This window comes from Anopheles moucheti, chromosome 3 (assembly GCF_943734755.1).
Source record: "Anopheles moucheti chromosome 3, idAnoMoucSN_F20_07, whole genome shotgun sequence".
Taxonomy (NCBI): domain Eukaryota; kingdom Metazoa; phylum Arthropoda; class Insecta; order Diptera; family Culicidae; genus Anopheles; species Anopheles moucheti.
This window is the reverse complement of record NC_069141.1, coordinates 73,517,818-73,661,996: the sequence shown is the minus strand read 5'-3', so window position 1 is coordinate 73,661,996 and position 144,179 is coordinate 73,517,818. Positions and strand designations below refer to the sequence as shown.

General features: G+C 44.6%; 1 protein-coding gene across 1 annotated transcript; it reads right to left on the bottom strand.

Annotated features, from left to right (window-relative positions):
* Nucleotides 1-36,813: 36,813 nt before the first annotated feature.
* Nucleotides 36,814-97,319, bottom strand: LOC128300368 (homeobox protein araucan). The gene is made up of 5 exons (XM_053036396.1): nt 97,052-97,319; nt 59,025-59,417; nt 50,555-50,661; nt 37,957-38,264; nt 36,814-37,847 (listed from the first exon to the last, which is right to left on the bottom strand). The coding sequence occupies exons 1-5, from the start codon at nt 97,154-97,156 to the stop codon at nt 37,033-37,035; spliced, it is 1,728 nt and encodes a 575-aa protein (XP_052892356.1). The 5' UTR covers nt 97,157-97,319; the 3' UTR covers nt 36,814-37,032.
* Between the last annotated feature and the right edge of the window lie 46,860 nt (nt 97,320-144,179).

Here is a 144,179-nt window from a genome sequence, read left to right as displayed (position 1 = left end):
CCAACCAAGGGAGGCTAAAAGGGATATGATGCCGGATGGTTCGGCTCTAGTGGCCGCTTGAAGTGGTTTCCGCACTGGAACGAAGGGAAAGAATAAAATACAAAAAATAAAAATGGCACAAAATCATAAACCGTTTTGATGTCAATGTGAAGTATTTGCACAAACATTTAATAATATCCCGGCGGCCCAGGGCTGGTATAATGTTCAGAAATATCTATTTAATTTGCTTCGTATGTGAGTTTCATTTCAGCTATATAAATGGATTTTTTCTTCTCCCTTTCTCTCTCTCCTTTTTTTCTCTCGATCAATACGGTTCTGCGAACCTTTTCGCCAAATTCAGCATGATGGAAAAGTGATCGGAAAATTCTCAACCCACGGACCCATACAGCCTGCTGCCAGTTGCTGCACATTGTAGTGGCGCTGTCCGTCTATGCGCCATAGTTTTACGGGCATCGGGTAGAAGAATGATTGAAATTTATGAGGTTTTGTTGTTCGGGCATGGACCGTGGCCGGCACTCGATAGGGTTAGGGGTTTTGTTTGGTTAGCAAATGGACACATGCTGGATGCCTATGGACAACCGTTCCCCGTACAGTGGGCTGGACTAGATTATCGCGGTTCGAAGCGATAAAGTTAATTATCGAAAATAATTAAGTACAATAAGCGGATCAGTACGGGGTTTGGTGGTAGCTAATGAACACGCGTCACAACATTCTCATCGATAGCCCGCAACTGACACCAGCGAGCGAGACCCGCTACATCAGGCAGGAAGCGAGGGGCGCGTAGGGTAGAAACTAAACACCACCCAATTCTCATCGCCCCACCGTTATGTCGGGTGATTCAAGTGCATTTTCCACTGTCGCAAACCATTTGCACGCGTTTCTCAATCGCTTTTCCAGCCAACTTTGTTCACGCTGGGTGTGCAACCGGAAACCGGGTAGGGTAGTTTTGCAAGCGATTCGTTCCAAAGAACGATCGGTCGCAGTAAGTGGGTTTAATCATCATCTACATCAATATTGATTGTAGAACGGATGGGTCGAAGACACCGTGTGGCGGATGTCATAAATATTGTTATGAAAAATTTGACCTCATCCATCGCATCCGGGCAGACAAGTCGAATACTGTAAACTGCTTTTGCGAAAGCTATTTCGGAAGCCGTTTTCGTCCCGGCGGGTGGCTCAATTTATTTCGGGTTTGGTTTCGAGAAACGTCTTGGGAGTAGACGGACGGACGAATGGGTAGGGTAGGTGGGGTATTTTTTCTAAAAATTTACGATTATTTATATTGTAAAACGGAAGTACCCCTATTTTTCAAATTCATAGTTTTGTATGTTGCGCCTGTTTTTCGGCTCCAAAGAATTGGTTGTACACTCATGACTTTGGCATTCACCATTTAATTCGTGTAGCATTCGATTTCGTTGCACCAAAGGATCGCAGGACCTTTGGAATAATGCTACATCTCTCGTTATTTATAAGATGTAGTTATGTATTTAATTTAGAAGATATGACATTTGCAATCCTTATATAACCTTACAAATTGTTTTGAAAATGGTAGGTACTTCGGCTTTAATAAGTAATCTTCTAATTTCCTGAAGTCTTTTTCTCGATTTTTTTGGTCCATAATTAAGAATTGTTCCATTTTATGGCGATTTATTGCATTATTTTTTTTTGGAAATTGTATGCAATTTGCAGTTTAAAAACTATTACTGAACTACTGAATGTTTGCATTACAAAGTCAGTAAATTAATAAAGCGGAATATCGAATTATAGACGCCTCCTTTTGCACCCACAGTAATTTGCGTAATTGTTTATTACTTTGCATTAAATCAAACCTGTCCAGAATATAATTATCATATTCGGGTAATGGCTTAGTAGCCAGTTTTGTAACCGCAACTAAGATGATTATGAGTTGAGATAAACAAAAAAAAAACGAGGGGGACAGTTAGGCCTACAATTAATCTAGGGAAGAATAAAGATGGAGGGTTTCCCAGCGAAAACCCCATCCGAAACGAGTTGAACATTGAATAATTTTTAACGTGTTAAATAGGATAATGCCCCGAAATAACTAAATAAACAAAACCCCTAAACCACCGATAAAAACAAATGTGCGGATGAATGGAAATGAGCGCGGTTGCAACGGGAGCAAAAGGCCCTCAGTGTTGCAAGGAACAAATAAAAAAAAAAAGGATGAAAGCAACAAATCGTGGGAAATTCGTACTAATGCTCAACGCCCTCCTCGCTTGCCAGCAATCCTTTCTGCCTAAATGGAATTAATTATTATGTATGCAAATAAATAGTAATGAGTGCCAAAACCTGCCTACCTGCAGCAACCTGAGGATGCGCAAAGAAAGTCGAAAAGTGCGAAAGGAGTGCGAAAAGAAACAGTGCGGAAAGAGATAATCCCGGCATATTTTCTCCGGAACTCTGGTCGCTCTGCCTACAACCGGAAATTCCGTTCACCTGTTTTTTTTTTGGTTCTTGTTTTCGTTTTCGTTCCTTTGCTCGGTTCGACATTCGTCGCACGCAGCAGAACGGGACGATCGAAGCAGCCCGTTGCAGCTTGAAAACGGATGACCCAAGGTGGAAATGGAAAGGTAAAAGAAAGTACCCCGGGTATCCCTAATGCCACACAAGTTCCCGATAATCCCGACGTGCCATTTCACGCCATCCACCGGTGCCACCAAAAAGGGCCACCTAATGAATGTTTGCCTTTTCCGTGGTTCGTCCTTTTTCGCATATTTTTGGGTTTTCCGCTTCACCACCTTTGTGAATTGACCCGGCTAATGCGCTGCGTATTTGTTTTCCACACCGCCATTTCGTTGGCATGGCAGCGCCTTTTGCAGGGGCCTTTCTTTTTTGAGGTAACGCGTAGGCCGATTGTTGGGTAAATAGCCAAAGTCATAAGTCTAAGCGTTGGTGGTGCTGTCGGTTCGGATTTGGTGTTGGCTACATCTGGATTGGATTAATGGTTAAAGTTTTTGCTTTACTTATTCGGTCGACCAGGTATTGAGGAGATAATTGTTTCCTTTTGTTGCTCATTATGGTAATAATTTGTTGTTTTTCGATTACCCGGGGCCAATACCGTCGGAAGGAAGTTGAAGAATCTATTTTTCGTTTTAAAAAGTGATAAATAATTGTGTTTACTTTACATTAACGGTTTACGAATTAACTTACGATTGTGGAAAAAAGATCATCGTTTGGAAAGGAAAATAGAATGTGAAATGAGTGTGTAAATAAGGAAAGAACTATAAAAGGAACTGCAATTGACAAAAAATTAATTGAAATATTTTTTATAATGATTTTTTTTTACAAAAATAATTAAATATGTCCAATGCATAGAAAAACAATATCAACTTAATTAAGAGTTTATTTTCCCATTTCTCCTAAAAGATGTGACATAGGTTTATGACACTGATAAATATTCGAAAAATCATACAATTATACATAATTTCCCGGAAAATAACTCTTAATTGTGTACGATTTTTTTTATAAAATCAGAGGTCCAAAACAGATTTGTTGCGAATTTTATTTAAATAAGAAAAAAGAGATAAGAATTTTATGTTAATTTATTTTAAAATAAATGGCATAAAAAAACAAAACGAACCGTGTAGTGTAAGACACGCGGTACAATCAACTTGATCCTCTGGGCTAAAAATAATGCATCGCAAGTGTGGAAACAAAAGACGGTCTCCATCGTACGGACCGCGTAGAAGCAGAAGCGAACAGAGCAGCATTGATCAACGAACCGGGAGATGGCCCGTACGGTGGCCATTTGGCGAGTGTGCCGTCGACGAGCCCTTTCAAAAAGGGGATTAGTGTCAACACGAAAACATAGGAAATTCTAATTAAAATTTGTGAAATATTAATCCTTTTCGCATACATCGCCAAGAACATAGAAATTCGTTTTATCCGGCTGCTTTGGCTGGTTGGCAGCAAATCCATCCATTATGAAGCATCAATCCTGCTTGTTTTAATGGTCCTCCTGGTCCGAGAAGGGAAAGCGAAAGAAAAAAAAACACAAACACACCAACTAGGAGCTTTTATGTGGAGCCCGTTGTATGCAACGGGGAAAATGCGGAAGTCGGACGATCGTGGTCCATCACCGTCCGTCCGTGGTGTGTGTGTGTGGTCAGTTGTGGATGGGCAGGTTTCTCTAATTTCATTCGAGTTGTGCCCCCTTTTTGCGCTACCCCCGTGCGGAAACGTGATACAGTGTGTGTTTCCCTTTGCGACGACGACGACGTTGGCAGATGATGGCGTTGATGACGGAACAAGTGGCTTGCATTCTGGAGATCATCCATAATGCTCGGGACGGTGATAGGAATCCGTCCGTTCGGACGTACGGTAAGCGACATGCAAACACATTTACCCCCGGGTTTTTCCCCGGGCACTGAGAGTGATGGTTCCCCATTATCCGGTGGGACCGGTCTGGGTCGAAGTTTGTGACCGCACGATGCAAGGGGCGGGAACGTGGCTGCAACTGCAACTGCTCCATATTGATGCGCTACTGCTCTGTTCGAGATAATGGTTCAATATTTTATTTGCATTCCACAAAGTGGTTTGCTGACGAGATCGAACCACAGGGACATGTTTCGAGATGTTGATGGAAGCTTAAATAAAATTCATTCCATTTGAATCAGTTTTAGATTTCGTTTTTTTTTTGGTTTAATTTGCTTTGTACTGGAAAGCATTACGTAGCATAAAAACGAGACTAATCTCACCGGGTATCGTATCGGAGGAAATATTGTGTAGAACACGAATAAACTGAGGTGAATACTGCGCCATACAATGGCAAACAAAAAAATTAAACCTTAAGTCCTGTTGTGTTCTCCCACCGATGAGGGAGAAGTGAATATAAACATCACATTAACATATTTATACGGCTTTGCCTATCCACGCTGCTGCCAGGACGGTTTCGTACCGACCGAAAAACCTTACAGCCATAGAAGTAAAACATAGCGCACCAGACCCGGGCGAAAAGACCAAACCGAACCGATCGGTTTCACCCATCCGCAGACCGGAGCCGTCATAATCAGTCATACAGAAAATGAAGATTATCCGACAGCCAGTCATATTGTCACGAAACGGAACATTTCTCCCGGCACTGGAAGGTTCCGCCCGTAGGATGGACCCTCTAGTGCCGCTTTATCGGCAACTTTCGGCACCCGGGCATTAGGAGTGTTGGAGATGAATTACATAAACAGGAACCGTTCCCGTTGGAAGCTATTCGTCGTCGTTCGTCGTCGTCGTCATCATCGTTTGCCCTTTAAGCTCTTGACGAGCCCAAAAACTGATGAATGTCAATTTTCATTAGAATGACATTTGCTTTGCTTCCCCTAAGGCACGTTTTTATCGGCACTCGGAGGGTGGTGGTGAATTCGCCCGGGGGATTGCGGACTCCGGGGTCAGGTGTAGTGTTCTGGCAGTAAGTGACTAATTTTTTGAACATTTCTCAACCAATCCGCCCCCCATTAGCCGTTTCCGGACGATAATAAATTCAGTGCCTTTGATAGGGGACGGGACATAGCATAGACGGTGGGTGTTAAAACCGTTTGGGAGGACAGAACAGCGGACAGCGGGGACCTAAACTTATGGGTGTTCTTGTGTGGTCACCAATTCGCAATGTGTTCACGCGTCTGCTGCGCTTGCGTCTTGAGATGATAGTTTGTTTTGAATGCTACCATTATTTCTCGGATCTTGTTATGTTTTCGCTCATGCAAGAGCAATAAATGCTGCACCAGGCAGGCAGGCAGGCAGGCAGGAAAAAAAGACCTGTGTATACAACAGCCCGGTAGGCCGCACGGATGGTGTCGGATCGCAATCGTGATCGCGTGTTAAATAACGAACAGCACAACTGTCTAAATGCGTGGAGCGTTGGAGTTTTTGTTAATTTCTGTTTTTGAAATATTCGTTATGAGAGTTTTTTTGGGGTTTATGTATTTTATTTGAATTTCAGATAAAGAATTTTTCTTTTACAATAAAAAATTACAATAAAAAAGAGCTCAATAATAGTAAAAATAGCAATAATAGGTTCAGGAGGTTCGATTTCATTGCCCGCTTTCGGTGGAACTGTTTTACAACCGGCACAATATGATACTGTTTCCTCCGCGGCAGACAGCGGCTTAAGTGCCACGGGTGTGTTGGGAAACTCATTGGGGGTTGGGTGACCGCATAGGAGACGGGCCAGCCGGTGGATGCAGTGGAGGCGAAAACGGGTTAGGAAAATTATTCACTCCGAACGTAAGTGGGCGTAAAATAATTGGCAGCGTTCGCTGGTGGCTATTTACAAGGCGGGATGATTTTTCCATTTGGTGTCATTGATGCTCTCTTTGGGTGGTACGAAAGGGCCAGCAGAAACGCGCGGCTATCTTGGGAAGCATGTAAGGGTTTTGTTAAATTTATCGCACGGAAGCCGTCTGGTGACAACATTGATGTTTATGTTAATTATGTGAAAGCATCAGCAAATGGTTTTTGATCTAAGAATAAAATAGTTTAGTTGTTATAATTACTTCCACTAAAAATAAAAATATGATGCTATTTAATAGTAAAAGTCATACATTCGAAATATGTTATTATTGAATTAAATACTGAATTGAGCACATGGAAATAGAAGAAGATCCTTAGTTATTTAGTTAATTAGTAGGATAGTTTTATAGTTTAGTGTAAGGTTTCTTCTCTAAGGTATTTGAAGTCTCCTCAGCCAAAATATGGTTGATAATACGGCAAAGAGCCGTCCAAAATGTAATAAAAAATATGTAAATAAAAGAATATAAATTCTCTCTCTTTTTGGCGTAACGACCTTCTAGGTCATGTCTGTTATTTCTGGCTTACTAGACTTAATTTTCCCTGGTATCCAAATAGTCAGTCCTTGCTACGGAGGATTGGTCCGGATAGGATTTTGAACCGTTCCTGTCGTGTGAAACCCATCGTCGTTAGCAATACACCACCGGCCGCCCCAATCTCTCTATATCTCAGACAGTTCTTGCTTATTACTAGTAAATTTTGTAAAGATCACCTGGTGATGTTTCGAGGATTTCGAGAAATTCTGAGTTTTAACGAACAAAACTTATTAGGAGGAACAAACACTTGAACATTTGGAGTTGAAGTTCTCCAATGAGAAAGAGCTAACTCTTCGAGCTGTAACATCGTTTTTTGATAAGAATTTAATACCACATATTTCTGAGACCTAGAGATCTTTGATGAAATATACTGACTTTAAAATAATTGCTTTTTTACTGTATTGATATAAAGTGTTTAAAATATATATTCAAGGCTAAGCGTTCCATGTACACATGTACGATAACTTGCAAAGTAAGAAACAGATCGTTCCATTTATTAACTTCCCACCGTATACACAGTTTCCTCTTATCGATCACCCACAATTCCCACCGCGTAGTATTTCAAGAACCGTTTCGTTTTCCTGCAATTTCATTCATAACTCCCCGTTCATTGATGATGTGCTGCGACATACACCAACACACATCGTGAAAATTGCCCCAACAACACTTTTTTAATTCTTGGCCGTTTCGCATTCACTGGCGACAAGCAATCGCAGCAACAACAGTAAACCCTGCGCAACATAAGAAATAAGCAAGAAGAGGTAGCAATAAGTCAAAAGCAGGCAACAGCAGCAGCAAAAAAAATCATGCCTCGATCGCTAAACGAACCCGAACGAACGATCATTCATTAAAACATCCGGTAACGTGAATTTAATTTACACCCAACACAGCAAAAGTAACGCGTTGCCCTGTTCCGTCGCCCTTGCTCGATGCGCTACATGCTGCCGATCGAAAACGGTTTTCTCGGATTGTATTGTCTCGTGTGATTGTTTGTTTCCAAGGTTGCTTACGCTAGCGGGCTACAGTGCGGGTTTAAGGCGCGCTGCTACTAAACTGCTGGTGACCGCATCATTGCTCGATCGCGCGCGCGCCTGCGATTTCACAGCTTTAAGTTGCGATTTGGTGGTGGAGACTCGGAAATCGGAGGAAAAGAATAAAAAAACAACACACCCGCTGGCGACACGAACCGGAATGGGTGGCGGGCGTTTTGCTGATCAGTTCGATTTGTCCTTATATTTTCCCATGTTCGATCAAACAACGTGCGTTGGGTGATTTTTAAACCTTATTGCCGCGCTGGAAGGATGCGTGGCGATGTGGGGGGTGTGAAGTAGTTTCGCAGAAATTCGATGCGAGTATTGCATTGCGAATGTCAGCGCGACAAACCGCGCGGACCAGTAGCGGACCTATTGGCCATAAACCGATTATTTATGATGCGTTTAAGATTGCAGATATGATTCCCGCGAATGTGGTATTTCAATGGATCAGCAAGCGAGTTGTTGATTGCAACAATTGCAGTCGAGAGTTGCTTTACATCATACCCGACTTCAAATGTCCAAAACCGTGTCAACCAACGCGTGAGCAATTCATTTGGTAATGACGGTTTCCGCAATGTGATCTTACGGTGCTGTACGGTGCACTTTGTTGCACTATTTTGTCAAGACCCTTCGATGCACTTAATTCTCGCTCGAATATTCGCCCCTATCCTCTATCATCATCTTTGCGGGCGTTGCGGTGCAGAAAAAAAAGAGGCCAATACCATCGGCGCACGATGCGCCACAACACAACACGATTTTTCTTCACCACCAACCACGGGGAGGTGCGATCAATCACTGTCGCATGAGATGGGAAGTTTGCTGCTTAGTGGCTTGCTTTTCCCAACACGCCGCTGCACCTCGCGCGGTTCTTGGGTAAATTGTACGATTTTTATTTGTTCCTCCATTTCTTGTTGGGGTTTGGTTGGTTGGTTTTTGTTGGTTTTTGTCTTCCTTCCGAACCGTGGAATGTCTGTCAACAGTATCGGTATATTTTCGCAACAATTTCGAGTGGAATGTTTTAACAAGGATGAGGTTTTGTGTCCCATTTAGCGATTCGCGCAACTGAAGTCCGGAAGTTGAAATGTATTTCTTTTTTTGTTGTTATGTTGATTTTTCGGTTTTCTGTGAATCAGAGGAGTAGACGTACAGAAGACGCTGTTTAGTATTACATTTTTATTGTTATTATGTGTTTAAGGTCGGTAATTGCTGAACTACACGCTAGGTATTGTGGAATTATTCTTACGGTTTGAAGTGGTTAAGGGGAAATTTTCAGTTAATTCGATAATTTAGGATAATTTTAATATATTTGTTTCAAGTTTAAAGTGTCAGCAATATCTGGTAAAAAAATACAAATTTAATCTAATACGAGTTCAAGTTGATTCGAATAGATTCTTGAAGTTAAATTGGTGATTGGTTATTTAGTTAAAGTTGATGTTGTCATAAATTGTCATAATTAAATTTATTACAATTAAAAAAATTTTTTTAAGAAATAATTAATTATTAATTTTTAATAACTTTTAACGTACCAATAGCACAAAAGGTTTTTAAAACATTTTTCGAGCTTTAGAAGACATATGTCGCATGAAATAGACTGAATTTAACATTATTTTTAGTAGTTTTGAAAGCTTTAGTAATTAAAAATATTTCTAGGTAGGAATTAGAGAGAAGTACGTATCTTTCTAACTGATTTACATGTTATTTTATTGTTATTGAATGTTAATAAAGAAACCTTCACCATATTGGATAACTTTTTGCGAATGTTTAGTGGTACACTGCGCGATCGCAATCGTGGGAACCCAGCTACTTTAATATCGAACATAAATGCAACCAGAAATTCATGAAAATCGAAAAAATCGACGAGAAAAAAAGAAGATACATTCTAAATTCACAATCAGCTAACAAAAGGTGTCGGTTGGCGTATCAGGACCTAAAAATCAATTGTTTTATTTCGCACCTTCGCGTTTGAGCCACAAATGCCACCACCGGGGGTAGGAAAAAAGGCAAAAGGCACCAGTAACGAAAAGGAAACAGAAAAAAACCTACTTTGAGCCGGTGAAACTCATCGACTCATTCGATAATCAGGACAATCGTTTGGCAATGTTTGTTTGTCACCAGAGTGTCGCAGACTAATTTATGATCGGCCACCATCGATTTGTTTCGCAATGTGCCACATCTTGCCACATTTTGCCACCTTTTGAAACGTGTGTGCACACCTCCCCCGGGGGTTGTGTATCAAATGAGGCTGGAATAATATTGTAAAATCCTCCCGAAATGGTAAGAAAACGGCGGGCCGTGCGTAAGGATGGGACGCGATCGATGTGGTTTATTTGAGGTATTTCTTTTCTGCTCTGCTCCCATACGGTAGACGTGAGCTGCGTTAGTTGGGATTTCCGGGAGTTTTGCAAGATCCGTCCCCAAATCCGTCCTTGCCGGCCCTGGTGGTGTTTAGGCAATGTCGAGGAAAACGGAAACAATCGCCCAAAAGGTATCGCGGATTGAGCGAGGCGTGTGATCGTGTGACACCAAATACGAAAACCGTGATCCATGTTCGATCCTTTGCCACTGCTCGGTAATTTTTCTCATGTGAGGTGGTGCCTATGCGAGAGATGGGAACTAAAAACCAAGAAATAAAAAAACCAGCTGCAGCTCAACAGAGGAGTCGGTTCCCAGCCACTTGGTCAAATGCAAGGCAGGCTTTTTTTGTTTGATTGTGGCTGTGTTTTATGTTGGTTTTTTTCTTCCTCCCCTGCACATATCAGTGCTTCATGGGGTCCGTTTTATGTCCACCGACACCTACCGAAAAAAAAGCTACATGACACGTTGCCAGGCGTGTGTAGAATCACTGCCGAACGGATGCGCAACGGTCTGGTAGTAGACGAGCCGCGGCCGAGCTTCTCGCCCACCAAATCGAGAATGGTCGAGGTATGTGCTACATGTTCCTTTGTGTGCTTTGGACGGTTTTTTTTTTGTGTGACCAGCCGGTGATGGTGGATATTTGGATACGCCAAAAAAAAAACCCCTGCGAACGCTGTTAGCATTCAAACCGCATACAAAATAGGAGGAAATCCTAAAACTTTAAATATTTCACACTTTTCAGCAGCGGCTGCGTCTTGGAAGCCGTCCTAAAGGGCGGCCCGTCCGACCGGCCCAAAATGTGTCCGGTGCATGAATCTAAGCTCCCAGGCATACATCGACTTTCGAGTCAATTTACAGCGCTGCCCAGTCGATCAGTTTTCGTCGGGGGCTTGGAGAACAAATGACTCGTTCCTAGCCGTGTGTTGCCATTCCGTTTGCCGTGGAATTTATTTCCTGCGCGAGCAGGAATTCTTCGCCGCTACCGTGGCGTGGTAATCGGAAATGTCATCAGGCACTTTGCCCTCCCGTGTGTGTGTGTTGTATAATTTTTGTTTTATTATTGTGCGGCGGTGAAGAGTGAAGATTCTTGGCCGATGTCTGGTCCGGTCGACACCCGGGATGGGGGTTAAATGATATGCAGCTGCTACTTGGGTTACTTGGGTGGTATTCAAATTAAATCTATTGCACGCCATGTCTGTCACACGTTGCGGCTCTCCCTAGCGGCTCTCGGGCGGCACCGGGCAGTTTGTTTCGTTGTTTATTGTTTTGTAAAAGTCTTAAAGTCCTCTATCCCGGGGGAGGGGACGATTAGTGAGGGTTCCGTTGGTGCCGTGCGGGAGAGGTGAAATTTAAAACAATTAATATAAAAGGCTTGAACATGTACGGTATCGTATCCGCGGATAGTTTTGAGTTACCGTGCGGAAACGGAGGAAAACAAACAAAGCAGATGGCTTTGGACGTCGTAATGAGCGATCGTATCAGTTTTGTCCGCTCTGCATACCAATGTCGTTGCTAAGGATGTTTAGAAAATTCTTTGCCACCCAAGAAGCGGTACGACTGCGATGGGTAGGACAGGACAGGAAGCATCAAACGATGGCATGATTTTATTATGTCACAATCATCAGTTTTGTCGTGATCCAAATATTTACTTCGAACAGCTTTTTCTTAGTAATAATTAATCACAAAATCGACTTTATTGTTACAAGGAATTGGGAATGTATGTAATTTTGGAAAATAACTTCCTATTTCAGGAGATCTTTGCTACAACTTTTCATATTCAGTGGCTTGTCATACTCTGAGCTTCTTTTTGACTACTTTCTGTCACTTAGGACTTTAGGTTCTCTTGTACACTTTGACAATTTACTTTGTATTTATTTCAAAGCTCTGACACTTCTTAAAACTTTGTTTTCTTAGTTTCTTTCTTGTTTTCTACTTACTTATTTGTTTTCTTTTCTGTTCTGTTACTTGTTTTCTTTTCTTACTTTGTTTTCTAACTTCTTTCCTTTTTCTTAAAACTTTTTTACAATTTTTATGATTCAAACAAAAAAGGTTCCCTTCCTACTGCTTTGGACGCTATGAAAAAACGTCCTTTGGCTCTGGTCAAATAATTGAGGTTATGAAACATTAAAATGAAAATAAATGAAGGTTGATGATTGATAATGATGACTTCGTGAGTGAGAGATTGCAAAACACTAGATGAATCAACTAATTTAACGGCTCAATCAAAGGCGTAACGGAAAGCTTTCATCTTATGGTAAATATGCTTAAATCTGGCACCTGAATCATTTCCGTGAAAAAAAAAACAACTTCATACTACAACAAAGCTTTGATAGCATTGAATTTCATCGTTCAGATTTAGGCAGCGGTTTAGATGGGAGCAGAAAATATTTACCATCCCATATTGACCCGCCCGGTTTGCCCGGTTGATCAATACCGCGCCCAACCGCTAAACCGGGGGTCGAACGTAACGATCAGCGGTGGTATTATTGCAACTTCCATTACCGAAGGTGTTTTCTGTTGGTTCACGTTGGTGCCGAAATTGTGAATTGTGTAAACAGTGGTGCGTCGAACGATTCCGCGCTCCGATTGTCAAACTTTTTGTTTTTCCCCCGTTCCCGTACCGAACGTGTTCGTTTGATGGGCGATTGATTGTCAAAGTTAAATATACTTCCTCTTTCCACAAACAGTAGGCTCAGTCTCGCACGGCCTACTAAGCTGCCGGTTGGTATTTTTAGATTGTTTCGAGAACGACAACCAAAAAAACAAAAAAAAAAAAATACACAATAGAAGCCCGTAATGTTGATGACATTAAACATGATGGCCTGTTGCTGGGAGGTCCACCGCGTACGTACCGGTGGTTGATGTTGTACCGCCCAGGGCGGGTGGACGATGACCACCCAGAAGGAGCATTGGTCACAATTAGCTAAATCGCATATAATAACTCCAGCCGAGTTCAGCATTGCGCGCGCGTGTGATCGAAAAACAATGCACTACCCAATTGATTATTCGCGATCGGGTCGGTTTTGTGCCGGCGGGTTGGGCTTGTTGCCCGTTTCCATTTTTTTTGTGTTCCTGTTTTGCAACCTCATTTCAGCGGCCCGAGAGCCCTTTTACGGGCGCTTACATGTGGCTGCAGCAGCCATGTGTGTAATGTTTCCTCTCTCCCCTGTTTTTTTTTGTTCGCTTGCAGTACATAACGACCAGGCGAACGGAACGATAAGCAACAGTTCGTGATTTGGAATCGGGATCGCGTTCCCATGCATCGATCCCGATCGGGAGCTAGTAATTTAGATGAGATACGACGATTACACTCCAACCTCCGCGGATCGGTGTCGCGATCTCCTTTGGCGCTTATCCGCCTGTCGCAAATGCTCGCAATGCAGGTCGGCGCATGGATACACTCACGGACAACATTGTGCTCTTTTGATCGTTTTTAAGCTAACATTTTATATCCATTTGGAAGGCCCTTAATAATATTCTAGAAATTCACAGGGAATTGAAATAAATTTTAAACGATGAATAATTTCGTTTATTTCGATTATTTTATATTTTGTTAAAATAATTCGATCAAAAACTTTTCTAAATTCAACATTAATGGAGAAAATCTTGCATTCCTTGCAAAATAAAAATAATTTCGAGCAACAGTGTTACGAACCGCATGTCCTACGCTAGTCGCCCGCCAGCCCGCGAAGGTGGTGAAGGGAATTAAAATGTATAGCACTGGAAATTGATTCCGGGCGGCATTGAAATATGTTCGTACAAAAACAATTGACATTGTATTCATGATTTCAGCGTACGTTTTAATGTGATGGCGCGAAAGCGCATTTATGCATTGCGATCGCAACACGGAACGTTGAAAAGGGGCACCGTGACCACCAGAAGCCGCCGGCCGGAAGGAACCAAGGACCAAAGGAAGCGGGAGTGAAAATCTCGCAGGAAAATGAAACATCCTGTGAATGCCCATACACATACAGACACAAGAAAAAAAAAATAAAACAATAAAAGAAAAATGCACACCAGCGACTTTGCCGCACGGTGAATTGTTGAGCGCCAACGTATCGGCCGTGTTTGGAGGATACCGATGTCTCGCCCGGGGTTTTTTTGTTTTGTTTTTGGGGTTCTGTTTTATCTCGCATTATACAGTGCGCTTGAAGCATCCTTTCGCTTTGGTGTTTGAGGTTTGAGCCAACCATGATGATCATGCGACCCGTACTTGGTGTCGTTTCGTTTTCACACTTTTCGGCTTCACATATTGTGAAGCGCGTCAGGTCCGAAGGGTCTGATAATCATATACCGTGGTACGATTAAAGTTTGTGTTTAAGGTCCGTTTTTTCCACCCGGTTTCACCGAGACTGCCGATTGGTTGCTTTCGTTTGGGGCGCCTGCTGAAGGATGAAGTGGGAAGAAACGTTTCGGCGAGGAAAGCCAGCCAGCTCTCGATCACGCTAACGATCGTCAGATTAACGCCGATTTGGCACTTGCGGTGGGGGAGGTGGGCTGTTTTTTTTCGTTGTTGTTGTTCCGAAACGTGAATTACGACAGCAATTATTACAATTTTCCAAGATTTATGTGAATATAATAAAACGGGTGGTCTGGCGCCATGCTATCATGGCGCCTTGATGGACGCGATCGGCAGGGTGGTTCCAGATTTTCGTACCCAACTCTCGTCCGGGGTGGACGACGGCATGCTCCAACGCGGTGTCCCGGCCCGTTACGGTGTACTGCAATGCACGCCATCGCTATGCTCTTCCGATCAATGTTAATGTACTGCTAGGGGTTGGCCGTAGAGAAAGTAGAAGCGAAATGCCTACATTGGTCGTTGGTCGTGAACAATCGTCGTCGCAAGATCGTGGCACGATCAAGACACGAACATTTGCCAAAAAGCGGGGGGGGGGGGGGGGGGGGGGGGAGGACAAGGTATGCAAATCGGTGCAATGCATTTAATCCTTAATTGCCATATGTGCCACGTTTTTATCCCCGAGATACGATTTCGATAGGAAAGACCCGGGGGGAAAGTGTTACCTGGGAGACACCCGGTTTGTGGACCGTTTCGTGCAACTCAATTCATTATTTTGCTGTGCCTCGTGTACTCGATCGCTTTAATTGGTGCGCTCATGCTTTTGCACCGTGAGCAGAGAGACAAATGTAAAAAGTATATATTATTAGTAGTGTCCTGTGATTCTGGGGGATTCCGGTGTACTAACATGCACGATGTCAACGTGATCTGGTGGGATCTATAGGAACATGCGGTTAACAACTTGGCGAAGAACTGCAACATGTAAGCACTTGACGGTGTTTTTTGTTAATTTGTTTAAAGTAAGTCTTAAGTAACTCTAGAATTTTATAATAAATTCAATAGACATAACAGGTGGGCTGATAATTGTTTGGCCTAACACATTTATCGCGCTAGAAGATTTTTATCCATATCATATTTCGTTTGTACCAACCTTCAAAGGAATTCTGTCCAAATTTGACAGCACTCGGGCCACAACCTAATGAGCTAGAGCATTTTGTGTGACGCAACTTTTGAGCTTTGAGTAATCATCGAAAAGAAGGAATTTCGCGTGATGATAAAATATTAGTTTTTGAAGGGGAAACATATAGTTAAAGTAAAAAATTGGCTTGATGAAGAGTCTTTGGACACTGCTCTACCAAAATCAACCATCAGATATTGGTATGCTAAATTTAAAAGTGATAAAATGAGCACTGAAGGTGGTGAACACAGTGGACGCCCAAATGAGGTGGTTACTGACGAAAACATTAAAAAAAATCACAAAATTATTAAGAACACCCATAATGTGAAGCTGATCGAGATAGCTGACACCCTGAAGATGTCTAAGGAACGTGTTGGACATATCGTTCACGAGTATTTGGATATGCGATAGCTCTGTACAAAATGGCTGCCGCGCGAGCTCACATTTGACCGAAAACAACAACGAGTTGATGATTCGGAGCAGAGTTTGGAGCTGTTTAAGCGAATTAAATCCGAGTTTTTGCGTCAGTATGTTACTGTGGATGAGTCTTGGCTTCTCCACTTTACTCCAAAGTCCAATAGACAGTCATTCGAGTGGACTGGACGCGATGAACCTGCTCCAAAGCGGGGAAAACGCAACAATCAGCTGGCAAGGTTATGGCGTCAATTTTTTTGGGATTTGCGAGGAATGATCTTCATCGACTATCTTGAGAAAGGAAAAACCATTAACAGCGACTATTACATCAAATTTTTGGAGCGATTGAAGGACGAAATCGCCAAAAAACGGCCGCATTTGAAGAAAAAAAAGTTTTGTTTCGTCAAGACAACGCACCGTGCCACAAATCAGTGAAAACAATGGCAAAAATTCATGAATTAGGCCACGAAATTCTTCGCCACCCACCGTACTTTGTAGATCTGGCTCCCAGTGACTAATTCCATTTCTCAGATCCCAAAACGATGTCCTCTGAGAAGAAATTTTCGTCGGATAAAGAGGTGATCGCTGAAACAAAGACGTTTTTTGAGGCAAGGTGCAAATATTACTATAAAAATGGTTTCGAAAAATTGAAAGACCGCTATGATTGGTGAATCACCCTTGAAGGGACGTATGATGAATACAAAAAAAAATTTGGCCAAAAAAAAGTGTTTTACTGTCATAGGCCAAACAATTATCAGCCCACCTGTTAATTTAACTTAATTTAATTTTATCGATTTATTTCATCACGTAGTCATTCCTTGCAACACGGGATCGGGTCCGGATGGGATTTTGTTCCAGGCCCGTTCGTGTGAAGATCAGCTCCGCTACCATCATGCCATCGGGCCACCCCGAGAGGTGACACTTAAAACCCGTATATATACGAAGGGAGAATTTTGGGTCCGGATGGGATTTTGGTCCAGGCCCGTTCGTGTGAAGACCCATCTCCGCTACCATCATGCCACCGGGACGCCCCAATTTTACGCACATTATTGAAGTACAGTTTACTATAGACCAAGCTGATCCTACTGATTCGTGGCGCGTTTTACTGTAATCATGCATCAACACACGCCACACCATGACTAGAAGCTTTACACCACACCAAAACTCACGCACAATATCACGTAAATGTAATGGCATTAAATTGTGTTATTCTTAATACTTCATCTCACTACCGACCAAAATGCTCTTTAAAGCGAAAACGTGGCCTGTCATTGTATCACTAGTGACTGCTGGCGGCACGGACGGATAAGTAAGTGGAGTGTGGCATTTCAGGCACATCTCCGTCCGTTCCGTCCGCAGTTTGTTGTCTTTTGTTCTGGTGCATTTTGGGATTGTAGCAAGTCAGCGTGGAAAATTAATCACAACGGCAACATTTACCTCACGTTCCTATGGATTTGTGGCTCGATAGGAGAGAGAGAGAGATAGTTTGTGTAACTGGGTGTCCTTAAGCGGAGTTGTTTATCTCACAGATATTGTTTACGTTAAAGAGATAAAGATGCTGTGTCTGGCTCAAAGAATTTTACTATAAAAACCAAAGCAAGTTGTTGAATGATTTTTAGAAGAAAAAAACGAACTAACAGGTGGGCTGATAATTGTTTGGCCTAACACATTTATCGCGCTAGAAGATTTTTATCCATATCATATTTCGTTTGTACCAACCTTCAAAGGAATTCTGTCCAAATTTGACAGCACTCGGGCCACAACCTAATGAGCTAGAGCATTTTGTGTGACGCAACTTTTGTGCTTTGAGTAATCATGGAAAAGAAGGAATTTCGCGTGATGATAAAATATTAGTTTTTGAAGGGGAAACATATAGTTAAAGCCAAAAATTGGTTTGATGAAGAGTCTTTGGACACTGCTCTACCAAAATCAACTATCAGATATTTGTATGCTAAATTTAAAAGTGATAAAATGAGCACTGAAGATGGTGAACACAGTGGATGCCCAAAAATGGTGTTTACTGACGAAAACATAAAAAAAAATCACAAAATTATTAAGAACACCCATAATGTGAAGCTGATCGAGAAAGCTGACACCCTAAAGATGTCTAAGGAACGTGTTGGACATATCGTTCACGAGTATTTGGATATGAGGTAGCTCTGTGCAAAATGGCTGCCGTGCGAACTCACATTTGACCGAAAACAACAACAAGTTGATGATTCGGAGCAGAGTTTGGAGCTGTTTAAGCGAAATAAATCCGAGTTTTTGCGTCAGTATGTTACTGTGGATGAGTCTTGGCTTCTCCACTTCACTCCAAAGTCCAATAGACAGTCATTCGAGTGGACTGGACGCGATGCACTTGCTCCAAAGCAGGGAAAACGCAACAATCAGCTGGCAAGGTTATGGCGTCAATTTTTTTGGGATTTGCGAGGAATAATCTTAATAATCTATCTCGAGAAAAGAAAAACCATTAACAGCGACTATTACATCAAATTTTTGGAACGATTGAAGGACGAAATCGCCAAAAAACGGCCACATTGGAAGAAAAAAAAGTTTTGTTTCGTCAAGACAACGCACCGTGCCACAAACCAGTGAAAACAATGGCAAAAATTAATGAATTAGGCTACGAATTGCTTCGCCACCCACCGTATTTCATAGATCTGGCTCTCAGTGACTAATTCCTATTCTTAGATCCCAAAAAGATGTCTTCTGAGAAGAAATTTTCGTCGGATAAAGAGCTGTTCGCCGAAACTGAGGCCTTTTTTGAGGCAAAGGACAAATACTACTACAAAAATGGTATCGAAAAATTGAAAGACCGCTATAATTGGTGTATCGCCCTTGAAGGGACGTATGTTGAATACAAAAATATAATTTGGCCAAAAAAAAGTGTTTTACTGTCATAGGCCAAACAATTATCAGCCCACCTGTTAAAGTTTGAATACTTGCAAGATATCTACCAAGATGATCTGTCCTGTTAGAACCGTGTTAAAGTCGGTGTTGAGGCCTTTTGAAATTGGAAGAAGTTTTAAGTTACATGCGTTTGTATGTACCGCTTCAAAGCGGTGTAATGCAGACGGTGTAACGAATCGTACCACTTCACACGTTACCGCTCCGTTCGCTGGCGATGGTCTGTACACGCGTCTGTCCACGGTTTTGAGGCAGATTATGAACCATACCATTATGACATAAAGACGTCGTGTTAAATGATGGATAAATGTGTGTACGTGTGGCTGCTTTGCTTTATTTGTCGGGTTTACGGGTTTTTTTTTTGAATTCCAAAATTCCTTTTCCACCGTGGAAATGTGTAGTGTAATTGTATATCGTTGTTCGTTTGATCGATGACAAGCCGGTTTCGCCTGTTATTCTACCGGTTAAAGGTAGCTCAGTGGATTTAATTTTCCAATGAAAGCGATAAGGAATACTCCAATTCCGGGGCATCGAGTTCCACGTTTATGGTACGGATATTAATGCTACTCTATGAAGATTATTCAAGCGAGACTCGGAGGAATTTTTATTGGGCGATATCACCAGACATTGAAGATTCACAGCTCGAAAGGCTTAATGTTCGAGTACTAAATTCTTCAATATATTATTGTTACCTCTTGCAATTTCTCCTTAACTAAAGAAAAAAACCCCCTGGATTACTGCCAAGCACCTTGTACAAATCGCTTGAGTGATGTTTTATAGCGATGTCCATCGCTGATACCGGGCTGGCCCCGCGGCATAATAGCTAAATTAAAACACTAAAGTGCCTCTTTTGCTCGCAACGGTACCCATAAAGATAGTGTTTGTTTTAATGCAAAATTAATGAATACCGATCGCGCAGCCAAAATGCCGTGCGTGCAGCAAAGTGTGCAGTGAAACAGGCGCTCGGTTGCAGTTTGCTGTTCTGATGTGGCCAGCGGGGCGATCTCACACCTTTTTTGGTGGTAGGTGAGGTCCGGGCAGCCCCGGGCAGCGACGCGATTCAGCGGTTTTTGTGTCGATTTGGGCTACAGCAGGCGACCACATTTCGTCACTCCGCTGACGTTTCGGACCGTGCACACCGGCGGGGGGGGCCAGCCGGAAAAAGGGGAGATGGTGTGGGGATGTTGCAACATGCAATTTTACACCGCACAACACGAGTGTAAACTTACAAAAAGGAATAAAACCACACATACTTACACGCTAGTGCACGCATTTCGCACTCCCCGCTGATGGCACACTAAGGTTCGGTGTACCGTGAGGTGTCCGCCGAAATGGACACCGAATTAAGCCAAGGAAAGGAAGAAAGAGAAAAACTGCGCCTCCTCCAAAATGCGCAACATTGACGTCTGTTATCGCGAACCTTGCTGACCTATGGGAACATTAAAATCTCATTAAATTTAAGGTGTTCTCTCTGTCCGAGGAGCCGGGAGTTCGGAGCGCGCTAAGCTTTTATTTGCGATTCAGCTTTTATTTGCGTGTGCGCAAAGTGCTGGCCGTCGGGCGTCGGAAAGCGCTAAAACAGACCGCTGACCGATCACCCTCTCCCCTCCCCCTCAAACGGAAGTGACCGAGGGAGTTATGTTGTTTATTTTTTCACTTAATTTTCATCGAGCTGTTCATCATCAGCTTTCGGGCGCTGGTGTTCAGTTGCGCCGTATGTGGGGTTTTGGATTTCATCACCATGCATGCAGCCCATAATTACAAACGAACAAACGATGTTCGTCGTCAGGTCGGCGATCTTGATAAGATTCGGTGTTAAGGTGCGTCTCGCTGCTCATGTTAACGTGTTTCCGTATTTCATGCACATTTACGCGAGTGTGTTTTTTTCTCTTCTATCTCCTGAGGGCAGCCCGGCAGACCACATTACCCGGGACTGCGGGACGCGATATGAAGCCGTCGATTTGTACGATTGCATTGCATGCGCCTCGTGAAAATTCTGCCCCCCCTGGGGGGTATGACAGATCCATTGCGTTTCAGACATTGATTACGTTTTCGGGAGCAGTTAAGTGAAGATGCGCTCGGAACTACCCTCCGGCTGGGTTCTTGTTTTCATTATAAATGAGAAACTAATGCGTGAAGAAAAACACGTTATCGTTAACGTGTGTATATCATCATTTGCGCTTCGTTTCCTTTTCATCGCGTTTCAAATAGTTCCCTTAAATCTGGGTGACATTAATTAGATACAGCCACCCGGCGCATCGCCCAATATTTAAATCCACTCCAATAAACGATGAATCCTATCGCAATCCAATTCCAAACGGCAAACACCCTCAAGTGCCTGCACTCGGTGAGGAATCACTGGGCTAAAGTATTTGCTAAAGGCAACCCCCCGGGTCGTTTCGTCGCCCATCGCGTTCGACAGTATGGTCGATATTGGGTTGGGATTGGGGAAATTTTCTAATAAAACCACTGCCAAGGAACTCCTGGATGTGTAGTAAATATTTAAATTGTAAACAGAAAATCCTTACGATCGTGTTCTCCTGGGTCACGGTTCCATCCAGCTTCCAGCCTTGCCCAGAACCTCAGCAGGATGCTCCACATGGTGGCAGTGGCAGGAATCCATCCGACTACTTACCACCATTAGTTCGCACCAGCAATACCGCAGGAGCAAACGTGACGACTCCGAGCAATTGTTCGTGGAGCCGAGCGGTGAATTACTTAAAAAGCAATTTTAATCTATTTCATTCATATAACAATCTCGTTATTATACTACTCCCCATTCCCCATCGTCCCGGAATGAAATTCCACGCCCCGGGAAGTGCTTTCACGTGCTGGCCCGAGAAAAGCGGGAAAACCCCGGGTACTGTACATCCGGGGTTTTGCATTCCAACCATCGATTTGTGCCGCCGCGGTTGTGACGATTCGTCGACAAACGATTATCATACAGCCAGTGTATATCCTGCCCGGCGTTTCAGCACATTATCAACGGTACCGATCAGCCAGCCAGCCGAGCCAGCCGAGCAGAGGAAGCACCAAAACCGGCATCGCGTCACAGTTACGCTCTCGCTCGCGGAACATCATTTATTTGCGAATTTTAACCAACAAAACTCACCTTACCAAGTCTATTTTGAAATTTAAATTTGAATAAATGAACATTCAAAAACCTGCAACCTTTCGCAGTTGCGGTCGTTCGGCTGTGTGTTGGGGTTCGTTTTTTTTCGTTCAGCTGGAATGTATTTTATTACGTCCTTGCTCTGTCCTGTGAGCCCTGCCGTTATAGCGCTTTCGTCGTTAATGTGCTAGTACACTGTGGTAATACTACTTTTACTTCACCCAATTCGCCGCGTACCTACAGCATGATGGTGATGGGGATGGGACCTCTCGACAACGGAACGGATTGGATTGGATCCGAGCAGTCGCTGCGAAGGCGCAGCGGAAGGTCCAGGACCAGGTGTGCGAAAACGGAAACTCGCGCGCGGTGGCTGTGGCACCGCCAGAACCAAACCCTGGCAGCGGCGAATTTGCATATTCCGCATTTTATCTTGAAATTTATTAGATTTTATATTGGGTTTAACATGGATGTACTGTGGTGGAAATATGGTAGACGAATGTCAAATTGCGGATCTTGCGAAGAATGTTCCAGCGTAATGGTGGCGCAAAAAAAAAAACCATCGTAGTAGTTGCAAGATGGTAAAGACATTTGGCATGATTAGTTTTAGAGAAGATGTTTTTTTTGTTGTTGTCGTGAATGTCAGTGTTCTTCCGGTGCTTTTTGAAACGGGGTAATTTGAATGTTTTTTGTTGTATTTTCTTGACAAGTTAATGCTTACAATTAGATGCGGTTAGTGTGAAAGTAAAGTATGTATTATTGAAAGTTTATTTAAACTTTTTTAGTTGTACAGTATTCAACTCTATTTTTCGTCCAATACAAATTATTATGTTTAAAAATGACATAAATATTAAGATAAGTTAATGAAAATTTATTATCATCATTAGAATTTATTGAGAAGTCAGTTTGTGATTTGGAACAAATTTGTTTCAATAGCTTAGTTCTAATACTTACCACAATGCCTATTCGCAGCCAGTTGCATCTCCTAAAATCTCAACCCACTTCGCCAGCATTCTGTCACCGTCAGCATAAGTAATGGGACCGGCGTGTACCATAAGACTCAAGTTTCGTCCCCGTCAACGCCTTGCGCTACTAATCGTGTCGAAAGGGCACTTATGCATGCTCGACGCAGTTCCCAACGAGTCGGAACCGGGGGAAAAGAAATTGTTTTTTCTCCGATCGGTTCTTTTTTTTCTCCCTCTATTCTCGGGGTCTGTTTTCACTGTTCAATCTTCATCCCTGCGTCCCACTCCCACCCGGCTTTTCCCCGGGCCGTGGACCATCGGGCAGCACTATCGCCATGGTAATCGGAGCCGATTTTCACATGTCGATCGTAATGTTTTCCCTGCTTGACACAACTCAATCCAAATATTGTACGCCCAACCCCGGTGGTGCGGTGGGCTGGACGGTGGTGGAAAAACTGGTGAAAATCTGCTCGAGCAAATGTTTACACTTTTCTCGCCACTTCTCGCCTACCATCGGGTAAGTTTTCAGGGTTTGTTTTCGGTTTTTCGGAACGTTTTCCGTTTTTTTTTGACTGTTACCGATTAGCTTTCTCGTGCGAGTGAAATTTATGAAAACGGTCATGCATAAGGATGCCCGCCACGAATATCGTCACGCGCGGGCTCTTACGGATGAAGGGGGGGGCCATGCTACAAGTGTCGCTTTTGAGACGGGTTGTTGGTTTTTTTCTTTTCTTTTATTGACGATGGCCATCCGGGGAATTTCGGGAACGCATACCGCCCCGCCGCCGCCGTTCGGCGACGGTGGGAAACATCACACGAGTGCGTATCAATTTCAATCGCCGCAAAACGCGTTGTAAGTTTATTTGTCTTTAATTGTTAACCACAATTGTGACCGGATTGTTTGGGCTGTTTAGGCGCCCAGCTTCCGCTCAAAACCGTGGCAAAAAATCATGTCAGCTTTGTAGTGAAGGCGCACGGTTCGGTTCGTATGAGTTTCGGTATTTTTAGAGCACAGTTGTGGAAAAAAACCGATACACGGTTAGTGGCATCTTGATGTAGTGAGGCAAAATTTCATGAAATATTTTACGCTTATTTTTAGAGCAAATAAATTTCACACTTCACTCCCATCGCAATGCCGAAAAGATTCCTTCTCTGTGCGTCTTGGAGAAATGTGTTCGTATTGTCGCATTTTGTATAGGAAGTGTCAATTTTGACGACTTTTTTTTGTATGATTTTAAGACTTATTTTTAGTTTAAAACAATTTAACAATTAAACCAAAGTAGTAAAACAATAAAAAAGATATTCAAAACTGTACATGTTTGGTTGCTTTATTCGAAGATATTTGTTAGCGTTGAGAGAATGCAAACCAATCAACATTGGCTGATTATTAACCCAGCAATAAAACAAAACGAAATACACAATCATTAGACGTGTTGGTACCACACAAGCTAAAGGCCAGACATTCCACCGAAAATAAAGTCCATAAAAGATGCGTTCATGCTAATGGTTTCAGACTCCCCAAGGACACCGGCACTGTCGTTCACAATTAAAAGCCCAAATCTCTTCTACGGTTCCAGAGGTTCCAGCGGAGGAAGACAGTTTTTTCGGTGTAAAGCTAAATGAGCATGCAATCCACTCAGTTCCAGCCAATGCAAATCCGTTGGAAAAGAAAGAAGTTCTGCATTTCGGCAACCTGGGCGGAAGATTTGCCACACAGCAATGAGTTGAGTTGAGCTTCCGCCCGCCAGCACACACAGCACATAGTCGGAGGAACGAGCAGAAAAACAAACTCGGAACCTCGGTCTTTGCCCGCCGGCACCCGAGGACCTATTAGGCAGCATAAAACAAGCGAAGTAATTTTATTACAACGGAATGAATTAATAAAGTTTAATAAAATGGGTTGTAAAACTCAAACATCAGGCAGAACCGGCAGTTCCGCCGGGTTTTATGTCCGTTGCACTAACGTCCGTTGGTTTGAACCGCTCCGGGGGCAAGCGTTCCTGCACGGCGCAGCGAGTGTTGCGCAGTAATAGGGACGATATCCTGATGCGGTTCCCAGCGGTCCTTCCCGGGCGGGCGGGCGGGCGGTGCTGGGTCCTTCTGGTGCGAACGATCATCACGAGCGCAACGCATAAAAGGTAATGAACGAGAAGAGAGAAGGGAACGCTTTGGAGAAACAAAACAAAAAAAAATTGGCAGAAAGAACTAACAATAACAACTACGCTGAAACGGCGGCTAAAAACGGCATCTTAAAATCGCGTTCCGAAGCTTTAAGCACTACGCAAGAAAAATAACACGATGGGTAAAGGAATTTATGGCCATGTTGTAGAATTGAAAAAAGAGCCATAAACTCCGAGGTTTGATTTAAAGTTTTCGTTAGAAATAATGATGCCTTTGTGATTGAATATTGAAGAGATTAGTTTTCACATGTGTTTCTGGTTGTTCGATTGTTTTTTTCTCTTTTCTAGTTAATAATTTATGCATTACACTGTTTCTATTAGCTAAATGTGAAATATTACACATTTTATATAAAACAAATTCATTTTATTAGCTCATTATTATTGACTTTTATATTTTTTCCCTCCCTGTATGTGCTAATTTTGTGAAGTTTGAATGTTCTTTAATTTACCACCAAGAACTACCCCATTGCACAAGAAATAAAACAAAAACCGGAAAATATATGGCAGGACTTTATTACCGCCCCAATGAAATGCTGTCAATCATTTACATTTTCGTGAGTCCACCAAATCAATTACCTCCTACACTTTCCTCCTTCCGACCGACCTCCCCTCCCTCTTTCCCTCTCACCCTTCATCAACCAAAAAAAAGCCAGTACTAATCGTGCCCAGTCTTTGTCGTTTTCGTTGCTTGGGAATGTGTTTATGTGGTGCGGTCTGGACGGTGAACACCGAAAGGCCAAAAGCCAACGGCAGAAAAATGTTTTATCGTCATCCAGGGACCTCGACATTCGAACGTGTGTGTGGTAGGTGTCCCCCCCGCTTCGCTTTATGTTGTGCGCCCGGTGCGTCGGTCCCTTTGAGTTGGTTCTAAACCTTTGCAGGAGGTTGTTTTTGATTTGTTCGGTCTGTCACTCGCTGTGTGTGCCAATAAAATTACCCGGCCGGACAATGGAAATCCCGTGGCCAATGAGCGATCCGTGGCATGGGTATTTTGGGCGCATGATTAGCGCCTCGTACCCACTACGCGAACCGGAAGAATTGTTCCCCGTTTTCCCTTGTCGCGCCCTGTTTAGCAAAGTGGTCCATGTTTTTGTTTTTTTTTTCGTTTACTTCTTTTGTTGCCTCCACCCGATGGTATTTAGTCAAACTGGGTTGCAACCCCCCCCTCCCCCCCCCCACCCACGGGGTGGTTACTAACTCAATGCGACAAAATCCCGAACGTCATCACCTTCACGCGCGGCTCGAAATCAAGATCGTTTCCGTGCGCGCGCTCGTACCGAGGGGGAAAATCGACATAAAATCTTTCGACCGTTTCCGAAGCGCGTCCCACCCGCTTGGGGACGTCCCCACCCGGGTTATGCCCAAATGGAAGGGGCTGCCCGGGGGTGGACGGGAGATGGACGGGACAAACGGGCAGGCAATAAAGTAAACAAATTTATTGCGGCAACTTTTTCGGTGTTGAATTATAGAGAAAATTTGTAATGTTCTATTGTTTTGCGTTTTGCGTGGCCGGCGGGTCGGGGTGTCGGGGTGGTGTGTTCCCGCAGCTTTTCTCCGGCAGCTTAATGAGTGATTGTATTTTATGGCTTCATTATGCTTGAGCGATTGGCCGGTTGTGTCGCGTACGGTTTAGTTTTGCGTACGGCATTAACCTTTACCGCGGTGCGCAAAGAATTCGCCAAAACCTTGTTTCGGGGGTGTTACTTTGCGTATCCAGCGTAATAGCCTGATTTGGTTCGATTTCGTTGACTTGCTGGTTGTACATAGCGGTTTGGTTCTCGGTTCTATGAAATAAAAATGTCTACATACATTTTGTATTAGTTTTGTCCGCGTTTTCAACATTGCTGAAAGGAACTGAAACAAAACGGTGTGTCGTTGATTCAAACCAACGACTTTTATAGTCTACTAGGTACACAAGCCGAATTTGCATACAAAATGGTACAAATCACATGGCCGGAAAGTGAGGTTAGGTGTGTATGCTGGACAGCGCTAACCGTTTTGTTACGGTTGTACCCGAAAAAGTTTTGGACCCCGGGGGCAGTTCGACAAATTCGTGCCACAGGAAAGGCCCTTTTTCGGGCGATCATACCTATATGCACTCTCGTGTATCGTGTGCATGATCGCACCGACATTACCGTAAGAATCGGGCTGCTTTGGACGTGCCAAGATGTTGGTGTTCGATTGCCGGTCCGGTCGCGGAATTGTGTGTCGATCACGTTCCACTGACGGAATCGTGCACATGTGCTTGGCAGACGTGTGCAATTGTGTGACAAGGTGGGGAGAGGTTTTTCGCCGAATGCTTAAGGGACCGTACGGTCCTAATGGGGTTCTGTATCGATGACAAAATCAAGCAATTTATTGACCCATAAATTTTGGGCCGTATCGGTATGTTTAAATATTCATCAGTGATGAAAGCATTGTCATACTTTCTGCAAGCGCGAACCATCAGTATAGTGTTGTACACGTTGCGTGTGCATATTTGAATGGTTCATTAGTTGTTGTCTGACTGACTGGTGCTAATCCTTAATTTCATGAAGATAACCTCACTATTGGGGTGGCTCGATAGCATGATGGTAGTGGCGTGGATCTTCACGAGACAGGACCAGTCCCAAATCCTATTCCGAACCAATCCTCTGTTCGCAGGACTCTTACTTTCCAGCTACAGGTAAATAAAGTCACAGAGAACCAGAAATGGCAGACCTCTAGACCTACTGAGGTGTTTCTTGAGGTGTAGAAGTACTACAAAACACTTGTCAGATAACAATATCTCTTGAGCAATCCTGTCCGCACACAAAAGTACCGGAAAGTAGAACGAATTACAACGGCGGATGTATTAATCATACTTAACAATTATAAAAAAGTATTTTAATACATTCCATAAATCTTTGTACGCTGATCTGATTTTCTCACCCAAATGGTCAATGTCCAAAAAGACCTCAACGAAGACCCACCGTAGTGTGTGTATTTTGTCCAACCAACCGGACATTGTTGTGGGTTAAATATTTTCCTTTCAAACCTTTTTTCAAAACACATCAATTGTTGGTCCTCCTTGTGGTCCTCTCTTTATGGGCGACAGACGCAGGATCGTTAGAACGTTTCCTTGGTTGCTTTTCCCTCCAAATCGTGTTGGGAGTGGCATTCACACGGAAGAATTGTTTGCATTCATGTTCACCAGCGTCGAACTTCAGGGTCTTCAAGGTGTTGCGGATGTCCGTTTCGATTGGATCTCCCGGGGGTCGAAACCGTTTTTCCATCCATTAGATGCTAGTGTTGTTTGAACAATGTTTCTAGGATATTCCCCCTGGCCAAAGGGGGAATGTTTACCTGTCTGCTTGCTGTTGTGGCACTTACTGAAGTGGAACGACGTGAGGTCTCACCTTTTGCTGCTGGAACGGCGAAGATTCCAACAAGACGCTGCATCATCACGGTGAGCGTGCAAGAACGGTGCGTATCCGTAAAGGACCACGAACTCCTGATGAATGCGTACCCATTTGAATGTCGTAATGTCTTGCTTAGCGCGGTCCCGTTTAACACTCCGGCCTCCCGATTCATATCATTAGGATGAATGGTTGTAAATAAGCGTAGCGTCCTAATTTACACTCTCAATGCCCAAACCCTGGGTCGTGGGCAATCGTGGCAACCCGGGGACGGAGAATCGGCGTTGAAAGGCAGGGGACGAAGTATTTTCTTGAAAGTAAACATTCATAATCGCCGCGATGATTTATTACTACGACCATTCATTCAGGTTCTCGGCGATTGCTGTTTGTTTTGATGCCCAAGTCCAAACCGATTCGGAAATGCTTCTTTAAATCTGACACCTTCTCCTATCAGCCGACTCGGAGTTCTGGAGGGTTTTTAATCAGAGTGTGGAAAGTTCGTTGAGATATTTAGCGTCTGGCGTCGTTTATTGCTATCGACCGTGCGATAGCATCCTTCGCCGATCAAGGATTGCCATGATGCCATGATTGATAACATTTAACTGGGAGCGGGCTATAAACTGTGATCAATTTCGATCGGAGCAGTTCCAAGCCGCCTTCTGATACCTAAACCTCGCTGCGGTGAAAGAGTGGCCGTAAAATGTGTCTTCCCCTTTGGCAGGGCGATGCTTAGGACCGCTTAAATACGTAATATTTTCTCATTTCCCAAAAAAAAACCAGCGACTTAATTCTCGTGTGAAACCAATCAAGCACAAATCTAGCGTACCGGTGCAAAGCGCACGGAATTGGATTGGTTTCATCAGGCGAACTTCGGCGGTTAAAAGCTCTCCAGCTTGCGAGTTCCAATTTCTCGTACCTCGTGGCCGATTGGAAAGGAAGTCGAACATAAATCAATAAAACATCAGGCTGGCATATGCGTTAAAGCATAGGCCAGCCCTATTAGGCGCCAGCTCCGGCTCCGCTTATCGAGCGGTGAGCTAAGTAGAGCCTCAGTAGACTAGAGTGGTCGCTCCCAAGATCCTGTCAAACAAATGTCCGCACGGGGATGTATCGATCCTGTTACGGTGCGATGGAAACAGACAGATGCCGTGCCCGCAGACGGCAGACGGAGCAGTATGCGGTGACCTCGGGCAAGTGATGCAGCTTCTGTTCTGGTAAATAGTTGTTGCCCCTTTTCTTCTGTTTTATTGCTCTATTGCACCTTTTCATTATCAATTTTCAGCCATTTTTTACGGTTCACTGTGTGTTTTTTTTTGCGTCTCCTTCCTGTTCATCTGTTTGCTTGTTTTTACGATCTCGCAGCTCGTCGTCGCCGAGACGCCACCCGACGGTCACTTAGCCCTCTATTGTGGCCGGTATTGTTTTTTTTTTCTTCTTTCTCTCCTTCATTGTTTAATAACGGACACAGTCGTTCATATCTTGTTCACCGTTTCGTTTGCGAGGTTTAAATGTTTGTTCGGAAACATCGAAACACCAGTGCACCAGTGCACTTCGTCCGCAAAGTGTGAATTAGCTGCCCCGGGTTCGAGTCGTGGCCGTAAAATTAGATCCACTTTTGACTGCTATTTAGCTGCTTTCTTGGGAGTTGCCTTTCGTTCGCCAGTGCCGGTAACAGCTACTTTAAAAAAGGGCTAGAGAACTGCAACCGTAAATGACCTTCCTTGCTCCAGCGGGTTCCTCGCCCTCCCCTACCAGCGTGAAGTCATTTATTTGTAGCGGAGGATCATAAAGTTAAAAGTTGCTATTTAAACTATTTATGCTTTATGACTACCTGAGGAGATAAACAATCCCATTGTTTGCTTTAATTACCGCCTAGCGAGGGGTTTTTTTTCTTTTGGGTGAAAGAACCCCCGATAGCCCGAGCAATTCCTGCTGGAAGTATCTGGTACGCGATGTACTGCACCGAAACCGAAACCCCTTCCGGCCAACCGGGCGCGTGAGAGTGTGTTTGCGAAGGGTTTTGCGAGGGCGTACGGCCGCTCTAACCGTGGGCACGATCCCTAACGGGTCAATCTATGTAATGGATTCCATTGAAAAAGGGTAACTTAGAGGAGCTGGCCGGGGCAGCCGCGAGTAACCGTGGGTATCATTTTTTTTTTCGGGAGTTATTCGGCGTTTATTTAAGAGGTTGTCCGATGGGTGCATTTCGTCTTGTCAGGTCGTAAGTTTGATGGCTTCTAACCTGTGGATGTGGTTTGGTCACTGGCTGCACTTAGTGGTCAGTGGTGTGGCATAAAACATGGTGTAACTTTTAAAGGTACTTTCTAATGCGGCCTACAGTAGCTGGTGGATGAGAATAGAAAAACATTCGTGAGCAACAACATTTTTCTACCGAAAGAAACGATGGCTGTGAGCAAATCGTAACGGTGTTCGGTAGGGTTTGGAAAAATGGACCAGGTGGGCGACGTCTTAAAAGTCGCTAACTGTCGCTTCATTCTTGAGGTTGATGGCAAAGACTGGGTGTAGATTTCATATGAAGGACAAAGTATCTGAAATTGAGCCTTTATATGTGTGTATAAAATAGAACATTCAATAAACCAGCGATCTGATACTCACGATCGATCACCCTGTCATAATTCCAGCTTAAAAAAGGTACGTAATGAAATCGCTCCAAATTAAACAATTTTCGGTACATTTGAGAGTCATTTCGCTGCCAGTTAGCAGGCAATTAAGATGTTTTATTTATTAACTAGCAGAACCATAAAAAATAATACACACAGCACACAGTGATCAACAAAGCGAAAATGCCGCCACGAGTGAGCGAAAAGCGATCATTATTAATAAGCGAACATCTCATTTTATTCGTCCCAAATCGTTACAAATGTTTGTTGTCGTGCAGGACTCACTTTCTCTCGCCGCATCGATCGCCCCCTGGGGCGGAGGGAAGCGTACATAAATCCCGGCATCCCAGCGCGGGCCCGTGGGGCCGTGCGATTGATGATGCCCCGTCCGTCATCCATTTGCCGTAGATGCCGGGATGCAATCGGGGAAAGAGAAATTAAGGGCTGTCTCCAATCATCGCGGGTAATGTATTCCGTCTCGCTGATGTTAGGCGACCGCCGTCGACCCACCGGCAGTCAGCACCGGAGATTCGCAGACATATCAATCTACGCGGACATCCCAACGAGTCACCGGATGCTGGTGCGCTTCGTGCACTGCAAGAGACTGGATACGCGGGGAAGACTCAATCTTTCAAATTCATAATCAAACGGCTCGCGTCATCGCGATCGATAACCGGTGGTGGGCCTGAAAGTCATATTTTGATGCTGTGTGGTTGTGTGGGTTTTTTTTGCATTTAAAGTATGACAAGCGTATCAAAAAAAAAGGATCCAGTAGGACTTGCAACAAAACAACAAAAAAAAAACAAAGCATCAGAACCTTTTGCAGAACCGCCAAACGGAGCACCCGAGCTGCATTCGAAGTTCGTGAAGCGGTAGTAGTAATCAATGCAAACATACATCCTACATAACATATGTCATGTTTTTTTTTTGTCCCATCCTGCAACTGGATGTCCTCGTACACGTTGCAGGGCGAGTTTTTCGTTCGCCTGTACCGGCTTCCCGTTTTTGCCTTCGCCATCTCCACCCGATTGTTGGCCACTGTCGGCCTTTTTCGGAGCTCGCGAGCGGGTTTTGTGTCTTTGGCAGTAGCGAAGCAATCAATTTTTATTATTGATTCTTGACATCCGCTGAGTTGTGTTCTTGCGAAGATGAGCCCAGCGGTGACCACGGAACGAACGGTCCCGAGCGAAGCAATTTATGTGCTTTATTTTTTTTTGTTCGATCATAGTTGCCATTGACGTCGGAAGCGGAAGCATTAGACAGCATGTTCTTGTTGGAGTGCATTATTGGTCAACTTCACAAAAGGTTTTAAGGCAACTGCTTGTTTAGACAGTTAAATAATTCTTCCACGATCGTGTCAATTGTTGAGAATTTCCCATGATCGTACTGAAGTTACTGAAGATCAGTGTTTATAACCAAGATCTTGTAGATCTTGTTGGAAAAGTTCCAAACTGCCTCCGACATGAAGCTCAACAACGATATCTTATACTTTATATTAAAACGAAACATAAACTCTTTCAGATATATTTTTATTATATAAAATTAAACAACAAATAATTTGTATTGCCATCAGCTCACGCTTTATACAGCATATCCATGTTGTAATCCAATAATAATCATCGTGGTACGGTGGAACTTACAGTCTGCCCAAAACTCCATACCAAAATTTGTCTAGACTAGATGGATTGGACGTTCGGCCATTTGGGACAAGCTTTGCAACTTTAGACAACTTGTTTCGCACAAAACCCACCAATACCAGGTTCTCGTCCTCATATTTCGTTCGCTCTACCAATTTCCCCGTGGGACAATCCAGACGCAAAGCTTGCAAGAACTCGCTACGCGGCAGGGCGATCGTCTACGGCGAAAAGGAACGCGGAAAACCGCAAACAAAAAGATTGACTGGATAAACAAGTGTTACAAGTCAATGGTACAGGCTCCAATCGCGACAAACGCGGCTCCAATCGCGCGGGTGAAGTGTGGAGGAACCCGTTGCGGGTGAGGTTGGGTAGATAAAGATTGAATTTCGTACCTTTTAGAATTTTCCATCTACTTCTACGATGATTGGAGGCTGGAAGTTTGCACTTATACCGGGTGCACCGGGAGAGTGGTGACCGTGGAAGTTGCTTCAGATTGACATTTCTTTTTTCAGACATTGGAATAAAGGGTGGGGGAGGGGGGTTGGAAAAAATATACATACACAAACACACGTACATGCGCAAGGTAGAACATGAAAGCAGCGAAACATCCGACCGACGTATGCGGACGTCAATCGGTTGACATACTCCTTGATTACTTCGATGCTCTCGTCGGCGTGCGTGTTTTGCGGTTGAAGGGTTGGTCGGATTCCTGATTCCACTGCCAAAACAAGGGGGGGGGGGGGGGGGGGGATCCGCGGCTCTGCGCCCTGTGTGCCCCCCTGCGGTGTTGTACGACTTGGTCGACTGATGGTCGAATGCACACGAGTACACAGCTTGTCATCATAAATCATCGCTTGAAGTCATAATTTTCGTCTCCACGTTTTAAAGTCGCAATGTCACCAGCGCACGGAACACGCTCTCGAGGGGCATCATCATCATCAGGGCTAGGTTTGCTACCGGTTTGCTGCAGTCTGCCGATAGGAGCCATACCGTTCACATACGGTTATCTGATCTTACTGATCTGATTCGTCCTATAAGTTGAATAATAATCAATTGTTTAAATACTTCTTCGCTCATTTCTACCATGTTGTGATATTTTCGATACGCTTTACACCACGCCATCGCCACGTTTTTAGTTTTATATCATTCAGTTTTATTTTCGGTTTTTTGTTTTTATTGCAACTAGTAACATTACGTTGGTTTCATTTTACCGCTTTACCCCCCGATTCCTATTCAATTTCGTGGTATTTACTTGCCTTTTGCTTTTTTTTTCCTTCTTCACTTTTTGCTTTATATCCTTCAATTCGGTTTGCATCATTATTAGCACTACTTATTACTTTCCTCCACTTTTTATTCCAGTGTGGGTGTTTTGCTGCGTTTTTTTGTGTTTTGTTTTGCTTGCACACCTCATTACGATAATAATTTACAGTACAATTACGACTATTGACCATTATTACAATGATATATTTATAGTATTTATAAACTTTCCTGCCACGTAGTCCCACGGTAGTATGTGCGGGGACTTTTTTTACCCACTAGTTGGGGATGACTTTCCAAAACCGCCATTCACAGACACACACTCCGTGCGCTTTGGGTTTTTTGGTGAAAGTGTGGTACGAAAATTCAGCAATTCAGCACGCCACCTTTCGGGATGTGTTTCGTGCTCGTGTTTTGCCTTCGCTCACACACACACACGCAAATGTTTCCTACCCGCACGCAGTTTCCGCTACTATTTAGCAGGCTGCTGACACATGTTACACCTGTCCTACAAACACCTCCTTACCTTAGCTGGCAACACTGTTTCTTGTTCGTCCCTGGGCGCCCGTGCCAAGAAAGTGTAGCAAAAATAAATAGCAAAAATTTAAATATTTAACTAACGTGGGAAGGATAGATGGGGGGGGGGGGGGGGGGAGGGGGGGGGGATAGCTAAGGGCGCGATTCCGGGACACTCACATCTACGACATCTTTTGTATTTTTTTACACATTTTTGCTGTTTTTTTTTTTACACTTACATGCATGCTATGCAACGTTGTTGCCTGTTTGTTTTTTTTTCTTTGTTTCCCTAGGAGTCGAATTTATAAATCTCGAACGCATGAACGTTTAACTTATATTTAACGAAAACGAAAAGAAGCGAAACGTAAATACTGAATACCACACTGATGGTGCGCTCTGATGGTTCTACACGACACGGTTTGTTTGGGGAAGCACAAATAATGAACGCATCTGATAATGAACAATGATATGTTTTCAGTCAATCTTTACTACCCCCCGTATTCCACACCCTTTGCGTGACGGTTTTTTTTTTGTTGCTCGCTAATCAAGGACGAAGGGCAAACGAACAAATAACCTAGTACAACAACTAGCTTTAGGGGTGCTTTCTGGATCTCTGGTCTGTCCCTAGCCCCAAAAACAGAGTTGCCAAACACAGATAACCGTAGTCCAGACGTGGGTTTTAGGGCAATTAATAAAGCCATTTGATCGAAGGGAATATTCGCTCACTTACCGCAACGTGGAATGATCCCCCTCCCTCCCCCGCCACCTTTGGGATGTCTCACCAAAAAAAAAAAAACAAAAAAAGAAAGCTCCACTCAACAAATCTACACAATTGCTGTCTATTCCAATATCGCTTATCAAATAATATTTAATACAATTTAATATCACATACACTAGTTACTGCTCGTTCTGCGCCCTTTCGTATTGGTGTGAGTGTGTGTGGAGGGGGGATGGGTTGTGTGGGTGTGTGTGTGTGTGTATGAATATACGGAAGAAGGTGGACACAAAAAAATGCAACGTGTGGTGCACTTTTTTTTGCTGAGCTTTGTATGTCTTCCATCGCTGCACTTTCACTATCAAATGTTATAAATCTACGCGCCAGCTATGTACACGATGGTGCAAGCACGAATCGGCCGCCTTGTTTCGCTAAGTAAGTGTTACCGTTTTGCCTGTTTGCTGTATTCATTTGGATCCTTGGTTTATGATTGTTTTGGTGGTAAAATGATCTTTCTATGGTCAATTACGCTTATGCATCGCTGCATACATTGGCGAAAAGCGAACAACTCAAAGGGAAATCAATCAGGGCTCCCCGAGATACACTATTCAAGTAGCGGATATGTACGGATATAACGGATGATGTATTCTTGTGTGAAATAGATCTCACAAAACTTGACGTAAGGTTAAAACAATTTTTATTTGTATAGAATTCGAGAAGACATCATCAATGTTTCCGAATTTGGTACAATAAATTCACTGAGCCGTTAAATGTCAAAATCCGCACATAGAAGATACCGTTGCATCTCGGGGACTAGTTGCACTGTTGGACTGTGCCATACAAATGCAGAAGAAAGGGAACAAATAGGTTGTTAATCAATTGAAGTTAAAGAATAATTCCAATTCCATTACGAAAGGTGAGATAGAGACGCGGAACGAAAACAACCGTCAATTCAAACGGCCTACTTGATTAATTTGTTTCAGCTGCGCTTGAAGGTTCAACTAATCTGCCTATTTAATGTCGTTTTGGTCAACGCAAGAGAGATGAGGCAGAAAAACAGCCTGTTCACTTACTTTGTATAGAATTCCCGATACGTTTGTTTTTTTTTCTTACTCCAAGATCGCTGTTTTTTTGTTGTTCCGCTACCTTCCCGTGTCAACTGTCACCCCGGAAAGGGGACGATTTTCCGCCCACCCCCATTTTCCTACAGGGTCCCCTGCTCACAGTTCATTTATCATGCCGAGCTTTCGCTTACTGCTTGAGACTATGGTTTTTCCTTCCGTGCTACCAGAATGGATCGAAGCTCAATCGCACTCAATTTATTGTCCAATTTCATTAAATTGTGTTTGTTTTTTTTGTTGTTGTGTGTTCTGTTTTCGCTAAGTAAACCCCATCTGAGCGGAATTCGGTTTCTGTTTCTGTTTCTGTTTTTTTGTTTCAAAGGCTGTTGTGTTTTCTGCTTCGTTTGCCGCATGTTCACCACCACGAAGGAAGTGGGTGCACACAACAACAGAAGGAAGCAAAAGAAACGACTTTGACTTGCTGGTTGGTAAACTCGCTGGTTTTGGTAAAAAAAAAGGGTTCGTCTTTTAACACTTGCACCGCACCCGCTTACACTTACTTGATCGCCATCGGTCAAGGTTTGGCGCTGTTCGCCAGCACGTTGATCAGCTTGACGTCGCCGGGCCCCGTACCGGACGGGTGCGACACGGACGTGGGCGTCAGATTTTCCGGCCCATTGCTGGAGGTGCTGGACGCGGGCGACGCACCGGGCGGTGGTGCCGTGTGCGGATGCTGCTGCTGCTGCTGCTGATGGAGGTGGTGGTTGGCGGTGGTGAGGCTGAGCGGTGCGAACGGTGGCCCGCTGCCGGATGCTTTCGATATTAGCGGGCTGATGCTGACCGGCAGCCCGTTGTGGGCACCGATCGTCGCCCCGAACGTGCGCTGGTACGATTCGAGCAGGGACACCTCGGGCGACCCCGGTGCCAGATGGTGGCCGTACAGATTCCGGTAGAACTCGGGCCGCATGTACGGGTGGTGGTGCAGCGGGTTGAGCCCTCGGCCGGCGAGCGGCGTGACGGGAATTTTGCCGGGCGACGGATAGCCACCGGCCGTCGGGGAGGAGGAATCCGAATCCTTGCTCTCCTTGCTCGCCATATCCGCCAGCGACCAGATGCGTGGCTTCGTGCTGGGGTTTGTGCTACCGCTGGGCGTGTGGGTCACATCGGGCGGGGTGGAAATGGCCGGCCGCAGGTGGGGCGGGAAGTTCGAGGGATGCAGCAGTGGATGGTGATGGTGGCCCGGGACGCCTCGGTCGTAGATGTCGGGTGAGTTGGGACCGCTGCCGTTGCGAGATCCATTCCACTCGCTGCCACCGGGCCGATCCAGCATGTCTAATCGCGACGGCCTGTCGCCATCTTCGCTCGAACCCGTGCCGGAATCTTTGGAATCTATGAAAGCCAAGCAAAAGGGGAAAACGCCCAAATATTTGTGATATTAATAACACTAAGATTCACGCCATGCTAGTTAGATGTCTACGTCACGATCACGATCACTCACCTAGTATTTCCTTATCGTCCTTTAAGCTCTTGTTGTCGTCATCATCATCGTCCAGGTTGACATCGTCGTCCTCCACCCGGTTGCGCGGCTCCCACGTCATCTTGTTCTCCTTCTTGAGCCGCCGCCGGGCGTTCGCGAACCAGGTGGACACCTGCGTCAGCGTCATCTTGGTGATGATCGCCAGCATTATCTTTTCGCCTTTGGTCGGGTAAGGGTTCTTTTTGTGCTCGTTCAGCCAGGCCTTCAGGGTGCTCGTCGTTTCTCGGGTGGCATTTTTTCGCCTAGCTCCATTCAAATCCATACCGTATCTGGAGTGAGAGGGAATAGAGACAGAAGGGAAAGTACTCATCAGTAAGATGTTCCTTGGTGGCGAACAAGGTTATGGAATTCGTTCAATAATGGAGTTCCAGAACTATGTCAGGAATTCTGGGTCTATAATATGAGTTGTCGAAGACGGTCCAGGTCCAGGACTTGCTATAGGGTCCTGTGATGTGAAGACCAACGACCTCTCCCGGTATATTAATACTCAAATTGCTTCTAGAGGTTTGATTACTTCTAACGCAAGGCATTGATGGGATGGGATGTCTACTACAATACCACCCTACTTCCGAAAGCACAATTAAATATTCACTGGTGGTCAAACTTTACTCAAATCCTTCGTAATACAATTTTGTTCTATTGTTTCTTAATATACCGTAAGCATCCACATGAAAGCCACATGCGGTAAGTTATAATTTCCGCAGCAGCTTCTCATCTCCTCAATAAATGAAGCTCAGTGACTCGGAACACATCCTTAACGAGGAAAAAAAAACGAAGCCATTATGGGACGACCGTAACCACACCGTTTGGAACACCCGGTGCTCATAATTCGAGACTGCCACCATTATGGACACTGGAGGTACCGAAACCCCAAAGCTGTGGTTTTGTTCCGGTATGATGAGAAGCGAGAAGCCGTAGCGACAGCCGTAGTGTTTGGGAAATTTTTCCGTCGAACGATCGTTAGGTGTTTCCCACCGACCACAAAACAAAAACTTCCTTCGGTCCTCGGCCCTTGCTCCTAGACCTGCGGACCACAACAGGTTTTGTCGAAAAAAAAGGGACATCAGTAGCCACCAAGCGCCCCGATGCGACACGGCGATGCGTTTGGCATTTGCAGGTTCGACAAAACCTTCTTCCGAATCTTCAAGCCATAAACTGCACCGCCTGAGCGGCAAGCAATTAAAACCGCCATGAATAGTCATCAGAAACGGTGCCATTTGTGTGTCTGTGGAGCTGTGGTCTGTGGCCGGCAAAACGATCCAGCATCCTTTCGGCGTACGGAGCGTGGGTTGTTCGCATATTGTGCAACGAGCGTTTAAACATGATGATTTTCGCCGATCTGTTCGGCGACGTTGCGTTGCGTTGCGCAAAACGATGCAAGCGCTATCATCCTTTTGGAGGGAAGTTGTTGTTGATTTTTTGCCGTTACATCTTCGTTTCCCTGTACGTAGGACTAACGTATCCCGTATTCATCATGGCGTCTTTCTTTTCGGGGGGGGGGAGAGGGGCGAATCTCGCAAAAACGCCAAGAAGTACGGCGCAAACGGCTCGGAAAAGGGGTATTATTGCTGTACGGCACGAAGCAAAACATCGTGTTATCTTTTGGCTTAACAAGCGTTTGTTTCTTGAAGTTCGTGTGATGTTATATTGATTCCTTCTCTGCTGCTTCCCATTCCGTTGGTCCCATTCCACTTCCCCAGGAGGAAGAGGTGTGTTTTTTTCTTCTCTTCTCTTCTTCAACCCGTCCCGAGTGCACACGTTTCGTTATCAGACAACTTTTATCGGATTTCCCATTTTCTCCTTTTAACTTATGGCCAGCCTCACCAACCAGCCCACCCAAACCCACGTTGATGGAAAGTTCGATGAATGGGCCCAGGGTGAGTGATGTCGTTGTCGATGTTCCTACTGCACACCGTTCCGTCTTCGTCCGGCATCGGAAAAAACTGTTCAGCATGTTTGCAAACGGGGAAGACTCCAAGGCATTGGCGTCTGGGGCCAAAACGCACGCAGTACAATCGGCCGATTGTTCATTAAGACGCTTAACCGCATTGGCGGGAAGCATCGATTAACGGGCGGAAATTGGCAGAAAAGTGACCCAAGCGGAAGGATGGATGCAGTCCGGCTGCATGGACTGCAGCGCGCGAAGCCGTATCAGTTACATCTGCGCCCGATCGCCGTTGAGCGAACGCTAAAGTTGACGCCATGTTTTACAAGCACCGGGCTCGGACTCTCCATTACTTATGGCTTCCACCATATTGGGGTGGTTGTTGCCAAATTTTGCGTTGGATTGTTGAATCGCACAAAAACCACAGACACTGATTTCCTTCCCTTTGCCCCTGAAGGGGAGAAACATTGAAGCAATTATTCGCAAACGCTCGCTGGACTTGGACGAGAGTTCTTGGGGAGTTCTTGCTGTTGAGATCGTTGAGAAATGGCATCATGTGAGGAAGAACCATTCTCGGTAACAAAAGATCTGTTTGTTGAGCTGGTGCGGAATAAAAGACGATGTTGTGTATAAAAGCGTGTCGTTTGATGCGCCATTCATGCGTGTTTTTGAGTCAGCCATCATGACTTCATGATCATGACACCTTCCACCCTCCATTGTCTCGTTCGAAATGTCTCGGTGATCTGTTTTCTGTTCGCTGGGGGGTAAAATTTGCATGCGGCACTGCGTCAGGCCCTTCTGTTTCTTATCGTCCCCGTCGGGATGAGCACTGAGCTGCTCATTTAATAAAAAATATAATTAATGGTAATTATTGCGCGACCCGTATACGGCCTACTGAGCTTAACAAACATTTGCATGAGCGACGTGATAGTATGGAAAACTGTTCCACATTGTATTGCAGGCATCTTCAACAATGAGCTGCAGAGTTCGTCGGAGGATGGAGTAATGGACAAATCATGGATACGTACACAGATCAACTGCGTCGTAAAAACTCGACTACCATTTAGCGCCTGAAGAATCCAGCACTGAATCGAGACATCGAGGAATGTGTAGTGAAGATGTTGTGGCACAACCGACATGTCGTTCGAAGGGCAACGATTTACTAGCAACGAGACGCACTAGGCACAGAACGAGAGTGAGAGTGTGCGATTATTGTCTTGCGAGCGATGAATTTAAATTGCACCCGTTGAATCGGAACGAAGCGGAGCAGCAAAGCGTTAGGCATAAATTTTCCAACACATTCCACATTGATGGTGACATTATAATGAAATCTTTTGACACAATGCTACAGGGGAGGATTACAACGCGCAGATTAACGCGCCACGATTTCTGGGGGGAGGAAAAAGGGTGTTTTTCTTCTTTGTATTCTAGACGAAAGCGAAGAAAACGGAAGATTCCTCAGTAAATTAAGTGCACAATATTGTTCCACGCACGCACAACCCGCTCGTTGAAGTCACCATCCGGCGCCACCAGGCAGCGTCCTGGTCACTGGGCAAACACTCAGAAACACCCATTTGTAAGACGGTCCTGCCTGCATGTGTCACTGCCTTTTTTGATGCATCGCTTCCTTTGGGTGGGCAAACCCGAAAAGTGAACGTGCCCATATATTTGAGCGAGTGCCCACGGTTCGAATGCACAAACGTGACGCCATAATGCGTTCGGTTCGCAATCGATTGCGTGATGCATAGGGGGTGATTTGCTTGTGTCGCGTCTCTCTGTGTCGTTTTTTTTTTTTTTTGCTGTGCAACACCGGTACGACATTGTTCTTGCGCATTGGAAACATATTTATTAAAACATTATAAATGGTCATCTTCCTGTCACGCTCGATAATTTGTATTATTTTATGTCCATTGGTTTCGGTCTCAATCACCGCCGTTTCATCCCTCTGTTTTCATCCCTTTCCCCTCATGTACGTCGGTCGGAGTTTATATGCCTTTCGAATTGGAATGTGTGTCCACCAGTATTGTTGTACACCACCATGGAGGTTGGTTGTTATTTCCCCGTTTTCGAACCTAATTCTGTGCACGGAATCGAAAATAAATAATAAGCCACGGTTTCTAATGTTGACCCACAAACACAGGAGTTTAGAATGCGCCCCTTCAAGAAGCGTCCGGTGTAATATGTTGCGTACAGCAATAAATGGAGAAAAAAGCGATCGAATCGAAAACACCCTCAATAGTTCGGATGTTAACCAGCTTGAATTTTCTGTCTAAACTTTCACCAGCGTCTAGCCACTGCTCACTTAATATGGGCTCCCTTGAGGCATTTTATGACACTCATAATAGGTGCTGTTATGAGCATTGATGAGCAGCATTTTTTAATGATGAACAGGTAGCCATTGTCCGTTGGCTAGCTGTTTGATATACGGGAATCGTTTGAATAAATTCTACCTTGGTGTTTCTCTCGCTCTCCATCCATGCCGGCTTCACCCACCCCGGGCTTCATTGGGCCGTACGAAACACGATAAGAAATCGTTTAAACGACAAACAAATGTCACTCCAACATGGCTGATAGCAGTGTCGCGCGAAGGGTAGAGCGATGGATTGTTCCGCTCGCGACATCTAATGATTGAATGCGTCTTTGTACACGTTTCCCCGGTGTGATTCCCCCTCCCGTCCCATCCATTCACAATCACAAAACCAGCTCGCGCTTCATTAATATTCACCAATCGATCGACGACGATTCTGCTAAAACTCACCCCGAACTCAGCGTGCCATGATTTTTTTGTTGTTGCTGTTGCGGGAAGTGAACGTGAACGCGAAACAGAAAAATGCAACAATTTTGCAGGGGTTTTTGAGTTAGAGTGGTAAAGTTGGAGATATTTCGGAAAAGCTGCACTGTAAACTGTAGTTATACTCGAATATCTTCAAAATAGCACTTTTCCAAGGATTTACCTTAATGCAAATTCCAATTCCAAGTGGAAAATAATCCAGAAAATGGTTGAAATTGTGGCCACTACAACATGAAAACCCCTGCATGAAACAAAACCAAAAAAATCGTTCCAATCGAATTAAAAAAATCTACCACAACTCGTTCGAAAATCGCCACTCAAACAGATGACAATCGTCATCATAAACTTGTCACCCGCCGGTACTGCCGGAACGTGTCACGGCGAAGAACTGCGGTTGGGTTTTCGTTTCGTTCGTGTTTGGTGAAGGGCGGTGTCTGATTTTTCTGCTTCTGCACCCGCAACTGCACAGCGAAGACGGGTTTGGAGACACGGCACACGGTCGGTAAGTTAATTGTTAATCAATTGAATTATTAGTTATACATTACCGCGAGCCGTAGCGTATTAGGGCCGTGGAGTCGAATCGATCCGAGACTCCGATCGATGGAATTCGGGACGCATCGGAATGCTTGTGTGCGGCCTTGGTTGTGTGGCGGGTGAATGTTTGTGCCGAGTTGGCGGGGGTTGTTTTATTTTTATGGTCAAACGATCAAGTTGTACAGACGACACACTTGAATAATTAGTATTGTTACATGCCGGGTCCGGGTAATCGGGTAATGCGTCGAATTCTGTGTGTTTCCTGCATGACCGGCGGGGTTTGCTGCTTAGTACCACTCCAAACTGTGCTTGGTCACTCCATTTGGAAGTGTTTTTTTTTGTGTTGCCACTTGAAGGCAAGAGGTGAAGGCTGTGGAGGATCGAATTTGCTCCAAAACAGGCCCTTTCCATATGTGAGTGAATTCGATAAGCAATGTCTAGTCTTCGTGTGCTTCCTGCTTCGCTTCGGCTGGTAAGTTCCCATAACGAGGGAAAACACAACGTTACAAAGCCCCCAAAACAACCAATTGTGGAAAATAGAATTGACACGTCCGAACAACGCAACGGACAAAGTCGCCCTTTCAGACGAACGACTCTGTTCAAAGGGTAGTCATTTCCATTCGATGATCGCTGATTGTCGATGTTTGTTTTAGGCTGTTTGATGTGTTTTACGATCGCGGTGTAAATGAATACCTACCGACAGGTACGGGTAAGTGGCCATATCATGAAGCCTGATGACGGCGTGGCGATTGCCACGATAATGTATTAATGGTGGCGTGCCCGGGCCGGGAACGGTGTACGGCAAAAACCTTCTTATGGCGGTGCCATAAAATCCAACGCACAGATTGAAGCACCCTCTCCCCCGATAGTTCGGGTTGATCAGCGGAAGCTCAAATCAACCGTTTTCGGGGTGGGTTAAATGGCCACAAAGTTTACCGAAGGATTTTTTGTTTTTATTCCACCATTCCGGCGATGGTGTATTAATTATCGAAAATCATAACAAAGCACAGCCGGTGCGTTTGCTCGTGTGGTGTTGTATATAATTGTGGCCAGGGGTTTGGCCTCCGGTTTGAAGTTTGTGACGGGAGCGAGAGAAGACGAGGCAAACGGCAAATGCTAAAGAAGCCCGAATCAATCTTCGGCGTCGGCACGGTCGTTTTTTTTTGTCTTTCCAATCCAATAAAGTAATTGATTAATGTGAAACGATATCCGCAAATTAGTATGCAGCCGTGTCGGCTTTCGCGCTTGTTGCCCTCAAACACAACAACGCCATCCACAAACCCCATCGAACAGATCGTTCCTCATAATTTAGCTAGCAACCCTGTGTGTCCTTGCGTACGAGAGCGAGTGTGAGACACCGTGCTGCAATTTGCATCTAGTCACATTTTTGCCAATTAAACCGTTTGACCCGTTTGGACAAACCGAAGCAGCCGAGGTGAAGACAAAACCTAAGCAGCGGGCTGAGCACACAGACACTTTGTCAATCGATCAATATGTGCATGAGTAGGGAGGGAGGGACACGAGGGATGTACATACGGTGTGGGGAAGGAGGGAGGAGAAACAAATATGTAGGCCTTTCCTTTTAAATTAATACATATTACTTAATAAAGTGTACAAATTAATAGTGACTGGACGGCGGTGACATCGTCTGGCGGGTCGCATTCTGCACCGGATCGCAATTTGCATTTCACGTTCGGTACCGGATAATGAACATGGCGATTTTATGGCCATCGTCATCGAATGCCAACCTCATCATCGCCTCGGTGCATTTGTCCATCTGCCCGTACCTCCTCCTTTCCCCACCGTTTTGCGGTGGCCTGCACCGGGATGTGAAGGAAATCCATCGTTACCCGATTTTGCAAAACGGCGCGCGATCGCGATGAACGATCGCTTCGAACCGTTGCAAGGTGTTGACAATTTATATCGTTGTAAATTTTGTTGCCCTCCTCTCCCGTTCGGAACCTCACCAGCACCGCCGGTTGGTCACGCGGTTTTGCCAAGCATTGGATTGCACTCTTTTGCCCGTTGCACTCTTCTGGCCACGAACAACGAGCAGCGCACTTTGCCAGTGCGGGAATAAATATTCAAACGCTACGCCACTGATAAAAGAGATAAATTACGCCAATTCAGCCGTTTGGAGTGTCCGGTTTGGTAGTGATTGCATGATTTATCGGTCGTCGCACGGTCGTCGCGCTGTATTTACCCTTTACTGATCGATGTGAGGAAGGCGTTATCTTGCCGTTATCCGCATTACGCGCAAACAAAAAAAGGGGGAGAAAGAAAGAAATTCTCGCCAACTGCCAACGGTGGCATCCCATTTAGGGGGCATCCGTTTGCGGGGCCCGGATGGTTTAATGGACGCGTATCGAAATCGCGTCGCGCGAAAGTCAATCATTCTTTGAGTTGACCATCGTTGACCGATGGTGAAAATTCGCCAGACAGCTAGCCGGGCGTATGAATTTATCATTTTCCAACCATTATTTCCAAACTCCCCCGTTTTTTCTTCCCCCTTTCGAGGCTCGTTATCGAAACCCGGCATAGCCCACCGGTCGGTCGATGCTGCCTGACCAATGGACCGATAATTCTTCTCGCGGTCCCGGATCATCTGTCGCGCAAAAGCGTTTCCGGCGATATGTTTCTAAACAAAACTAACAACCGTCGAAGCAAAAGCAAACAAAACAAACAAAACAAACAGACAACAGCAGGAAATAAATAAATAAAACCGTAAGCATTGGCTAACGCGACACAAACCGCCGGCGACCGCGTAACCGTGACAAATGGTCCGAAATGGAAAAAAATTCGGAAACCGTTTTCGCAGGCGTCAACAGTAAATCTACCGCCGCCCTGACAAATGCTTGATTGACTTTTGATGGAAAATAATGGTGGCGAGGGCAATTATTCGCGATTTGGATTTGGATCGAAGAACGTTCGGTGAAATTGACGACTTCGTCTGGTTGACGGTTTTGCAATTTAAAAAAAAAAGAGAAATTCTACAACAAATCCAAAGGTAGGATCGATAAAAAGTAGAATTTATCAGGGTAAATATTGCTGGATGGAAAATTATACGAACGAATGCAATGTTAAGCATTTCGAGTTGAGGTTAAAAAATTCATTACACAAGGTGACGACCTGTTTTTTTTGTCGAACCCCAGAATATTCGACTGAAAACAAGCGAACACATCCGCAATGTGCACAAAATTTGGGAGTGGTTTCATTTAAATTTTTTATTTAATTTTCCCCATACCCGTACACCCTTTCAGGAGACGGTTTTCCAGTGGCACAATATGTAATGTTCGATGTAAATGCGTTGTTCCTCTCAATGCAGCGCATGTAACATTGCAGTATCCAATCCCTTCCAACGTATAAAACAAAACGTACAAAATTAAATCACATTTTCCCACCCCATTTCCCATCGAATGCGCGATTACCGGAAAATGGGAAGAAGGCAGCATTTGCGAAATGATCGAAAAATCAACCGTACGGATGAGAAACAAAATCTGGCGCCACAGCCTCCATGGCTGCCATGTAATCCTGAATTAAAAAGAAACGACGATTGCATGGCGAATCGAAATCCCATCGGCACGTCATTTTGGTGCACTTTGTCTGTGTGTTTTTTTTATTTGCTATTGTTCCATTTCATCGATTTTTTGCCCTTCTCCAAGTGCAAGCAACCCAATTCGTCCTCGTTACGTCACGGTTTCCGGGAGAAGAAAAAAAAACGATACATGAGATGTAAATTAAAAAGCAAAGTTCGGTTTTTTGGGATAATCAATGGACGATGTAATCCAATCGCACAAAATCGGTTTGCAAAACCGGCGAAGGAAGTGGAGTGGTCTTAAATTCTTAATGAATGCACCGAGAAGGTAACACGGTGTGTACACGGTGCAAAAGTTTCCGAAAATTTCCAATTCAAACATATGGTGTGTTGTATGGCGTGGTACAGCTGCTTGATTAATATGATATGTAGCTCTTAAGCCGTATTCCATGAATTCTTGAGCTTTTGAACGTAATCAATTAAGCTTTAAATTCAGATAATCTTATGATTTTAATAAAAAAGAAGTGTATAAACTTAAAATTACTATAAAAATGTGCCTCACTCGCCTCGTTGTTATGCAACTTTGATTAGAAAAATTAAGATATTGAAATAAATTCGAGGTTTTTTTATGGTCTTTTACTTTCCAATTCCCACCGACAACTGTGAAGAATTACCCATCCAGACCAGGTTAAGTTACAGGTGCACCACAGCGCTAGAGGAAGACACAAAAAAACCCCACGAAATCATCCCTTTTTCCAACACCTTTTTCCACCCCATTATAAGGTGATACGATCGCGGAAAGATCATTCGGCTAGATAAATCGTTCCCCGTTGTGTTTCTTCAATTTCACGCGACCGATTGGCTGTGTGGGTCGATTGATTTATTCTTCTCACTTCGTTCAACGAAACACCGTAAAAAGGGCCCACCACCACCAACTTTGGCCACAATTCATTAGCAGCAGCCAGCCGACAGTGTGGCTGCGGTTGACGCGCGCATCGTGACACGAAACTGCAGCGATGCAACCTGCACCATCGGCGCTGGTTACCGGTGGTTTGTTCCCTTTTTCGGGAACCTAGACACGGTTGTGTCGTTGTGTCGGCTCATTTCCGGTTGGTTTTTTCTTTTCGTTCACTTCTTCTTTCCTCTTCGTTTACCGAGATGGCCATCGGATCGGAGCTGATCCGCTGTACGCGTCGGCACTGTCTTCATTTCACGCCCTTATCGGAAGTGACCCGGTTGACAGGCCCGGGTACCTACGGCGGTGAAAAATTGACGAGCGTCCAACGACCGAATCGTGCCTGATGCGATCAGTCGGATTGGCATCAGGCGAGGAGGCGAACGTGGCCATCCGAACTGAATGGCAGGAAGTGGTCGATCTTATCAGGGATTTAGATGATAGACACGTTAGCGTTCCGAAATGTCCAACTGTCATTCGATGCGACAAGGCTGCCATTGCCATCGTTTGCAAATGGCCATCTTGGGCCAAATCTTAATGCCACATGCCACATTGTGGCGGTGTGGTTAGCAACCTGACATTAATTAACCTTGCCACCGGCGGCAGGCTGTGCTTTGCTTGCCGGAAGCCATCCAACACTGCCCCAAACAGGTAAATCGCCATGCAATTATGAGCCATCTCCGCATCAAACGACAATCACAATCGACAATAAAAAATAAAATAGGCAACGAAAAGCTTTGCTGCAGCTCATTTTAATGTCTTCCCCATCAATCCCCCCGTCTTCATATTCAATTTTCCAATCTTATTATGGATCAAACACGATAGGTATGATAGTTTTTTTTGGTGGAATTTCCATTTCGGCACACCCGCGGTTCACCCTTGTAAAACACAACCGTCAAGCTGGATGTTTCGTGAAATACCTTCGCGAGATTGACAATGGGCATGTGACATGTGGTCGGGGCCGCGAAAGCCGACACAATATTACCGAGAATTAACATCGGCACGGAATAATAAATTGGCGTAATAATTCGCATCAATAATTCATACGCACTCTGCTACCGTCGGGGGGGCCGAGGAAAAAAAAAATGGCGAAGCGTATGTTTTCTTCTGTCACTGCTGCTGCTGTAAAAGAAAGTCTTGGACACGTGTAGGAATCGTTTCGGTCGACGGACGGCGTACAGGTCGGCTTGATGTGACGCTGATGAAGCGCAAGCAAATACGGTTATTGACAAACAAAAAAAAACCCTCTCCCCCCAACAAGACAAAATTATGAAGCAAAAAACCATGGCTTGCTACGAGAAAGCCATGTTTGGTCGGTGTAAAGTGGCACTTGACGCATTTGTGCATGTGGCGGTTGCTGGTGCAATGGTTTTAATTAAACGAAAACATTTGCTGCATAATGAAGACGTTTTGTACATGTGCTTTCCACCGGGGGTTTTACTGGTTAAGGTACCCCTCGGTGGTAGAGCGCAATGATTAATCACAACGAGAATGTGAGTGGTTTGGTTTTTGAAACTAACTGAACATCTTTTGTTTTTTTTGGCCGTTGCCTAGTAATTATACGCACAACATGACATTCCGCGCGATGTTATTATCTCCCGATGAGGGAAAAACCTTCCTCGCGGCGAACAAATTGTGGCACTATCGTCATACATCGCACACTGAAACTATTCAAGCGCACCGCAGCAATTCAGTAGCGATCGCACTTCAAAAAAGTATTTAAAAAGGAAAAGCAACCATCGGCTGCGTGTGTGTGTGTTTAAAACAAATCGCAAAGTCAACTGTCGGTGCCGGTGGCGGTCCTCTTTGATTTAGGGGTGAAGCAAAAACAAAACAAAAAAACGGGGCGCGCAGAAAATCGGTAAATCACTCATCAGAAACCACCCTCGGGCTCGAGTCGCGGGTGCCCTCCGCGAGTGCTGACTGATAAACAGTTTGTTTGTGCGGAACAAGTGTTTGCGTTTGCAGCGGGGTCCGCGGGGTGCTCTCAAGTCAAAGGGCGCATCGCGGAGCGCGAGTGTTCTGTGTTCTGTGCTGCGGACACTCCGAGAATCAATCACTAATTTATCGAAGTTTGCCCCCGAACAAGCCATGAGGTTTGGCTATGATTGGCCGCGTGTTTTCTTTGCGCCGTGGCGCGGTGCAGCGACAAATACTCTTGAGATACTGTCAAGAATTACAAACAGGAAGGAGAAAGAAAAATACTCCCGTCCGGCTTTCGTAAAAGTGTCCGCACGGTGTACGCGGTGGGTGTTAACTGATCAAAGGGTTTTGTTGGTTTGGGATTCTACGGCTTGGAAAACATATCGTGGAAACCTCCACCACCACCACCACCAACTGGCGGCCTCCACCTGGAGTGTGTCGTAAATTTGTCATCAACTGTTTTGGCGGCAGCAGTCGCTTAGAAGTTTTGTCACATGAAAGCCAAAACACCGCACACAGAGCAGTGCTGTGGGTGCTGAAAGCCGCCACACCAAGGATGAGCATTAGCGTTAGTGCTTGACACTCTTGGCACCACGCGTGGAATATGTAATCCTAACCTAATTAATCAACTTTTCGATGTACTCGATTCTCTTGCGCCGAAGGCACCAAGGTGGATCTCAGGACGTAATTATCTGTCGCCTTAAAAACGGGCGGCATTGTGAGGGGTGGTTGTGACCCCCCCAGGGAGGGAGGAAACACATGTTTTGTGGTGACCGCGTTCCTGCGCGGTGTGAAAGATTACCCGGTAGCGACTAATTCCTGCCGTTGTCCGTATATCCACCACAACAAGCTGTCAAGTTTTTGCACCTTTGTCCAACAGGTAGGACAAGGGTGTGCCTTGGGCGGATATGGTAATAATAGAATTGGGATACTTACGAGTTGAACGGATAGCCGAACGCCGCATCGTACGGATGGTAGACGGAGGGATAAGGCCACGGTGCGCCACCAGCGGCGAGGTTTTCCTTCAGATCGATTCCTGCAGCCTGCAAAAGCGCGAAAGACATTGTGTGTTTAACTTGAGATTGAGTGAAAGTGAAATAGAAATACACAATTTCCGCACTGGCACATGATTAATGGAGCAAACCGTCTTGAAGTCACCAACAAATCAACGAGAAATTTGTAAACCCCGCGTTTTAGGGGGCACCTTGGGTGTCGCTTGATAACCGGACTTCTGAGGCGAGGCGCGGATCACTAATTGTAGGGGCGCGGTGCACGGTGGTTCGGTTGCAGTAGGACACTCTAATTGTTGTTATTTATGTTTATGCCACCGTTTTCTGGCTTCGCCATCGTTATCAAAACGTCAAAACGGAGCGCCACCGGATTGCTACGATGGATGACGCCAGCCAATTAAAATCACACTTCGGTTTCGCGTGTTCGTTGGCCGTGGCCTTTATTTTATTTTGGCCGAGGAGCGGCTTGAAAGTTGGAGCGGAAAATAAAACGAAATAAGAAATCAAATCAAACCCAAAAAAAACATTTCGAAACATACAACAATTTCACTAGGTGCCGAGGTGAGAGGAACCACACCCGAAACGGCGAACCAGCGAATGAGGCCCGACACACTGATAGTGGCCGACACATTCGGGAGTTCGAAAGGTCATGCTGTACATGATAGATTGACACTTCGCCGGAGCAAATCCGGAGCATCTTTCAGCGTGACCGGTATTGGCATGATGGGCCCCACCGCCGCTTATCAGCTCGGTCCCGACGTCAGCAATGGCCAACCGTATCGTTGGCCGGCCCATGCACGCGAATGATAATGATGGCGCACAGTGGCTCCGCTGCTAACGTTTACACTGAATCTGACACGTAATTAATTTTATTGAAAACAAATTACGAACATGGAGCCGATGCGGATGCGCATCACACCGACCGGTGCACGCGGATCGTACGCGTACGAGTCGCGATAGTCGCTAGTGGCGGTGCGCGGTGGTGTGCGTTAAACCGTTAAACCGGCTTGGAACCGGGGGGAAGGAGTTACAGCAATAACAACAAATAAAGTAATATTTCATACAAGTGGCAATATTTGCATGTGGCCCCTAGGGTACTGGATTTTTACATACACAAATGTTTGTCCCGCTCATCAACGTTGGTTGCTCGCGCGAGATTGATTGCCGAGTGTATTTTGCCGTGCAGAACCAGATAAGACGGCGGTGCGGTGGCTGCTGGCCACCGGTAGTAGGCATATTACAGGCTGTGTTGTGATTAGAGCGTTCCGACGTTCCGTACCAGCTAAAAACCCACGGTGGTCTTCGGCCGACTGGTGTGTTTATTTATTATTTTTGCTAAATAACACAGTTGCTTCGTTTCTGATATTTCTGCCCGTACGGCCGCCTCGGTAAGGTCAGGCGGGATTATTAGCGCTGCGCCCGATGTGTGTTAGCCTCGGCGCGTAGGCACGCTTTGACACGCTGACACGTTTTGGGTTGACTTTGTGGCCATTGAGTACTTGTCAAACACAAAAAGTAGAAATGTTCTGGAGCATGTACATTGAGGAGGTTTTAGAGGTGTGATATTAGGCAGACAATAGCGTTACAATTTAAAAAAAAATCGCCATACAAGTTGTTGCGAATAAAGTTTCATAATATAGTGAGATATTTTGAATATAATCTTGTCACAAGTATTCCACAGTACGTAGCAATCTCTTATGTCTTGTTGATTACAAGTGCTTATCCTCCGGATAGATTTGCACTAAAATCCTTGAAGAATATTCAGAGCCTTGACTATTTTGTAGAGATACTGACGGGTTTAGACGATCGCTCCAGAAGTTCTCAAGGATTTCTCGTTTGTTTGAATGATGTCTATAATTAGATCTGATTGAACGCTCTCCAGACCCACTTCACATGGACGCAAATCAGAGCTGGTTTATTACGAGTTATCTGACTGTGGCCTCGAATTCTACGATCTGGATAATTACTGTCTTGAGTACTATGTGGCAAGTCCCTCAAAGACTAAGATCTCTAAGGCTAAGACTCTAAGATGTCCACGATATACAAGTTTACGGTCATAACAGTGTAGTTGTTCCAAGTTTTCTCCAGTACCTTTTGAATTTCCCAGGAACGTGCCCTGGTAAAGAGTTGCGAATAAATGCTTTTATACTTTTATGTTGATGGTTCCAACTCGACTGCACGAGGAACTTCTTCAAAAACATATCAACATAGTATAATACTTGCAACTCGTGCAGCCGTAGCAGTCATCACTGTCGATCGTGGTTTTGAACTACACGGGCGACTATCGTAGCGGAGTTGAGCAGTTAGATAGCAGTGTGACATTATTTTCAAACATTTAACTTAATCGTAGCGTGACGATACGAAACAAACCCCCACCCGGTAGCAAACAAACGACGGAACAAATCAACAAACAACCTGGCCACAGACCAGCCAGGGCCAAGCAGCCAGACGGATGGAACTGTAACCTTTTGCTGGCTGACCGAAAATGCAAATCCTTGACACTGCGTTAGGTTAACATAAATTGTATTCGTTCCTGATGTTATGTGGTCGTTTTTTTCTGTTCCTTTTCGAAGAGACATACCGGTGGCGCAGAGTTTAACCAATGCACGCCCTTTTGCCCCGGTGCGTTGTAAGGTTATTTGCGGTGCAACTGGGGGGGGCATTACGTTGCGTGCAGTTTTGTGTGCTATCGCGAGGCCACGACGTGCACATTATCCAACAATCACGGCCCGGGGTTTGGTTAGCATTGGTGCGCGTGCAACCGAAAAAAAAGCATCGGCACAAACCCACGCCGGAACCCGCGATTACAGAGAAATCATTCATAATTTTTACAAGCAAAAGAGTGTAAACAGAAAAATATTATTTCAGCGTCAGCGAAAAAAAAAAACAGGAACAGGAGAACGCTTCATATGTTTGCCAGTGTGGATGGTTATCACAGCTTGCAACATAAACACTAAGCCACACAAACACACACAATCCCAACACACGCTCGAAGCCATGACGTTTGTACGTGACTTTGGGAGCAAAAACAAAAAACCCAAACTGTTTTCCCAAGTGGAATTTTTGCAGAAAACATATTGTTTGGTGCCCTCAGTGGTTGATGATCGTTCCAAGCAGCAACATAAGTTTGATCGATTCGAAGATCGTCTGATGGCGGAGACGCATCACAACCCCGGGATCGCATAGAAACAGATCACGCTCGCGCGTAGACTTGGGCGCGAGCACTTTGTGGCGCAACGCTGCACGTTGCAAACAGTTTATGTTATTGTATGAGGCGAACCGTGTTCGAACAGGGCCGGTATTATGTTAGCGTAGTTTACAATACAAACAACCACCACCGGTGGTCAACGATTAAGCCCGATCAGCATCGTCTGGAGTCGATCTACCGCGTCGTTTTCACCGCGTTTCCCCCCTGGCGCGATCCGGTTGCCAAGGATTGCCTAGCCCTGCGCTGAACAAGACCTCACAAGTCGAACGCGAATTGTTTGTTTGATTGTTGTACATCATCGGGTTGCTGTTTTTTCTTCGCTCTTTTACTTCTACCCCTGCTTGGCAGAGCTTCTTCCACAATCACACTCACATCCGGCAAAAAACGAGGACGCAATTCGACCATAAAACAATTGTCATTTGTTCATGTCCTTCGGCTGTGGGATTTTTATCGCATCGTTACGCCCGGGGTAGTGCAACCCAGGGAACAATGCAGCGATCGTTGGTCCCCGGGGACGACGGATTTTGTGTGCGCCGAGGAGCTGACCTAGGCGCCCACCGACCATCCCCAGCAGATGGTATTAAAACAGCCGTCAGCGCGGCCAGGCAAATGAAGTCATAAAACTTCACCGGGCGGTTACGGTCATCATCGTAAACAGGTTGTAAACGCTAAGCATATAACCGTGCATTTTGAAGCTGCTCACTTTTGAAGAAGTACCATAAACGGAACAATCTTATACAGCAGCGCCCCTTACGCGTATGGTGAAGGGTTTTTTTTTTCAGATCCGAAAGAAACCGTGATGGGGGGAAAAAAAGAGAACCAAACACGCCGAATGCAACATGAATGCGGAAACAGATAATTTGAGGCTTTTTTTTTCGTGTTCGAGCGCAAAACCTTTCAATGCAAGGGACGCTTTTGGGGAGTTTTTATTCCTCTTCCTGCGTCCTGTGTGTGTGCTCAGGAAAGTCTCTTCATAAATTATGCATGCACGCAGTGCTTAAGTGCTCAAACGCCACAAGAACCCATCGGCATTGGTCTAGATACCCACCGATGGTTGAAATTGTCTCTAGGGAGGAGGCGAAAAAAAGCAACGTACACGGTACAGTGAATGGAGTAAAGAAATTTCGATTTAGAAATTCCTTTCCATCGGCTGAAAACATTTCTGTTTTCGTCCAATTTTCCTGCGGGCCACCGCTTTTGGGCGATATTTCCCTGGAGGCTGTCAGCGGTTAAGATGGTTAAGATAAATTGTACGTACGTACGGCAGTAATTTTTATTTTTATTGCTGTCTCATATTTTCATTTCCTCAAGGAGCCGGGCAGAGGTGTGTTTGACGTAGTCGAAAGGTCGTCACTTACAGAGGGGCCAGATAATATGCACCCTGTTTGACGCGGTGAGGGAGAAAACATGGACATCTCTATGCTTCGCTGCCCATCATGACTTCATCGATCTGACCTATTCACCTGGGAGCAAAACACTTATCACCGCCGTGGTGGAAGTTCGTGATGGAAGTCAAAGATAAACAAAACAACAACTGCGTCACTCATAGGTGGTCAGGAAGGAAGGTCGTGTGTGCTTTTTTTACTGCTTTTGCTCCTTCCTATTGCTTCTAATCCTAATCACCTGGAGGAAGTCCTAAGCCATGGAAGAAAGTTTTCTTCCGCATACAAGGTACAACATTAGGCGTATCTTACTGACAGGTGAATGGTGGATCGTCTTACAAACCATTTTCTTGTTCTAAACACCCCACAACGGGTTAGACGTACGCGACTTTCACCAGCGAAACCCCTGCGCACGATTACGATCACTCGATCGTAACAAGGGTCATAAAGTGGGACATTAAGCATGTGTGTCTTTGCATAATTGATTCATAAAAATATACCTCGTCACTCGGCGTACCTCCCCGCTGTTGAAAAGCCCACCACACGCATATTGAACGCACGGGAAATGAAGTGATCAACTCGCGCATCACAATTATGATGCAGCTATTATGGATGCGAACGCGCCATCCAATGGGCTGTAGTGTGCGTGCGTCGTTAAGCGTTCAGCTTGACAGTGTACAGTGCAGGATGATTAACAGTGCTATAAAAATTGTTGCTTTATGCTGATATTCGTCAAGCAAAAGCATTTTGCAAGCACCAAGTCACCCAAAAAAAAAAAAAAAGGGTGAGGAATCGGTGCTCCGAAATCGAACTGAATCTCCACTTCCAAAGCTCCAAAACGATTGTGTTGGAAATAGATTAACACCTCTAAATGATCATTTAAGCAAATGGGCTGGGCTGAGAATGCCCCCGTCAAAACAGATTGTGGGTTGAAGGACGCAGAACGAAACCCTAGCAATCACCACCAGCAAACGAAAGAAAAATCCCCGTTTATTCAAAGTCTACTGCTTAACAACAACACAAACGCACACTTTTCCATTCCTTTATGCTTCCTTCAAGCTGGTTTCGTTGCCTGATTGTGCTGCGATCAGGCCTTCGGGTCTATTCACCTGACGACGGGAAGGGTTGACCGCGAGAGGGAAACGAAATGTAAACAGAACGTCAAAAAAATTTATAGTTATCATGCATTTTATTAACAAGCCTTAAATTTATGATACTGTTTAGTTTACTTTCCCTTCCCTACCGAAATGATGTCCACGGTCCGATGATATTCATTCATGTTCGATGTGTGTAAGCCTGTACGCCGGATCAAACAAAACAAACATCTCGTCGCATACGTGTGGACATTCCAGCGCTGGACTGCACCGACCAACCCGTGGGGGAACCCGAAAAGTTCCCGTCCCGAGCGACGATCCGCTGAACAATCGAATTCGAATCATTCCGTACCTTCCCTGCTGCGTTATGTGCTGTCATGTGTTTTGGTACGGGGTTTTTTTCGGGTTCCTCTGCGCGCTGAAGGCTCCGGTAACTATGGTTACCGGGGGTCCGCATTCAATGAGATGAGAATGAAGCAAAAGGCAACATTATGGTCCGATGCTCGTTAGAGGTGAATGGAAGTGGAGCTTAACAACAATCAGGCTCTCGGCTTTTTTTCCAGTTTTTTTTTTGTTTGGTGCTTCCATCGGGATAAGTGAGAAAAACGGAGGGATTTTGTCCTTTTTGTTTGTTGGAGTATGGTTCCATTCACGACGGGACCACTACAGGGTGCGGATGGTCAGCTTACGGTCCGGCACAACCGTACGGACCCGCGCCGCCGGCTGGATGGAGATTGCCGGCGCGACATAAATTGATTGGGCATTATTCATAAATTTTTCCCCCGCAACGTTGGCTGTCGAATATACCCGAGCACGGCAGAAACCGAGCAAGGGACAAAAGCAAAAAAAAAGCAGCTAAAAAGTGACATCGAGAGCAAGCGAAAATTTGAAAGGCATAAACATAACATTTGATTAAATTAAGACATTATTTATGCTAATCGATGGTAATTTTTTTTATTGATTCAATCATCATCATACCGCTGTTTTGGGGAGGGAAAAAAGCGATGATGATGATGATGATGATTTGGAAGCTTCCCGTGTTGTTTGGAGATTATGAGATAAACGCCCGGCTGCTTGCACGTTTGCCGTATTTTAATCTTTGGAATTCGTTGTCACGCTTGTCGTCTTATGTCGGTCAGCCCCATTTAGAGGGGGGGTGAGTTTGGTTTTGGACTTCATTTCGTTAGCACAAAACTAGTTTTTGGCGATTAATGTTATCAAAAAAATGGTTCGCCTCCGTCTCGAAAAAGGCCCTTGCAAAACCATACTCCAATTATCTGCCGTTACCAACCACGCCACGCAATAGTAACGCCATATTATGACAACCTCATGCTCACATTATGGTCATGTTCATCGTCGGTTATCTGTCGTGTGCATGTGGAATAGTAGTAGCAGCAACATACCAGAAAAAAAGAGAGGAATACGCCATACATGGCACAGATGCTTACAAAACGGTGAACAATAGCCCCGAATAGCCGAACACCGGACCGGACGCTTCGATAGTGTTCGAGTGTGGGGTTTCGATGGGGGGTTTTTCGCCTCCCGGGTTTGGTTGCGGGTTGTCCAACATCCGTACGAACATTGTTGGACTACCGATTTTGTACCCGTCCACCCGATCTCGCGTATGCGGGTTTCTTTCTCTCGCTCCGTCCCTCACGCAGCTCGTTTTTGATAGTGAAAACCTAGGTTTTATAACTTGTCTTCATCACCTTCACAAGCATGTCTGTGTGTGTGTGAGGGCATGGTGTAAAAAATTTATGTTTTCTGTTTCTTTTTTCCACAAACGAAGTGATAACTTTTTACAGTAGTACAATAACTAGCGGTCTGTAGTCACATTTTCCCTATCCCACCTTCTTCGCTCGCGCATATCGCAAAAGACGCAAAGTTCGAATGGAAGCGGCGGTGGATTAAAATCATAAAAACACCCGCGCATAGGTCACAGATTGTACATAATGTTCCGTTGTATGATATTTTTGTTCGCTTTCGTATCTACAGTGTTACGGATTGTAGCACCGAAACATTGTTGCGAACGTTCGGGAGCTGCATGTTGCATTAAATAAACGTTTGCCAAGTAGAACAAAAACAGGTTGCTTTCTGTCTGAGATTGCGACAGAAATGTGACAAAACTAGCGGGACTGGTTGTCAACTTTCGCGGATGAGTGTTTTTTTTAATGTGGTTGAATTAACATCATCCAATTTATATTGTTGTTCTGGCTACAAAATACATTCCAACATTTAATAGAAGTCCGATATTTGTGAGCATCAATTGTTCTCCTGTGAAGAACCTCAAGATACCTTGAAGATTTTCAATACCTTGGAGAATAAATTCAAATCCTTTAGAAAGAGAGTAGGTTTTTCGAGTCTGGATTGAAGTATCGACTTGATATGAGATTTGATGAAGTATCCAGCAATTCTCGGAGAAATTGGAACAACTTGACCGTAAAATTAGTTTAGGTATTCTGGACAACAATATGGACTCGACTTGGGCTTGATGAGATAAAGTTGTTTGATTTTAAATAAAAAAACCGATGAAATTGACTTCAATCCGCTTTTTAACTTTAAATGTTAGCCATTTTGTCATTAAAGATCTAGTTCTTCTTGATATTATTGTCATATTTTCAATGATTTTCGACAAATAATTATGAAATTTCGATTAAAATTAGCGGAGTTTTCACATATTAGAATGAATAAATGCATAAAGACACAACTTACCGCTGGATTTGCATAGAACGGAGCCTGATCGGCACCGATGGCCGGGAAGTAGGCAGCCATCGTTTCCGGCGAGTACGGTGCACTGTACATCGAGAGCGGTACACCACCGGGGCCGGCTATACCGGCACTCGCTAACCGCTGGTAGCTGATGAGATCATACTGGCACGAGCACACCGTCTGGCCGGAGATGGGATCGGTGAAGATGGGTCGCCCCGTATCACAGCAGCGACCGCCGGAACCGCCCGCCGCCCCACCCGGACCCGCCGTCGGTGGACCGGACGTGGCGGAACAGGGCGACGCACTCCGGGCACTGGGGGGAACTGTTGTGACGGCCATCGCAACCGGCGCTGTCGGTGGTGATGATGGCGCAGACGGTACTGTCGGTGTAGTGCTCTGAAAAGGAAATTACAGCAAAGGGAAAAGAAACAAACGGGATGAGTGAGATTGAACGACCATACCTTCGAAGCGATCATTTGAAACATACAATTTTAACTGCCTCATCAAGGCGGGCGAGAACTTCGGAACAAATTATTGCACGCCTGAAATTGCGCTGCTCTTCGAGAGTCCCCTTCAGAAGGGACGTGACGATTGCAGGTGGGTCACATGTTTTAATTTTTGCTTTGTGTTGCCTAACCGTCTATCGGTCGGTAACGCGAGGCAGTGCGTGATGAACGAGCAGAGAGAAGAACAACAAAAAAAAAACCCCAACAGGTGAGTGGAGAGCCCTGCATCGAACAGTCCACTTACATGCAGCCGGACAAGAACACGCACCTGAAGGAACGCAATAATAACATGATTAAGGCGCAAGCAATCATGACCGGAATATGGATGGGGTTGCTTGGATTGCTCGATATTGGCAACTGTCAACCGCATGTCAAATGTCAAAATCAATCGTGACAGACATAATCACCCTTTGAAGGGTGCGGTGTGGGGGGGTGGGAGGAGGTAGCATTATCAGCGGAAAGGGGTTCCGCGCCGAAGAAGGATAAAAAAGAAGACTACCGGTTCGGTGCAAGTAGTCCGGCCTGCGGTGCACTCTTGGCAACCGTTTTTCTAACGCGCCCTGATCGGTCGGCGAGAGGTGTTGAGAGGAGCGCTCTGGGCAAATACGCGCCACCTCACCCATAATGCTCCCTATCAATATTGACTCTATAAATCACGTACGCATATAAAGTGAACCAATTTAATGTAATTACAAATACCGCATCCTCACGATCGATAACCGAGGTCCACCCCAGGGGTTGTGAGGTGTACGTGTGTGTGGCTGTTGTGATTGGTTTGAGTATGTGCAAACACACGGGGCTTAAGTAACTAGTGCGCGATGTGAAACACAGCGGTCGAACATCGGCGAGCTGCTGCAAGGCAACCCGGACAACTTCTTATCAGGGAGCCTTCAACACCGGAACGTAGAAAGGCACACAGCCCGTAGCTTGGAACCGCTCTTGGCATGCAACGGCAGTAGCACTGTGTAGAGTGGGGGCACAGCAGGGAACCTTTCGCGTTTCCACCTTATTTTTTTTTATTCTCACCCCAGCGCTGGTAAAAATTGAACAACGTTCTGTCTGTCTGTTGCGCAGTCATTGATAACAGGGAGCAACACTCGCGCGCTGGGCAATGACAAAACCGGCGACGAACTTGCACACCATGTTCGACAACACTGCGACGGTCACCTAGAAAATCAAACTCAACGGCCGTATTGTTTATTTAACACACACACACAGCAGGAACTCTAAGATCCTCCGATGCATTTGATGTGGGGAGGGTGTTTGGATGCAGTTTCGCGACACTGAGATCTCTCGTTGCTTTAAAATAGAGGAATTTAGTGAGGAATCTTCAAGACATCCGTTTATATCTTCTTTATTGAGAGCTGAGACCTACTCCATATACTGGCTACCTTACAAATTAATTGAAGAATTAAAGATGACTTCCTGGACATCAGTTCTCAGGGGATTTGATACCAGATTTGGACAAGTGAAGATCAACGACGCTACTTGTCTAAAACTCTGTCTGAGAACTTCGTTGTCAGTAGAAATAGATCATAACCGTTTTGTTTGTACGACCAATCAATTGCTTTTCGCTTGAAATCCCTTTCAATGGTAAGTACTTTAGCGCAATAATATGATTACTATGGTTTTGCATTGAAAACATAATTAAAATTGTGCTCCTATCTCAGTTCACCATCCATCCACACCACAGTGCGGTCTGCTGTGTGGCAAAAACAGACCTGGACCTGGTGTGGTGATGTTTTTCCTACAGAAGAAAAAAACAACACATCGATGCATGTAATAACTTGCAACGCTCGCTCAAACAACGTGCCAACGTGCACGGGCGCAACAGTTCCGCAACGATGTCCTCAAATTAGGCTCGCGATATGTTGCGCGTGAGTCCGCACCACGGGAACGGGGCTCCGCCAAAGCTGAAAGCATATCAGATGTGTTGCAGTGTAAAAAGCACTTACAAATCTGAGGTGCAGCTCAGCGGTACGTGTGCAAATGCATCACACATTCGGTTGAGGACGAACATGGCTCGAGCGTTATTTACACACAGTGTTCGAAGGGTTTTGTGTGCGCGTGTATGTGTGCTCTCCTGGGGCACTGGGCAAAGGGAAATAAATATTTGCCCAACCATCGTGCACCGTGGTACGGTTTTGCAAAATGCAACATGAACGTGCCTATTTGGAGGCACATTATGGTTTAAAATATAAATAAATTACACCCCTGAAGAGGGGGGATAATTGGGGAAAGGAGTTCCAAAGGGAATCATTTTATTGTTAAAAAATCTACCTCTTTATAAGAGATTTATTTATAGCAACAGAAACTATTTTGTTAAAGCGGTGTGGAGTTTCAAACGTTGGAATTAAATGTAGAGCATTTCACACAGGAAACAGTCCAAAAGGCGGTCGTCGTGTTTGCGGACATCTTTCCGCACCATCCATTTGATCTCGGCGACACCTTGCGGGTATAGGTAGTTGAAGTGTTACAAAAGGCAAACCGTTAAACCTAAAGTTGACAAGCCTTGAAAATGGAATTGACTTCACGCGGACTTGTAACGCTGTGTCTTCGCTCATTGTCCGAGCAACTCGAGCAACTCAACCCCATGCCCATTCCGGAAGCTCTTCAAGTGTACAAGCTCTAACATCAAAAACTAAACTACCGCAATGGGCGATGTTCGATCGGGATCGAAACCTTCCCCTCTCACTTCCCCTTGTTCGACCCCACTGCCACAATGGTCCGTCACAGTGAAATCGTTATCGAGCCACGCATGTTGACCGATCTATCATTCGGGGCCTTTCGAAGCGAACAAGCTCGTTTTCACCTATTTGACACTTATCTAGACACCTTCAAGAAAGCTTGCTAACCGTTTTTTCTTCTTCTAACCGATACTCGCAATCAAATGTAACACATGCGGTCACTCGGTAGGGCGTGGTAGGGTTTGATCGGGGTTGCATCGGGGTGTGCACACCGAAGGAAGTAGCTTGTACCGTCGTTGTACGGTGCGATTCTGTGTGCGAGAGCGTGTGCGACTTGTGTTTCGGACAAAGTACGCCGTGTTTTGTCGTGTCGTTGTCCGTTGTCAACCTTGTCCGGGCAATGAGTTGACTGATTGATAAGCAGAAAATTGATTGAATTTCCCTTCGGCGTGTCGATCGACCGAGGGGGAGGGGGGGGGGGGGGGGGGCTTTCGAAGACGCACGGGCACGGGTCGAAGTTGGTTCGCCGGTTATAAGGACACTGATCAAACATGGTGTCTGCATGGTATGGTATGTTTAAAAATATCTCCACTCAATGGAACCCCATCGGTACGGTTGGTTTTGTAGATGTGTTTTTCGAACACGAGGCGTATCTATCTTCGAATTTACAGCGAACCCCAACCAACCCGGTCCCGGTGACAAGTTTTAATTGAAATTAACAGTACCCGCATTTTGGTTTGCCCCTTAGGGGAAAAGTAGAGCAATGGCGGAATAATAAATTGAACATAAAATCCAATTACAAAACGAGCATCGAAATTAATCCAATTCGGGACCCGGGTTTTTAAAACTTCTACCCATCGATCAGTGGCACCCAGACGTATCCCGCCATCGTGGCGAAAGCTTGGCCACTCTCGACACCTTCGCGGGGTCGACACAAACTCGCGACGGAACTTTGGACACGATGACAGCTTAAAGCGCTTGGAATGCTGAGACGAAAGCTGAGACAAGGAAGAAGTCCATGTTGCTGTTCGTGGGGATAGTAAGAAACGGGCAGGGAAGAAACGGGAACGGGTTTGGCGTCTAGTGTTTCACAAAAAGAACACCGCGGCACATTGGGAATAGCGATTTTCATCATTCGAACGGTGAGGGGAAATAGACCGACTCGGCCCGTCTCAAGCGAAGATCAGGACCGAAGGTCGGCAAGAAACATGGAAGCTTCTTAGTGAACCATTCCGGCGCGGCCTACTCAGTTGCGGTGTTTTATTAATATTTTATTTTGTCATTTGTCGACCGATCTCTTTCACTCACCAGCAACGCCTCGCCTTGGGACTGACGGTGTCCCCAAAAGCGTCCCGAAAGGGTTTCGGTTTTCGGTTACTTAGCGCGAGGTCAAATGGAAGGGCAAGGACGCGAACGGAACGGAATCGACAAATGGCCATTTTCAATAAAATTCTTGTTTCCCAGCGCTTATTTATTCAAACGAAGCGGTCTTCCGGGCTTCCAGCCTGCTTCCCGCCCCCGGCACACCGAAGTGATGCCCCGGTGGTAACAGCGCGGACAACCACCACCCGGCCCGGTTGGTACCGTGGAGATCAAAAACCTTTTCGCCGGCGCTCGGCAACACTCTCTGAGGTGGCTTCGTGGCTGAGTTGGTTGGGATGAAAATTGACACTAAAATAACGACAACGATGACGACAGGCCGGGACCGTGATGATGATGCGCGCTCTGCCCGGTCCCGCGTCCCGCGGCTGGTGGTGGTACAGCCATCCTAAGCAATCTTGAAATCTTGATACGGCACTGGTGCAGCGTGGCGGGTGTGGACAGGACAGCCGCACGGAATGGGCAAATAAGAAATGGGCGATCGACGACGGCAGGTAAAACACGGCACAGCAATCCGCCCGATCGTGTTGTAGAACGTATCAAAACGCGATCCCAAGCGCGTCGGCGAACGAGTTTAAGCAGTGGCTGTGTTGGATGGTGGTGTCGACAGAGAAAAGCCGTTCCCCACGAAGATCTTGGAAATGTGAGGAGGAAGCAGTAATTTAATGAACTTCAAAAGAGTAAAATTCAGAGCTGGTAAATACGCGGAATGTTTGGAATTGTTTTAAGTAATAGTGATCAGTTTTTATAAGTAATAAAGATCAGCGAGTTGAGCATATTTGAGTAACCCTTTAAAATAAAATTGGAACTCCAGCTGAGTTGCCTTTTTGATATCTTTTAAGAACAAGATATCCAAGTTTCACTACAACAAATAATCTTCGTAAAACCCCAACATTGTTACAGTCGAATGATGGTGGGGAGCATAAAACAGTGTAGCATAAAATTTGTTGACTACGGTACTGCTTCACGTGAGAACACACACTGGAGTGCATTTAAATAGTGTGCTATTGATTAAACAAGCGCCACCCCGCCACAAACCGGCACGGGGGTTCAGGATCACTTATGCAGAACTATACGCCAGATGGCGCCACTTACTGCCTTTTTACTGCCATTTACCATTACGAACTCACCCATGCTGGGGAGCGGGATGGTTTCGAGGACCTTGGCTCGGTGCGCGGTTTTTACCATTCCATAATCGAATATGTGTGATTTTTACGACCTATTCCAAATGCAGGAACGTCCCACTGCCCCGTCCGGGGTGCGTCTGCGTTGTGCGTCAACGCTCGTTGATGAACCGATGGAACATGGACGCTTACCACCATCTGGGTAAATATTTTTATTTGCACAACATTTTCAGCCAGATTTTCAACCGTATCGGCTTTCCGGGCGGAACGTGTTTTTTTTTTTTTGGTTTGTTGTATTCACCGAGTGCCTTATGCTGTGTGTGCTGGGTTGTCGTTGAATTGAAACGCCATCGCCAGCGTGTGTGCGGGGTTTGTGGTTCTCCTGTACACTCAGGCGATCGTATAGAAGCCCGCCGGTGTTTATGCTTGGCGCACGGGAAAATATTCTGGAGCACGAGCAAAACGCGCCAACGGTGTGTCGTAAAAGGACAAGGTGAAACGATGTAATGTTCTTCCCACTCCCCAGCTTGAGGAGAGGGCTCGGTGGCAGGGACGTCTTTAGTTTGGAGAAGCACTTTCACGCCTCAGCCTAATGCCACCGTTGCACGCCAACAACACGCCCGCCCCTTTGTAATGCCACCCGTGTACTACACGAAATGTCGCGGATCGCTCGTACGAAACAACATTTTATGACCATCAATACGGGCCAGGTGGAACTGTGGGCGTACGGTTATATGTTTTTGGCGTTACTAACCAACACCATGAGCCAATAGTTTTATTCGTTTTCGCCCCTATTACGGAAGGCGTTGGTAACGGAAATTTATTGTGCAGTAGCGCATAAATCATTTCTTTGCCTCGAGCATTCCATAATCAATCGTGCAGAATCCATCGATAATGAGGACGACATCATAGAATTGAAAATCAATTTATAAACAGGAAAAAAACACACACTAAACACAAACACGCAAATGCACCTTCCGTTGGTGAGGTTGTGTCCTTGTGTCAGGCTTTAATGGCGCTGCCATTTAGGTGGCTTCTTCATTCCGCCGTGTTTAGAGACACTCTCTTTCCGGGTTTTCGCGGCCTGTTTTTTTTTTTGCTTCTTTCCGTAACAGCCCTTTTGCTACATCGAAGCTTAGAGCCAAGAATGGGCCTTAAAAAGGCAATCGGCTTATTAAGCCTTTACGGAAAACCGTTGTGTAGCGTGTCGTTGTGGAGGGAGGCCAATGTCACCGACCGAAAGGGGTTTAAAACCGACCTAGCCAGGGGCCCATGTCCCACTGACGTTCGCACTTTCGTGTCATCGGAGGTTTTAATGTTCACCTCCCTCCTCTTTTCCCTCTCGCACAACATTACCCCAACCACCAACCCCCTATATACGGGCATGTTCGTTGTGCGCATTTGCTCGGTGGGTCTGCTGTGTATGTTTTGAAAATTTTGTCGGAAACCGTGAAATAATATTATAATCGGATTACGCTTTACATTTTATGTTTTACTACTAGTTTTTGTCTGCTCCGGCGCTGCCCTGTTTCTGGGCTTTTTCCAGCAGAAGCAGAAGCAGAAGCAGGAAGAAGTAGCAAAAAAACCAGAGCACAAACAAAAACCCGTTCCCCTTCCCGTGCCACGGAAATCTTTCACGCACGGTGAGAATGGCTGGTCGTGGGCTTTTGTTTGGGCGATTGGCGTTGTCTCACGGCGTGCGACTGGTTGGTAATCGCATAGAACGCATCGTTTCAGAAACGGGAAGAGCATTAAGCACCACACTGCTCTACAGATGCTAAGCAAAAGTGAGAATTCGTGCCTAATTGCACATATTTTCAGCGCTTAGTGCTAAAACCCCCTTTGCTGGCGAACCAAACCACTCGGGACCAACTGTAATAATAGTGGTCCCTTCCCGGTTGATTCCCGGTCGAGGGAAAAGGTGAGAAAAACTTGATTCCAGTACGCGAGACCAACAAAAGGCAGATGGCAACAAGAAAAAAAAAACAGACGAACATTTAAGACCACGCCCAGCTTCAGCAGGCTATGCTCGCTGCTATGTTGCGCGCCACGTTGCATAAACAAAAGCCCTTCGGTGTGCGAGAATGTATTCATTACACGCGCATTAAAAGAGGCGCCCCCTAAAGATGGAAGATTGTGTTTGACTTTGGCAGCATTGAGAGAAAAAAAGCAGCCCCGAAACAAATTCCACACCACGGTAGTGATCTTGCTCGCCGAACTCCGGCCATGATCATGCTGGTGTTCGAAATCGGTGGAAGAGAAGCAGAAGCGACTGGAGACTGGGCGGAGGGTTTTTAACTACAATTTTCTGATACATGTGTAACTACACGTTCGCTAGACGCTTCACGCTTCAGTTGGCCCTAGTTGGAACTTCGCTCTAGGCGAAGAACTCAAACAACAGCAAGCGACGAACCGGAAAACATAGGAGGGATCGTAACACCGCTTGCTTAGCAAATAATCGTTTTCCCCTTTTGTTGTTGTACTGGCGCACTGGAGTTTATCTCTTTCCACCCATTTGCAGCATAATGGTGCCAGTCGTGTAGCCCTCCCATTTCTGTTAGCATAAGCTGTAATGTGTGTGTGTGCGCGAGGGTCTAGACCCAGCAGACATTGCTGCAGCATCAAGCGGGTTTTGCCGATCATCAGCACGAGAAGAATCAGAGGGGGGGGGGGGGGGGGGGAGAAAGCGAGCAGCAAACAACGAACGTTTTGGTTGGCAACAGTTACGAAAACTAGCCCAAAAGGGCAGTCATTAATTGTAATGATCGATTTATTTCCCCTTTTTCTCGGTTCGCTGCGCTACACACTTTTGCTCGGCCTTATCTCCCTGAGGCAATGGCTTACGGCGGACGACGAAGGAAAGGGATGCGATCGTGCTCACACACACACCCTGGTATTCGCATCGCGGCCATTTATTAATTTGTCCTCCCCCTTCCTCCTCCCTCTTACACCCTTCATCCCCTCCTCAAGCCCAACTCAACACCGACCACAAGACCGAAAAGCCGATCAGTCATGCATAACTGATGTACGGAGTGAAGTTGCGCAGTGAAGCTGAAGTAATTTGACATCGTTGCTCCCAAACGGTCCCGAACAACCACCCCCCTCCCAGGTCCCGGCGGTAGCCAAACGATGGCTGGCAAGATGGCCGATTGAGCAGTGGAGCGATCAGGGTATTAAATATCAGCGTCGAGCGAAAAAGGGAGAGAGACGCGCGTACCACAAGCTCACAGGCTCGATTAAGTGATCGAGTTCTACAACACATATCGCAAGATGCCATGCAAGTAATGGTGGCGTTAGCGCAAGCAGGCAAGACACGCATTCTGCTGAGCGCATTATTGTAGCACAGCGAAAGATGATGCGTTTGGGGTGCCGGCGGCAGTGGGCCGTTGTCATCCGCGGCGACTGTAATGACTCAATTGCGTACGCTGCCGTAGAATTCAATCAACAGCCAGTTAATACCAGTTGCGCTGTGTAGTTGAGCGGTTTATTAATTTTGTAAACGGTCTGCTGTTGGATCTTCCGTTCCGGAATAGGAACCGTTTCAAGGGGAGTTTGTAAGAATGGCAACATCATCTGCCACATTCCCTGCCAAATGGTCAGCTCAATAGTCAGCTGAAAGGAAAGCTTTTCACTGCCAGCTGGCCAGCAGGAAAGGGGCCGATCGTTGAGTGAGGGCAATGAAAACACTGCTCAAAACTGTCAAACGCTTCTCATCGTGACGATCCTTGATCCGCCTGGTGCTCGAGCCGTCGGCAAAAATTGTTCAACCAAATGTTTGCTTGCCGAGATCTTCAAACTAATTGAATTGTTTGTACATTTGCTTGCTTCGGTTGCGTGGAATTTCACTTTCGCACTTATGCTCTGTTTCACATCCACTCACACTTCAATGCTTTTGTGCCAAATTGTCAGAAGACACACACTCCCAGAGCAGAATAAAATCCGGACGGATTTACCTAAAGTCAACCGAAGGTTCCGATCGGTTCTGATCCGTTGCTAATCCCACCCGATCCGCTGCTTGCGTTGTTCAGGGTAGCTGTCGGCTGCCCATTATTGAGCGTCACCAGCAAGGTGACGAATGTATTCATCAAACGCCCCGGAGAGAAAGTCAACCTTGGCGTACGGGGAAACAAATTGACCGTAACACCGGGACGCATACCTTTCAAGGACCTTCGCCGAGGGGTCGCCATGTTTGGTTGTTGTTTTCCTCTGTGTGAAATGGGCGATCATCTGTGCCGTCGATTTTCGAGGTGAGTGAAAGCACGTCCGAAAAGGGCGAACGAAATGAAACAATCGACCAGAAAAATCCCGCGCAACCCGGGGCTCAATTTCAGGCACGCCAAACAAAACCAATTATCACACCGAACACGCCTGAACCGACAGCTTATTGAGGCGCTAAATTAATTTTCCTAGATACCTTTCAAAAAATCAACCGGCGGTGTTGTGTCCGCCGTGTTCCGGCGGATATCGCCTGGCAGGAAACGGGAACACACCAGCTTAGTGGGAGCGAGAAAGCGTGTGTGAGAGAGAGAGAACATCGAAATATCGAGGTGGAAAACGAACCTTCAAACATTTGAGTGTGTGTGGAAAATGTCGGACCCAATCGTGGCGCGTGAAAATTGTACAGCAAAACAAAAAAAAACCAAAAAGTGGCCAACAACAGCAAGTTTAAAGCAAGAAAATATCATCCAAGCAGCCATAACACAAAAACACAAGCGTTGCACAAGCGAAACGTGAAAGTGAGAACCGAACAACGATTCGAACAAGATTCGAACAAACAGACGGGAAAACGTTGTTCGACAACGGTGTACGTGTTTGTTTTGTTTGTTTATTTTGTTTGATTTGTTGGCGTTGTTGCTTTCATTTCGGCGAAATGTGAGCGTTTCTTTTTTTTTTTGGTTGCTCTTCTCGCTGTGCCTCGCTGTGGAAGGTCCTTTAGAGGCAGGCATGTTTTGTTAGGTTTTTTTTGTTGGGTTGGAAAATGGACTCCACACCCATTTGCACCAAGCATAGCAAGCGCTGCATTAGGTGAGGCAGGAAAAACAAAGCAGCTAAGAAATGGAACACGAATCACACCACACACACAAGCATGAGTGGTATCGGTCGTCGTTCACGGATTGGGCAAAAAGGAAAGGAACATTAAAAAAAAACATACATTTTAGCATCAATTTGAAATAATTTGGACCAAAAAAAAAGAAATGAATTTAACAAATTTTTCTACATGATGCAGATTTTGTTTTGTTTGGAAAAACACGAATCAATGCCTGAAAAATTGCAGTCCGTTTTGAAAGAGAGCTCGATGTATCCCATTTGTTCCTCAAACGGACCACTGCCGGTGTTGCTCATACAATGCACCGCAGCACTGATGTTAATGCTGACTGACAGCTTATTAAGGCACACCGGCAAACCCCTGCACTCCGGTCCACTTCAGTGCAAACTCCAGCGCATATCGGGGCATATCAAACAAATCAGCGCAAACAGAATAGTGCGCTCCGGGGTCGGGTTTTTTCGCCACTTTCATGCAAACTCACGATCTTTTCTACATGACAGCTGACTGACTGCGTTTCCCTACGTGGTTGTGTGGTTGTGTGTGTTAGGAAGGATGCACACAGGAAATGGGGTGGGAGAGGGGGAAAAAAGGAGTCCATAACCTCAATGCTGATTCGATGGCTGAAGCCTCGTAGCGGAGGACAATGTTATTACAAACCGACTGACAGGCTTTTTCCAGGCTTCCACCCATGTCCTTTCCAACCAGGTAGCTAACCCCTTCTGCTAGCTGGCGGCCACCCCCGCTCCCGTTTCTTCCCCTTCATGTAATTCCCTCCTTGGTACCATGGGTTTGGCCCGCGGGTAAATGACATGGATGGTACATGTGTTATGTATGAGTTTTTATTGAATTATAATGTTATTTCGCGTAATGAGATTTCAGGTTCGGCTTGTTTTTTTCGTTGTTGTGTGTGTGCATGTTTTGCTGCTGGTTCGAGCTTTTCCATGGTCGGGTTTTACACGTTCGAGCACGTGTATGGGAGGTGGCTGTTTTTTGTTGTTCTTGTTGCATTGGTGTGCAGATAATGTTGGGCACGCGGCACTCTGGCAAAAAACCATGCTCATCAACAGTGTCATGCCAGTGCCAGCAACCACACACACACTCGTGCTTTGTACGATTTTTGCACTTTCTGCTGCTTATTTAATCAGAACCGCTCGACTTTTACATTAAAACATCCATCAAATCCACAGTACAATGGTGTGAAACATTTTTCTACAAACACTTAACCGGAAACATCTAGCCGCAGAAGAGTCGTTGCCCGAGTCGAAGCGAAAGCTCCACCGAGAGGGACAAAATGTATCTCTTGAGGTGAGGTGTGTGTGTGTGTGTGGCTTTTTTTTGTTGCTGATTTTATTCTTATTTCCTCAAACTATGGCCGGACCCAGAAGCAAAAACATGAGTGGAACAACCGATCCCAAATGGGCGATCGGGCGGGCGAAAAGAAATAGAGGGGAAAGGACCCTTGAAATGCAGGGCGAAAAAACCAACCCCCCTTCCCCCCCCCCCCCCCCCTCGGTTGCCGTATAGATTTAATGTTATTTTCATGTTTTAATGCTTATCAGATCTGATGTTTTGAAAATGGCGGCAGTGACGGATAGTGCCGGAGCAGCAGCAAAGCGAGGAAACGGCCGCATCGTGTTGATGGTGGTGTTCGGGCTTGTAATTCTTGCTCTTGCGCGCTCTCGTGCGACCCCGTGGTAATGGTCTTTTGTCAAACCTTTTGTTCCCCCAAACCCCGCGTTGCGTTTTCATCCGATTTCAGTATTTTCCATCGCCGATGACGACGACGACGACGGTTTGTTTGCGTGTTTTGACCACCCCCTTGCACCCAGTTTTTTTTTGTCCATCACCCTCCCCTTGCATCTTCATCAGAGAGGGCTTTCGTTGCACGTTACGTCGCGCTATCCAGTTGGAACATCACATTCAACGCCCATAATTACTTTGCTCGCGCAAAAGGTGCTCAACGGTAGTGTAGTGTTGTATTTTTTCGGTGTAACTCGACGGGATTATTAGTGTGTCCGTGGCGTGTGTGTGTGTGTGTGCGGTTTGGCAGTGAAAAATTTCCCGAGTCACCCTGTTGGGCATGCATCCGTACGGGTCACACCTTAAAGGGAGTCGTTGCTTTGAATAAAATTAATTATCTTGACGGTCGTATTTGACGGGTTTTTATATTTTCACGTCCAAACAAGCTCTCTTTCTCCCTCTCTTTCTCTCGCTTAGAACACTGTCAGGGTCCGTTATGTTGTGTTTTTCCCAAAAACTTTAAACAAGGCCATATTTGTTCTATCGCAAACATGTAGCGTTCCGGTTTTGATTCCCCCATTCACAGCAAGATCGGCAAGATGGCCATTTTCTTTTCCCCCTTTTCCGATTACGATTGCGCCTAGACAAACCCTTGGTGTTCTGGCGGCGGAGAGCAATTCCAAAAAGGGACCCCTAGCACAAAAGGTGCGTTCTGCCGGTTGAGCGCGCTTGTTGGCCATGTTGTTATTACTACTGGAGAATTGGTGTGTTTGGTTGTTTTTTTCTGCTGTTGTTGTTGCTTCAAATTCGTTCGTTAATAAATCGTTAAATACACTCTTTACAGCCGTTTATCCACGCAACGGAACGACGGTGGCAAATGATTTCCATCACTATGTGTGTGTGTGTGTTTGTGTACGCCTTAATACACATCGTGAGCCATTTTACGACCTTCTGCATAACGAGGAACTGGGAAAACAAAACGAAGGAAAAGGGTCGGCCATCTTGCGGCGCGCCAGAGTTTGGGATTTTTCCCGCAAGCGATTTCCTGTTTGTGCTGCTTCCTTTTCTCCCCGCTAGGGGGCGCTGTTTTCTAGCGCGCACCCACCGGAAAATAGATTCCACACTGCGTTGCGCGGTTTATTGCATCTGGTCTAATCAATACCGCTGGTGGTAATGGCCGTCCGGCATTTGTAAGTGTAATACCAGCAGCTGGCAGTATTCAGCTTCATCTTCTCCTTTTCCACACCCAACCACAACGCGTTTCAAAAGAAACGAACTTGAAGGAAATCAGGTGTGGATACGCTTTTTTATTTGCCAAATCCCAAATTTGGTCGTTTTGGGCACTTAAAAGGAAGGCTCCAATAAGGAGAAATAAAAATGGGAAACATGTTTTCAGTTAATAAACAATGACAGAAAGGGGTTTCCTTACTGTTTTCCGTTGGCCGTGCTGCCAACAATCCTTTCGCCAGGCGAACCCCCTCGAAGGGCTTTGGGAAGCGTTTTGTAGTCAGCGCGTTTGGCTGGGCTATTAAATTACACAGAAGACTTAGTTTCGAGGTCGTAGACACTCGGTGCCCTAGGCGTACAGCCAATCCGCCCACAGCTGTATCCCCAACCACCTCCTGCGTTTTTCGCCCCAACCAACCGCCCGAACAACCGCTAGGACGGGGGGAAGGAGGGATTGAAATGGTTCGCTTCGTGGAGCTTCGTGCAGACTTCAATTACATCGATTTGCTCTGACTAAGCGAGGAAACAAACAACTAGTACAACAAGCATAAAGTTGGTAGCAATCCCATCAACCCCCCCAACATCGGTGCCTCACTCGGTGGCTCACGTGCCACAAGATCTCTATTTCTGGTGTGGGCCAGTGTTTGTACCGTTCGGTGTATTTATTACACACCGTCATGATCATGCACAACAACAGCAACGAATGCAACCCCTTCAACGCAGTGCCTCTGCCGGATTAGTTTGCAATTGTAAAACAATACCTTTACCGCCCTCATTGCTGCTGCCCTCACTGAGGAGACGCGAAACTGACGCCAGGCCAGCGGCTTGTGCACACACAGAACAACATGACATGACTTCAATTCGTGGTGAAGTAACAAACCGAATAAATGCAACAAAAAAAAAGACAAAAATCAGCAAAAAACCAGTACAAACACACGCGCGCGCACGAACAGCGCAGCGGTCATGAGCAGCTGAAACATGATGATGTCGTGTGTGGGATTTCGTACGATCACCAGGCAGCCAGCCCCCGGCGACGCATCTCCGCGGTGCGGTGCGACGAAATAAAGGCCTATTAATTAATTAAAGTTTTGAACATTCAGTGTCATGTCTGGTGCGCATTAGCGCTACGACGCGTATATGACGCAAACCAGGTAATGTAAGCTCGTCACAAGGGTCACAAAGCAGGCGCGCGTGTAACAAAGTACGCGCGAGCTTACAAATGATGATGAGGCTTGCCGTAATGGATGCGGCTTGATGTCGTTGGGTTCCGCACATCGAGAGCACTAAACAGGGTTGTTTTTTTGCTGGCAATGTCAGTAGCTTTTCGGGATCCTGTTGCAGTTGAGCTAGAGTGTGCTGAGGTATCTTGGAGATCTTGGAACTCTGCTTGCTATCTTCTTGGACGTTGGACGAAAGCAAGCAGATTCTCGGCTGGTGAATCACAGTGAAAGCTTTGAGTCTGTGAGACAATTTGAGTAATTCTGGTGAGAAGAGTTGATATCAAATTGCTAGAGTACTTGATACTGCGAAGAATTCCAGATACAGAATAAAACCCCAAGGCACTGACAATCCGAGTAACTTTGGTTGTCTAGGTATTGATACTGCAAGAATTCGATGTTTGTGGTTGACGCTGATCGTTTTGGAATTTCAAAGCTACGTTTACTAATTTTCTAGTCTTAACCATGTCCATTTTATAAGCCAGAACGACGCAGAAGCAACCGGGCGTGGTAGAGCTACTCCCATGAGAGTCCTCACACACCGTCATCACACCACGGAACTCCACCGAGCCGAGCGGTGTCAGTTGGATGGGTTTTGAAAAAAGGAGAACATGATTTATGTATTACACGATCATAAATTAACAGCAAATAAGGCTACCGTCGTTTTATAGACGCTGGTGCGTTCAGCTAACGAGCGTGGAACGAACGAAGCTGTTCATTGAGCTTTGAGCATTGAGCACCCCGGCACCCCGGTAGATGGTAACTAACGGCGCGCTGTGCGATTTAACAAATGATGCATACACGTACGCGGCTAGAAAAAAACACAGCCCATTCCCAAAGAAGGGAGCCCGAAACGATCGATAAAATTAATACCAACATCAGTTTTAACATTCGCCACCGGTCGATAAACGGTAAACGTTATGGTCGCGCTGGCTAGTTAACCGGGCGATCATCACATCACCCGGAGCCGATCATCATCACCCATCACCCATTGTCGTCATCGTCAACATCGTGGCGGACCCGCCTGGGTGTGGTTCGCTCGATGTGAAGTAAGCCATTACACACACTCCCTGCCCACCTACGCCAAAGCCCTGTCCGGGCAACGGATCGTCGCCCACCGAAAGCGAATCTTTGCCCCTTTTGGCCTTGTCGATCTAGCGATCTATCCGATCCGATCGAGCCGGGGCGATAAAATGGAAAGCAAAACAAACCACCGCGGCACGACAAATGGGTTGGCGTTTGTTTTGCACCGCTAGCAGATTGTTTCGGGCTGGTGTAAAGGTCGCTGACTATGGTTCGACCATAAAATATGACCATTAGCGGTATTAATCTTGCGCAGCGGAACGGGGACGCCGGGAAGGGTTATTAGATGAAAATCTTTAGCTCACCTTTCGACGTTGGGTCGAGTATGGGAAGCGAGATGCGGCGAGATGGATCGTAAAAAGGTAGAGCTGTAGTACAACATTGAAAATTGGACGGTGAAGATGCTTATTTGAATAACAACCGATGCCAGGGGAGGGAAAATTTATGCCTCTGTCTTAAGGCAAATAACCGGTCTTTATTTGGGCGGTTCAGGCGTGGATAATAATCCGTTGATGGCTTCGGTTTTCTTTGCGTGCGCGATCATGCAAATGTGTAACAAAAGACAGCGCGGCAGTTCCCCTGGTGGCGGTGGTGGTGGAACCGATCATATCGATTGCTGGTCATTTTCTAAACAAGGCTCATAAAACAACAGATAACAACAGCGCACAACGTGGCGGACTACGGCACGGGGGTTACGAACTATACGAACCCCAATAAGCCGTATTTAACTACTTAATCTGTCGTGCTTTCGTTCCGCTGATGGGTCAAATTTAAATAGGTCCAAACCATTTATCGGAATCGGAGTGGTAGATATAGTCAACGTTATGAAATTAAGTGAAGATTTGAAGGAATGATGGTAGAAGTATTTAAGATGTATTCCTAATATTATTTCCCTTGAGGAACACGGATATTTAGTTGATTGTTAGAAGAAAAAACATTTAATCCTTGGGTTGCTAAGTTACAATCATTTCTAGAATCTTTTCTAGTGGAGCTAGAAGATGTGGATGTGAACATCTGAATCATTTGTAGAATATTCTAACTTCTCGTGAGCTTTACAAGATTGATTCTTGGCGAAGATAAACGAGATATTTTAATGTTGAATATTGAAGTTTCACATCTGAAATAGATTCCAGTTCAGCATGAAAAGAATTCAACAACAGTCCTCCAGCTTTACCACTTGAACTCGAACTCCTCACATTATGAAACTCACAAAAACACGCGAGAGAGAAATAGTCTCCGAAAATCTAGCCCTTAACTACCTTACGAAATGTCTGAGGATCTACTCCCTTTTCTCTGCCACAAAAGAGGTGACAAAAATACTGACATTGTTACAAGGGATAGCAATACGGAACCCATCCCACAGTAGACCACGTTCTCACGTACGACGTTTGGAAAGCCGTTCAGTCCCTTGAGAGCCATTCTTACCGACTGTCACCTTCGTGCGTACGCTCGTTCACTTGGGGTGTGGCCTTGGGTTTTTGGGCAAATAATGAAAAGATCGCAACGCTGATTTCCGATTCTTTTTTCCCTCGACGACCCCTTTTTGCCGAATGTGCATCGTTTGCCCCTCTAATCACATTAAACACCATCGAGTGATGGTGCTAATAAACACATTAAACCGTAAACGTAGGAAAACAGATTTTCCATAAATAAACAATAAATCCCCCCCCCTCAGTGTAGTCACTTTGGGGGTCGCCAAGATATTCGTCCGAGTCGGCGATCAGTGATGCGGTGATGATGCGCCCGGCAACAGCTGGGCTGGCCATCGGAGTTTTGAAGCGATGTGATTTGGCGTGTGAGAGAAGTAAAAGGAATTTTCCACGACATTCTTGAGGAACCGCCCGGGCCAATGTCCGAAGGGCGGAACCGGACCTCGCACATACTGGAGAACGAATAAACTCTCTTTCTGGGTGGTTCAATGGACGAGCCAGGACAAAGATGCCAATGGTGATGATAATCATAATAATAATAATGATGACAACGAAGATGAGCACGATCACGGGATGGAGTGATGATAAAGTTCTTCCGGATGTTGACAGCTTTGTCCGCCCGGGTCAGATAAAGAAAAAAAGAAAGAGACGGCGAGGGCATGATACGATTTTGATACCGCCCAACCGATGGATACGGATGATAGATGGTAGTCGGCCGTCGTTTCTTCGGTCTCCGGTCCCCCCAGACTTAAGGACTGTTTCCGGGGGTGAAAAATGTGTGCCCATCCAACCGACAGATGACCAATCGTGGACAACACTGGGCGCACCCCGAGGCGGTGGGGAGTGGATGTGATATGGGTGGTGAATTTCCCGATGGCCCGATGATGGTCGGGCAATAAAAACCGTTTCATTTTTATTTCACAGTCGTATAAAAGTTATATCAAACGGACTTACCACCTACGAATGGGGGTTTTTCCTGGGTTTGCTTAATCTTCGCCTGCTTTATACTGGCTTCGTTTTCATTTCGCGGCGTTGTTTGTTTGTTTTTTTTCCGTTGTGGCCGCGCAATGGTTTCGCCAAACCAAACGTATAAAACAGAAAAACCGACGCGCACACTACACGCCACGGAAAGCGGCGGAAAAAGCAAACGAACCGAAAAACCCTGGCGTGAATATGGACATAAATTTCGTCGAACCATAAAATGTAATATTTTATTAATATTAATATTTACATTGGAAATGTGACTTCCAAATGGTTTGCTGACGCGCGCGCCCGTGTGTGTGTTTCGGGATCGGGACGGTGATGATGATGCACCCCCTTTTTTTTATCTACACCTTTCGCCCCCATCGACGATTGATGTCGTCGATGTTTGGCACCGATAGGCTTGCGTGATACGATCGGTCTTGCGAAGTCTGCGGCGAATACCGTCTGCTCCGACCGAGCAGAAAAATTCCGAAATAAAACAAATGCACTGCACAGAAGGATACAATATTATCGACCTCGTTTCTGGTTCCCCCATTTGTGGGTGAGGCACGGCAATATGAATGATACTTCGTACGGCAGGATAATAAATGATGGTGGCTACAACAGGGGAATTATCCTTGAGACTGGCGAAAAGGTAAGCCTTAGCTTGGGGCAGTGTTCGCATATTCTCCCTTCAACAAGTTCACTCGCACGTCAGTTTCGATCAAGTGTGACATTAGTTTCAACACATTGTTCCTGTGTTTTTTTGCGTCCAGCACATCAGCGAGAGATCGCAAGATATCGGGCAGAACACTGTGGGTGATTTGGGCAGGGTATTATCCTTCCTTTTCCAATAAGAACACCACCAAAACCGGGGTACTCAAACCCCGGCAAGCTGTATTTATCGATGGTTTCGACAAAAAGGGATCAACCCGGAGCAACCCGATACGGTTGCCGGAATCATTTATTAAAATTCTCTCCCAAAGCCTCTCCGATGCGTGCGAAAGGATATTAAATGTGGCGGCGTTTGGCCACACTGCCGGGGTGCCGTTCATCAATATTTATTAAGAAACTGATTTTTCCCGCTCCCTGAGTGCCGTGCCACAGGCCACAGCCACAAAACAGGATAAACACATCCTTTTTTCCCCCGGTTTCGGGTTCGGTTGGTGTCCTTCCAGCTAACCGCAAAAAGCTATCCTCCTTTTTCCCCTCTGTTACTCCCTGGTACGCTGTTGGACACTGTTTGAGCATTCGGCATGCCGGGGTTTAACTTTTCTGTTTACTTAGGCAATGATGTGTGTTATTTCCTTCGGGCTATTATCCTGCGCTAACATGCACTCAGGGCTTTTTTCACCGCTAGACAGGGGAACGACCGTTTTGGGCCGTTTTCTCGTATTTATAACACTTCGGTTGCACTCACCCGGGCTCGCTCATCCCTCTAAAAAGGATACGTGATTGTGTGTGTGTGTGTGAGGCTCTTTTCGGTCGGGAACAAACACTGAACACACGGCTGACAAAAGATAGATAGTTTTGTGGTTTTTACGCTTTCTGTGTTGATTTTACCTTTCAATTGTATCGTCTGACCTCTGACGGTTGGCTCGGGTGGAAGAAATGGAATCAAACAGGCTATGGCCCACGGTACTGTACCACCCAATTCCCATTCACCATTCACCGGCCTGATCCAGGACGCACGGAAACAGAGTAAAAGCTGGTGGTTTTCAAACGGTTTTCAAACAGCACGTTGTGATGGACTTTAATGTGATTATAATTCATTTCTCATAGCAAAGGCAAAAGAAACTGTCACAACAGAATCGCTTTTATTTATGATGGTGCTATAGGACCCTGTTCCACCCTCAACCCCTGGATGGTGTGCCTGCTCATCCCTTTAAAGCCGAGGAGTTAGTTTCTGCCCTAGCCCAACAGCCTACCTAACCTACAACCCACCGATTGTTTGGTCTTTATTCGATTCGCTGTTGTTTCCTTTCTGCCCTTTTTGCCTTTTTCCACCGTTTTGTTCGGTTGTTGCTGTTGTTGTTGTCGTTTGCTATAAATATTAATACTTCCGGTGTGTGCGGAACCGCATCGATCGATCGATCAGCGCGATCGAAACGGGTCGGTAAATCGATTAACCAACAACCGATCCGTGTTCAGCCGTGCGCTCGTTTTGCTAGCGGAATCAACATCGGAACAACGTGTCACGCGAGCGGGAAGTCATTGCTGTGCGGGTTTGCCGTTTCGGAATTGCAAAAAAGGTGCAACGAATGCATCCGGGGTCCGGGTGGCGGAAACAAGAAACCGAAAAGCGCACGCAACGCGACAACCCGGGCAGCCGGGCTGCAGACATAATAAAAATGACAACTAGCAACACAAGAAAACATTTTAAAAAAATTGTACGAGAGAAGAAACAAAGCAAAAAAAAAAAAAAAAAACAAACAGTCAAACTGAAAATGCAAACGGTCGTGGTAGCGTTAATGTGATCGTTTTTTGGTGGTCGGGTGGTTTGGGCTTCTCGCTTCCTCCTTTTTGTGTAACGATCTCCCGGTTTGTTTGTAAATCAAACAGAGGGCCCTTCTTAAGTTACGGGCCACTGGCAAAACTTTGCCCTATTGCGATACGCAACCCTGCCTGGGCCCGGCCGGACAAATGGAATATACAAAACCCGACTAATAAAACAACCAAACGTATGGGCTGGCGGGCCGGCCCGATCGGGCCCGCCGTATGCACAGGTAAGGCAAGCCAGCCAAGGGACCGCCACGCAACTGCACCCGCCAAATTCGAATGCGCGAAAGGTCAGAATGTCATCACCCTGAATGGCGACCGCATGGGGTGGTCAGTCCACTTAAACTTTCAAATAAATGTCACATCAAAATGGGTCTGGCTGCAGACTTGTGACTTCTTTTTTCCTCTCTCTCTCTCTGTTTCGCGCTTTGAAAAAACCATACGCGCATCAACACATTTCGGTGGGTTGGTAAGATATAGGGCCATAAAAAACAAAAAAACACCCCGCCGGAGAAGACGCTTAAGTATGAAAGCAAGTAAACTGTCCGGAACAAAAAAAGAACAACACCGGCACCATAAATTAGTGCGCGGTGAAAAGCGGTGCCCCTGTAGAATGTGAAAAGAAATTATAAACTTTGATGTCCGAACATGCCCGTAAAGCGGTCATAAGGGAGGGGGGTTGTATCCCTATCACCCTTCCCCCCCCCCCCCCCCCCCTCCATTTTTGTGTGAATGCAATTGGTGGTTTCATTTCAATTGATCTAAATTGACGGTGGTTGCATTTCGCAACACCAAAAAACAAAGCAAGCGTTTGAAACAATTAAACGACAAACGCAACATCATAACAGCAGGAACGGATGCGAACGGGGGCAGTCAAAATAAATATTCGAGCTCCTTTCCTTCAGAGACCGGTGCCGGTGCAGATCGATCGGCATGCAGCAAAAACAAACGCAAAGATCAATCGGTGACAAGGAATGGTTTTACAAATTAACCTGCATACCCGGGTGACGACAATTAGGCCGGTCGAAACAGTAACAACACAAAAAAAAAAGCTCCACTCCATGCAAGCAAGTGTTGTCAGTGCAACCGGTTTCGCGTGATCGCAATAAAATCATTGATTGCGAGCATAAATAAAGCGAAACCGAACTGCAACCGAGCTGAAGCGATTGAGAACGGGGCTCATTGCACAAGCGCATGAAGGGGGGTGGAAGCAAAAAAAAACACACAAGACTCCATTAGCTTGGCCAAGACACTTGCAACAGTTGCACGCCCGCCGTGGGCGTGAAAGGAAATTGAAAAGATTAAATATTATTTTACCACACTTTTCGGAGTTGCCGCTGTAAACAAATTAGTCAGTTTGTAACGTGGCCGTAAAAGTGGGTTAAGAGGCTCATGAATTTCTTTTCAAATTAAAATAAGGTAAGCGCCCAAAGCGGGCTCGATCCTAGCTGAACTCATTGAAGTGTTTTGTGAGTGTTAGGAAAGAATTAAATCGAAGCAAAGCTAAGAGCAAAAAAAACAAGCACACGAACTCCACGAACACTTGTTCGGTACAAGGTGATTGAAGAGCAACGACGGAAAGGCAACACAAAACCGGGCAAGAAAGATGACGGCATTTACATTTCACAGATTAGCGAAAGAGCGACCCGGGGGTGGGGGGTGGGGGGGTGGACCGGGCCTTTGATCGCTGATGGGTGGCAGGCGGATAATAATAATAATGTTGCCGTGCTGTGCTAATCGCAAATGATGAGGTAATGCAATTACAACCGTTTGCATTTCACGCTCACCTCCCCCAAATGGCGGGGAGGCAAGTATTTTAATGTCGGAGTCACCCATTTTCCCTAAGCTCGTCCCGGTCCAGCATTAGAGTTGCATTTGGTTGCGCCGGGTACGGTTTTTTTTTTTTGCGCGATAAGATAAGCGCTAATTCGGGAAACCTTTTAAAGCTGCAACGCCTCTTCTTGTGTGTGAGGGAATGGCGGACAAAATGGCGGGCGGAAAACGGGCGGTGCGCGGTGAAAAGCGCGCAAGATAGCGAGGTAACGTTATGTTATGCAGCTATTGAGGTAGCAGCATGAATTTCAAATAGTTCACTTGAAAGTCAATTAACTCGTTCCGCAGTAAAGTGGAAGCAACATTTCCCTTTGGGGCATATTTTCCCTTCCAAACCCTGTGTAATTATGAAATTAGTGCAAGCGCACGCACTGCTCGCCAATGGCATTAAGAATTTTCGCCTCCCCCCGAGGTCTGCTTGCGCCCCACCGGGCACTCCACGCTTAAGAAATCCATTAAAAAGGGGAGCGTGCGAGAACAGTGGAGAACGAGGTGAAATAGGGGAGAACAAGGCAAAATAGTGGAAAACAAGGTGAAATAGAGAAGATCATGGTGATATAAGAGAGAAGCAGGTAGAGTTGAGGAGAATTAGGCGGAATAGGGAAGTGCACGGTGAAGCAGAGGAGAACAAGGCGAAATAGTGGGGAGAACAAGGCGAAAAAATGGTACTCGACTAACAACTAATAGATTAGGTTGCAGATCCTATAACGACCTAATGTAAACGCAACATACTACAACTGCTTTTACCGGCGAGACGGGGGGTTCTCTCTTTCGCTCTCTTTCTCTCTCTTCCTCTCTCTTTCTCTATCTATCTTTCTGAAACATTTTTCCTACGCTTGTCGCAAACGTCTTGGAGTAAAACGGTGCAAATATGCGAAAAAGATAGAGTAGATGGGTTGAAAAACTTCCATTCCGTTTGGCGCAACTCCTTTGCAGCACGCCTGTAGTGTGCGGCCGGATGCATCAGATGCCAACGCAAGAAACGAAACGCTCCCGTTGGTTCCGTAGAATCGATTCGTGCCGTTGGTTGGTTGTGTGGGAAAAAGACTTTTTTCTTCCTGACAGAAATATCTTTCCAGGGACCGGGGTGCACCGGGGAAAGGCCAAGGAAAAAAAACACACACACTGCCAGAATCCGCGGGAGCGTTCCGTCGCTCGTTCCGTTTGGGGGCATCATCAGCATAACGTATTGCATTAAGATATGCTTTTGACACGTTCACGTGAACCTTTAAGGCCGGCGTGAGGAACCGAGAGATGCACGCACGCAAGGAAACGACTACCGGCAGTGCCGGCACGGTTGAGTAACCGCAATAGAGGTGGAAAATAAAATGGGCGGCCCACACGATAACAATGTGTCACAAGCTCGTACCGGCGGCAAAAGGTTGTGTCAATTTCATCCCGCCAAATGCGCGCGCGAGATTGGTGAGGGAAAGTTTTTTTTTTCAACCTTCTCTCGGTGTCCGCTTCCGCGCGACCAGAACCGGTGGTCCCGAAGTGGTTCCCGTTCCAGCCTTTCTCCGCTACAGCTAGTGCTGCTGCTGCTGTTGGCGTGTGCAACCGTGAAATGATTGATCACCACAATGTAGGCACATAAAACACCATCATTCAGCGAACGGCGAACAAGCGAATGTGAGGTCGGAACCGATCGTCGCCCTGTTCACTTATGCTGGGTGCATGCTGTGGGTTGCGTATTTTTTTTTGTTGTTGCCGTTGTTACTCTTCGTCACTTTGGTTATCTGCCGTGTTTTTGCTCGTAGCTCCTTTTTCCCCCTTTTTTGATTTGTCGGGTGCCGGGTTTCTTCCCGGCTTATCGCGCACTAATAACAATCGGGAAGCGAAAAATGTTTTCTCATATCGTGTAGCTGATTTTTCTTCCTGTCCTTGGTTGGCATTAGGCATATCGGAGGAACGGGGCCAAACGGTGCGTGCGTGAAAGAAACCCATTACACGACGAGCTTAAAGAGTTCGCCGCGATATGTGACGCTGGCTAGCGGGCTGGTGGGTTTTGATTTGTGGCATGGCACGCGCAACGGAAGCGTTAAAAGCATTGCTCAACAGTGTAACATCGTGGATAACATTGTGGCATTAGCTTTCAACTTCTTCGAGCTTCTGAATTTTTAAATAATTAATTATACTTTAAAATTTATCTTTTTTATAATAATAATAATACTTTTTGCTCGAAGGAAATTACAAGTACTGTATCTACGGTGGGACACACTCCTTTTATCCGGCTGTTGGATTATCCGTGCTAATGGAAACATTTCTATTTGAAAAGCAGACTTAGAAAATTTGCAGTTTTCCTCACTAATCTTCAAACTAAAAATATGTTTGAGAAACACCAACTATCTCAATAAAATATTCCATGAAATTCCTTAAAAATAATACGGCGAAAGCCGTCATTATGGAATAAATAAATAAATTAATTCCTTAAATGTTCCTTCCATCCATGATGCTCGCTTATCCGAGCAGAGAAGAGTATCGATGAGTATCGCTAAGAGTAATTATGAATAAAAAACATCTTAAAAGCAAATGGAGATGTTGGACAATAAGGTGGCATCACTATTTAACACATAATTGCATAATTGACATTATTTAGACAAAAATGTAACTTCAAGGTAAATTTAACATAAATCTTCCATACACGAATACCCTTGAAAACATGACTTTATCACACTTGATGCTCATAAATTCTTCAAAAAATTGCGAAAAATCCTTGAATTGATCTTCATAAAATGATGTACTCACAACTTATACAACTAACCTTAAAATATCTTGACTAAAATCTCCCGCTCCCTGTCCCAAACGTGAATTCTCCTCTGAATGATGCAAATAATGAAGCCATCATAAACCAGCAAAAAAAAAAAAAACGGAACATTCGCTTTAAGCTTCCCGTTTGCGTTCCGCGCCGGAATGGTTGCGCTTCTTTTAAACGGTACACGACGCGTTTGCTGCTGCATTCTGGTACTACCCGGAACAGAAAGGACAGACGACAGCCGAATGCTGGCATACTAAACGGCACCATTTTTATTGCCACTAATTACAATTCAATTCCGCAGCCACAGTGACTTTGTACGTCGGTTCGTTGTCAACGGTTTTTTTTGTTCTCCTCCTCCTCCTCTTTCAATTGCCCGCCTGCCTGTCACCGTTTCCTTCTTCCTGCCCAAAACACTGTAGCGACTCGATCGGCTACAACAGCAAACAAACAAGCAAAAAATAAACCCCGTTTGACGGAAGTGTTGTGTCCATCGGTGGTGAGTATTCGGCCCTTTTAGGGATTGCCGTGTTCGGGCGCAAAATCACCGTGGACCGGGTTGCCGGAAACGATTACAGGCACGTCGGACAAATGACAAACCCCAGCCGATGGTCAAACACATACCGACGATCGTAATCGATCCGATCCAGCGCCGTCCGATTTCCATCTTGGGCCGTGTGGTAAGTGCTCGATCATTGTTTCACTCTCTGTGCGATGCGTACCAGTGCATGCAAAACAAGCAGCCCCGAAAAAAAAAACAGTCCGTGAAAAACTGTACTCACCTACAATCGCACAAACGCCACAAAGAAAAAAAAACAAACGATCGAATCGGCTACACGTCGGCTTCCCGGTACGCCAAAAACCTCTCCCAAAGAAGGAAGCACCCGGAACCGGTGCGTACGTATGACTCGGTGAAACATTTCAAGCATTTCGAACAATCACGCCATGCCATTACTTGTTGAAATTTATTACTTTACATTGCCCCCGGGCCACCTTCCCCCGAAAGGGGCCGCGTTCTAATATTAATTATATACAATAAAAGTGTTAATTAAAGCCATCGCACGGATCACGATCGGGTTCAGTAACGCGCGTACGCGCGCATAAGCGGCGCAGCTTAAAGGTTTTTTTTTTCCTGTCACGGCTTAGGTAGGGTTCTTAACGGACAAACATACATCGGCGTGTTTCTCGGGTGCTGGAACGCCACAGCCACAGACACGATTGGGTAGAAATGTTACAAACTGCTAATGCATGTACAGGCCGAGTGATCGCGCTGTTAATGCTGGCAACATCGCAACAGCAACTGCATCTGGGCACGCATTATGCATAATGCTGGTATGCACACACACACTCGTGTGGAAACCTTTTCGTTTGGCAACATTACACGGTAAATGTGTCGAAGAAGATGCGGCGGATGGAAGCAAGAAATAATTAAAAAAAGACAGAGGTGCTAGTGCTTCGAGTTCGCAACACAACTCCACTGCAACGTTTGCTCAGTTTTGTTTCATCGGTTTGTTTTATAGCTCTGTTTGATTGTGTATGTTGGGTGGTTTTTTTTTTGCTTGTTCCCATGTGCGAAAATATTATTCACGAATTTTGCAACAAACCCAAACCCCTCTCGATTGCACCCCGAACAGAGGGCGGAAGCGACATTCAAACCAAGAAGCGACCAGAACTAAGAAAAAAATTGTTAATGTTAATGAGACATAAATTTTAACATTTTATCGACATGCACTTACTATCGCCGACGTCAAGAGGGCCCCGTTTTGCTAGGTGTTTTGCGCTGGTTTCACGCTACAACCCTGCAAACAATTGGCAGCTTAAGGGCAATTAATGGGCTATGCAAAGTATGATCTTGGAAGTGAACGGCATAAAACCTTTCTCAAGGGAACAAACTGTCTTTAATTTACGTAATAATAACTTAATTTCTATTGGGAATTCTCGAGCCAAATCCTTCAATATGTTGCGCGATTATTTTTTTCTTGTTTAATGCTTATTTACATTCTGCTAACACACATCCTGCCGTGGAGAAATAGTTTCCTAATGCACGAAAACGAGCAAGTGCGAAATGTGTGTTTCGTAGTGCAAAGGAGGGAGAGCTATAAATTTCTGTGCTAATTGCCCTTGACAAAAGTAAACCGATGGTGATCGTAGTCAAAAGACAAAAAAAACGCAGATGGAGATGGCCACATCAACCCCATGCACCGATCGTGTCTGTTCGCCTTAAGCTGAATTGTTCGGAACAAACAACAAACGTCAAACGGAAAAACTCATCAATCTCGAGTTATCTCTCGCACTGGAACAGAAACGGACCGAGAAATACACACGAACACACATGATCGAAGGACGCGCAATAGACGCAACGCAGAGGATGGTAAGAAAAGCGTAAAGTAAAAACATCACCACCCCTGGCGGCCGTCTTAAGCCATCCACCGGCCAACTTGGAGGCCTCCCTTGTATATTTCTTTCCGATGCTTCAGCTGCCAAATAGGTGACCAAATTACCACGTTTCGGTTACGTTTCGAAGGCCCGTTTGCGCCTTTTGCATTTGCAGGGGGGCCCCCGTTGACAAAGGTGTAAATTGAAATCAACCATCTGGGGTTGTTTCCTTCTCTCTGTTCTCTGTTCTTTTATTCCGGCGTTCAAGTCGTCCATTCAAACTCGGTGACGCTGTTTTTTTTTTCTTTTCTTTTGCGCTTAGTTTTCCTCCGTGCGGCCGTGCGTTTCGATTGCGGCAGTGAATTCCTTTTGTTTTTTTTTTGGATACCGGGCGCGAATAGACCGCGGAAAGGCCGTCGTGGTCGAACCGCGGCCCTTTTTGTCGCCCCGCCTCGGTGACGATCCGTGCGGCCGGTGAAGAATTATGAACCCCATAAGCAATCAATTTGAAGAATCTGGATCGCCTTTCAACACGGCCAAAACACGGTTCGGGCGTTCTTCCACGAAGAAAATAGCTTCGGAACGCTCGAGACAACCCCGACAAAAGGCTAAGACACAAAACATGCTCCGAGGAAGAAAGAAAAGAAAAAAGAAGGTAATCAGCGATATTTGATACATTTCTAAACGGGGATCTCTCCGCTTTTTTGGGGTGGTTTTTTTTACTTTAATGTTTTGTATCGCAGTATCGGTCGCTTTTCGTTAACATTCGTGTGCTTTCTTACAACGCGGTCGGGGCACGATTATAGATCGCGGCGAAGATCCTCCGTCAGTGGTTATCATCGTTTGCCTTGAATGAATTGCCATGTGTGTGCTTCAATGTCGAAGCTTTTGCTGGCTACAAAAGAAGCGAGAGAGCACACAAAAAAAAGAGAACAACCGAAACCGCATCGCACAATCGTGGACAGAAACTGACAGAAAGCGAAACATTTGTTAAGTCAATTCTAATGGACGCTAATGTGCGATACTGCACCGGATTCGATAAATCTTGGCGTGGGAATGATTCACGCACGCTGCAAACAACCTGCTGCCGGTTGGCCGCTATCTACACCTATGTATAATTCAAACGCAGCCACACACGAGCGCGCGCTCACCGTAGCCTCTACCCTTTACGGGGTTCCGGGGATGATTTGGTTGCGAATGTGCCGCTGTAAAGCTTCATAAATCGAGCGCCTGACAGCAGAACCGAACGGGTTCTACCAGCAACATCCATTCAACCTTACTAGCGTGGCTCGGACAACGGCACGAATTATGCTGATACAATGTGGCCGATGTATGTCACCCAAAACTCATCACGATGTGGGTACGCTTCAAGCATGTACAATATGTTGGAAAAAAAAAACAAAAATCCGGCGTGCGTGTTGGCAGAAGTTTGTCATTGTTTCCTTTCTTCGCGAAAGCGTTACAAGCAAGAGACACAAATTGGGACAAATAAATGATTCATGCGTACCATTGACAGGGGTTTTGGAAAACGTGAGTGTCTTACGGGAGTGGAAGTCAACCTCACTCGCACTAAACTGTCAGTTAATGAGTCTATTGTGTGTGATTGAGAGGTTAAATGATCCATAAATCACTAATATTGCCAAAATGAAAAAAAAACTTAATGTAAATCAGTCAAAAATAGTGGGAAAAAATCTAAATAAACACTTAAAAATAACCCAAAACAAATGCTTTTAAAGATTAATTAATTACTTGAAACATTAAAACAAATTAATTAAAAATAATGCAATAATGTTCACAGCTCGTTGCAGTTAAAATAACATTTAAAATAGAATACATAAAAACATCCTAAAATTAAACGTAAAAGAAAAGTAAAGTTCCTACATGTGACTAAGATTTAACAGAAAATTGCATAAAAACATAGAACAAATATAATAAATCATTAATTTTGAAACTTTGTACACAAATTGCTTATATAAACTAGCTCACACACAGCGAAAACTAGAGACAAAAAAACAACTGATTCGTTTGTTATCGTTTGACAGCTAAACGTTCTGAGTGAACGATTACTAAGCACTCAGTTAATGAGTCCCCGCGAGTGAACGATTGAAGGGCAAGATGTGCCATAAGTGTTTTGTACCAACGAATAAAATATGTTTTCCTTTGTCAACTAATTTTTTTTTTCTTTCCCCCCATCCCCAGGAAAAGCCTCCTTTGCCCGTTTACGTAACGTTGTTTTCGCCAACTTAAGCAACAATTGTTGATCTAGCATAAACAATCGTGACCGAGACACAGGCCGTGGTTGTGTGCTAGAAGCAGAGCAAAGAAAAAAAATAACTCAACCCATACGATCACAATGCAGCGCCGATGAACAAATCGAAGAGTAAAATTTCAGGTCGTGTTGTGACTAAACGATCGTTCCGATGTCCAACCACACGATCGTGTGTAGTTTAACTTTTTTAACACGTTTCGGTCACAGTTGTTGTGTTCGAACCTTTTTTTTGTTTGTTTGTTTGTTTTATTATTTTTCGTTTTGCTTTAAATATAATAATTTGCGTACGCACAAGTTCCGCTGCGCTTCCGTGCGGATATTGATTGGTTGTTTCGTTTTATTGTGAACTCGTCAGCGAAACGCGTGCGGGCCACCCTTACAGAACGAGGGCTTACGCTTTGCTGTTTCCCAGGTTATTCGAACCCACCAGCACCGTCCGTTTGTTTGGTCTAGTGGAGCGTTTATTTAATCAGCGGTAGTGATTGAGTAGGCATTGCTTTATTTCGGTGTGTGACACTGTTAAGTTTTACGCTCCAGGAGAGCTACCCCACTGTGCTTTTGTTTCCATTTTTATGAATTGGTTCACTTTTTGCCACTCAACGAAGGTTGAGTTTTTGGGGTTTGGGGGAAGAAATTTGATAACGAAAAAAAAATCATTTGATTAAGCAAATCGCAATCGAAACGTAGTTCTTTCGATCGAACATTGTTTGTGGACTACTTCGATGGTGAATCGATGTCTAATTATGGATGTTGTTGCGATGTCACATAGTTTATTGAAACATGTCTCGTACTATTTTCCAATTTCCGTTTGTTGTTTATCATACCGCAATCACATACATTTCCACCCCAGTAATCGTTACGGGATGCGACTGTATTGGAGTGAAACATTTTTCTTAATAAATTATTCATCTTTTATCATCCATTGCACCCGTTGCGTTCGATGTGTTTTTGCTGCAGTCTATTGCTTCAATTCATTTTTTGTTTTCACACACACACACCACACACTTTCTCTCGGTGCCAAAATGCCGGCCGGCTTCTGTTTCACCCACGTTCGATGCGTCCATGTGGTGTGGTGAATTTTCCCCGACCCGAAACAATTGCATTGACGCGGGCACGGTTCATTTCCATTCCACAACACAATACAACAGCCCGTACACAATTCGAAGTACATACACCGGAAATTATTTGGCAATTTATCGTAATTTATGAGTAATCAATTTTATTTCCCTCCGACTCCACGGCTTGCCTCCCAGCCAGGCCCGTTTGGTCGCCGGGGTTCGACCCGGTTGTACGTATGTTGGCGTTGTGTTCGTTTCTGTTTTGTTTTATTATCTTCACTTGTTTCTGTTCGCTATGCATCATCACGCTTCTTTTGGTTGGTTTTTCTCTGTCTTTTTTTCTCCTTTTTTTTGCTTTTTCATTTCCTCTTTTTGTCTTGACATGTTTTGCTAGCTTTTTTGGGAGGGTGGGGGGTGACGATCCACATAAAAAAAAGAGACTCCCCATCCCCCACTCGCCCAGTTTTCGTACGTGTGTACGTCGGTTTCTTTTTATGTCTGCTAAACGGTTTTCATTTTATTTTTTGTTACCTTAGCTTTATAGTAGTATTTCATTTTATTGTACATTCTGCAAAATTTTGTTGCTCCTGGGCGTATATTGATTTTTTGTTTTTTTGTTTTATATTTCAACCCAACCATTTTTTTTTTGCCTTACCAGCTTATGGAACATTTTTCGATGGGTTTCATTCATTTTGCCATTTTTTTCTTTTTTTGTTGTTTTGTTTTTTCTTCTTCTTTTGTTTGGCAAACTTTTTTGAGAAAGCTTGAGTTCAACAGTTTTGCTGACGTTCTGATTTCCTGACGGAGTCCCGGCCCGGTAGCAGCAAATCAATCGGAACAGCCAACACTAGTCACCTGCCAAGCGATGTTTGTTTTACCTCCCCCCCCCCCCCCCCCCTCCCCTCAGTGTCTCTTGCCCTCTTTTTCTTTCTATTTTTATATGCTTTATTAGCGTGGTTGTAATTGTCCATATCCGGTCCGGGTGGGTATAAATATTTTTTGTTGCTCCCTATAACATGTCTGACTGGTGGAAAATATTGTTTCTGTACAAGCAAAAAGGAAGGTAACCCGATACCCGATGGAAATCGAAAACCGAACGATCGAATTCGATCGGTGATTGTAGTGTTAAGCAAAAACAAAAGTACGCACCAACCAAAAAAAAAAAGAAAATGATTTAACTCTTTCCGGCAAGTTCGATCAACTGGCCCTGGAAGTGAAGCAAACCAGAAAATAGAAAACATAAAAATGGCACATCAATGATATGCCACATAAGCGTCTCCCTGTGGCCAAGTGTAAAGAACTTCGTTATGTGTGATTGTTTACCTAACGAAACGATTGAAAAATAAACGTTTGCTTTAGCTACTTTCTGCACAAAAATAGAGGCAACATTTTTTAATACTTCTTTTACGAAGTTTGAAGCCAACGAATTGTTCTATTTGCAATGGTTTGACACTTTTATTTGGCACAAAAACATCAACAAAACCATTCAATAAATAAAACCTTCAGTTTAAAAACCTTTCTAATTAGTAAACAAACTTACTATTTTGTTTTGAACAACTTATTTGGTGGTTTACTCAATTTGTGGTGATAAACACACGCACAGAAATAGCAAAAACCGCTCCCAGATGGTTGTTTTTCACCATTTTGGCTCAGGCGGATTGCCCGTAAGTGGATGCGTAGCCACCCGATGCGTTCGAACACAGCCTCAACGAGAATGTGCTTAGCTACATTAGCTACCATTCGGTAACAAGTGTGTGCCAGCGCTCGATCGGCGTCCCGCTGTATCGATCGTGTTCGATCGATGAAGAGATTGCACTTTAAGGTACCTTTCAGCGCGTCCAAGTGTGCGTTGGGTGGTGAAGTGTAACCATTAACATAAAATTTCAATATGAATTACAACTCCGCAACTCCCATGACCCTTCGCGGCCAACGCTAATGGTTACTACACTGTCCGAATCTTTCAGCGCGTCGTTTCACACACACGCAAAGTGCGGTGCCAATAGCAAATCTGGCACCGACCAGAAATGGACGGGTAATTAAATACAGCTTCGAGTGGTAAATGGTTGATGGTAATAAAGATGTACCCCCTGCGCAATTGAGGGGGGGGGTGAGCTATGCGCTAAGGGTTGGGAGCAAAAAATGGACAAGCTTCGGAGTTGTTAGTTTGCTCAAGCTTTCCAGCACCAGCGATCCATTGTGATGCGATGCCCAGGCATTGTTTTGTTTCTGGGATCTGAGAAAACATCCAACAGGCTCTATTCAAATGTGCGTCTCCATCGCAAAGCCGTAATGGGCCGTGAGGAGCAAACTTCTCTTTCTTCTAAAGATCCACAAATGGGTTCGCTACCTATTGTCCAGTTTAGGTGGAGATGAGTTTTCGATGAGTTTGGGCAATCGGTGTGCCGGAGTTCCCCAAGCATCGGTCCAAGAGCATCCAGACGCTTTCCAGTAGAGATGGACAGGCGTGGTGCGTTAGTGAGTTCCCACTTGAGAAAGTAACAGAAAAAATAACAACATTTTCCGATCGGGTTTTTCGGGTGGAGGTACCTCCTCGAGCTGATGATCGGTTGGACGCAAAATGTCATTGAATTCCACCGTATTCGAGCTTGTCTGCCTCTTTATTATTAATGTTCTATTGAAGGCGCTTCTTTGGCGCTTTTCAACGACGGAGTCTATGATTTTTTTTCCTTTTTTCTTCTCTTTTTTTTCCACCCCAGCTCGGAAATTGGAACTGGGAATTCGTCCGGAGCCGGGGAAACGTTGGGGAACGTCTATCGGTACAGCTCTATTTTCTGGACCATTTACAAACTCATCAACGGTAATGTATCAACGCACCGTGGTGGTTAGGCACAGCTTCGTACGCTGGAACGCCGCACGGGCGCAAAACGTAACGCCATCCACCCTAACGATTACTGCGCGCTCAACAACGGGGCATTCGTCCGTGGGTGACGAAAACCTCCTCACGTCGGCCATCGGGTATCGAGAGGAAGACGTATCATTTTCTCATTTTTGGAAGGGAACGCTTGATGGCTAGGTGACGCGCAGGAGGAGTCCGGAGGACGGGACAACTTGAGTAAATGCCGTACGCGAAGGAGGGAAGTTCGTAGCTCGTAAATTTAGTTATCATAATATACGTCAAGTTAGGTTTAAACGAAGCTCCATTTGAAGTGATCTGAAGAAGCGATCATCTTGGCGAGTTGTGTGGTTGTGGTTTCGGGTTCGGGTTTTTTTTGCTTCTTTTCATCACACACACACAAACTCATCCTTCCCCCAAAACGGAGGGTGGGAAATGGACACATATTCCAAACAATTATGCTGTTACGTCGAGTATGCTGTTATTGACTGGGTTTTATTGCGCACAGCGGCTGATTCGAATTGGAATTCATTTTGGAGCTTGTTCGGGACCGATTTTTGAGATCATTTTACGAAACTTCACAAACACACACACGCACACACACACACACACACACACACACACACACACACACACACACACACACACACACACACATTACATTGTGATGAAGAGAGAGAAGGAGATCATCGATGGTCACAAATCACTCTGCACGCTCGAGCCGGTCGATTGGTAGCATTTAATGATTGGGACTTTTAAGGGCTTTCGATGGGAATCGATGTTCGAACAGCCAACATCAAATGCAAGCATCAAGCGTCACAATCATACAATGACACGCCCGCACAACGCCCACTGGCGGCACCCACACGTGTACTGTCGGTGTACAGCGAACAGGCGAATGATTAAAGTGTAATTAATTTCCACAACACTACGGCACGTCCCCTGGGCATGATTTAATGCCCGATACACACACACACATTTTTACAAACACTGTTTTTTTTCCAAGCACTTAAAATAAATAATTGTACCAAGACTCGAAGCGGAACGCAATAGCCGACGGGCGATGGTGCGATTTTTCTGCTACGCAATATATCAACGATTTTGTGGCTCTCTAAAAAGTACCGCCCGTAAGTAGAGAGTTAAGCACAAAACTTCAACAAAACATCGCTGAGTACAACGGGTTGTTTCCTCCGGGGGGGGGGGGGCCCTACCGTGTAGCAATCTTTTGCCGCACTCACTAATAATGTTGATAATTATGCAAAATGTTGTACATTACTTCTCATGCTGCTAACTCGAAGCCGTTTTGTGGTGCACAAGTCCGCACAAGCTCGCCAAAGCAAAGGCGAACGACACCATCCATTCCAGGCAGAGGCAGAGTCTTTACGCCCACAGCCACTGTGCTCCTGAGGAATCGGCGAACAAGTTGTTGACGTTGGATTCTGGTACACTGGCCCGCCCCGGTCTAATGCCACTGAACCGAGCGTTGGCATGTTTGTGACGCCCGTTAAGAAAATGGTTCGCACAAATGAATCTTATGCAAACTACTACACAAAACAAGTGTATCACTTGTAAAATGGGAAAAGTTTCGTGACCCTGCTTCCCGGGCGCATCACGCAGTCACAGAACACTGCCACCCGACGAGGCTCAAACCATTCCCGGGGCTCCAAACAAACGGCTTACTTGTGTAGCAGTTGATTAATACCCGGGTCTCTCTCCCCCCCGATTGCCGAATCGGTTGAATGGTCTCGGTGTAAAAGTTTCCTCTAGGTGGGCATTAAATTAAAAACCCCGGAGCTGTCCCAGCGAGGCGTGCGTTGAAGTTATTTGACATTTTTCTATAAGTAGGAGTTATATGGGTGGTAATCTTAAGGGACGAACCCCGGGCGGGCACCCGGGGGCAGAGAGTTATGGCGGTTTAAAGTGTGGCGGTTCTGCACGGTCAGAAATTATGAGGGTTGAAGGCTTTAAACAGGTTACAAACAGTCACCAAAACACCTAACTTATTAGAATTATTTTTGAAACTTTATTAAACTTTTTTAAATGGTTTCTCGTACATCTTCTGTTACACAACTGGAACGCACACAATAATTTTGATTTGTTGCCAAAAAAAAAATAACAACCAGTAAAGAAGCGATAAGCCTTTTAATTAACAGCGATCGTTGCTAAATGGACTCAAACGTGATAATAATTAGCGACTGCTACAGCTCTAACTCTAACGAAAATGAATGTTACAGATGAGCTAACAGCTTTAGTAAATAGCAAAACAGGTGACTGTAACACCTGCCATAACACTCAAAAAACGCAACGAAATGTTTCCTCAGTGTGGGACAAAAGCGGCACACAATTAAACCGAAAGGAGAGAAAAAAAACAACTGTTCGAATTAATTAGTAAACGATTTTTGCCACTGCTTAATTAAAGCATTTGTTGCCAAAGCAACACGCTTGCAATACCGAACACGGCACAGATTAAATCCGGTTGTTATGGTTATGGTCCCTTATCAAAGTTGGCAATGAAATATTTCGGTATTTATTATTATATTTCTTCTGATTTATTGTACGCGACGATGAATAAGGATTGCTTCGATATTGTCAACATTCTTCCGGTTACGCCGTGGTGAAAATTTAATTCCAAGCAAAAGTAATCCGCACCCGTGTTGGAGGAATTTTCCACACACACAAAAAGAAAAGGAAATGCAGCACACCGACTTCATGTGGCGACTCAAAAACATTCTTGAGGAAATCATTTCCATTTCGACGATTCCGGTCACGTCTTGGGTGGGAAATGGTGTGACATAGAACTTATTTCTCGACGTCGGTTGTGTAAGGCGGTTTCCACGATATCGATCTGGGTCCGAGAAGCAGAACGGAGCAGAAGTTGAAGTCTGTCGAAGCTAACTGCTTCACTTTAAGCAAGCCGACCGCGAGACGGTGCTGTGCAACACAATGGGTGAAAAGAATATTTTTCAACTTCAACTCTCAGTCACTTTAAGCCATCATCTCAACTCAGCGCCGCTCAATGGAAACTCAAAAAAACAGAATCCAGAATTCAAACACCCTCATGGGTAAAATTGTGCACCCCCATGCTCAGCAATTGTATTCATGTATGTATGCCACAAACACACACACACTGCTCTGGATGAGCGAAAAAAACCGTGAAAGAATTGCAACGCAAAAAAACAAAATCGCCAACCTAAAATCACTCCACACGCTCTTTTATGCGGATGTGGAAAAATCAATACTTTTCAACTCCCCGGGTGGCTTTTTGTCGTCGCGTCAATTTTCTGCCATTTTGATAAAATGGGGGGGAACACACACACACACACACATACAAATATACGCGCAGGGATCGATGCTGCGCGGCGCGGCTGAAAGCTTTCTTTAGACGCACCCAAAAAGGAAGCGAAAAAATATCGATGTGGCCTCCGGCCTGAAGCTCCGAAGTGAACTTGGGCGTTTGGTGGGTACGATTGCTGCTCGCTATTGTCCTTGGCGGGTGGCAGGATGATCATGTTCCTTTTTATACCGCCCGCACACACAGAACCAAAAGCAGTACCAATACACACCAATCTGACACTGGTTTAAACTGGATGGAGTTTATCCTTTTTTGCACCAAAAAAACAATATTGGGGAGTTTAGATTTTTCTTTTTTTGTTGGTGAGGTTGTTAGAGATACTCCCCATGCAACTGGAGAGAAGTTTTCCGGGGCTGAATTTCCCTCTAAACTGCTCCCCAGAGAGTGCGTGAGCGTATATTGGCAGGTTCTGATAACAGATTTAAACTGAGATCTACATTGGGCCCATGAAGGTTCCTTTTGGCGAGTGTGAGGAGTTTCTTCAATATTTTTGTTACATTGAAAACAATTTTTACATTGCTTAATTTAAAAAGATATTAAACTTCCAATAATTGACTCCACAATAAACGTTTAAGAAATCATTTTTACAACATTTTGTGCTTCCTTTAGTTTAATAACTTGAACTAAACTTACCTGTGCGGATGGCGAGCCTCGGAAGGGAAAATGTGACATGGTTTTCTCTTCTCCTGCTACTGCAAAGCCGCTAGAACGCCGTTCGCCAATCACTGTCTCAATCATTCACCGCACTTTTATTGGTTCGCGTTTTCCCAATAATAGTAATAGTAATGTCGCACACTGTTTCGTTTGCGAAATCGATCGATTAAATTACTCTGATGATGTTTTTCCTCTTTAGCTTCTTTCGTTTTTGCACGGAAACAGCAAATAAAAATACGCAGCACAAATGGTGATTTTTTTTTGGGGTTGTTTTCTTTTGGTTCCGAGTGGTTCACACTGGGAACTTTTGAGGTGGACTTAACTTCCGGCGCTATTAGTATTCACAACGCAAATTACACATTTGTAGTATTGCACAACAGCCCACACACGCACATTTCTGACACCCAATGCTGGTCTATTCGCAAGTATCGTTTCTTCGCGGCAGAAAGAATTTACAGAACAATCCACCACCAGCTGCAGAGATCACGACTTTTCCGTTTTTCCGCTATGGTGGATTTTACATTACGATTTGCAACACGGATTTGCACTTGCTTTCGGACATTTTAATCAACCTTCTTCAACCCGCGGGTGCTAAGAAGAGCAGCACCGGCTAGCTGTTTGGACCGGCTTGATCGATGCTGCGGGCGCCGTTTGCATCATTCCCAGCTGTCACGTAAAACGCATCAATCGATCGTTGCACCGTACTGCCGCCGCTACTCGATCGTGCGATCTACCACCGCAGCCACCGATGCCGTTGCTTGAGTGCGATTGTTTTGCGAATAGCTACACGGCGGGCCTCAACTGAACACTTTACACTTTACTGACACTTTGCACCCGTTGCTCGTGGCTTTTTTGGCGCATTGCAGCCGTTTTGTTTACGTTGGCACGACTCAGAAATTTGCCGCGTACAAGTGTTTGTGCACGATTAACACGAGCTACGCAAAAACCCAAAAACAAAAAACGGAGAAACTGGATTAATCACGCTTTATGTCACGGTGAAAAACAGCGCACACAAAACCGGTGCCCGTGGGTTTTGCTTTCGAGCAAGCATTCACGCAAGCAAGTTTCTTCCAGCAGCAGCGGGTCGAACGGCACCAGCAATTCAGACGCACGACGACTTCGATCCGGTACGAGAAATACAACTAACAGGCAAACTTTTCCGTTCGCCTCCCGTGGGCACCGCAACGGCATTCGCTTGCTCGCTCGCGCAACGTTGCGCGACGGGTGCGAGCGAGCCGGCGCACGATGCGACACCTCCTCCTTATTTTTTTCTCACCCCTAGCGTGTGCGAGAGCGAGAGCAGCAAGGGGTTGAAATTTTTTCGGTTTGTACCAACCCTCACTCACACGTGCGCACACATTCCGCGAAAAATTCGCTCCCGCACGCACACACACGCACACGGGCACAACAATCACACGCTGCTTTTTCTTTCGCGACACATCTAGCGGACTCACTTTTTCACGTAGATCCGGAGGGTGAGTGTGAGAGCGAGCAAGGGTAGTTCTCTCATTTACTTTTCTTTTATTTCTCTCTCTCTCTCTCGCGCGCTTGCTGGTTGGAATATAAAAAGTAAACAAACGAATAGCAACAAGAAAAAAAGGGAAGAGAAAAGCAACCCTCGCCGTGCGAAGAAAACTTCCAACCCCGAATGTGACGAATTTTCCATTTTTCCCCTGCTGTGTTGGTGTGTTGTTTCTTCCTTTTTTCCAGAAACAGGTTTTCCCCTCTAAAGGCAAAACGTACACAACGATGCGGTGTGCCGTGTTGGTGGTTGGGAAAAACGAAAAACCCCGAGCAAATACAAACGCAACGCGAAAGAAAACGTATCGCACGCGCACCACGCAACGTTGTCGCACATCGCATCCGCGTCGTCAGTTGGGTTGTCGCGCCGCAGTTGTCGATTTGCCAACGGTTTCGCCTTTTGCCGGGGAATGGGACCGAACGCACGGAACATGTACAGAGTCCGCGTGCTAATGTGTAAAACGAGATGAACAGCAAGTGATACGACGCTGGGAGTGTGTGTGTGTGTGTGTGTTTCTTTTCGTTTGCTTTATCCTGTTTTTTTTTTCGCTTGCTTGCCTGGTAGTATATTGCTTCTTCAGGGTGTTTTTGTTGCACCCTGGTACATGGTCAACTCCGTATCGCGGGGCAGCTCCACTGGACCGGGAGGGGTGTTGAGCGAGTAACCTTGCAAACCCACCATATCTTCACGGTGCGTGGCTACACAGGGAGTTTAATGCGCTTACGAGCAGCGCCCAGTGCCAAGTTCGCCACATTCGGAAGCACTTCCTTCCGATTCGTGTAAGACGTTGTGTAACCCTCTGAGACGCACAGAGCACCACTAAAGGAAGCTCACTTTGTATGCGTGTTGTTTAATAAGAACAGAAAAAATCGAAGCAGGCATAGGTTGAGTTTTCTCTCAACCACGTACGAGCTTGCGTCTCTAATGCGTCTTATCATGTTTCTTGCCTTGTAGGATGGCTTCATAAAAATAATCTTCCCATTCGTTTGTACGGGGGGCAGTGTGAAATAACAAATTCCCCCACAATGATGCTCACCCCCTACTGGAGCTTTGGTCGGCAGACTGGGGCTACTGTTCGAGTGGGCAGTGTTTATTTATATTAACTGCCATTTTTTCCATTTCTCGCTCTCGCCACCCTAACCTCCCCAGTTCCACCAAGAGATGGCGAAAAACACAAGCAGCTTGTAGCGTGTAAAATGGAACCCATGTAATGCCGTTGCTGACCGTTGACCGAACCGGGACGCACCCAGCACCCAGAATCCCAGACACCCCAAAACACGAAGGCGGCTAATCATTTCCTTGTCCCGGCCGGGGAGGGTTGGGTGGTGAGCACAAAAAAGAAGAAAACAAAGAAGATTAATGAAAATATATGTAATATAAAAATTACACCCGACTTACCCAACGATCACGTCGTCACGTTCGCTGTTGCGTTTTGTTTCTATTGCTGTCTCGCTCTCAGAAAACACACACACACACACACACACACACACACACACACACACACACACACACACACACAGCCGATCGTGACTACATTCGTTCGTTTAATTTGTTTTATTTTGTGATGGGAATGCGAAGTTTTTTCGCTTCTGTTTGTACGTTTCACCCGGCGAGTCCTTTTGTGAGTGTTTCCTGTCCTTGCCACTTCCTAACCGGAACTTCCCCACAATGCTTCCAACCCCCCCATTTCGTCCCCCAAAATGTCCTGTGCGCTCGCAGTGTTATTTCTTTCTCATTATGCGTTATGAAAATCCACCATACTACGGTACGGGGGGTTTTCGTTCATTTGTGTGGCCCTCCAACGAAACCGTTCGCTTTCATAATAATTCCAGGGAACATTTTGTTACGTTACGAATAAGGCGCTAGACTGTATTATAATATTTTCCGAACGCACCCTTCTCGGTTGTCTGCCTTTTGGGTGGGTTTAAACAGAGACGGCAACAGACAAGGACGTGGAGGGAAAAATAAAATAAGAAATAATACAACCCACCGTGCACCGGAGCACGGAAGAGCGCGGAAAAACGCGAAAAATTCGCTTCGTTGAGTTTTTCGTGTGTCTTTGTGTTATATTAATGTGCTTTTGTTGTTGTTGTTGCTGTTGCTGTTGTGTGTTAGGTTGGGGAAGGTTTGTGTGTGTGTGTTTTTTTTCTCCCTCATTCAATGGAGACCAATCCCTGACGAAACGATGGTTTTAACGATGGGAGATTATGTACAGAACAACTTTTGATCGTGTTCTTGGTTTTGAAACAATCGCCGTCCCGTCCTGTCCCGTCTGCGCCAGGTCTCTTACCGTGCTAACAGGAAAAAAAAAGACATTAAATCGCTCCTATCTCAAATACACCACAGAAATACGCTAACAAAACAACCGCTGGTGCTGTGTATGAACAAAGCTCGACCATTCTTCCTTCCACCGTGTGGTACGCGTTTGGCAGTGTTGTTCGGAGCGAAACCTTCAAAACCAGAAAAAATAAAAACCGTTCCGTTGGGCACCAAATACCGACGGGTGAAACGCGCACGGAGACATCATTAATTTCTGATTTATTATTATTAAAACTTTCAGGCAACCCGTCACTGGCATTGGACTTCCGGGATGTGTAGAAAATGTGGGAGATCGTTCGGTTTGTCATGTTGCTAATTGTGCCGCAAAGTAAATGTTTGTTTCGGTGACTTCTTGTGCTTTTATGAAGGATGGAATAAATAATTTATCATTAAATCATACAACGATGTTCAAAATTTTAAACTAAATCTATGTAAATTGTAATAAAGTTTTAAAACTCACGTAACATAAGTTGTATTTATTCGAGGTGCATCATCTAACCATCTAAAACTAGGCTAACAAGACAGTATAAAGGTGTTCAATGTGCATCAATTTACGAGTAGCAGATGAAAGAATTTAAAAGACCCTTGAAGCCATTCTATCGCCATCAACATCAATTTCAGCTGCGGGTTTTCAAACTAAATTTCGTTACACCAGCCTGTTATGGGAAAGAAATTAGTATTGATAGTTGTATCTTGTTCAATAAAACTTTCGTCAATCTTTTATTTCGTTACAGTGCGTTGCATAGTTGAGATGTCACTTAGTCTAGAACAATAAAGAAGCGCGTGAAAATATTTAAAAATGTTAATATATGAAGTTAAATAGGACAAAACAACCAGCTTTCCAATGTCTCTTTTTTAATTTTAGCAAAACAATAAATACAAGTCGAATATAGGTCGAAAAATACTCCATGTATCTTTGTATCATTTTACAGATACTTTCGATCAATTTTAGATCACGATAGATTAAAATTACTAACTACGGCAGATAATCATTTTTAAAATTGATCAAAAATACAAGTAGTTTCAAAATTTTTCAAACAATGCAGACAACCTTTAAACTATAAAAAAAAACAAAACAAAAAAAAATCCCTGTCAAATAATTATTAATTAAATTGATTCTGAAATATGTAAATCGCTGATGTAATACACACAAACATGTACAGGAATGTAGACAGAAAGTAACTAATTAATATTATATGCTTTGTATAGCTGTGTTAGCTAATTCCTTAACCAAAATGTACCAAAAATCGTCTATGAAGAGGACCACTTTAGATATGAATTAAAATATATCTTTAAGATTGCTTATCTTGGCTTCCATTTAGTTCCAGTTTTATATCTTTAAAACCTCATGGCACATCATTTACATCGGCCTGTTCAAGATGTGCTTTATTTTACACTACAACTACAAATTACAAACAACCATATAACTATACTACGCACTGTACGGCCACAATCAATAGAGCACTCGATTGCGGTCCGTCTGTGACGGTCCTGGTCCGTACTGGCGTGACGGACACTATTAGACACGGTAAAAGAATTGATTGTGAGCCGTGTATGAACAATTTGCATAAGATCGACCTTCACCAGTGTTCGCGAGACTCACCGGCAGTGCCGGCTGCACTTTTAAATAATCGCACCGAACCGGGGGTACATGGGGGCCAATAATTGTGAGCCGCGCGACCACGGTGTGAACATGGACACGATTCCGCGACACATTAAATGAACAGCCGACATCGACGTACGACAACAGCAAACCAAACACACACAAAAAAAAAATGTACATACAAGCACACATACGTACGAGCGGCCAACCCGAAACGGCGTTTAAGCTACGTGTGCCAAGTGCAAAAGCTTCTAGCAGCACAGGGCACACACCAAGCAGCCAGCAGCATTTTAAATTCTAATTCCTATTCATTTGTAAACTTGTGTCTCGCCCTCGGTCCCCTCTTCTGGGTTCCCTTTTTTTGTTGCAGTCCGCCGGCCACATACGTACGGGCAGCGAATGGATGACTTCCAACCTGTCGTCCACCACCGGCCGATGCACGGGCAATAACGGCCGCCACCATTTGTTACGTGGTACAACATAAACATTTTATTCTAATACGTGTGCAACAAACACACCCTGTCTCGCTCGCGACCGGTGGTGACTGGAAGTCACTGGCAAAGGAATCACAAACACGACTCGGCAAAAACCTACCCCGGCCATGAAACACAGGGTGAAGCATCGGCGGAGACTCAACTCCACTTATCCTGCTGCTGTGGTTGCTACGACCAGACGGTGGGTGTGAAAGATACGACCAAATGCTCTCCTTTCTGGCCGGTGTGATGCAAAAAGCATACGTCTAAGAGAGGGTAGTCACCGTAAAGTAGTCGAATGAATATGAGTAGTTTCCACGAACACTTGCGACGGGGGGGATGGAATGAAGTCTTGCAGACCTTATGAAGTTACCCTTACGGGTATGGTGCAAGGAGGCTGTAATCAATTTGTTATGCTGCTCAACTCGAAAAAGTCATCCGAGGTCCAACTGTACCGATGTGAACCTTCCGTTCCAGGGTCATTCGTGTGTGACTACTCGTGATCTCCTGCATGGAGTTTGTGAAGGATATATTAATGTGTTTAATTAAAACCCACTAATATGTTCCTGAGTTATTGAATATCTTATTGTGATGTAACATCCCCACAATAAAACCCGCCTGCTTAGAGCATTACAAAAGTAAAAGCCTATTAGCATGCCTAAAAGGCACGCTAGACACCACAACAAAGCGTTTGTTTATGCTCGGTAACAGCATCGTCTCACATAATATTAATTGGATACGGCATTTGGACGAGAAAATTCAAATGTTATGTCTAAGCACCATCTTTTTTTTGTTTTAAATTGTAAAGTCACCCCGGCTGAGAAGTTTCCGGTACGTGTCGCTTGACGTGTTTTCTTAATGCCATGTATTTGCTGTTGCTGCAGTTACGGTGAAGGTTTGCCACAGGCCGGCCAGTTGTTTTAGTTGTAGCACCAGCGATTAGATTCCTATCCGCACCGTTCGTGCCGAAAAGCAAACGAACTCACACACACACACGGTCCATTAAAACCTTTGGAACAGGGTGGAAGGGTGGAAGTTGTTAGTTGGTTGTCATTCCGGGCCATTTTACAACGGACAAAACGATATATCCCCTTCCGAGCGTCACCCAGCCACCACTAAATCGTACGTGGTGGTGCGTTGATGGTTGTTCGCCAAAAAGTTCAACCATAAGGTTAAACTTTCGGTCGTTGGTCCGCACGGTCACGGGGACTTGTCATGCGTTCGGCCGTCCAGTCTCGCCCAAGCGAATAGTTTGCCGAAACACACCGAACTATCACTTAAAAACAAAGCGTGCGCCTCTCGTTGGCCCAGTAAGGCCCCGTGAACAAATAGGATCCGGACACGCTGACCAAGTTTTCCGTGGGCATGGCGTGGCGAGTTGTGATTTTGTACACCCCCCCCCTCCCCCCCTCCCCCTCGGCAAAATTTCACATTTTACAATCCGCACCGTTTTTCAGGGGGCGGTTTGGTTCGCGCCCGGCGCACGGAAATCCTTAATTTCATGCCTTTGTGACCGAAGAAATACCCGCCGTAACATGGCGCACACCGAAGTCAATGTGACACATTTCGGGATGGATCTTTAGGTGTGCGCTGGTGGGCAGGGGGAAAACCCGGTGGACCCTTTGGCGTTGGCTCTTTTTCCCCCCGGCAAGAATGGGGAGCCTGGCATCGAAGGGCGGACACCGGAGCAGCAGTCAAATCGGCATAAAATGCTAAAAGCATTAAGTTGTATCATCATCATCATCAGCATTAAAGAGCGCGTCGTATACGGTTTTGGTTGTTGTTTGGCTGTGGCGGTGGCTGTCTTGTGGAAATGTCGGACCGTGTCAGAACCAAGCAAACCCTACGGATCCCCCGTCCCGGTCGCTGTCGTTTGTCTTTCCGCCTTTTCGTCGTGCGAGTGGAGGAGAAGTTTAATTCGGTGCCGGCAGCAGGCGCACGGAGACAAAAGGTTGTGTGGAGGTTGTCCAACGGCAGCCGGGGCCATACAGGGGCCGTACAAAACGATCGCAATCGTCCAAAACACACTGAAGCACGGCGTGCTGGAGCTGCTGTCCTGGACGTGTTTCACTCATTAAAACCCGTGCCGCAAAAGGCGCACACCGAACTGATGTGACTGGCGGTACGGTTTGGCTTTCGGGCAGCATCACAGCAGCAGCATGAAATTCGTTTAGTTCTGTTGAATTAAAAACAAGCCCCAAAGTCTATTATCAATTTACTTTTTAACGATTATTTTATTCGTCTTTATTAGCGTCGTTACGGCCACACACACACACACATCAGCAGCATATACTTAAGCATCAACAATACACTTGCGCATTTGTGAAGCGTTTGTTGTGTGCGTTTGAAGTGAAAATGTTCTTGTGAGTTTTTCCGACACGCGTTTTTTTCTAAGACGGGAAAATTATTTGTTGAAAAAGCAATGCAATAATGTGCTTGCAATTTGTAAATTGTTTGTCAACTTTATTGTGATATGAAGATTGTTGAGCTTTTAGAAAATAATTTGACTCGATTAATTGTTCCTTAACGAAGTGTAAATACAATAAAACATAGAATTCTAAGTCAAATACGGGTTAACTCGGGACTTCAAGGGGAAATCCTATATTTGATTATTAGTATTAAGAAACGTTGTAGTCCTTTCTATAAATGTCCGAAAACGTGTGATAGAACATTGTCCATCTTCAAACCTTAAGATATATGAAGAACATAAAATAAGTTGTCCATACCCTTATTTGAGTTTTCCTGTACTTTTTCTGAAACCAAACACAATCCATGCAGTTTACCTAAAAGCATACTATAGGCATTATAAAGGATCTTGGGTGAATAAAAACAGCTTTTGAATAAAATAATATTTTTGCATATGAAAATTTTTACCCAGGGATGTAATGATGCTGTAGTATAACGTAAGCTGTATGCTCTAAATATCAATAAAATATATTGGTTCACTACTACGTAGAGTTCCGTGAGCGGCTCAGTGGAGTAATGTTAGTGGCGTCTGCCTTCACACGACAGGACCGGTCCAAAATCCCATCCAGACTAATCATCCTTACGCAGGACTGACTATCTAGGGGTAAACGGGTAAATTAAGTCAAAGAATGGCAAGCCATAGACCGCTTGAGGTTGTTGTGCCGATGAAGAAAAATTACCTAGAGCTCTAGAAGCTGATTAGTTCCTCGAGGTCTCTCAGTGTGTGAGATAAATTTCTTGCCAGGGCACACAATAAATAAGATCCTCATGAATCTACCAACGGTCACTTATATGAGTAACTCTGTGACCTTTCAGATTCCCATGCTTAATTCCCTATGCCACCGAAGCTTTCAACTAAAGTAACTTGCGCACGAGAGCTTCTCCACCCTATATAGTGTAGCAATTACAAAATTAAAATCATAACTCATAGTTAAGATGAAAGGTAAAGAGTTAATAAAGTGAAAAGTTAATTCTTTATATCTCCGCTTATTATTGCTGCCATCAGACGTCAGGTGCAAGTAGTGAAAGAATCATTAGTCAGTCAATAGAAATTGTTAAGTTTATTTATTTGTTTCGTTAGAACGGGGCCTGGCCGTATCGACTTATTTTACCACGTAGCCGGATAGTCAGTCCATGCTACGGGGGATTGGTCCGGATGGGATTTTGGTCCGGGCCGTTCGTGTGAAGACCGGCTCCGCTACCATCATGCCACCGGGCCGCCCGGTAATAAAAAATACCTTTAAGTGATATAACTGTGACAAACCAATTTAACAAAAACAAATAATTAAAGAAGCTGTGTTTACCTACAGAGGAGAATGGAAATATACAAAAAAAAGCAACATAAATACTAAAGTCCAACCTAAAGATTCAATGAAAACCAAAACCATTTCATTAATCTCGAACCTCGCGCCCGCGACTTGCCGGCCCCACCGTTGTCCTCCTATTTTCTTTTCTCATATGCCGCACTTCATCCGCATTTGATTAGGGGGCAGTTTTGTTGTTGTTATTTTCTGATGTTGGCTCTTTGTTCCGTTGTCGTTTTTTTTTTCTTCACTCTTCACCGTGTTGATGGGTTCGTTACGCGGGCGGTTCGTTTTTCTTCCCGAGGCGGCATCCTTTTTACCTTTCCGGGCCGGCAGGGCTTTCTTCTTCCCCCTTCTAATCGCCCGTCATGGTATGCTTCCCAAGTAGTCGTAACAGGAATGGGTCATGTTATTTGAAACTCTCCATTAAATGTTCGACCCGCATCGACCCGCGGGGTGGACGACGGGGTGGCAGCGGCAAACAAGAACGCAGAGGGCCCTATTCGCTGGCGGAGGGTTTTGATGGGATTTTTATTTTACTACCGAAACAAAAGGGTTTAATTCTCGAAAAAATAGTACCATCAATTCGAGTTGCTAATTTAAAACGAGCCATTGCCATTTGCCCCTGAGTGCTGCAAAGATGATTTGATCACCGGGGGGATTCGCCCCATCCGGGCGAATGTGTGTGTGTGTGTGTGTGCGTTTAAATTTTCGCCGAAAGTTATGGCAGGCTGAAATCGTCGTTTGAGCGAGGTTTAATTTTTGATGCGACCGTTCCGTCGTGTCTGTCTGCGCCACACCGGCCCATCCATTTTTATTTGACTTCAGCCCCGTTGTGTTAAGGATGCAATTTGGAAGTGCGCGGTGGCTGGGTTTATGTGGTTTTGCTAAACTTTTCTCTCGCCCCGAAATGCGCCCCCTCCCCCCCTGGAATGCTTTCTTTTACGACAAGGCGAACCGGCCCCGTCCATTGGCCCGACACCGAAGACGACGTATTGTTTTAATTAATTGATCGACTAGAGCCCCGCAAACCGCACGAAAGCCGGCTACCGCAAGCATGGCGGCCATATTTTTTTTATTAATTTACCCGCATCGGAACAACCCGGTGATGTTGGTATCGCTTAACCCCGGGTATCGGATCGGTAATAATCGTATCGCGGAGGCTGTTTCGTCCAAAGGGGGAACCGCACGATACGATCAGCGACACGTGTGAGGGAATGAGATGCGCTGCGGAGGACAGTGTCACGAGTGTCTCGTTCTTGAGCGCACCATTTTCAGTTCATTAGCGTTCAAAAGGCCGCGGGTCCCATTCGCGGGAAGACGCTGACGAAGAGTGACAAATTGATCTAGGTATATCTAATGGGATTAGCAGCCCCGAGCAATGGGGCGGTCGGCACCGAAGAGCATCGGTCGGATTCGAGTTTAATTCCGCTCGCTCGCGTTTGGTTCGTCACGAGACGATTAATTTGTTTTATAATTTCCGTTTTTCAACCAGCCCGCAGTCCATTATCGGGCGCAGTTTCGGGCATTGGCGGGGGTTTTCTTTTTTGTAATGCTGTGTTTGGTCACAACGAAAGGTTGGAAGGATACCAGGGTTTTTGTTTTGTTTGCACACGCCGTTTTCATGTAAAAGGCGAATCCAACCAACTCGCTGTACGGCCCGAGTGAGTCCGTGAAGTGACATTTCGTTGGTAGCTTAGCTGCCTTGACTTTAATTTAATGAACTTGTTGGGTAAGAATATGACGAGATTTATTTATTTTCGCAAATATTTTACACGAGCTTACGGACATGAGAGAGAGAGAGTGGGAGTCGGATGAACAAATTGTCATGTCCATTCTCCAGAATATATTGATTTTGGGGAAGGGATTTTTTGTGTTCTTCAGTCTCGTTATTCATGCAATTTTTCACGGACGAATATAATCCTGATACGTTCATCATATCCGACACCTTCCAAAGCATCGATCCATTTCAGAGTACTGCGCTGCAACAATAGGGATTCCATCACAAATAAATAGGTATTCCTTTTATTATAACTGTTCATAAATCAGTTGAGAAAATGTTGAACAAACAATTAAACTTAGTTGAAATATTTTTTTTGATAAAATTAAAATGAATATCAATAACTAATTAGTGGAGATTTTAAGACCAACCGTCAACGTTGAAGCCTCAGTAGATCTGGAATTCTTATCACTTGAAGGAAATTTTCCCGGTTGAAATTGACTTTATTAAAAGCGTTCTTTGAAAAAAACTGATTTCAATTTGTAAAAGTTTGAAAAAGAGAGAAAAATCTCAAATCTACTTAGACGCATTTAAGTGCATCTTGAAAATAATCTAGATATGGTTTCAACTCTACCACTTGAACGCAAACCCCCGGTGCATGACTAAATAATTATTGCTTTAAACAAAATAGTTGTAGAAGTTGCGCATATAATCTCCCAAATTATGCATAGCTTAGTAGTTTCTAATTCAAAATAGTTTACATTCGTTAATTGAATCTTTTCTTTCCGCATGCCACTATCAGTGCAGCAAAGTGATCTCATTAATCATTTCCATAAACTGTGAGGTTTTTATCGATGCAAATTAAATCTGACCCATCTCTTATCAGCGTGCATTACCGCAAATGGAGTCGAGTTGTCGACTCATTAGCAGTGTTTCTATTTGCTTAAAGGAGGGAAGATAAAATCATTTAAATTGGTGTATTGCCGCTGCCCCTAATCATCTAAGAGTTCTGTTGCGTGGCCCTGTAACCGGGCCGTTTAGCTAGTCTACGCCGTTTTTTTAACGCAAGAGCGTTACGCGTTTTGGTGTTTCTTACGAAAATTTGTATATAGAGATAAATTAAATGCAGAGAAGAATATCCACTCGATGACTTGAAAGTATAAACGAAATTGCACCAGGATTTCCGAATGTATAGTACCAGGAGAACATACCACGGAAGAGGTAGCACCTAGTACAGCAATTTTGCTCGAAAACCACCGAAAAACTGCTTCAAAAACTACCAGTTTCCGAATGTATAGTACCAGGAGAGCATCCACGGAAGAGGTAGCACCTGGTAAATTTTGCCCGCCTAAAGGTATGCAATGTTTAAACACTAACATTCCATACAAACCAGCTGTTTTCAAATTTCTGATACCAGGAGAGCATGTTTTTCAAGAGGTAACACCTGGTACCAGCCGAGTACCAGGATGTTGCACAACAGATGTTGCACAACACATGTTGCGCAACATATGTTGCACAGCATCTGGTATGCAACATATGTCGCGCAACATATGTTGCGCAACATCTGGCATGCAACATCTTACATGCAACAACTTGGAATTGCAACTTCCGGGAAGCGCGTGATTTGTGCTTGCTCGGCTGGTACTAGGTGTCACCTCTTGAAAAACATGCTCTCCTGGTGTCGGAAATCTGAAAACAGCTGGTTTGTATGGAAAGTTAGTGTTTAATCATTGCATACCTTTGGGCGGTTTTCGGGCAAAATTACCAGGTGCTACCTCTTCCGTGGATGCTCTCCTGGTACTATACATTCGGAAACTGGTAGTTTTCTATGAAAGTTTTGAATTTTGAAATGAAAGTGTTTAAACATTGCATACATACATTTGGAAATCCTGGTGCAATTTCGTTTATACTTTCAAGTCACAGATATTTTTCTCTGCATTTAATTTATCTTTATATGTAAATTTTCGTAACATACACCATAACACGTAACGGTCGTGCGGTAAAAAAAACGGTAAAGGGGAAGGGAATAATTAAAGTGATAAAAAATTTAAAAAAAAAACTAATTTGGAAGGGTCCTTCCTGCTTTTCAACTGCAACTTTCTTACTCAACAAATTGTTGGGTGGTTGGGTGTGAAACTATTACTAGAAAATTAAGCCATTAACTTAGAAGCTTACTGAAAAGCCCAAAACGTGCGATATCCGAATGGTTCATGTTGGCTGCATTTTGTATCGTCAATTAACGCCATTATACAAACTGATGGCACAAGGCAGGCGTGAATGAAAAGCTAATGGAAGCTTCCAAAAAAATAAAATCTTTATGATGGTTTTCTAATTTGTTTTTCATCGCTTGCATACGCATACTTCGATCGCATTTGTTTTGGTTAGTAGATAACGGGCGTTGGTTGGCAGCACAGTAGGCCAAAAGCCGTCAACCGTCAAAGAATCGTTGAATGATTTTCTGCTTTCCTGGGTTTGAGCAACCCGTGAACTAAGTGGTGTAATGTCCGTCCTGCTTTTTTTTTGCTGTTACCAAATCGAAACAAAACTATGCTAAACGCTAACATTCGGAGCAATTATTGGACGAAAAGCAAACTGGTGGACGTAAAATGAGTCATAAAGGAAAGCAAATCACACATACGGCGTGCGTCGAGGAATGAGATAAAATGAATCTGGCACAAATTTGGCTGCAAGTAACGCACATTCGCGGTCAAGCTGGATGAATTTCCTGTTCGGGGTGAACCCATTAGTAGCGGTACAGCATGGTAAGCACAATTGATAAATGTTACCTTAATTTAATTCATTAATGGTACCTCAAAACGCACCACCCTCTTCTGCGGTAGCCCAATCGTCGCTGATCAAAGCTCAGAAGTTGATGAATCTACATTTTTCTTCATAAAAAGGTGATTTTGTCGATAGAGAAGAAAGAGAAAACAAAGGAAAAATCCCCTTTTAAATGGATTTGCCTTCGTTTTATGTACTTTTGTCATCCGGGTTAAACGAAAGCAACAAAGGCTGAGGTTAATCTAGTGCGAGAAAGTGGTCCTTTTTCGGGGGCCATAAATATCGATTCACTAGTTTTGACGCATTTTCCGCTACCACAATTAATGAACAGGGTTACAAAAAAAACTGTCGTGACCGAAGACGGAAGAGCTAAAAACAAGAAATACGGCAAGATGAATGTTACCCAACCGAAGATGTCCTAACGCTTTGCTCGTGTACAACCACCAGTAATGGATCCTTTTTGCCCTTTTGCTAGAAGTATTGGGGGGTGTTGCTGTTTTAATTAATGCTAAGCTAGGGCTCCCTTTCTTAAGGCCCAGTTTCAACGATGGCCGTAATACCAATGTCGCGGCCCCCTTGTTGGAGGTAATGTATTCCAGGGTGGGTTTTTTCCTCTTTTTTCTCCCGGTTTGCTTTTTATCTAATGCCCGTTGTACAAATACAGTGTCGCGCTAATCCCTCGGCCGTTAAATCAGGTCATTCAAGGCACTCCGCCACTCGGTCGGTACCGCGGTCGAGTTCCGTCTCGCGATTCGCACATTTGCGTGTGCGCTAATCGAACGAATGAATCGACCAAGCGTAAGCAAGGTAAACCCCACCAGGGGCCATCAGGTCCTCTAGCCAGGTGGATGAAGATGTAATGGAAAACCGGGAGGCACTTGTACCACCCGGGAGTGGCTGAAGTGAATGACCGGGAGAGGCTGTCTAGGGTGTGGGTTTTACGAGCAAACCGCATAATTTGCGGAAGAAAATCGTAAAGCGATTAAACGAGCTCAATTACGGCGCTTCCAGTGGGCAAAACGAAAGAAAAACCGAAGGTGGAATAATGAATTTGGTTAATTGAAAGATTTGTTGCATGTAAATGAACGCAATTGGGAAGCGGGAAGGGGGTGCTTCGCTGGTTAGGATATAAAATTCATAAAGTTGCGATATTCACATCTAACATCGCATCATACATTCGTTTTGACAAATTTGTGGAAGCTTTCCCTTGATGTAGTGTAACAGTACACTAGTTTGATTATTATTGCACTTGCTCCCATGATTCTCAATCTCCTCAGCTCATTTATTTGGTGCCATCTTGGGAAAGGAACTCCACGGACGCCCACGACCAGCAAGTCACAGTCCATTTTTTTGTTTGTTCTCAATGTCCTTGGAGTTACAAAAAAGTACTACCATTTCTCCTTATTTTCTAACTCACTGTCACTAAAGCTCATTGTTTGTGTGGTCATGATGTAGAGGAATAACGTTAAAAGCTTACGTGTCAAAGTAGGCTACCGCTTTACATGTGGAAAAGGGATGAAACGAGACCGAAGCGTGCTTGGATGGCCAAACAAGAAAATAAAAACGAGCTCCAAAAATTCAGGGTTGAGTAAAGGAATAAAATAGAGATCCAAAAAAGGGAAAGAAACTAGCAACGAACGGGAAACAGGATGCAACCCTGTTCGGAGCAGGGTCGAAGGTCTCCCATGGCGCAGTACAATTTTTTGTTGCCACTTCTCCTGATTATTGTAAACGAAGTAAAAAGAAAAAAAAGGCCTCTAACACTCGCTAGCCCCTAGTCTTGCCCTGAACTCTATTAATATGAACATTTGTAGTGTACAAATACAGATGTACTTAACTTCTGTTCCAGGGTGCCTGCTGCTGGTCGGAGTAACTCTACCGGAGGGCAAACGGTCGACGCCGACCAACGAAACGGTCAGTTTTCCCTGCGCTATCGTTGTGAAAAAAAGCGGGGATCGAAAGCGGAATAACAGAATAAAACCACTGGCGAACAAAGCTCGTTATTTACAAACGAGACCGTGTCACATAGGAAGGGGAGAGAGTTTTTGGGGGCGGTTCGGGGTAGCTCGGGTGGGCGCAAAGTTCATCTTATTCGTTCGCGCGTCCTGCGGTCATGTTCGACGAGTGTACGTTCGATCTCGGTCGGTGTAAGACACGGGCAAAGGACACACACCGAACGGTTTCGTAAAAGTCGTCCACTGCTGCTTGGAAAAAATCATGAATTTCCCCTTTATTTTCCGCCACCCTTGTGCGGTTCACTAACACTAAACTCGTGGTGGAACAAGAAAGAAAAGCAGAATTTTTCTTTCTCGCTACCCGAAGAATCGTGGCAGGCTCCGACACAGCTCAATATGTGCAGGTTTCTTGCTATATATCTTCGCTTCTCCTCCCTTGTTTTAAGGTGCTTTTTCTCCCCTTCGATTTTCTTTGTGGTGAAAATAAAAAAAATACACCTCTCCCACCCCTCCGGGGGTTTTGTGGTGAAAAAGCCCCCATCTCCCACCCCACACCCCCTGCCGACATCGGTACGTGCCATCTTGTTCGCTCATCGCGGACTGCGAGTGTGTGCGTGCGGTATCGCATCAACCTGCGCCGGCTGAGATAGCGCGCGAGCGAAAGAGAGCAAACGAGACACGCCTTTGCGTGGGGGATGTTGCACCATGGTGTTTGTTTTCGTGGGTTCGATGGGTGTGTGTGTGTGTGTTCGGGGGGGTTTTTTTTCTTCCCTCAAACTCCCCAATTTTTGAACGCGAAAACGCGCGAGCTTTTCGAAGATGATGAATGATGCTGTTTCGCGTGTTGTGCGCGCGTACCATTGAACGCACACCAAGAAAGTGGAGCATGGAACAGAAAGAAACGATCGAGCGCTGGTTGCTCTCTCTCTCTTTTTCCCGCACCCCACGAAATGGGGATGAAAAAGAAAATAAAACTCCATTACTTGTTCGCTTGAGAATTACACCCCTCGTCACTAGGGGTGGGGGGAGAGTAGGTTGAGGTTCTTTTTTATTATTTTCGTTTGTTTGCTTTGCTTTCGTTAGAGATTTTTCGTTTTTATCCAACTTGAGCTTCTCGAAGCGGTGAGTGTGTATATTATTAGCACGGTGTGGTTGTAAACGTGCCGTTGTGGGGCCGTTCTTCGCTCAGTTCTCAGTGCGCTCAACTTCCCACGGCCAGTTCGTGCTCGGCTGCGTATTGGTTCTCTATCCTCACTTTGCTTGATGATTTTCATCGCTGTCCTACGCTTGTTTTACAACGATTTATAATAACAATCGGTGGGTTTTGGGATGGAGGAGCAGGAGCAGGAGCGCAGCCGTCGGAGCTTTTGGCCCCCCGCCACATCCACCCTCCCCTCACACCCACCCCAAAAGCGGTAACCAATGTTCGCTTTATCAGTGAAGTTAATGGTAGGGGAAACAAGCTCAAAGCACCGTGCACTATCTGGAACATTAGCGAGATACACCGCGAGAGCCAGCCTTCTTTTCTCGCCAGCGACGGGACGGACGATATTCCTTAACTGGTTGCTTGTTCGGACATGGGTTTGGAGCCAGAAACAAATAATGAAAAGGTGAAAAAGGAATCGGTCTTTCGAGTTTCATCCCCTTTCTCAGAACCAAAAAAAAAAAAAAACAGGCCCAGCGAGCCCAGCTCCACGGTTGATCCTTTTGTTGTGCGGAGCGCCGAATGTGATCGTTTACGGCTGTTGTGGTCGAGGTGAAACAACTGCCAAAGCCATTTGTTGTAGCACTCTGATACGATACGGGATTTTTCGGGGGCCCGAAGGCTGAAACATTACTGAAAGAGATAATATGTGCAAACGGAGAAGGAGAGGGAACGATAAAGAAAAAAAGCGATGGAGCTACGGTGCCGAACCGAGCGGGTGGAACTGGGGTGGAACACTTGGCGAAAAGGATGAGTTTTCTTAATCAAAATTTGTAATCAGCGAAAATGGCTTCCCTTCGTAGAAGTCCTTGCGTCTTTCTTTGTTACTTTTTGTTGTCGGCTCCCATGTTCTCAATGTTATCGTCCTTTTTTCTCTTTCACTCTCTCTCTCTTTCTCTTTCTCTTTCATACACATTGTGTTTTTCCTGCCTTTTCCACCTTCCACATCTTGCTCCTTGTTTGTACAATACAGCAGTGATGCTACTACATCTTCGCCTTTTAGTGAGAGCTTTATGTATTCGAAGAACCCCCTGTGGAAGCGATAAAAACTGAACAAAACAGGAACATAATATCTTTTTAGTTCGTACAACGCCTGCCTGGTCGTCTCGGTCACCGTTCCGCACCGGAGCGTGTGGCAGAGCACCCTCGAAACTCAGCGAACTCAGCGCCGTACACACATCAACCATGTCCCTAGGACGACGACGATGACGACGACCGCATCGTACCGCAAAAGCGATTGTGTTTGCGATCGGGAAAGCCACTAAGCCCTGCATCCCTTCCACCCCACCGGGGTGGCCCCATTTCGGAGGCAAAAGGACTCGTTCGCGAAGAGTTTCGCGGTTGTACATATGTAAAGTTTGCTTTAACTGGCGTATCGGATCGTGCCAGGGAGGGAGAGGGAGAAAAGTTTGAAGGGACCGGGACAAGAAAAAAAAACCAACGGGAGAATGAGATAGAATCCTTCGCAGCACATAATGCCTGGGACAAGTAACTTTTGTCCGCAAGTGGTTGGGAGCATTCGCGGGGAGGGTGTTCGCGCCAGGATAAGCAGGACCCGAGCTGAAGGGTGAGTATTAGTATAGGGAGCAGCAGTGGGAGAAGGGCGAGAGAAAAAAAAGGTTAAATACACTTGCTATCGGTGGAAAAAGGGGGATTGTTTAGCGCTGGAAGTAGCAAAGCGTAAAGAAGGACAGCCGAACTGGGAGATACAAAATACAATAACATTAACGGTGATAAAACTAACCTAAAAAGGCATATTACCAGAAAGAACTTTCTATAGACGAAATTGGGAAGAAGCGAAGAAAAAAGACACAAGAAACACAGAACACGCTGCTGTATACACTCATACAACAGCCGTTTCGTTGTGAATGGCTAAAGGACACGAGTTATTTAGCCTTGCGCTACATTGTATTACTTTCTTTCCGTCGCTAGACAATGTAAGCAGTATCACTGTAGCTCAGATGGTGTGCGGTTGTGGTTTGCTGCGATCAAAGCAGGCGCAGGACAGCGAAGCTTTGTACAGCAATTCGCCAATGACAATGACAGAACAAACTGACACACCGCTACCGTACGGTTGGGTGTAGAGTTTTGTTGCAAACGGCCACGTCAAGAGGTTAAGCATGGTCTGAACCGTTCCGGCCAAACGTCGTCAGAAGACACCCGCAGCATCCTTGGGGGCTCACCCCCGGCATCCCTTCGAGTGGGTGGATTGTAGTTGAGGTTTTATTTTCGCTTACCGGTTCAGCCGTCATTGCCTTCGGTGGTGATTTGTTTCACTGTCAATTCTTTCAAGGGGACGGCGAAACCGTGTGTCACATGTCGGGCGTCATGTGGAGGTCAATGTTTGCAGCGACAGTGGTGGCTTCTGTGAAGGTGGAAAATAATTCATGAAGATCTGCATGCAGTGCTGGAACTGGAGTAGTAGCATTGAGGAATATATTTAAATAAGGGAGGTATCTTTATGCAAAAGTAAAGTTTTCTACAATCGTTCCAAATGTCATGTCAGTTCTTCAGTATAACAGTTTAACTAAACCTATTTAAATTTTTTAATTTAATTTATATTATGACGGCAATGCAAAACCTATTAAACGTTTAAATAAAATTTGTAACCAGGATATCCAAGTTAATTTATCAAGAAAAGCAATTGTTGGTCTTCTTTATGCATCAGCTGTCCGGACAAAAATTCGGTGACTTGTATGAAGACGTTCCAAGGTTTTCTAAACAACTGTCTAAAGCGAACTTTAAACCTGCTTCGAAAGTTTAATACATACACGTTTGAGCAAATTGTTCAACATTTTATCAATGTATTTTTAAAAAACTTTATATTTACACCAATGAACAATAAGTCTGTTCAGCATAAGGCTTCTTAAAATTAATATTTAACGTACAAATTTTATCTAAAGTTTGATGCACGAATGAATTCTTGTATTATTTTATTATAGCATCTTTTAAAGTAGGAATTCGTGATAGGAATAAAATTGTATAGATAAAGGTAACAAGGTAAGTTAGAAATTCAGTAGTACAATCTTCGAGTTTTTCATTTTATTTGGTTTACATTTATTGCACTTTACAAAAAAAAAAAAAATAAACGAAATTAAACGATTCTAAACGATGCCTTGTGGATTTAATGATGCGACTCCACAATTAGCATTCGTTCCGACAAACCGAGAACTTCCATTAACGTTGCATTCAAACATTTGTACCAAGCCCCACACTGGAGAGTAGACCATACGATCAAAACCGGAAATGAATGTCCGTGAGCGAGAACTAACTCTAGTACCTTTTTTAAGGGGTGACTATAAGTTTCACCCCTCTTAGGGGATGTGTCTAACGGGAATGGTTTTTCAAAAATCACCGGTGTGATGTAATCCATCAAATTGTACTACACGTTACGGACTAGTCACACAAGTCCATTCCGTTGGGTTGCTCCGTAGTGCTCCGCAGTACAACGCCGAAGGAAACAGATGGAATAAATTTATAACACCGAAATTTGTCATGTTGCGTTATGTCCTCGTCGGTGTTGCCGTTGCGTGGTATGGAACGCTACACATGGAGCAGGAGAAACTTTTCTTGTCCACAAGATGTGAGCGCTGTGACGTGCTGCGTCTAACCCGCTGACCAACCACCCAACCAACCGTCCGCATAGTTAAGGGCTAAAGGACAACTATCAGTAAATATCTGTCACTCGTTCACCCGCAGTAGCGGAGAGACCCACTAAAATGGGATGATCTAAACTTACGGCCACGGTGTACGGATGGGGGTTTTTTTTTTGCCTCTTCTTGGTGGACACACATTTAAATTGGTTCCAAACACGAAAATGTACTGTGTGTCGGATGGGCTTTCCGCCTTCGGAAGGGCACCATGAAGACGAAAACCACGGACAAAATCCCATAAATCCCAGTGATGCATAGCGTCGTACCACTAGTGGTGCAGCGAGAGACAAAGGCTTGATGGGGAGTTGAATGGGGAGCTTGGACCCCCCCTCCCCCCCCACCTCAAAACCCCTCAAAAAACGGTACTACACATCTGTTATTATCTCGGTGCCGGAAGCCTCTCGTTTGGCGTGAGGTTTGTAAGTCGACGTAGTGGCAGAAACTAATTTTTTGAGATGGTATTTAGGAGGGCATGTTACAAGAAAACTTAGAAATCTGACACCCTCGGCGTGGTGGGGTGCTGGTTGCCAAATTTGGTTGCCTACCAACAGTGCAGGGTGATGAAACTCTCCTCCAGACGCTTTCGGGCGTACCAATCCCATGGGTGTCTGAATGGGTGTAGAGTTGTGCAACATTGGCCGTGCCGAAGGAAGATACGTAGATGAACCGACGGTTTGGGTGGGTTGTGGCTGTTGCTTACAAAGATCTATTCTGGTGCGGTTGGCACAGTTCGGGCAGTGGGTGAGCGATAGGGGGGGATAGTGAATTAGTAAGGGCAAGACTAGGAGCTGTTTGGCAGCAGCCGTAAAATTGGAACATCTTGGTACAAATTGCACACACACGCTGGTGTACAGCTTCGTATCGTGTCGTGTGTGTTGTTTTAGCGAAGGGATTTTGCGATACATCAGTTTACAAGATACGGGTAATGGGATTGTGCTTTTAAATCTGCTTGAATCACTACAAAAACACACTCAATCCTTTTGATGGGCTAATGGTTGAATACAGAATCTATAGAGAGGGTGTATTTGTGTTAATTTCAGTTGTATTTCCAATTGTAACTAAACTTTTCTGTTTTTCTCTTTAGTTTCTTAATTTTTCTTTCCTTCCTATCTTGTTTTTTTCTTGTTCTTGGATTGGATGCTTAATTGTTGTTAGTTTTACCTTAAGATCCTTTAGAAATAATTTCTTTTAAACAATTGTTAAACACTTGATGTATACATTAAATCATATATGAAATGAATTAAATAATTAGCTTTTAGTACAATTTTTATTTTGTACTAAAAATTTTGCTTAGTATTTAATTGTACTAAAAGTGTTATGTTAGTACAGAATGATGTAGCAGTTACCTATTTTATATTTGCAATTAAAATTCCTTTCTTCGCGTTTAGTTTAAAGATTGATTAATATTAAATGAAACGATTTAATTTTATTAACTGCATGAAGCATTCTGAGAAATTCTTGTTCTGCTCTTGGCGCCATTTGAATAATATTATTTTAAACCAAAGTGTTGATGGAATGACCTTAACAGGAATGATCTGCATCTGCGTTGACAGTCAGCGCGTTTCGAAAGCTTCGTGTGTTGTTTGCCGTTGTTTCATGGTGTAAATCACCCAATTTATTCATCCACTCTCGAGTACATCACAAAAGCTTGCGCTAGGTGTGCGATAAACACTTTGCCGGGCTGATTCGAGCGTGTTATTGTAGACAACCGTTTTGCAGGTTCGGCCCCAAGGACACGGGGTTTTCTTGAGGTTGCCGCCCCACCCATTAGCAGTGGCAGCGGTGAAACATGTGAAATAGTTTGCGCCGAAAGGTTTGCCACCCTGATGCGGAGCTGAGCCACCTTAAATGCTACAATACAAATTGAAACAAAGGCACTAATGTACGTGTAGATCCTCGAGCGAAACACCGTACGGCACGTTTTCGGTGTGTAGAGCACGGAGTTTCCTTGGCGAGACGATTCCTTTCCGATGCTGGGCGCGCTTTGGAAGGGGTTGGAAGTTTTGCCTGTACGTGAGCGAACAGCATTAGCATTAGGACGGCGTGCCCGCCATTCGTCGGGTCCGTTTATCCTTCTCGTATTCCGAATCCGTAGCAAAGTGGTTGGCATTTTCGAGCGGTTCCAGCCTGCCGAAGAAGCGGAAGAAGCCAACGAATTGCTTTATAATAAAGTCTTTAAGATTATGCCTTGTTTCACACAATCATTTTCCAGTAAAACGTGTGTTTTGCATTGGGTTGGAAACGTTACAGACAGATCGGAAGATGATTTACCACGCAACGGATGGACACGGACACACACACACGCAAGGTTTGCTCCATTGTGCGTCCCAGGTGGAGGTGAAAATTGTGCTTCACTTTCAATCAAGCTTTTCCACGACCCAAAAACGGAACAGTAGGCGTGGAAAGCTTCGGATGCACGGCATCGGTAATGCAGACGATACGTTCCCACTGGCTTTGCCAGTGCCAGTTAGTACACGCATTCACACATCAACACTGCCGACCGTCGTTTGTTGCCATTTTCCACCATTTCTTCGCACAAAGTGAGTTCCCCAAAGGGAGGGTTTTTTATCGCACAAATGTTGCAATGCATCCCGATGGGGAGTAGCAGCAGTAGCATGGCATGAGCGGTTCTGACTTCTGACTGACTGTGCGACGGCTGGAGGGCTTTACCACTCCACGTACCAGCCTGCCATCCCTGGCGTGGCGTGTTGTTGGAAATGATTTTCATTTATTAATTAATTAAAATTGATGCCACTTCTTTGAATCGCAGTCCCGTGCTGCCTGCTACTGCCCTGTTCGCCCTGTTTGCGTTCTCAAGTGGGGAGGTGGGAAGCGAACTGTGGACTGTTTTGCCTCTTCCAAACTGTTTGGTTGCTTTCATTTCATCATCCTGTTGTTTCTTGCTTTTTTGCCATCATGCCAACGTAATCTTTCTCCCCCCTTGAACACACACTCTCGTATCACGGCATGGCTCTTGTAGGACAGGCCATAATTCAAAGCTCCGGAGGAATAACACAACAGGTACTTGAAGGTGGGTCGGCAATTGCATTCAGTTGTCTTCCGCTTAGGAGCTGTGCTGCTTACCAGAAGCTTTCATTCGTGTGGCACTCTTATCGATGGCGTTGCGCCCCGGGAGAAGCAATTATAACACCCGAACCGTGTACCACACATTAACTGTATGTTAATTAAGCTCAATTGTTTTGGCGAACAATTTTTATTCAAATCCAAAATAGATACATACATCGCAACATAAATATCCGCCCATCCTCCGTTTGGGGCCGGAAAGCAGGGGTTGACGGCTGAGATGTTTTTGGGACGTGAGATGTCTCGGTGGTGAAGTTTTTTTTCCCCGCACTCGGAAGTGCGCTCTATGGCGTCTCGAGGGGTGGGTTCCTTTTGACGACTCTTTGCGACTTCCCGGGAGCATGTGAATACATTTATAGGTACACATACACCCGTATTAGGGTGGGACCTTGCCACAACTGGCTGCTGGCAAAGTGTTTGCAAATGCGGTGTTGCTACTGTATTATTTGTTGCCTACTTTGATGCCGTTTTAATGTTTTCCTTCTGTGGGTGTCATCTTTTTCGTTCACTTCTATGTTTCAGCTAGATTTCGTTCGTTTTCCCGTCCAAAGTATTGCAGAGTACTGTTCCCTTTTTTTTTGTTGTTGTTTTATTTTGGCGTCTCTCCCATTTGCCGCTTCCACCTTGTCTTTGGGTGCCTTCGGTTCGGTTATCATAATTTTCACATTTCTAAGAGACTCCCCAAGCTGCGGTGGTGTCTGTTAGCTTTTTTTTGTGTTTTGTTTTATTTTATTTTGTATTCGGCTGCTCCCCGGCTGCACCCCCGGGGAGCGGAGTTTTAATTAATTTTATTGTGATGAAGTTGTCTCGTGGCTGGCACGAGAGTAACCGTTGCAGAAAGGTTTTGCCTTAAATATAATAATTATTGCCGTCTTGTGCTAAAATGGGGATTTTTTTTGTTAGTTTGTTTGTTTGCTTGGGTTAAGCATTTGCTGTAGCAAGCAGCAGTAGCAATAGAATGTTTAAAACAGCAGTAGCAGCAGCCGTTCAGTAATGTAATGTGTATATTCTCTAGCGATGTGACTCTACGTTTTTTGGAAGAATTGGTGATGAAGGCCGTGGCGGTGGACACCGACAAGTTGCAATAGAATGTTTGCAGCAGCCAGCACCGTTAGCGTGTTGAAGCATCGGTTAATGCAGCAACGATGGTTCGGAAATATTTAGCGAACGGTCAATTTACTTTAACAATTCTAATTAATGTTCCCAAACATTTGTATTAATTTTAGAACATTTTATGAACAGTTTATTATTCAACAGGGCAATGAAAACTAGATTGAGAAAAGAGTTTATTTAATAGAGGTAATAGAATTTTTCTTCAAACATAGGACCGGTTTAGGGGATGATACACTTAGGGGATGAAGCAGTTCAGAATAGGATTTTTATTTAAAAAAAAGAGACTTGAGTAATGAGTATTTGACAATTTCAAAAGTCTGTATTTTAGCGAGTATAACAATCCTCTTTTAGTAAAAAAATGGCAAAATCCAAATTAATAAAGCTGTTATACACTGATAGTATCTCTTCCTCTTTTTACACTTTTCTTTAAAAACATTGCCTTCAAAACATCAGGAGGTTGTTATACACTCCAAATTTGTGTATTTGTAGGTAAGTTTTTAAACTTTGAATTTAAGTGTTGTTGGATGAGAATGAGTTAAATGTTTTGTTATAAGCCGGAGTATTAGTTTCAAATTCTTGTCTGATAATCATGAGTCCTGAATCTTGAATTAAAAAAAAAAAAACAATCAACTTATTGGAACATTGCTGTATATCTCTCCCTAATAAATTGTGTTTAACAATTGCGGTCTTCTTAATCCACATCACAATAAAAAGTTCTACAATTTGTACTAAAAACAAATTGTGTACTAAAGCCACTTTCTCAAGATAAATTAAACTCCCATCCTGCCAGTGCATTCTGCAACAAAATATAGTGTCCTTTTGCACCGTTTGGCGTGTCATGTTGCAAAATCTCACCCATCTCCTACAATCTGCTCGGCATTCGGCCACCCTACCGTCGCCACCGCCGTGGCAAAAGGATCCAATCATAAAGAAAGGCGATACCCCTAAATACACTCTTGGGGAAAATCGTACCCCATTGTCGAAGTGTACAAAACCAGCCCGCAGCTGGATCAACGCTGGTTCCAACCACTGCGTGGGTTGGCCAGGGAAAGTGAAAGGAAAAATCAATACCCGACCACCCGCCCGGTGTGGACTCGTGTTTTTGCGTCTCTCGGAAAAGCTTTCCGTTTTCCCGATTTTCCCTCCCACCAGTACAACGTGTTGGCATTCTTTTTTTGGCTTTGCTTTGTATTTTGTTTTCCCGCTTGTCACATACACTGTTTTGTTGCCGTTGTTGTTAAACTTTGCTCGCCCACTCGTCACCCCGCTGTGCTCTAAGAACATGCGTGGGAAATGCGTGTGTGTGCGTGTGTGTTGTGAAATTTGAGTGTGTGTATTTTAGTTGTAGGTGTTTTATTTTTCATCCCTACGCAAGCAGTTCACTATTTTGTTGTTTTTATGGTACATCTTTCGAAAACCTTCCCCAAGGCGTGTTGCGGGCGAGGAAGCGATCGAGCGACGATGGATGGATGAAAAGATGCGTATGTGGTTTAAGGGGGTGGTTCCTCCAAGGATATATGTGAGGCAAGGCGAACGGGCGAAAAGGGGACCATGGGTGGAAGAGATGCTTCTACTCGGTTCATCGACTTTTCCAATTTTTTGTTTTGTTTTGTTTTGGTTCAACTCCCCATTTCGAACAGTGTGCGATGTGGCTGAATTTCCTTTCCTGGCGATGGCGTCGGGGTGATTTGTTAGCTGTAGCTGTTATGTTCCGTTCGTATATATATTTTTTTTATTCATCACCAAATCCACCCCCGACTCCTCTGGCCTCGCTCCCGCGCGCTCCTGCCCGCTGCGTAACATTCTAATGCGCCTCGGTCGATCTTCAACCGTGGAGCGTTTTGTTGTATCCATTTCCGAGTTTCTAGTGCAATGTAAGCATTGTGTAGCACCCTTGAAATGGAAGCATCCGAACGATGAACGGGGAAAATAACAAAAAAAAAAACTCCCTCACAGAGAGAGAGAGAGAAGGAGAGAGTGAAAAAAGCGTCCAGAACCGTTCCAAATTTCAACCAAGCAAACGAAAAGAAAACGCATTTTGGGGATGAAAAACGCCAACGCGTTTGGGAAGGACGGCTTTGGGAAAGGGAACATCGTTTTGCACGGGTATCGAACATGAATGCGACATACTCGAACATGGTATCAAACTAAACTACATCACGTTTGATGACGTGATTGAACGCGGAAGCGCAATCCACCACCGTCCCTGTGTAGTTCATCCCTGTGCCTTTTTTTTTATTTGTGCATCTCGTTTTGTCCTCCAGCAAAACACCGGCCCCGACGGATGGTTCCGTTGCAATCGCTCCGAGTGTTTGCCAAAACCGTTGTCTGGTTGAAGTTATTTTTTTCGACTGTGTTTTATTTCCCCGAAGGGGTTTTTTTCCCTCCCCGAGTGCTGTATTTAGAATCGGCACAAGTTTGTATAAGTTTGTATACTTTGTGCGGAAAGGTAGCTCGTTGACGGTGGGGGTACATAGGGAAGCGAAAAACGAGGGGATATGCATCATGTAGTACGCAATTTGACTAATTAATTCAGTTTTGGCACAACGCTAGCAATTTCTGCAAAGTTTTTCCGTTTAGTGTCTATTGATTTTTTCAATTAAAATAGGAAATTTCTAAAAATTAATTAACAAAATTGGATAGTACTAAAATTCATCCGCGTTGCAATGATGAGAGAAAACAGCAAAAGACATGTTACATCAGTCTTATCGTGTAGCAGATCATATTTGTGTGGTAAGCTTACCTGGTAAGCTTCTAATCCATTCCGTACTAGCACACTTCATTCAAACCCGCTATAGGAAGGTGTTTTTAAAAAAATGGTGTGAACACCCGCAACTCAATCTCACGATGATTTGTGCCTGTAATGAGTGCATCCGTTAATTCTTTCGCGTGCTGTGAAGTGTAGCATGCTTGTAGCAAGGTACGAGAAACGTTGTAATTGGGCGTTTGCGCTGTTGGCACGTAAGCTGCACTCATGTTAGCAGTGCGTTACATTTACAGCCCATAGGAGCATTTGTTTTAAACAAATCATTATTAGAGGATTGTGTTTTTAAAGGTTGGGTTTTTTTCGCGGAAAATTTGTCCGACGGTAACTTGAAACTTTCCCAAAGGGGTATTTTAGACGTATTTTAACGTATTTTGCGCTTTTATGTGATCGAAAAATATAGCTGTGTGGTAATTGATTGTTATTTTACAACCTTTACTGTGAGAAGGTTATTACTACGTGAACGCACCGCAAAAAGCAATCTGCTCCATCATTCTCCACCCGAGGCTGAAGAAAAATGACTAGTTCCAGGCGCTGCCACTGGGTCTCCAATGGCGCTCGCGTGCCTAAAGAGAAAGGCAGGGGAAAATTGCCGAAGTCGGCACGAAGCGAAAGGTTGGCCCATTTTGAGCCGAACAGCGGGCCGAATAGCAGGATTGTTGGGTCCATTGAAGGGGGAAGGAGGAAGCGAGGGACCGTTCTCTCCAAAAAAGCTCTCTCGCGACAGCGGCGATGGAAGCGCTCGCGCACAACGGCCAGGCTTCCACCACAGCTGTTTTCGAATGCGAATGGAAACTGTACAAACAATTGTATGTTATTTGATGCACATTATTTTAAGCGCCTTTAATACAGCAATGCACTATGCAAATCCTTGCAACACTTCGCTACTTGATGTATATTGGTAAAAAATGCCCCGTTGGGGGAAGGATTCGAAAGCTTCGCGGATTGTGTTTTGTTTGTTTGCTGCACGAGCGGAGAGCTTTTGCTCAACAGTCGACAGGACACGCTCAGATCGCAGTCAGCGGTCCTCGTTGGTGGACTGGTTTTATGGTGCGTTTCTCTGACTGACGGCGGATGGATTGATTTTGGCGGGATAATTTTATATAAAACTGCCTTTTTATTGTTTAACGATTGTAGTCTGAGATGGATTTACCCTTTACCTAATGGGACCTCTAACCGTCTCTCATAATATATTCAATATAATGTCACGTAAGACTTCAAAATAAATAAATAAATCATTTTAGTTTTGTTAAGGTTTATTTTAATTTTCTATGCTAATGAGAATCTTCACAATATGTTTTCTTACTTAGCTTAATGTAATTGAATGTCTCATTAAAAGATAGTCATTATTTTTTCTTCTTAACTGCCTTTACTGTTTTAATGCCTAATACAATTTAATTTTAAGCTTCTTAGTGTGAAAGGAAACATTTATGTGTTTATGCATGCTTTTGATAAAAAATACTTTCTTCAGAAACTATAACATGTCCCTTCGTATCTCAACCATACTGCTCGTTATCGGTTTTTAAGCCTTAAATGTACACTACTTCACAAATGTATTGTATAAAGTAACTATTTTTTCACGAACATTCCAAATACAATATTCAATATGTCTTTCAATAAATGTTGATATTCGAGTGCACTGTTACTTACGTTACTAAAAATAAATTTTCAAAAAATATGTTCGAAATGTAATGCTTTCTGGAAGCACTTCATGCTACAACTCGGGGTTCCCTTAAAGTTGGGGTCAGTCGCGGCCGTTCAGTCCGCTTATAGGAAGCTTATGGGCCTCTCATTGTAGTACACTTATCAACGGTTTAAATTACCATTAAATTTCGCAATTATTTTCTAAACAATTGTTCACCAACTCAACAGGACACAGAACAAGGGAGGACAAAACGTTTCTATTCCCGCGTCTGGTCTGGTTTGAAGTCTTCAGCGAACGGTCGAACGGTTCGGTAATAAATATCCAAATAAAATATCGCCCCATTGCAGTTGCACATAGATCATGTTAACCGGCTACAAACCGTGTCCAAGTGTTGCTGCTGCTGCCTACGCCCAGGCTGTAGCTGTCGCTACTGTAGCGTTTGCGTGGTAAAACCACGCCATAACCCGTTATAAACCGGTGGCACACGTGGCGCTGGTGGGTACTGACTTTGTGTATGTGCAATCCGCCGCGACAGCAGCAAAGAAAAGCAAAGTAAACGATCCACCAGAATGCACGACCGGCCATCCGGCAGGTCGTCCTCAAAACGACGATAGGAGAACCTTGCCACCTTGGGGGTTCAAAGGGGCAACAGATGGTAACATGATCGGGTTTTTTGGGCTGCACCTACCAACCAGCGCCATCCGTGACCCGTCTAGCCGTGCAAAAATAAGCCGACTAGCCGGGAAGAGACGGTTCGATGAAGTAAAAAAAAAACAAACGGACGGTGTGAGATGCGTTCGGTTGTACCTATTCCTATTAAACCGGATAACGTACATGCGTTTCTGCGTGTACTGCCACAGGGATGCGAAGGGGCGAGGGCAGCCACAGAGCCAAGAGTACGGCAACGACAACGAGCAATGCAAGCAAACAGGGAGATAGAGCTGCCACGACATCGTGCTGATGGAGGGAAAGCGGTGCGGTGCAACATTAGCAAGTCAACCTTGTGCAATAAATTTAAAGTGCGTCCATTAGTCAAAGTTATGAATTTAGTTCACAGAACTGCATATCACGCGAACACTGATCACAATCGGTTCGTATCGGTTCTGTATGGGGCCATTCGTTCGTCTTGTTGTTGTTGCTTGTGTGGTAGTTTGCAATGTTATAAAGTAATTCCTATTTACATTTGCTGCAGCTTGTTGCTGGTTGCAGGCCGGACCGCGCGTGTGGAGCGCCGAGTGCATTTGTTTAATTTTAATGTTGTTGTGTTTTTTTTGCTCTCCAGTGCTTATCTCTCTGCCAGCACGAAAAAAAAAAAATAACCACGAGAGTACTCGGGCAACACGTGAGGATGTAGCCGTAGTACAACTGGCAAGCCATGGAAACCATGGAAACACCTGTGCGTCGCTTTGGTGCAGCGACCGAGTGAATGCGGAGATGCACATGATGCATTTCCTAGAACAACACTGCTGACCGTGGCCGGTTTTTTTTGAACGCTTGCTTGTACCATAGTGAAGATAATCATTTCGTTACGGCCATTTGAAACAGATCTGGCCGAGGTCTGTGTCGTCGTCTAATTGGTAATCAAAGGTGAAATTGATTGGAAATGTATTTAAACAGTATTATGTTTTATCACCTGTTATGTTCACTATACTTCACAGTTGTATTAATTATGTTTCTATTTTCAAATTGAATTTATTAAATACTTCAAACATGATTTTCCTACGTGTTTTGTGTACTTTGCGGGATGTTTGGTCGCTCACAGCATGGAACAGTAAAAAAAACGATGTTCGATCTACATTTCGAAATGATTTATGTCGGACCCGGTACAAACCATTGCATAAGGGTTTACTTTTTCTGTACGCTGCCCTTTACAATGTTGCTTCAAGGTGCACCTTGTCGCGTCGCCGTATGGGTGCCTTCATGGCGAAGGCAATTATTTAATTCGCAACGCTGATACACCTTTCGAAGCCGTCTGGAGGAAGATATGTTCAGTGCTGATTAAAATCTTCGCGTCGTTTGGACACGGGCAGCAATGCTGAATGAGTTCAGATGTGCAATGTTACATTTGTGACCTTTGAAATGCAGTAAATAGAGAGGACGGCAAGACAGTAATTTGGAGCTTATTGAAACCTTCACTTGAATTTTGAGTTTGAGTTCTGAAGGGAATAGTCACCAATAGGACGTCTGTTGCGTTGAAGCCTCAAGGCTGCGACGAACAACCAATAGTTTCGAATTGCAATGCTTAATTTATGAGGTCTGTCGACTACCATTCACTAGTTTTAAACATAAATAATTAGTTCAACGGAGATAGAAGATTCAGGTCTATGGACTCTATCCTCAAAAAGCCCGGAAGGTTTCAAATGATATAATGGTGCTGATCTATCCACCAGGATGGCTCATTTTATTCATTCCACAGTGCAATGTTTTGCATTAGTCCGGTAGTGTCCGTTTAAATAAAATAATACTTTTGAGCGTTAGAAGCTAAAATGAGGTTTTTTGCCTTCGTATTTTAGCTTTCTCATCAATTATCCAGAGGTTAAACGACCTTACCGCCTCTCCCAGTGTCTGTGTGACACTGGGCGGAAGTCAGTGGGCAATAAGATCATCATCTAGGTGTGTCGGTACCATGTCGTTTCTCGCCACCGGAAGACGAGTACATTAGACCGGCCGATCACGGTCTGGTAAAAGGTATATCCGTCGTCTGGTGTGATCATTTGTAACTGCTCGTCGGCATGTAGGCCCCGCGAACAATCCGTGTTGACATTTTAGTGTCAGACCTTTGCACCGATCGGGGCGGAGGGGAGTTGCAAGGGTGTCCAGCGTGTGCGGCATGGGGGGGGGGGGGGGGGGTGGAATAGGAAGGATCAACGCGGAAAGCTGAAGGAACGAAAATCTTCCCTGCACCATTAACGGGTAGCTGATCTGGTTGGGCTGGCCATCGTCGTTGTCTCGCGATTGTTCCACCGTCCCTGATCAGATCCGAATCGTTGATGCGATGCGATGATGTGATGATGCGGTTGAGAGATAAGTATAAAACTACCGAAATGTTTTTTCCATTAGCAGTTATCCATCGGTCTACCCGGTCCAGTCTACCGTTTCGTCCGTGTGAAGGACGAAGGCGCAGCAATCGGCGGTCCATTTTCTCCCCTCCCGGAACGACACAGAACGAGGCATAGGCTGCGAATATAAATCATTAATTGATTCCATTTATCTTATTACAAAGAAAGCCGAACGGTCGTGTCGATGAGCTGTTGTGTATTGGGGGTTTTGGAGAGGGCAGGGGGTGGGGGGTAGGGCTTCCTCCTGGGACGCAGGATCACGTGAAAGAAGGAAGTAAAGGAGTAAGCTCCGGGGAGATTAGTGGCGACTCAAGAGATAAATTGTGTTTCGGTTTTTTAATACGAACTTTGACAACTATAAATCCCACATAACAAGAGTGACGAATTGCTGGAACGAATCCATCGAAGCGCGTAGTAGTTATTTTTTTCTCCTCTTCCATTTTCTTTGTTTAGCTGATCCGAACGAATCTTGTCTCTACATTTTCTTCATTTGCTTCGCGCAGTTGTAGTTTGTCAACCGGTGTGTTTAAATAAGTCCGTTTTGGTTGCTTTGGTTTGTTCGTTTCCTTTTTTTTTCAATTCCCTTGTCCGATCTTTGAGTAATCTTAAGGTCCATGTCGTTGTTAGGTTATATGTTTTCCGCTTCCCGCATTCTCTTCGGCCCGACGCTGTCCATCCGTCGCTGTCGTACTGTGTGAACCGGTCGAGAACGGATCATAAGCCTCCGTCAACCACATCTGAGGACGAACAGAAGCAGAATCGGTGGACGGTTTGGCGGGAGAGTCCGTTTGGCAGGGTAGGGATAATCACCTGTTTGACTGGGTCAGGTAGAAAAATAGTTCTGTTAATAATTGGGAACGAATCGGACGGAGCTACTGGAAACTTTTAATACCAGCGAATGAAGCGATCGGCCGATTTGCCCGCGGCGGACTGATCTTGCACCGCGGCGCGCATACCTAATCGCTATTCCAAACATGCTTAACACACATAACCGGAGCGGCAGAACTAATTAGAGAGCCAATTATTAAAGATCCGTTCGGTTTCTACTGGCGGTCGCATGCTGCCGATCGAGCCTGCCGGTTGATAAGTGAATAATTAAGCCCGATCACAAAGGATGAGCGAACTCTCAACAGCTCTGCAGCTCGTCAACAGGATGCTTTTATTGCGCGTTAAATCATGCTTGCTGTGGTTTGTAGGAGAAACTATTGCACGTTTGACATTAGACGATCAGTCGCTCTTGATCTTTTGATGTTGAAAAAGATTTAGTGTGAGAAGCGTTCCTTCAAATCATACAATAATCAGGAGGGTCTTGTGTCTTCATTGTCGCATGTATTTTCTAATCCCTAAAAAGCATTTGATTTCTATGCGTAAGATGAAAGGGGTAATTGAGTATATGTTTCAGGCTGCTGTGTTTGTTTCATGTTGTTTTATGTTGTTTCTATGATATGATCAAGCAGCGGCGCATCAAACGGTAGGCGGAGTAGGCGGTCGCCTGGGGCCTCGCCGTGTTGGCAGCCCCAAAAAATTGGTGCCGATTGTGCGATTTTTGGAAAATTAACAACAGAATTAATTTATAGCACAAAATTTAATGAAAAAGGTAAAAAATTGAACAAAAACATCTTCCTTGGTTATATAAAACATTTGTTTCTATGTTTCTATAAATTAAATGCAGAGAAGAATATTGACTTTGTGCCTTTACAGTATTAACGAAATTGCACCAGGATTTTCGAATGTATAGTACCAGGAGAGCATCCACGGAAGAGGTAGCACCTGGTAATTTTGCCCGAAAACCGCCCAAAGGTATGCAATGATTAAACACTAAATTTCCATACAAACCAGCTGATTTCAGATTTCCGACACCAGGAGAGCATGTCTCTCAAGAGGTGACCCTCAGACACTCAGGCACTCAGTCACTCATGAGTGACCGGCACTCATGAGTGACCGGCACTCATGAGTGACCGGCACTCATGAGTTACCGGCACTCATGAGTGACCGGCACTCATGAGTTACCGGCACTCATGAGTGACCGGCACTCATGAGTGACTGGCACTCATGAGTGACTGAGTGCCTGAGTGTCTGAGGGTCACCTCTTAAGAGACATGCTCTCCTGGTATCGGAAATCTGAAAACAGCTGGTTTGTATGAAAAGTTAGTGTATAAACATTGCATACCTTACGGCGGAAAGTTGGTTGCAAAGTTAGTGTATAAACATTGCATACCTTACGGCGCAGTACCAGGAGCTACCTCTTCCGTGGATGCTCTCCTGGTACTATACATTCGAAAACTGGTAGTTTTCGAAGAAATTTTTCACGACCAACGGGAAAATTAGTGTTTAAACATTGCATACCTTTCGGCGGTTTTCGGCCAAAATTGCTGTACAAGGTGCTACCTCTTCCGTGGATGCTCTCCTGGTATCGGAAATCAGAAAACAGCTGGTTTTGTATGGAATTTCGTACCAGGCGCTGGAAAGTTTGAGCGAAATGAAGGATGCTCTTCGTTTCATATATTTTAGCTAATATAATAAATTGAAAGGATATTTTCGAACATTTTTTTATCTTTTTAATTAGATTTTGTGCTATAAATTAACTCTGCTGTTAAATTTCCAAAAATTGCTCAATCGGCACAAATTTGTTAGGGCTCCCAACACCCTACTCCGTCTATCGTTTGATCCGCCGCTGATTTGATGTATGTAAAATCAAATCAGTTGAAAGTGTGCCGTGATTAATTAGTGTTGGTAACACATATTACCGTAAACTTCTCCCATTATAAAGAACATATAATGGAAATTCAAATCGCAAATGCACTGTGTACTAGCTTCAGTCAACGGGGTTAGCTATTATTCCGGTTCGATATGGTTTAATGGTGCCAACGAAATATGTTAATGTATGCTGGCGGTGTTAAGAAATTACCCAAAAATAAGCGATGCGAGTTGTCCGGCGATAATTGAATTTTCCACCCATCGACCGCAATTGCATTTGTTCTTAGGAGTGTGGCGCGTGGTTAGATTTATGTAAGTACGAACCACCCTCCGTTCCGTTCGCGTGCATTACACCTCTAGCGTTCGTTAATCAAACCCTTAATAGGAACATAATCTGTATGATAAATGGGCCCACGAGTCGGAATACCGACCGAAAAATCGCCGGTCCTTCAGTAATGTTGCTGCGCGTCGGTAAAAGCAACCAGTCGAAACCCGCATATGCTGAGGGAATAAACTGTATCCGTCTTATCGATGCAAAGGAAGCAACAAGGGCAGCCCTTGTTGGAAGCCCAGAAAGCTCACAATAAGACATTAAGTGTGTTGGGTACGTACCATTGGCGCAGTATTATTCATGGACAAAATAAAAGCAGTCCGAAGGAAAGAAAGCAGAACGAAGTAACACATTCGATAAATTTATGACGATTGCGATGATAAAATAATAATCATAAATCTGAACGTGGGCACCAACCGGTACCGAAAAAAAGGAACGCAGGGGATTGCCCATACGCCGAAACCATCCACCGAACCATTCGATTCGTAATGACCCGGCACGGGGACCTGTCGGTGGCAGGTTACGCGGTACGTGGTTTGGGCGTGAGTGTTTTGTTTGCTTTTTGTATCGCTTTTACTCGACATAATGTGCCATCGATATAAATCAAATACCATTCGGTACAAAAAAACGAGATTTCCTCACCACGATCCACGGTGAGTACGTCGAGAAGCAGCAGGAAACGAGGAATCGAAATCGACCATATCCGGTTAGGCGTTCGGGTGGGCCGGTGTGCCATTGGTGCCAACGCTACTGATTAGAATGCATTGTAGAGGATGAGGTGTTAAGCTGCACACTTCCGTCACATTTCTTCGCCGGTGGCGGTGGGCTTGTGCTGGGCACGATCGTCACCAATTCGGTGCCTGCTTCCGGCGTAACGCCGCAAGGCGCACTGTCACATCTACTTGAAAATTTGATTTTCACAGCATGCATCCGGTTGGCACTGGGGACATGTCACGATGGCACGAGTTTTCCATGTAAGCGCCTCCGAATGGGACAATTAGCTTCGATCGGTCTGGTCAGGGTTGCACCTGTAGAAAAGGGAATTCTTGTTCCTGGAACTCCCACGGCGAGTGTTGAATGTAGCAAACCAAAAGCCTGTTACCGGAAAGATGTAATGATCATGTGCCTTGACAGAATACTGATGAAAGTGGGCCGTTTCAATTGCTGATTGTAATGCAAAGTGTACGTTGATATTATGAATGAAATATCGTCTTAAAGTTGGAGGGATTTACTTACTGTTGTGTAAGTAATATCGTGGACAATATACGGTCAAATTTGATTAAATTAATTACAAAGTATTTTTTTAAAATTGTCAAATTATTGGTGTGAATTTGAAATTTAAATTATCAGCGTTCAAAGGTATGACCCTATCATTACAAAATTAAATGCTAGGAAATAACTATTCTTTTAAAAACATTTTTGAAATATTATCCTCTAGTTCAATGTATTCTTTAATCGTTTATTGATTGATTTGTATAGAAATACGCACAACCGCACAAAACATAACGGTGTTGACTTTAAGCCCCCTGCGTACTCGGAATATGCAATCCGCATAACATCGAATGCACAGTGGTTAACGGTTAGGCCAACGCTAGGGGGTCTGTTTTTGTACAGCGGCACGATTATCGTACCGCATGCCAACGATTGGTAAATGTATGAAGTTTTGTTTTTGAATGTGGTGAAATATTTAAATACTTAAAAAATATATGTTTTTCCAGTCATAATGCTTACAATTTCATTAGTTTTAATGTAGCAGATCACTTAACACTTTCATTGAAAAGTCATACAGATACGATTGTAATTGTAAAGTTTGATTTAATTCGTTAATTAGTGTTTCATAATTCATTTAAATATGTTCAGTCATTAATTGTATAGTTAAACATCTTACCACCTTTGTTTGCTATTTACAACTCATTTCCTTTCATGATTAATTGTTGTTTCTCGAAATAGTTAAGAATGGAATAGTGTTTGTGATTTAATACCGGATGTAATGGTCAGGTAAAAAACAAGATGGTAAAACATTGAATACATGACTCTACCCAAAATACCACACTGTTTCACAGGATTGTGAACACATTTTTTATTGCTCGTATCCGCTAAATACACTCAGTTGCATTGAACAAAAACACAACAAATACCAAAAAGGATCCCATTCCTATGGGAACTAGAATCTGGTCAAGCGTCGCCTACAACAACCCACACAGGTGTCGCTGTCATCTGGCTCCTGGGCAATTCATACACGTCCGCTGTCTAGCCATGCGATATCCTGTCCTTATGGACAAATGGCGTCACAAGACGTCTGTTTATCGCTGAAAAACGGGAAAAAAGGACACGACCCGCTCTTCGAGTCTCGCTCGCTGCAGATCACTCTCGATCTTGGTGGGTTCGTGTGTCCGTTGTCCGCCCTTCGGGTACCTCCCAGTGTTAGGGACAATTATCGGGAGTGTGAATAAGTTAAATGATTCGTCGTCCGTGCTAGAGACAGCGGGAAACAACATGCTGGCCGAGGAACGTACGAAGGATACTTAATGAAGCGAAATCGAAAGGACATCCTAATGAAACTAATGGCGCAAGAATAGAATCCGAATGGTCTGAAGGAAACAAAAAATAGACAGCTAGCCAGGACGAGCGATAAATGTTTCGGCCCATCGGTCTAGACACGCTTATCTGTGTTGTGGCCCTGTTGCTTTGGTGTCCCGTCCCATGGCGACCCTTTGCGCTGCCCGTCAACCGGATCGATAATCTCGGTCGGGCAAGGATGCAACATTCCGGAACGGATGGGTTTCGTTATCACCTTGAGAACGGGAGGAAAGCTCTTTTTCATGTACTGTCTCGGAAAAAACAACCTGTTAATACAGGATCTACGCTGCTGCTGCGCTCGAAAGGTTCTCCCCAGAGGTCGAGACGGAGTAGAGTGGTTGGGTCGGGCTTTGGTGGAATCGTACACCACCTTTTTTTGGCGGAACCGTATCTTGATGCACTCTAGCCTTTGGTTACCTTTCCCACTGGCCCGGGGTAACAGACGTACGGCGAAAGGTATTTCGTACAAATCGTAATATACCGTAGGGACTCATCCCTTTTTTGGATGTCATTGTTTTTCATAAACTACACCACCAGATACATGGTTAGATAACGGAGTCGAAATGAAAACATATCGATGTCCGTGTAGTTGCCCTCGTAGCTGTTTGTTACCGTGTTGTTTATTCGAGCTTCACTGACACAAATGGACACGCGGATAGAAAGCAAGCGAAAACACCCAGTGCAGCAACGGCCGAGAGTGCAAACTGGTGTGAACATTCCATTTTCACCCTATTTTGGGTTATTTTTGGTTGCGATTCGTAGTTTCTATACAGTTGTAAAAAATTGAAGAATTTTTAAGTAATTCTTACGCAATATTTCTGAGTAAGCATATTATAGGAATAAATTTGATTAGAACGTTTTGTTATTTGTTTAAATGCTATTTAAATTTTAAAAAAATCTCTTAAGTATGGAAGTAAGTAAAGTCGTCTAAGGCAGCTATTCTATGGTAGAAATGTACGTCTGGAAATGTACACAAATATCGAAAAACTGAAATAAACGTATAAAAGACAAACAGAAATAAAATACACAAGAGCGTGTGGGAGCAACCATGGATTAGCGCCTAGATTGCTGCAATAATATAATGGATCTTAGTAGTGGTAGTTAGCAGTTCGAATTAATGTTGTGGAGACTTCACGATTTGTTAAAAACTAAGCAAAATAAAATAAAAGAAATAGAAATGAACAACCAACTACGAAACATCAAACTCCATTGCCACAATAACATAAACCAAGAAGTGCCATAGTATGATCAAGATGCACAAGAAAATATTGAAGAATTGTGGTATAGCATGAGTATATAAATCAGCTTGTAGACCATAGGACCAATAAATAATAAATCAGGTAAATAGAAAGACAGAGCCTACAAAGATTACGGGGATCTTCAAATCAGAGTTGATGTATGTTGAACAATCACAATCTATTGCGAATTGATTTGATATTGTTTAATGATAAATGTATCAAAGAGCTATAAAAAATATGTTTAAAAAGCTTTAAGTTTATATGGGATACAATAAGAGCCATAGAATATGACAAAAGGAAGCTTTTTAAACAGAATACTTACATACAAGTCTTATACAAGCCTGGACGAAGTAAATATGAAATTGTTGCAATAATTATATTAATCATATAAAAAAAAAACTCAAAGCTGTAACAAACTGCTTATGTAAACAAAATTCGATTTAGCAGTTTGTGTTTGATGACACGGTTTGCCACCATAACGTACGTCCAACTGCAGTGTGCAGCTCACATCCGGCAGCTATCGGTATCACAGTATCGCTGATAAAAAATTTATCTTCATTAAATGGCCGTTCGATGGCAGCACTATCAATTAATGCCACTCCGTCACTCTGCAGCCACCTGGAGACACTGCCGCCAGGCGAGTGTCAAGTGTTTCATTAGACTTCGTCAACCCATTAGCCGCATCGGGTTTCGGGAAGCCGGGCCGCCAAGACCCGGGGAAATCGAATTTGTGTAAAGAGGCACACAAAAGCAACAACATTCAACAGCTGCCGGGTACCGTTCGCCCGTGCGCACTTTTATTTTCTTCCGGAAGCGACTGATCCCGGCACGCTGTGTTCTGCGGCTTGGTAGGAAGTGAGGCCCTTCAGCTCACATGTGTCCCCGCTTCTAGTGCAGTTCCCGAAACGGTGTAGAAAGTGATTCACGCGAAACGCGGCTCGGCACGACGTTGGGGTAGTACAACGAGTCCCTGCGTGGGATGTGGTAAAGGGCAGATATGTTTTCCTTCCTTCATTTAGCATACGCTAGCGATAAGGATGGTACATGCGCTCAGCACTTCCTCGCACCACTTTTGTGTTCCCTCGCATTTTCCCGTCACTCTCTCTCTCTCTGTGTGCTTCGATCCACACCGATTTTCCTGCGGATTCGCCAAAGTGCAAGTGTTTTTTTCCCCCGTTCCTGTCTTGCGCACGGATTCGTAACCGCTTTCCCGCTCGGTGTACTCGGTATCCCTTCCGGTGTCGCCCCCGTGTGTTTAGCCCAACGAAACGAAATTCCTCCCCACGCCATTCGGCACCGTTACGACGGGAACCAAGGTGACGATGGAAATGTGTCTAATTGATGTGTAACTTAACGTTTAGTTGATTTCAACAAGATTTGGCCATTAAAACGATATCTCTCACGTATCTCCAATCAAATCTGATATATTATGTACACCGTTTCGCACCGTAGCCTGCGAGTGCTGGAAGTGGTTTTTGCTTTTCGCTTTTTCGCTGCCTCACCCAACGTTGCTCACAGGGCTGACGATCGTTGCGTCCTCGGCGTACGCTCTTAAATTGCGTGAAGTGTGTGTTTGTCCCTTTTTGCATTGTTTTTTTTTGGGTATGTGTTGTTTCCGTTCGCTTCTAGTTGTCACTTTGACACACCGGAATCACGAAATCGAAGACTCGCAGGGAAGAATTATCCAGCCTGATGGGTTGGGTATTGTTTCTTTCCAGCTTCTTCCAGCGCTCTCATCTGTGTGTTTGTTTCACTTGTTTCGAGTACCTTTTTATTTGTTTCACGATTTAAATCATTACTCTTAGCGAAGAACTGGAGCGTATCCTTCTCAAAATTAGCGTATTTAGATCCTAAAAATATCGCCACAATCTCCAGCGAAACGGGGTGATGTTAAAGCCGTGTACAAAATTGCACCACTTCGTACCGGCATGAACGAAAACAGGAAAAGACATTGAGAAGGAAAAGAAACAATTTGAACAAACACAACAACGACAGTCAAACACATGCCATCGAGTGAGGTAAATACATTACCGAGATAAGATTGGCTAAAATACGAGTTGGACTGGAGGAGTTTGCATAAATCCTTCCCACCGGTGGGACATTCGGGACGTCGAAGAAGCCACCAAAAAATTAAATTCAATGGACGGAAAAGCGGAGCAGGGGCGAAAGGGCAAAAGCGAAGAAAAACGCACCCAAAAACCAAACCAAATCTTCAACCGTTCGAATGTTCGGCTTCGATTGTGCATTTTGGGGTGAGAACTTTTTTCGGGTAGCGCAGGGGAACAAAAATAAAAAAACAGGACTTCTTCCAAACACCGTGGTCGCGAATTGGTCGGTTACCTCTGTTCGCTATTCGCGCTTGGGTATTCGCTAATTGAGGCAATAAGTTATAAAACTGATAAGAAACGTTCGAGCGCGAATTTGACAACGAGCGAAACAGCCGCGCAGAAGGGAACGCGTGTGAACGTGTGTATGGAGCGTGTGTTTGCCAAAAGAATGATAGCCAAGTAAAAGAAGAGGAAGAAGAAGGCTTAAGAAATAAAGGAAAAGAAGCCCCATACTTTAAACAACTGCCCTGCTGCGTTGCGAAGCGGAAGCCTACTTTGAGTGGTTGAATTTCAACGCACGAACACCCCGACGTGTACCGGCAGCCCATCCAATCCCAGCATCAGTGGAGCAGTGGACAAAATCCAGGGCAGGGAACGTGTACCAGTTCGCCCCACCAACAATCGCACCCACACGTCATAAACAAGCGTATAAAGAGATAAAACCGTTGCTTATTAAAACTCAACGCTCATTCACCTTTTAGTGATTAGATTGTGCATTAAACAGACGGACTTCCACAAAAAAAAAAACTAAAATAAAACAAGCAAAGTAAAGCGCACGGACGCGATGTTTTCCCGCTGTTTGGGTGCGCATCCAGTGCCCATTGCGCGATCGTGACACCAAACAGCCGGAGAAGATGAAGCATTAACGCACGCGGTACCAAAACCGCCTCCAACGACAGCCGACGATCGTGTGATCGTGGCACCGGCCGTTTCCACCGTTCTGTTTCCACCGACCTGAAGCATAATAAAGGCGATAATATAAAATATCAAATTAATTGGATTGATGATAATAATATTTGTTCAATTTACATCCCCTCTGACCATGGGCAGGCCTTTGAACGTCACGGTGGGCCACGGTAACGGAAGGGACGAGCGAGATGTGAGTGACGAAGCCTCGAATCTTCACACGGCGTTTGGGGTTTGCTTTAAATCTTTCCTTTAAATGCTGCTGTGATACAACTACATAGGCGCAACATTGGCTCAATCCAGCCAATTATCCGCCCGATAGTGGCGACGAACGGGCGAGCTGCAGACGCGCGAGTTTTGTAGACTAAGCGCGATGACTAAAACGATCGGCGATGGTACGAAGGCGTGAAAATCGCGTATTGGTTATCATTATTACCACATCCACTGGAATGGAGGTTAGCTTGATGGACGTTCGAGCCGGTGGTGGTGTTTTAGGAGCCACCAAATGCCAAACGCCGCACCGATTCCGTGGCAGATGCCATCCGCAAGGGGGGAGTGCCTTTCCGAAACATGTGTTTAGCAGATAGAGTGGACTATTACTCTACCTGTTTAATGGGGGGACCGGCCACGAACGAACGATAGCCAGGGACAGTTTTGTCACCTTTGTGGTTTTCCGTTTTGAGCTCAATATGGTAGAACCACTAGAAATGTCATATTTAACAGATATTTATGCGTAGCTTAAGCTAATCCACCAAGCAAAGTCCAAACATGATGTTCACGGTAACAGTTTTTTGTTTACACTGTTGCTAATCAGCCTAATCGCTTGTATCGCGTTATTGGCCAACAAATAAAATCTGGAGAAGAATTATGTCGTGATATGGAGAATATTTAAATAATTTCGTGTTGATAATATTCGGCACCAGGTTGAGCGCTGTATAGTTTTGTAAATTATCGTACAGCTAAGCACTGCTGTTTGGGATGTGTATTAGGTTCGTCGCTTGTTGAGACTGAGTCCTTCATTATAGGAAGGGTAGATTGTTTGACTACACAGTGCGCGAGATTATAGTTACTCAATATAAGCTAATATATTGTATGATTTTAGAGAGCCTGATGATGTATTAGTATCGGTCTTCACACGACATCCCATCCGGACCAATCCGGACTACTGACTATCCAGATACAGATAAATAAAGATAAACTAACCCAGACTTGAAAGGCTTAGACCTTTATAAGTTGTTAAGCCGAATCATAAAGATTATGATATGATAACAGTTAATTATTTAATTCCTGCAAATGTTTGAAAACGAATAATAGTATAATTGGTATAGATTTAAAACGATATTGCAGATAAAATGTTAAAAGTATTTTCCAGAAAAGTAAGTCCAGACTATCCTCAATAAGAACTAAATTTTTGGGTAATTTGGGTGATCAAAATTTGAAGATTAAACAAAAACCAATTGCGAGAAAATATTTACTATAACAGGACAGTCCTATACATCGTATGACTCGGATCGGACAGTAAAGCCTTTTCTCGTTATTTTTGATATAATTGCTTACAGATCATTTAAGAACAGACATGCACGGTCTTTTCTTCCGGCCCGCAAAGGGATGTCGAGAACTTCATATGATATAACACTGAAACTGTATTCCGCTAATAAAACCCGAATATCGGTTAAAATGCTGCTTCGAAGGAAAATATTTCTCAATCAATTTAACCTGCAAGCAGTGGAGGATCAATCCCCTTGGAGGCCCAGGGCGGAATTATAGTTGGGACCTCTAATTTAAAAAAAAAAACAACGCATAGCAAAATAAGGCATTTAATAGCAAACAGCGCAAATTTTATATAATAATAATAATATTTTGTATTATGCACAGCCGGTTAGATTTGCATAGCTTTTAGCATTTGAAAATGAAAATGCTAGGTCAAGTTTTTGTGTTTAAAGACTGCCTACATGATTAAACAAACACCAGCAAAGCCTCGGAAAGAAAGCTCCCTTGCGTACACCTCAGATTTCTGTTCCGTGGCCCTGAAACCGGGCCGTTAAACTAGTCTAAATGTAAACATTTGTATGCGCTGAGGAGAACCATAACGCAGCGGCGGATCAAAGGGTAGGCGGAGTAGGCGGTCGCCTGGGGCCTCGTCGTGTTGGTGGCCCCAAACAACTTGTGCAGGTTGTGTGATTTTTGGAAATTTAACAGCAGAGTTAATTTATAGCACAAAAACTAATTAAAAAGGTAGAAAATTGATCGAAAATATCCTTGGTATCTTTGAATTTTATATATCCTTGGTAATATAAAACATTTGTTTCTATTTGATTAGGTATATCGGCCTGGTTACACGGCTACGCAAGAGAAGTATGCAGTTTATTCAAACTCCTTCTTCATTATCGGCACGACATCTTCAGGATGCTTAAGCCTACCATTACTTGTTTTTTTTTTACTTTATTTACCCGTAGGATAGTCAGTGCTGCGTACGGAGGTTTGGTGGGCCAAATGAAATTTTTCCGTGGTCCTGTCTTGTACAGATCGACTGCGCTACCAATACACCATCTGGCCGCCCCGTGAACCCTTATATGCCCTTTTACTTCAACCTATTCATGTATTCTATTTCTTGAACTTTCCGTTTGATATTACAACCTCATGGTTCTTGGAATACTATTTCAGTTTTTCTTGAATATTACTTATTCGAAGCTGGATTGTAGGTCCAGCTTATGTCCACCTATCCCACACTGTCCAAATACTTCGTCATATCCCCGTGTAGAATACTGTTCAAACTACATTGTTGTATTCTCAGTATCATTTGCATCGTTGTTAGACTGAAATTGTTATAAAATTTCCAATTCTAAACCCATACAGTTTAAGATCATCGCCGCGAAATCGCTGATCTAAATTTAAAAAAGAACACGAAAAAAGATACTTGAAGAAATCAATCATGCATTGATATCAAATTGATGTGTTCAGTGAAGAACCTATCATGGTAGTCTTGCTAAAACATTGTCGTGCGTGCTGAAAGCGGTCTCGTTTTTTTGCATTGAAAACTCAGTTTGTTTGAGAAAAATTAGTGAGTGCTTTGTGGTGTTGTATCCCTATAATTGGCTACTGACTATCAAATTGTGCCTGAGGAGCACGTAGTGTGTTTCATACTGATGTAAATGTGCAAGTGTAAATGTGACGAAATTATCGCAAGTGTCTTCACAATGAGCGAAGAGATCGGCCCAGAAATTCTTGAATTTCTTGACGCACGGACAACCGACCTAAAATTGTAGCATCAAATTTAAAAAGCGAAATTTAATCGCACGATCGAAATTCACATTAATATGTGCAGGGCCACGAGAGTTGACAAATTTGTCCAATGACCAAATAAACTGGGCAACTGTGGAAACCACTATACCGTTGCCGCGCACACAATTGTTTTCAGATTTCCGATACATGTACAGGAGAGCATTTTTTCAAGAGGCGAAATCTGCAGCTTGGGACAAATGTGTCCATCACAATTGCTATTGCATACTATCAAACACGCGAGAACGATCGCTAATAAGTAATATCAATAAAACGGAAAGCATCCTTCATCTCGCTCAAACTTTCCGTTGGCTGGTACGAAATTCCATACAAAACCAGCTGTTTTCCGATTTCCGATACCAGGAAAGCATCCACGGAAGAGGTAGCACCTTGTACAGCAATTTTGGTCAAAAACCACCGAAAGGTATGCAATATTTAAACACTAACTTTCTCGTTGGTCGAGTAAAATTTTGCAGCAATTTTGCTCAAAAACCGCCGAAAGGCATGCAATGTTTAAACACTTACTTTCCCGTTGGTCGTGAAAAATTTCTTCGAAAACTACCAGTTTTTGAATGTATAGTACCAGGAGAGCATCCACGGAAGAGGTAGCTCCTGGTATTGCGCCGAAAGGTATGCAATGTTAATACACTTACTTTGCAACAAATTTTCCGCCGTAAGGTATGCAATGTTTATACACTATCTTTGCAACCAATTTCCGCCGTAGGGTATGCAATGTTTATACACTATCTTTGCAACCAAATTTCCGCCGTAAGGTATGCAATGTTTATACACTAACATTTCATACAAACCAGCTGTTTTCAGATTTCCGATACCAGGAGAGCATGATGTTCAAGAGGTAACATCTTCCATCCCCCTCCCCCCCTGCCCCTCAAAATCGGCGGCCAACATGGCGGCCAAGATGGCGGACAATATGGCGGACAAGATGGCGGACAAGATGGCGGCCAAGATGGCGGACAAGATGGCGGACAAGATGGCGGACAAAATGGCGGACAAGATGGCGGCAAAGATGGCGGACACAAGATGGCGGACAAGATGGCGGACACAAGATGGCGGCCAAGATGGCGGACAAGATGGCGGAGAATATGGCGGACACAAGATGGCGGCCAAGATGGCGGACAATATGGCGGACAAGATGACGGCCAAGATGGCGGACACAAGATGGTGGCCAAGATGGCGGACAAGATGGCGGACAAGATGGCGGACAATATGGCAGACAATATGGCGGACAAGATGGCGGACAATATGGCGGACAAGATGACGGACAAGATGGCGGACACAAGAT

What these genes read in the sequence shown, in the direction of transcription:
- LOC128300368 (XM_053036396.1), bottom strand. Translation starts at nt 97,156, where the DNA reads ATGATTGAGACAGTGATTGGCGAACGGCGTTCTAGCGGCTTTGCAGTA. An exon ending in TTCGGCTATCCGTTCAACTC is followed by an intron (nt 38,265 to 50,554) that starts GTAAGTATCCCA and finishes CTCTCACTCCAG; the next exon opens with ATACGGTATGGATTTGAATG. An exon ending in GGACGATAAGGAAATACTAG is followed by an intron (nt 37,848 to 37,956) that starts GTGAGTGATCGT and finishes TGGCTTTCATAG; the next exon opens with ATTCCAAAGATTCCGGCACG.